Source organism: Chlorocebus sabaeus, chromosome 23, assembly GCF_047675955.1.
Source record: "Chlorocebus sabaeus isolate Y175 chromosome 23, mChlSab1.0.hap1, whole genome shotgun sequence".
In the NCBI taxonomy this organism is placed as follows: Eukaryota; Metazoa; Chordata; class Mammalia; order Primates; family Cercopithecidae; genus Chlorocebus; species Chlorocebus sabaeus.
In genome coordinates this window covers 5,544,364-5,670,321 of record NC_132926.1, presented here as the reverse complement: position 1 = coordinate 5,670,321, position 125,958 = coordinate 5,544,364, and the positions used below count along the sequence as shown (strand labels likewise).

The window sequence follows — 125,958 nt, the reverse complement described above, 5'->3', positions numbered from 1 at the left end:
TATGAGGCTCTTGATACAAAGATGTCATTAAGTGTTTCTTCCCCTTCTATGGGAGTGTATTTTTTGAGTATTTTCTTGCAGTAACTTATTTTCTTAAGGAATTTGTCACTTCTGTTGGAACCAACTTGTGTCCTTGCAAAGCAGTGGCTAGAAGAAGGCTCTTCTGGCCGTGTGTGGTGGCTCAAGCCTGTAATCCCAGCACTTTGGGAGGCCGAGACGGGCGGATCACGAGGTCAGGAGATCGAGACCATCCTGGCTAACACGGTGAAACCCTGTCTCTACTAAAAAAATACAAAAAACTAGCCGGGCGTGGTGGCGGGCACCTGTAGTCCCAGCTACTTGGGAGGCTGAGGCAGGAGAATGGCGTGAACCCGGGAGGCGGAGCTTGCAGTGAGCTGAGATCCGGCCACTGCACTCCAGCCTGGGGGACAGAGCGAGACTCCGTCTCAAAAAAAAGAAAGCCTCTTCTGATCTTACAGATTCTGGATGATTGGCATTCACCTAGGTACTTTTGCTCATGTTTTTATTTTTTATTTATTTATTTTTTGAGATGGAGCCTTGCTCTGTCGCCCAGGCTGGAGTGCAGTGGCGTGATCTCGGCTCACTCCAAGCTCCACCTCCGGGTTCACACCATTCTCCTGCCTCAGCCTCCTGAGTAGCTGGGACCACAGGCGTCCGCCACCACCCCCGGCTAATTTTTTGTATTTTTAGTAGAGACGAGGGTTCCGCCCGCTTCGGCCTCCCAAAGTGCTGAGATTACCTGCGTAAACCACTGCGCCCGGCCACTTTTTTTTTTTTAGATAGAGTCTGGCTCTGTTGCCCAGGCTGGAGTGCAGTGGCGTGGTCTCAGCTCACTGCAACCTCCGCCTCCCGGTTTCAAGCGATTCTCCTGCCTCAGGTTCCCAACTAGCTGGGATTACAGGCACCCGCCACCACTCCTGGCTAATTTTTGTATTTTTAGTAGAGATGGGGTTTCACCATGTTGGCCAGGCTACTCTCGAACTGCTGACTTCGTGATCCGCACGCCTCAGGCTCCCAAAGTGCTGGGATTACAGGCATGAGCCACTGCACCCGGCCTCATGTTTTCATTTCTGAGAGGAAATTTAAGCGTCAGTTCTCTGCCTTTCTCCTGTGCAGATACTCACTTTTGTGGATACAGATTCTTGGTACCTTCAGAGTTGTCCCCCTGTTCCTAGCCAAAGATTTGGGACCCTCATTTTTTTAATGTGCATTAAGTGTAAACTAGAATTCTATTGCTCAGTTTAATAAGTGTGCAAGAGTTTATTTACATAAGGTGAGAAGCCACTAAAACATTTCACAATTGATTTTGAAACTTAGGTATAAGCTGGGCATGGTGGTTAACGACTGTAATCCTAGCACTTTGGGAGGCTGAGGCGGGCAGATCACCTGAGGTCAGGAGTTCCAGAGCAGCCTAGCCAACATGGTGAAACCCCGTCTCCACTAAAAAATAAAAAAAATTACCCGGGCATGGCGACACATGCCTGCAGTCCCAGCTACTCAAGAGGCAGTCGCTTGAACCCGGGAGGCAGAGGTTGCAGTGAGCCGAGGTCTCGCCAATGCACTCCAGCCTGGGCGACAGAGTGAGACTCTGTCTCAAAAAAATAAAAGAAACAAGTATAAAAGTTTTAGCTGGGCGTGGTGGTGCACGCCTATAATCCCAGCTACTTGGAAGGCTGAGGCAGGAGAATCGCTTGAACCCAGGAGGCAGAGGTTGCAGTGAGCCAAGATTGTGCCATTGCACTCCAGCCTGAGCAACAGGAATGAAACTCTATCCCAAAAAAACCCCACAAAATTTTGCTATCAAAGAACAGAATCAGAGGACTCAACACTCCAATGCCAGATTACACTTTTTTTTTTTTTTTTTGAGATGGAGTCTTTGCTCCATCGCCCAGGCTGGAGTGCAGTGGTACAATCTCGGCTCACTGCAACCTTTGCCTCCCGGTTTCAAGCAATTCTCCTGCCTTATCCTCCCGAGTCGCTGGAATTACAGGCATGTGCCACCATGCCTGGCCAATTTTTGTAATTTTAGTAGAGATGGAGTTTCAACATTTGGCTAGGCTGGTTTCGATCCTCTGACCTCAAGTGATCTGCCTGCCTCAGCCTCCCAAAGTGCTGGGATTACAGGTGTGAGCCACTGCGCCCAGCCAACATTTGGTTTTAAATCCTGGCTCTGGCCATGACCATGGCCAAGTGACTGGCTTTAACTCCATAGACCTACTTTTCATCTGTAAAATAGGGTTGATGGTGGCGTTGCTGTGAAGTTGAAATGAACTGCTGTTGCAGAACGCCTGGCACGTAGTAGGTGTGTGGAATACCTCCTGTTGCTGTTTTCATAAACAGTTGTAGCTTACTACTGAAGATTTACCTTAGAAGTGGCTGAGTGCCTGGCATTTTTTTTTCTTCACACCTCTCTCTGGTGTGGCAGGCAGAGCTCCATGTGCACTTTTACCCTGATGGAGCCTTGGGCCCCCAGGGTCCCTCACGCCTATAAGCTCAGCCACTGCACTGCTGAGCCCCTCCCAGTCTTCCTTCTGCCCTCCCCTGTCTGTCCTCGCTAACGGAGTGATGCCCCAAAATTCCCAGGTTTCTTCCCCTTTAACTGAAACCTGGTTTTCCCTTGACGATGCCACTTGAAAAAACCCTTAAGCAAAGGTCGCTCATTTTCCCATGAATCTTGACACCAGGAAGCAGGATCTACATTTCTTTCCTTTTTTTTTTTTTTTTTTTTTTTTTTTTTAAAGATGGAGTCTCACTCTGTTGCCCAGGCCAGAGGGCAGTGGCATGATCTCACCTCACTGCAACCTCCGCCTGCCGGGTTCAAGTAATTCTCCTGCCTCAGCCTCCCGAGTAGCTGGGACTACAGGCGCATGCCACCACACTCAACTAATTTTTGTATTTTTAGTAGAGAGAGGGTTTCACCATGTTGGCCAGGATGGTCTCAATACCTTGACCTTGTGATCCACCAGCCTCAGCCTCCCAAAGTGCTAGGGTTACAAGCGTGAGCCACTGGCCAGGATCTGTATTTCTTTTCTGCCACTTTGGTGCGTGGTCTTGAAGGACAGTGCTGAAGAGCATGCCATCTGCTTGTACAACTTTGTCCTGTTCTGCTTGCTACTACTAGCCATTCTCCAGAAGTTGGCAACTGATATTTTTTTCCTTTTTTATTTTTATGTTTATTGAAAGTCTTACTCAAAACAACAGGTATTTTTGCCTCCACCGGCAGCCTAGATGACTCCCACATCTACATACATGGATTCCCTGAAATTCCGGTTCTACTGTTTCTGACTTAACTTGTGTTATAGTGTGGTGGAGACTTCAGAGTCAAATCTAGATTTGAAGTTGTTCTGCTGCTTGCTGACAATGATATTTGTTGACCTCGGAACCTGTTTCCTCACCCATAAATATTACAGTAGCACATTCTTGTAAAGTTGGGGTGCTGTTTAAGTGAGCTGATGACTGGAGTGCCTGGCATTGAGCACTGGGCTGCTTAGTCAGTGTTAGCTTGCTTCCCTCCCAGTCCTCTCCCAGTGGGGCCATGCCTCACTTGGAACTGCTTTGCCCTCAAGACCTCAGCACCACTCCCTGCGAGCACAGCCTTTCTCTCTCCAGCTCCCACTGTCCCTGATCTGTTCGCAAAGCCATTCTGTCCCTCTGCAGTTGCCCCAGTTCTTCCTACTAGAACCTCCTTGCCTTCATTCCTGTCTCCCTCGCAAGCCAGTACTGACTGCCACAATTCCTGAAGTAAACTCAACTGTTTGATTTCTCTCCTACTCTTCAAGCTGGAGAACCTCAGCATATATCAGAGCAAACTTGGGAGCCCTGAATGTTGGTGGCCATTCCTTGAATCCGGCTCTAGGATACTTCCTGTACCGCTGCCAAATAGGAGCGGCTCCAGCATGTCCAGTTGTCTCAGATCCAAGCCCCCACCTGCACCCTCATTCTAAGCTCATTACTATGAGAGCCTGCCCCCTGAAAACAATGACACCACAGAACTTTACCTTCCTTTCACCTCAAAATTGTTTTGTCGGCTGTGTGTGGTGGCTCACACCCGTAATCCTAGCACTTTGGGAAGCCAAGGTGGGAAGACTGCTTGAGCTCAGGAGTCTGAGACCAGCCTGGCCAACATGGCAAAACCCTGTCTCCATAAAAAATGGAAAAATTAGCTGGCCATGGTGGCGTGTGCCTGTGGTGCCAGCTACTCAGGAGGCTGAAGTGGGAGGATGGCTTGAGCCTGAGAGGTGGAGGTTGCAATGGGTCATGACTGCACCACTGCACTCCAGCCTGGGCAACAGAGCAAGACCTTGTCTCAAAAGAAAAAAAAGTTGTTTAGTGATGTTACCTACTTCCTCTTTCCCTTTTGTCTTGTGGATGTATATTTTTAATGAAACATACTTTACAAACAGTAAAATGCCCAAATTTTAAATCCACAGCTTGATAATTTTTTAACTATGTATACACCAAAATCAAGATGCAGAATACCTCCATCACCCCTGGAAAATTCCTTTGGGAGCCTGCTCAGTCAATAGTGCCTTCAGAGATCATTCTTCTAACTTGTGTTCACCATTGTTTTGCCTGCTCCTCTTTTTTATTTTTTTATTTTTATTTTATTTATTTATTTTGAGACAGAGTCTTGCTGTGTCGCCTAGGCTGGAGTGCAATGGTTTGATCTCAGCTCACTGCAAGCTGCACCTCCCGAGTTCACGCCATTCTCCTGCCTCAGCCTCCCGAGTAGCTGGGACTATAGGCGTCCACCACCATGCCTGGCTATTTTTTTGTATTTTTAGTAGAGATGGGTTTCACCATGTTAGCCAGGATGGTCTCGATCTCCTGACCTCGTGATCCGCCTGCCTCAGCCTCCCAAAGTGCTGGGATTACAGGTGTGAGCCACGACGCCCGGCCTCCTTTTTTTTGTTTTGTTTTTTGTTTTTTGTTTGAGATAGGGTCTCACTGTCACCCAGGCTGGAGTGCCATGGCATTATCATGGCTCACTGCAGCCTCGAACTCCTAGGCTCAAGTCATGCTCCTGCCTCAGCCTCCTAAGTAGCTAGGCACCACCATGCCCAGCTAGTTTTTAAAATTGTCTTGTAGAGATAGGATCTCACTGTTGCCCAGGTTCCCTGTTCTTACTAAACTGTGTGCGTGTGCGTGTGTGTGTTTGTGTATGTGTGTTGCAGGGGTAGGGGGGTGGTTTATCAACTGTTTTCCTGGTTGAGTTTAATTCCTTTTCATGTAGGAAAACTTAGAAAATGCAAAGAAACGAAAAAGACAAGGAAAAATTCATAATGCCACACTGGCCAGGAATGTCCATTGTTAATATTCTTTTTTTTTTTTTTTTTTTTTTTTTAAGACAAAGCCTCACTCTGTTGCCCAGGCTGGGGTGTAATGGCACGATCTCGGCTCACTGTAACCTCTGCCTCCTGGGTTCAAGTGATTCTCCTGCCTCAGCTTCCCGAGTAGCTGGGATTACAGGCACCTGCCACCACGCCCAACTAATTTTTTGTATTTTTAGTAGAGACAGGGTTTCACTATGTTGGTCAGGCTGGTCTCGAACTCCTGACCTCAAGTGATCCACCCACCTTGGCCTCCCAGAGCGCTGGGATTACAGGCGTGAGCCACTGTGCCCAGTCTCCACTGTTAATATTCTGATGTTTATCTTTCTAGACTTTTCATTGCATATAAAAACTTTTCAATCAGGGCACAGTGGCTCATGCCTGTAATCCCAGCGCTTTGGGAGGCCAAGGTGGGTGGATCACTTGAGGTCAGGAGTTCGAGACCAGTGTGGGCAACATGGCAAAACCCAGACTCTACTAAAAAATACAAAAATTAGCCAGGCATGGTGGCACAGGCCTGTGATCCCAGCTACTCAAGAGGGTGAGGTGGGAGGATCAATTTAGCCCAGCAGGCAGAGGTTGCAATGAGTCAAGATCACACAATTACACTCTACCCTGGGTGACAGAATGAGACAGAAACGGGATATAATATAAATATTGTATTATTTCAAGTTCACACATTCTTCTGTATCTTATTTATTTATTTATTTAGAGTCTCGCTCTGTCGCCCAGGCTGAAGCGCAGTGGCGCGATCTTGGCTCACTGCAACCTCCACCTCCCGGATTCAAGTGATTCTCCTGCCTCAGCCTCCCAAGTTGCTGGGATTACAGGTGCCCACCACCACGACCAGCTAATTTTTGTATTTTTAGTAAAGATGTATTTTTAGTAGAGATGAGGTTTCGCCATGTTGGTCAGGCTTGTCTCAAACTCCTGACCTCAGGTGATCTGTCCTCGTTGGCCTCCCAAAGTGCTGGGATTACAGGCGTGAGCCACCGTGCTCGGCCTCTTCTGTATCTTTTTAAATAGCTGTACAGCATTTCACTAAATGGATGTACCATATATTGATGAAAATTATCTTGTGACATGCTAAACTTTTTTTCTCTTTTCTAAAATAGCAAATTGATAAACATCCCCATACCTGAATGTGAACATCCATGCTAGTTTCCTCAGGAGAAAAAAATAATAATCCTAGAACTGCTTAGTCAAAAAGGGATAAAAGTTTTTCTTCTTTTTAATGTTTGTGTTATCTCCAAACTGTAGTCCAGAGAAGTCATTTCTCCTCCTGCCAGCAGTGTACGAGGATGTGCTCCGCCCCCCATCTGTCACCGTGTTCAGAACCTTCACCAACAATCATCCCCTTCTAAACCACTTGGATCTCTTTATCTTCTCTCTCAAAATGTTTGGAGTCCCCTCCCTTACAAAACTTCAATCCCAGTTTACCCACAAGTTGCTGCCAGGATGGTTTACACAGCCAGCCTCCACTTCCTCCTTAGCCTCCTGTAATTGAACTTTCATCTCCACCAACCATCTCTTATGGTCACCTGTGACCTCCTAATTACCATCTTCATTGGCTTCTTACAAAACTTTTCTGAATGTAAAAGTTCTCCAGCTGGTACCCAACACAGAGTAAGTCCCCCTGTCTCTTCCCACAAGTTTGAGGTCAGATTGTGTGAACTAGGTTAAGGAATTCACACTTTGCCCCAAGGGCCAGTGAAGGGCTTTATCAGATGTGGATTATAGGTAATTCTGTCACCATGGGGATTAGAAGGGAGGTGTGTAAGTCTGTTTTCGTTGCTAAAAAGAAATACCTGGCCGGGCGCAGTGGCTTACGCCTGTAATCCCAGCACTTTGGGAGGCCGAGGTGAGTGGATCACGAGGTCAAGAGTTCAAGACCAGCTTGACCAAGATGGTGAAACCCTGTCTCTACTAAAAATACAAAAATTAGCCGGGTATGCTGGTGGGTGCCTGTAATCCCAGCTATTCAGGAGGCTGAGGCAGAGAACTGCTTGAACCCGGGAGGCGGAGGTTGCAGTGAGCCAAGATTGTGCCACTGCACTCGAGCCTGGGTGACAGAGCGATACTCTGTCTCAAAAAAAAAAAAAAAAAATTACAGAAAATGTTTATAGATGTGCTAAAATAAATCCATGCTATGCAAATGTGGCTAACATCTAGCCAAGCTGGACTTTGGCACTTGCCCCTGGGCAGACCTGCCAGCATGCTGGGCACTGATCAGCCACGAGCCTTCAATATGAGGGTCTCTCCAGGGTGCCCTTTCTCCAGAGCCTTCATCTCAGGTAGAAACAGCAGCAGAGGTCTATGGATGTGAACCAGCTTGTCTGATCTGCAGTGAGGAAGGGTGTAAGGAGTCATCATTATACAAAAAATAATCGGAAACGGGACAGGTAACAGGTCATTTCACTACACTGGGGCACTGGAAAGAGAGGGCAGGGCCTGTGTAAGGGCACCTGGGCCCAGGGGTGGAGTCAGCTCTGCACACACTTTCTCTCCCAGCGGTGCACTCACTCACTCGCTTACTCGCTTACTCAGTCACCTATTCAGGTGATACTCTCTGATGCCCGCTGTGTCCTTGCCCTCTTGCTAGGTCTGGGAACATGGCAAACATGATGGCCTTCGGTCTAGTGAACGCGGGCAGTCAGCGGGATCCATCCTGACAGGTGAGATGCACAGAGAAGAGCCACCTGCAGGTGTGCAGTGGAGCCCAGAGTGGAAGCGCGGCTGCTCGGGATTGAGGGAGGGGTCAGGGAACTCGCTTGAGGAGAGGACATTTGCGCTGGGCTGTGAGAAAGGAGCATGCTTGCCAGGAGGAGAAGACACGTTAAGGCATTTGAGGCAACACAGGTGATGAAAGGGCGGAAGGGTGCAGGGGCAGATGACCTGGGTCTGAATCCCAGCTCTGCTGTTTGTTGGTTCTGTGACCTTGGGGAAGTCATCTTCCCTCTCTGAGCCTCTGTTTCTTCAATGGGAACTAGAAGGAAGGTAATAACAGTTTTACTGTCAAGAAAACAGAAGAGCCCAGGCATAGTGGCACACACCTGGAAGCCCAGCACTTTGGGAGACTGAGGCGGGAGGATGGCTTGAGCCTGGGAGGTCAAGGCTGCAGTGAGCTATGATTGCGCCACTGCACTCCAGCCTGGGTGACAAAGCAAGACCCTACCTCTAAAAAGGAAAGAAGGAAAAAGAGAAAGAAAGCAGAAGGGTCCCGCAGGGGTGAGATGGCAGCATGGCGGGACAAAGAGTGTGAGTGTCCCCGGGCAGAGGAAGCACACGCCCTGCGTGCTGGAACGGACACTGGGGAGCCACAAGGGTTGGAGCATGGCTGGAAGGGAGGAGAGAGAGGTGGGAACTGACAAAGTGTGACTAGATTGGGATACTGGTTCTTCCACCACCTCCATCCCTCCCTCAGGGAGGCTGGAGAAGACGGGAGAGGAGGGAGAGTCCAGCTTGCAAACTTACCCCTTTGAGAGCCTTCACCTTCCTCTGAAATGGCAAAGGAGATTTAAATTCAGGACTGGATCCAGTCTGACTTCAGTCTCCTCATTCAATAAAGGAACAACATATTCTGTTGCTGATGGCCCCTCAAAGAGCCCTCTAAGGGCCAGAGGCCTTCCGCTTCCTATTGTGGCAGGGCAGTGGCAGTGGCAATGGAGGTGGCAGGAAGGGAAGGCACACCTGGAGCTCCCAGGAGGCAGGAGGGATAGGCTGAACAGGGGCCTCCGAGGTGCAGAGGCCAACCAAGCCGGGGGGCCTCCATGCAGGCTTTCCAAAAGTAGATTCTCTGACTTGGGGAATGCAGGAATGGGGACTACAGAACTACCTGATACTCCCATTTTCTAGCTGGGCCTAGACCCAGGCCGTTCTAAGCCTCGTTTTCTCCAAATAGAAACAGAATATAATAAACACCTCAACTCTGGATGCCAAGATGCAAATGAAATGCGAGGGTTTGTGAGGCCCTGGGACCTGACCCTGCTCCTGCCCGCTCTGCCACCTCACCAGCTCCCGGCTCCCTCCAGCTCCCGCTCAAGCACTGCCCTGCCTCTGCCTTGCTCATTCTGTGTACTGTGCGTGGAATACTCTTCTCCTGACTGGCTCCTTTCCACCACTCAGGCCTCACTCATCTCCAGGTTGCTTCCTCTGAGAGGCCACTCCTATGTCAGGGTCCACAGATCCTCTGGGGCTTGTTACTTTTCCTTCATAGCCCTTGTTGTGCTCTGAAATAATTGCTGACTTCCATTTTGTCCCACTGTCCTTTGGGAGGGCCAGTTTCCTGGAGGCAGCAGCTCCATCTTGTCCACTGGAGTAGTCCCAATGCCCAGGATGGTGCCCAGCTTGGGCAGAAGCACTTGGCCAGTTCTGCTGAATGAATGGTTTGGCACAAATGACCTTTTTACAATTTTGAAATAATTTAAGATTCATAGGACATTGCAAAAACATTACAGAAAGGACCTATGTACCCTTAGTTTCCCTCAAATGGCACATCTTGTTTAAAACCAGAAAATTGGCATTGTTACAATGTACAGATTTTACTTTTTTTTTTTTTTTGAGACGGAGTCTTGCTCTGTCGCCCAGGCTGGAGTGCAGTGGCCGGATCTCGGTTCACTGCAAGCTCCGCCTCCTGGGTTTACGCCATTCTCCTGCCTCAGCCTCCCGAGTAGCTGGGACTGCAGGAGCCCGCCACCTCGCCCGGCTAGTTTTTTGTATTTTTTAATAGAGACGGGGTTTCACTGTGTTAGCCAGGATGGTCTCGATCTCCTGACCTCGTGATCCGCCCGTCTCGGCCTCCCAAAGTGCTGGGATTACAGGCTTGAGCCACCGCGCCCGGCCGATATTACTAGTTTTACATGCACCTATTTGTGTGTGTGTGTGGTGTGTGTGTAGTTCTATAAATTTCATCACATGTGGATGTGTGTAGCCCACACTATGATCAAGATACAGACCTGTTCCATCAGTGCAAAGATCTTCCTTATGCTGCCTCTTTAAAAGTCATGCCACCCTTGCCGGGTGCAGTGGCTCACGCCTGTAATCCCAGCACTTTGGGAGGCCGAGGCGGGTGGATCACAAGGTCAGGAGATCAAGACCATCATGGCTAACACAGTGAAACCCTATGTCTACTAAAAATACAAAAAATTAGCCGGGTGTGGTGCCCGGCGCCTGTAGTCCCAGCTACTCATGAGGCTGAGGCAGGAGAATGGCATGAACCTGGGAGGCGGAGCTTGCAGTGAGCCAAGATCATGCCACTGCACTCCAGCCTGGGCCACAGAGCGAGACTTCGTCTCAAAAAAAAAAAAAAAGAAAAAAAAAAGTCATGCCACCCTCTTCCCACCCCCTATTTTTTTTTTTTTTTGAAACGGAGTCTTGCTCTGTACCCCAGGCTAGAATGCAGTGGCATAATCTTGGCTCACTGCAATCTCCATCTCCTGGGTACAAGCGATTATCCTGCCTCAGCCTCCTGAGTAGCTGGGACTACAGTTAGGCGCCACCATGCCCGGATAATTGTTTTTATTTTTTATTTTTTGAGACAGAGTTTTGCTCTTGTTGCCCAGGCGGGAGTGCAGTGGTGCAATCTCGGCCATAACGTCTGCCTCCCTGGTTCAAGCAATTCTCTTGCCTCAGCCTCCTGAGTAGCTGGGATTATAGGCATGTGCCACCACGCCCGGCTAATTTTGTATTTTTAGTAGAGATGGGGTTTCTCCACATTGGTCAGGCTGACCTTGAACTCCTGACCTCAGGTGATCCATTGGCCTCGGCCTCTCAAAGTGCTGTGATTACAGGCATGAGCCACCATGCCCAGTCTTAATTTTTGTATTTTTAGTAGAGACAGGGTTTCATCATGTTGGCCAGGCTGGTCTTGGACTCCTGACTCAAATGATCCCCCTGCCTCGGGCTCCCAAAGTGCTGGGATTACAGGCATGAGTCACCACGCCCAGCCAATAGTCACTATTTTTTATTTTAGTTCTTTTAATAGGTGTATAAAAAATTCCTCATTGTGGCTTCATTTACATTTCTGTAATGTTAAAGGTGTGGAACATATTTTTGTGAGTACATGAAATATCCCTTTAGTAAAATGTATGTTGATCTTTTAGGCTTTTCAGAGTTTTTTTTTTTTTCTGCTTTCTCAGGTTGAAATTGAGAGTTTTTATATATCTGAGATGTGAGTTATTTGCCAGATATGTGGCTGCAAATTAAAAGTTTTTAATCTTTTTTTTTTTTTTTTTTTTTTTGAGACGGAGTCTCGCTCTGTGGCCCAGGCTGGAGTGCAGTGGCCGGATCTCGGCTCACTGCAAGCTCCGCCTCCTGGGTTCATGCCATTCTCCTGCCTCAGCCTCCCGAGTAGCTGGGACTACAGGTGCCCGCCACCTCGCCCGGCTAGTTTTTTGTATTTTTTAGTAGAGACGGGGTTTCACCGGGTTAGCCAGGATGGTCTCGATCTCCTGACCTCGTGATCCGCCCGTCTCGGCCTCCCAAAGTGCTGGGATTACAGGCTTGAGCCAGGGCCAATTATAGATTTTTCTTTGATGGATTGTTTTTGGTGTCATGTCTAAGACCTTTACACCTAGCCCTAGATTTTCACCTGTTTTCTTCTAAAAGTTTTCTAGTTTTATGTTTTACCTTTACATCTATGACCCATTTTAAGTTAATTTTTGTGTAAGTTGTAGAGTTTATTTGTTGAAAAGACTATCCTTCATTGAATGTTTAAAAATCAGTTGGTTATACTTGTGTGGGTGTATTTCTGGGTTCTTAATTCTGTTCCATTGATGCATTTCGCTGTCCTCTGCAAATACCACATTGTCTTGACTAATGCAGCGATGACAATAAGTCTTAACATCAGGTACAGTTGATCTTCCCACTTTATATTTTTTTCTTCTCCTTCTCCTCCTCCTCCTCCTCCTTTTTCTTCTTCTTTCTTCTTCTCTTCTTAAAATCAAGTACAGTTGATCTTCCCACTTTATTTTTGCCGCCTTCTTCCTCTCCTTCTCCTTCTTCCTTCTTCCTCCTCATCCTCCTCCTCCTCTTCTTCTTCTTCTTTTTTTGAGATAGAGTCTGCCTCTGTCACCCACGCTGGAGTGCAGTGGCATGATCTTGGCTCACTGCAACTTCCACCACCTGGGCTCAAGTGATTCTCCTGCCTCAGCCTTCCAAGTAGCTGGGACTACAGACATGTGCCACCATGCCCGGCTAATTTGTGTTTTGTTTTGTTTGTAGAGACAGGATTTTGCCACATAGGTTGCCCGGGCTGATCTCAAACTCCTGAGCTCAAGCAATCTGTCTCCCTTGGCCTCCCAAAGATTACAGGCAAGAGCCACCATGCTCAGCCTATTCTTGTTTTTCTTTCTTTTTTTTTTTTTTTTGAGACAGAGTTTCACTTTTGTTGCCCAGGTCGGTGTGCAATGGCACGATCTCGGCTCACTGCAACCTCCGCCTCCTGGGTTCAAGCAGTTTTCCAGCCTCAGCCTTCTGAGTAGCTGGGATTACAGGCATCCACTACCATGCCCGGCTAATTTTTGTATTTTTAGTAGAGATGTGGTTTCACCATGTTGGCCAGGCTGGTCTTGAACTCCTGACCTCAGGTGATCTGCCTGCCTCGGTCTCCCAAAGTGCTGGGATTACAGGAGTGAGCCACCACGCCCAACCTATTCTTGTTTTTCAAAATTGTTTTAGCTACTCTTATTCCTTTGCCTTTTCATATACATTTTAGAATAAGCATATCTGTATCTTTTTTTTTTTTTTTTTCCCCGCTTGTAGAGACAGTTTGAGACCAGCCAGGCTGGCCTTAAGTGATTCTCCCACCTCTGCCTCCCAAAGTGTTGGCATTAGGCCAGACGTGGTGGCTCACACCCGTAATCTCAGCACTTTGGGAGGCCGAGGCGGGTGGATCACTTGAGGCCAGGAGTTCATGCCCAGCCTGGACAACATAGAGAAACCCAGTCTCTACTAAAAATACAAAAAGCTGGGCGTGGTGGCCCACACTTGTAGTCCCAGCCATTTGGGAGGCTGAGGCACAAGAATCTCTTGAACCCGGAAGGCAGAGGTTGCAGTGAGCCAAGATCGCACCACTGCACTCCAGCCTGGGTGACAGAGTGAGAATCTGTCTCAGAAAAACAACAACAACAACAACAAACCCACAAAAACAGGGCCAGGCGTGGTGGCTCACGCCTGTAATCCTAGCACTCTGGGAGGCCGAGGCAGGTGGATCACTTGAGGTTAGGAGTTCAGAGCAGCCTGGCCAACATCGTGAAACCCTCTCTCTACTAAAAATACAAAAAAATTGGCTGGGTGCAGTGGCTTATGCCTGTAATCCCAGCATTTTGGGAGGCCGAGGTGGGCGGATCACCTGAGGTCAGGAGATCAAGACCATCCTGGCCAACATGGTGAAAACCCGTCTCTACTAAAAATACAAAAATTAGCTGGGCATGGTGGCGCATGCCTGTAGTCCCAGCTACTTGGGAAGCTGAGGCAGCAGAATCACTTGAACCCAGGAGGCAGAGGTTGCATTGAGCAGAGATCGCACCACTGCACTCCAGCCTGGCGACAGAGCCAGGCTCCATCTCAAAAAAAACAAAAACCAACCAACCAAACAAAAAAATCAGCTGGGCGTAGTGGTGTGTGCCTGTAGTCCCAGCTACTCAGGAGGCTGAGGCAGAAGAATCACTTGAACCTGGGAGGCGGAGGTTGCAGTAAGCTGAGATCGTGCCATTGCACTCCAGCCTGGGTGACAGAGTGAGACTCCGTCTCAAACAAACAAATAAACAAACAAGAACAATGACAACAAAAAACCAAAGTGTTGGCATTATAGGCTCGAGCCACGGTGCCCAGCCTATGCATGTCTGTGTATTAAAAAACAGACAACAAACCCTTGCTGAGATTTTGATAGGAATTGCATTAAACCTACAGATTGAGAAGAAATGCCACCTTCACTATGTTGAATATTCCAATCCAAGTACATGGTTGGTTTCCACGTATTTAGGTCTGACTTCTTTCATTAGAGATTTGTAGTTTTCAGCATTTAAGTCCTGCACGTTTTGTTAGATTTAGTCCTAAGTATTTCATTTTTCTTTGAGCAATTAGAAACAGTATTATTGTGTTTTAAGCTGGGCGCGGTGGCTCACGCCGGTAATCCCAGCACTTTGGAAGGCTGAACCAGGCAGACCACTTAAGTTCAGGAGTTCAAGACCAGCCTGGGAAACAATATGAGACCCCATCTCTACAAAAAAATACAAAAAATTAGCAGGCCGTGGTGGCGCACGCCTCTGGTCCCAGCTACTTGGGAGGCTGAGGTGAGAGAATCTCTTGAACCTCGGAGTCAGAGGTTACAGTGAGCCAAGATCATGCTACTGCACTCCAGCCTGGGTGACAGAGACTCTGTCTCAAAAAAAAAAGATATTATTGTGTTTTAAATTTCGGTTTCCATGTGTTCGTTGCTAGTACGTAGAATCAATTAATTTTTTTCTTTTTTTTTTTCAGATGGAGTTTCACTCTTGTCGCCCAGGCTGGAGTGCAATGGCGCAATCTTGGCTCGCTGCAACCTCCGCCTCCCGGGTTCTGGTGATTCTCCTGTCTCAGCCTCCCAAGCAGCTGTGAGTACAGGCGCCTGCCACCATGCCTGGCTAATTTTTGTATTTTTAGTAAAGACAGGGTTTCACCATGTTGGCCAGGCTGGTCTTGAACTCCTGACCTCAGGCAATCCGCCTGCCTCAACCTCCCAAAGTGCTGGGATTACAGGTGTGAACCACCGCGTCCAGCAGAATCAATTAATTTTTTTATGTTATCTCGTACCTGTGACCTGAACTCATTTAGTCCTAGGAGTTTTTTTGTAGATTCTTCAGATTTTCTACCTAGATTTTCATCCTATCAGCTATAAATTGGGAGTTTTATTTCTCCCTTTCCTTACATATTAGGCATCTATTTGCCTAATTTTATTTCTTTTTCTTGCCTTATTGTGCTGGCTGGGTCTTCCAGTACAGTGTTGAACAGGAGTTGTGAGAGGAGACAGCCTTGCCTGGTCCCCATCTCAGAGGGGAGGCCTCTAGCCTTTCACTATTAAGTATGATGCAAGCTGTAGGGGTGTCTGGAGATGCTGTTTATCAAGCTGAGGAAGTTAGCTTCTATTCCTAGCTTGTTGACAGTTTTTATCATGGATGAGTGTAGAAGTCTGTCAAAAATTTTTTTGCATCAATTGATACGATCATGTGATTTTTCTTTAGCATTTGCAAAATATTGTAAAAAGCTTGGAACCTTCCCGATCTTACAATTTTCTCAGACCTATGGGGCCCTAGGAGCTCAGATGCTACCGCTGTTCTAGTCCACCTTGTACCAGTGTGCTCCAGGGAATGTAACCTGAGCCCTACTCCTGGCCAAACTAGCCAAATGCGGGAAATGCCGCTGTATAGATTCTTGGAGATTTACAATGTCCATCGTCATAGCCAAGCCTCAGTGAAGCCCCGCGATAGATTCCTGTTACCTTCGACATGGACTTTACCACATTTATTTGACCACAGAGCTCTTGTTTTGCACAAACCCTGTTATGGCCTCACTGGACTTTCTCAGAAATACACTTAGAGAACTGTTTTACTGATCTTGTCCCCTCTTTGCAGATGATCGAAAAACTGGAAAGAGAAGTGCTCTGACCAGGGCTCTGGTTAGTGGCACCACAGACACAAGGTCGCAGGTCTCCTGACTCCAGCCCACTGTTCTGGCTCCAGACCACACTGCTGTGACACGCTAACAAGTCAGCCAACATTGCTCATCACCAAGCTGGTCTCTTTCGTGGCTCCTGGGCACTCTATCCCCACTGAACCTGGCTCCAAGGGGTACAATTCTTCCTAGTTTCAGCGGGGTTGAAGGGTAGGCAGTATGAACACAGGCCTGGCCAGTAAATGGATCTGGTGTGGGCACACAACCGAAGTCAGCCTGACAGCACTCGATCCCCAAAGGTGATGCTAAATTAGAGGAAACTGAGCAAGGGCCACCAAGCGCTACTGCGCAGAGAAAAGCAAGGTTGCAGGCCGGGCACGGTGGCTCACTTTGGGAGGCCAAGGTGGGAGGACCGCTTGAACCCAGGAATTCCGAGACCAGCCTGGGCAGCACAGTAAGACTCGTTCCCATTGAAAAAACAAAACAAGTTATGAAATGAGGGAGACCTTATTTCCTCATGACAGGCCTGAGCCCCCTGATCCAGTCAGGACAGAAGAACCTACCTTGAGATTCATTTTTATCTATTTATTTTTTGAGACAGTCTGCTGTCACCTAGGCTGGAGTGCAGTGGTGCAATCTTGGTTCACTGCAACCTCCACCTCCTGGATTCAAGCAATTCTCCTACCTCAGCCTCCTGAGTAGCTAGGACTATAGGCTTGTGCCACCACACCTGGCTTTTGAGAGTCTTGCTCTGTCACCCAGGCTGGAGTGCAGCGGCACGATTTTGGCTCACTACAAGCTCCGCCTCCCAGGTTCAGCCATTACCCTGCCTCAGCCTCCCAGGTAGCTGGGACTACAGGTGCCCGCCACCACGCCTGGCTAATTTTTTTTTTTTTTGTATTTTTAGTAGAGACGGTGTTTCACCATGTTAGCCAGGATGGTCTCAATCTCCTGACCTCGTGATCTGCCGGCCTCAGCCTCCCAAAGTGCTGGGATTACAGGTGTGAGCCACCGTGCCTGGCCTAATTTCTTTGTATTTTTAGTAGAGAAGGGGTTTTACCATGTTGGGCAGGCTGGTATCGAACACCTCACCTTAAGTGATCCACCAGCGTCGGCCTCCCAAAGTGCTGGGATTACAGGCGTAAGCCACTGCGCCTGGCCTCTACCTTGGGATTCAAATCACAGGAGACCAATAAGTGACTTTTTCCTCAAACCAATTAGATGGAATCCTGTCACCTGCTAACAGAAGCCTAACTCACATGTGAAGCAGATAGCTTAGAATAGGCCACCACTGAACTGGCTTGGCAGGCCCCTCTGGATGAGCGGGTGTTGGCCACCCCACAGTTCCACAGCAAACAGCAATCTTGTCTGCTCCAGGCCTCATCCCCATCCCACCTCCCACCAAAAAGACACAGGCAGCCAAAGGCAGTGTGGGCGGTCGTTGGTATACATCATACATTTATTAGTGAATATCCCTCTGAAATCAGCAACAATATTAAAAAAAATAATGATTGCACTACTTGGTCAAGCAGAACTAGCAACTTTCATTTTAAAAAAAGTACAAATCTGTTAAAAATTTCAATCAGTATACACATATATATAATACAACATACTAGTTATGTTAAATGCTACAAACCAATGTGAATCCCATGGAATGGAAAAAACCACACATTTAAGCTTTAAGAACCATTTTTCTCTATATATTAGCATTTTCTCAAATACATACATGGGAAAAATGAGGTAACTGTAAAATGTGCAAGGAACAGGGCCCCCAAAATTACATATATTTCTACATATATATGTAATTTTATATATATATAAAACCTTTCTAACACAGAACACAGGCGCTGGGCCCAGCCGGGGCTGGGGGAAGGTGCCCACTGTCATGCCTAGGCCAGAAGTTGGTAAATAAAAAAGTAAACAATGGCAAGCCCCCACCACAGGAAATCATTGGTAACATGGCATCTACAGCAAGGTCGGCAAATCACAAACATCCTAAGTAATTGTTGTATAAATCTTGGTTTTAATGATGATTTTTTAAATGCTGTGTTCCCCCCCAACAGCTGCTTGTTGGAATCACTGCTGCAGCCGACACACGGCCTGCGAGCCTGTTTCCGCCTGCCCCAGGAACCGTAAGGGGTTTGAGAACCTTTTGTTGGGGTCGGGAAGGGGAGGGTTGGAGAGGGTGGTTCTGTGTAAAACACGTGGGTTTTCAACACTGCTATAAATATAGAAACGTCACCTGGAGTTATATACAGTAAGACTTTGGGTTCTCCATGGGGGTGGGACCAGGCTGGCGGGCCCCACGGCAGGCTGGGGCGGGAGCTGGGAGCCAGGGCCGCTGCCGGAGAACGAGGGTGGTTGGAGCATCCCTGAGGCAGCAGGCGCCAGGGGCTGCCTGCTAGGATGTGCCGGCCCCACACGCAGTTCGTTCAGGGCAGCAACCCCGGCTGGGTGTAGGACAAGAAAGGATTGGGACCAGGGAAAGAGGGTGGGAAGCTCAGCCAGACCCTACAGCGGCCTCCTCCAGGGCTCAGAGGACAGGGAACAGGTTGGGAGGGCCCCCTGGAGATGGGGGTCCACGGCCTTCCTGGTCCCCATTCTCCTGGGACTTCCCTGGAGGAGACTCGCCCAGGCAGGTGGGAGACGGGCCCCGGCTGGAGGGAGAAATGCCCTGAAAAGCGTCGGGTCCCGGTAGGCTCTAGGGACGTGTGCAGTACAGTGCATGGCAGTTATCAGCTGAGCACAGACCCCCAACCCTGCCCCACGACCGCCGGCCACCCAGCCCAGCCCGGCCTGGCCCGGCCGGGCACACACATGCATGCAGGCTGGCCAGCACGACCGTGCTCGGCCCCCCTGGGCACTCGGTCCCAGTTGGTCCCTATACTCGCCCGTATTAAACCAAAAGAAAACATAAATTGTCTTAAATATCCACATCCCCAAATCCTACACGCGATTTTGGGCCAAATGAATAAACAAATTCTGCTGCTCCTCACGTTCATGCAAAACAACAGAGGGAGAGGAGACTGGGCACGGGTCTGGCTGCATCCCTGGGAGGGACAGCCACCGGGAACACAGGACTCCCTCTCCCCGTATGGCCCAGGCCCCTCAGGATACATGTGCCCCAGCTCGGGGCTAGGCTGGGACACTCTCCAGCCTGAGGGTAGGGCTGGAATGTTGTGCCTGGGATGAGGGTCCCCTAGGGAGCCAGACTCAGCCCTCAACAGCAGCCAACGCAGAGCCGGCTGCCTGAGTTCACTGTTTGGGGTCAAGGGGGGAGGATTCAGCTCTGGGGCTCAGGAAATGGCCTTGTGACACCGTCAGTCTATGCACCTGGCAGTGCCACCTGGGCAGAGAGCACACCATTTCAGAGCACGAGACCTTCTAACCCAGGATGGTGCTGTCTGCCCACCCTGGGGCCAAGGATCTCCACCAGCCGCAGCGGGGGAGTGGACCCCTGGCTCTCAGTGCCAGCATGAAAAGGAGGGACCCGAGGGCGCACAGGAGGGAGACCAGATTAGGGACACTCAGGCAGCTCCGTGGCGGGCGGACGGGCAGGCAGACTAGGGAGGGAGTCTTTGGAGCTTGGCAAATGCAGGGGCTTATTGCAGGGACTCCTCGCTGGGCTGACCCTGGCACCAGCTCTGGAGATACAGGCGGGAGCGATGGGGCAGGCCAGGGCCACTCCCTCCCCATCCTCCCTGGGCCCTACCCCCAAGTTTCCAGAGCTTCACGCAGGGTTCTCCCGGGCGGCTGTGTGGCCTCACTCAGCCTCCCTGGGCACCTCGGAGGCGTCGGCCCGGCAGATGGGACACGTCCGGTTGGCCTGCGGGGACATGCATGTCAGGCGTCGCTCTCACCAGCCCCAACCCGTCACATCTGTGCAGCCACCTGGGGGGACTGGGTCCCCTTGGAGCCGGAACTTCTGAGATGATGACAAGGACAAGAAGGGAAACAGCCCAGGCCTGCCCATCCCCGTCACTGCACGAGGAATGCCCAGGAGCCGGCCTGGGCGGTGTTACCTTCAGCCACTTGTCAACACACTTGGTGTGGAACTCATGGTTGCAGGGCAGGACTCGGAGCAGCTGCCGCGTCTCGAAGTCACTGAAGCAGACCACACACCTGCGGAGGGGCACGGAGTGTCACCTCCGCACTGAGGTCCACGGGAGGGCTCAGTGGAGTGTGACTGCCCTGAGAGGGGCGTCCCATGGCAGCCAGCTGTGTTCAGAGGGGTGGGAGGTGGGGCGTGGTACTCACAGTGTCTGCTCTGACTGATGGCTGTCCGGGTTAAAGCGGTATGACGGGAGCTGCTCTATGTCTGCTTTGGTGAGGCCCCGGGGCTTGGCATCTCCCAACCGCTCGGCCAGGTTCAGGAGGGCCTGCATGCCGGCAGGAAACGGGGTCAGCAGCGCCCAGGGCTGCAGGTCTCCCAAACCCCACCTCCCAGCATGGGGCCCCACGGGACCTCATAGTTCTCCATCTCCACGTCATCCACGTCCAGATCCAGGCTGATGGTGGGCCCCATTGCTGTTGGTGACATTGGCAGCATCGAGCTAGAGAGACACAAGTGTGGGGGCCCAGGGTCAAGGTCAAAAGGAGTGGGGCGCCCAGAGCTGCTCTCCTGACTCCCTCCTTGCAAACAGAGCCCAGACCGTTGCAGCGGGGACGGGAGCCCAGCTGGTGTGCCTGTCAGGCTTGGGGGAGAATTCGAGACGGCTTCAGAGGCCCTGGGGCCCCTGGAGCTGTGTTTGGGTCTAACCACTGGAGGTTCTAGGAAACAGGGCATCAGGGACCTCGGGTGGATGTGCAGATACTTACAGGAAGTAGGGCAGGAAGCTGGGGTAGTAGGGTGGTGGGGGTGGTGGCGGGGGCGGCGGGGGCAGTGGCTGCTGCAGGCGGTATCTCTGGGTGCTCAGTCTCCGCGGCATCATGTGAGCATATGGCTGCAAGAGGGGTCAGGTGCAGGTCAGCCCGACGGGCCTGCCTCCTAGCCGGCCCGGAGCCCAGCGGGGTTTGCGGTGGCACTCACCACACCAAAGGACAGCTCCTGGTGCAGCGGGTCGTGGGGCAGGTAGTGCAGGGGCACCGATGGGGAAAGGGCTGGGCCAGGCGCAGAGGTGGAGTAGGTGAAGCTACCCAGGGAGTGCTGGTCCCCACGCAGGTCCACGTCATTGTCGAGCCGCTGTAGGGGCTGGAAGCAGCAGCGAAGTCAGTGAGACGACGCTGTCCTCGCCCCGCCTCCCCCGCCGCCATCCCCCTCCGTCATCATCCCCCGCCAGCATCATCGGACCCTGGGACTCACCATCCGCGGGTGCTGGGCCTGCAGAGACACAAACTGCCCCAGGGGCGCCATGGGGCTGGGCTGCGGGGGTGGGGCCGGCGGTGGGGGATGCAGGATGTAGTGGTCACTGGAGATGAGGTGGGGGTAGGCCTGATAGGGCACAGGCAGCTGCTGCATGGTGCACGCCTGGATAAGCTGCGGAGAGAGGGGACAGGAGGCTGAGATGTTCTCCTGGGCTCTGGGCCAGGTCTATGCCACGCCACCCAGCAAAAGGCCCCCACCGGGCACACACCCAGCAGCTCCAGGGTCTGCACAAGAAACCGTGTGGAAGGCCCATCCCTGTCCTAGGCCACCAGGCAGGCCACTCTACTCTTCAGGCCCACAGCCTCAACTCCTGGGCCTCTGCCAAGCTGTAAGGCAGGTACAGGGGTACTGGAAGGTCCCTGAACCTTGAAACACTCTGTTACCAAATGTGAATACACGTACGCTTTCCTGGGGCGGCCAGGCAGGCGCTCTGACAGCCTGGATGGCTGGATAGCTCAGCCCACTTCAGGGCTGCCCTGGGCCCACTGAGCCGCTGGCCTGGGCCTGGGGCTTGCAGCTGGTGGAGTAGGAGCTGGAAACACTCACTCACCGGGGGCGGGAGGCAGCAGAGGGGGTAGTGCTGCCCGCTGAACATCACGGAGCATGCTGGGAGCTGCTGGGCACTGCAGCCAGGGATGTGTTGGCCTGTAGGCAAGGGGAAGCCTTGGGTCGTCACTGTGGTGACCGTGTAGGACAGAGGGACAGGTCCCTGGTGCACCTGTGGGTAGAGAGAACGCCAGGAAAGTGTGAGAAGGAAGCTGGCCCTGAGGGCTACTCTCAGGAGAAATCCTCCTGCCACAGTCAGCTGCCGGCTCCCTTCCCTTCTCCACAGCGGCCTACCTCAGTGCAGACCAGACTGTGCCTCTACTCCCAGGTCCCCGGGGCAGAGAAAGCCCTGTGGGAATCCAGCTCTGCCAGTCATCCACTGTGGCCCCTTCCCCGGGCCTCAGTTTACCTACCTGTAAAACAGGGCTAATAATGCCTCCCTGGAACGTGAAATGAAGCAAGCTAGGTGAAATCAAGGCCTTGCTGCCTCTGCTTCTTAGAATGGCTCACAGGGCCAGGGGCGCAGGGGATGGGGTTCTGCCTACCTGCTCGTGGAGATCAACCATGAACGGGCTCTGCTGGGTGGCTGGGTGCAGCATTCGGGGGCTCCCGCCGGCAGGAGCCGAGGCTCGGCGCTCCTCTATGGGGAGGTGTGGAGGTCGGGACGGCGGCTGCTGGGAGGGTAAGCGCTCATCCCGGGCAGGTGGGCTGGCCAGGGGACCCTCGAGGCCGGGGCTGCACCACAGAGAGGAGGCCCCGATAGGACTGAGGGGGGGCCACTCGTGCACAGAGCAGGGAGAGAAGCCAGGGTGACTCCCCCCATGGGGAGGGAAGGCAGCTCAGGGCCCTGCGCCCCACCCCTGCTGGCCCCCGTGCCCCAGCATCAGAACGGTGAGGCTCCTTCCTACCTTCCCCAGAGCTGGCCCGGGGTGCTGCCGGGTCCCGCAGAGAATCGCCGCTGACCCACGGGGGCAGAGGGTGGCCACCTAGTCACTGCCAGAGCCCATGGTCGCATCAGGGGGGCAGGGGGGTGGAGGGGCTGGGCCGGGACTCACAACCCTAGGAGGCAAAGAGACAAGGAAACTGAGGCGCCTGGTCAACATGGTGAAACCTCGTCTCTACTAAAAATACAAAAACTAGCCAGGCATGGTGGGGGACACCTGTAATCCCAGCTACTTGGGGGGCTGAGGCACGAGAATCGCTTGAACCTGGGAAGCAGAGGTTGCGGTGAGCTGAGCTGAGATCGCGCCACTGCACTCCAGCCTGGTGACAGAGCGAGACTCTATCTCAAAAAAAAAAAGAAAAAAAAAAAGAAACTGAGGCACAGAGGAGTCCAGGTGCTTGCACCATGAGGGGTCAGGAGACAAAGCCAAACCTCTGCAGTGTGACCCCAGGGACCAATGGTGTTCAGCCGTGCCCCTCCTCCGAGGCCTGGGCTCCAGTGCTGAAAAGCCAGGACAACTCAGCCTGCCAGCGCCCAGGCCTCCTCAGTTGTGAGCTCAGGGAGCCAGCCAGCGTGCTTCCAGGCCAGTGGGCTCCCCACAGGCTCCCGCTGGGCGGGGTCTCAGGGCACCCTGTCTCGGAAAGGGGCTTAGGGATGGACCTTTTTCTGCCTTATACCAGGGGCTACAACTTGGCCTCCAGGTGGCAGCTGGGGGTTCCTGAGGAGGCTCCAGCATCCTCCCTTCCCTCTGGTTGGCTCCAGCAGGGATTCCAAACAGGCCTGGGACCCAGTTCTCCTAACCTGCTCCTGCCCTCGGGGGCTTCCAGTCCAAGGCAAGACACTATTCTTTCTTTCCTTAACCTGCTCCCACTGTGCCTATCCAAGTGTGACGTCATCTACCTTTCAAGAATGTATAGCTGGCCCATTTTACAGAGGAGGAAACTGAGGCTAAGTCAGAAGAAACTTGCCCAAAGCCCCACGGTAGTGTTAAAGCTGGGAGGTGGGCCAAAGACAAGCCTCTCCCTGTGCTCTGCTGCCAACAGAGAGGACCAGTCCCAGGCTTCACGGGAGGAACTGAAGGAAGCCGGCCTGGGGAGACTGGAGTCTGGCATGCAGCCAGGCCTTTGCTCTGGGGCCCCCAACCCAGCCCTCAAAGTGGGAGGTGGGGCCTGTTGAGAAAAAAGGGAAGCAAGAACCCGAGAGAGGAAGTTGAATAGGAATGGGTTGGGCAGAGTCTCCTGCCTCCGGTCAGAGCCGAGGGTCCAGGTGGGGGATGTCGAGGGACCTGGCTCAACCTCAGGGTTCCGCTCAACTCAAAGTTGGGACGAGGCCCTTGCTGGAAAAGCTCTAGAGCCTATCAGGCCCTGCAAAGCTGAGGGATGCGTCCAATAGGACCAGTTCTTTGTTGTTCCTGCCACAGGGAGGCCCCTTCCATCCCTTCTCTCATCTAACAAAACTCCTATGCATCCTTGATACCCAGCTTTCAAGGTTGCCTCCCTGTTGACACAGCCAGCCAGCGTAACTGTCAGCTCAACACCTAGTTCCTTCCTGCCAACAGCGACAAGAACCATTTCCTCTGTGCTGCACTTCACAAGCCTGGGCCCTACTTCTCAAAAGGAGCCCACAGGGGAGATGGCGCCCGGCCAGCAGAGGGTGTGGGCAGGGCCAGGGACCACCTTGTGTCCAGCTCAGGGCAGGCCTGATGGGATAAATGTGCACGGAACAGAGCCAATCACACAGGTCCGAGGCCACCCAGTCTGGCAGCGATGACTTTAATGCCAACGACTGAAAATTGGGAGGTTACAAAAAACCTGGCTTCTCATGACAAGTCTGGTCCCACTTGTTTCTGCCTGGCCCCTCACTGGGAGCAAGAGCTTTCCCTCCAGGTCACCCAGGCCCATCCTTTGCCTGCCCACCATCAGGGACTGGGTTTGTGACCCCTGGCCTGGGCCAAGTGCACATTGTGACAGGCATGTCTACACACACAGCCTCCCTAATTCCTGCCGACAAACCAGCCAAGCAAACAACGGCCAAGGGAGACTCAGGAAATCCCCAAATAACTGAAACAGCAGATGCCTGGCCCATCCCAAGCCTCCTGGACCAGCTGCTTTGGAGGGATGGGGAACAAGGGCACCTAGATTTTTATCAAATTCCCCAGAAGTTGTCACAGCACAGCTAGGTTTGGGAATTTCTACCCCAGCTAACCTCAGAAAGCCTGGGAGCCCGCAGTTCTGCTGGTGCGGAACAAGCACCATAGTAACTATGCTGTTTCCCCCGCGCCAACTTGGTGAGTCCTCCCAGCAGCCAAGACACCAAGGCTCAGAGAGGTGAGGTCCAAGGCCAGTCAGCCGGAATTGTGAGTGCACAGGGGCGTGACCTAAGCAGTCTGGCCGTAAAGCACCCATGATTAGCCACCAAGCCAGCAGCCTTGACTGCTCCGCTTATGCCAGGATGTCTTGCAGATGGCTGAGCAGTGCCAGACCCAAGGCACTCTCACAGAGGCCCAGGCCTGTGGGTGTCTGCTCTGTAGACACCCTACAAAGGCACCCACTCCCCAGGGCAGGAAAGGTGGTAAGGAGCTGGGAAAGCAAGCCAGAAGACAGAAGGGCCTCCAGCTGTAAGAGCATCGGCCCTCACAGACTCACACATGACAGTGACTTCTAGCTAGATTCTTGCCTACAGACCGTGGGCAAGGGCTTCCCCTCCCGAGCCTCAGTATCTTCATCTGTAAAATGGGAACAGCCCAATAACTACCTCCCAGTTTAGCGTCAGGGACTGCTCCAAGGCAACAGCAGAAGCAGCTTGTAAAGTCTGAACGTAGCTTGGGTGTGAATGATCATTATTAGAGACCACAACACGCTGACCTCCATTTCCAACCCCGAGCAGAGCTTGAAGGGCGCCACTTCCCGGGCAGCAGGCTACTCTAGGGGAATACCTCAGCTGGGAAGAGTGGATCCTGGCTCTTTAAGCCCTGCCAGGAACAGGGGTGGCATAGAAGGGTTACACCCACTTCACAGCTGAGAAAACTGGGGCTGAGAGAAAGGAAGTTACTCTAGGCCACAAGGCCAGAGAGAACAGAACTGGTCCGTCCTAGTTGGCCTCCTAGGCCCAAACTCCCCCAACCCGTAACTCCTTGTGGCATCAGCAGCTGGAGGAAATCACCTAACCCCGAGAGGCCGAGCCGCACAGGAGGCTGGGAGAGCACTCTCTTTCAGGCACCCGTCTTTAGCTCGGTGGTACAGAGAAGCAAGCAAGGCCCAGAGTTGGAGCTAGCAACTTGCTCAAGGTCAAACAGCAAGGGTGGCCAAGTGGCCTCCCCTAACAACTGCTCTGCCGGTCCACATTTCTGTGCTGTGCTGTCACGGAGGTCTGTGCGATCAAGTCTTGAGAGTCCCGTCGCTGAGCCCTGTCCGCCCTGAGGCATGCAATGCATTCTGCAGTTAACACCACCCCTCTACACCCACCCAGGAAAGCCGGCCAACCCCTTAGGTCCAGCGCCCCAAGCACCTACCCTGACCTCGGTCTAAGAGCCCCAGGGATCTGTTTGCAGGAAAAGACACTCCCTTTTGCAGAAAAAAACAAAGTCAGACCCTGGGGGCATGAGTAGACACAGCCAGGAAGAGAAGCCCCCCTTCTTACTTCCCCATACCCCACTCCAAACAAGCAGGCTCTGCCCAGCGCAAGCAGAGCTTCCCAGCTGGAAGCCGCTGAGGGCCGGACCACCAGACGAGGAGAGAAAACTCCCTGGGTGACCTTGGTCAAGGAAATCTCTTTGCTTCTGAGAGCCTCAGTTGGCACAACTGTAAAATGGGGGTGGAAATCTTTCCTTCCCAGAGCGCCCAAATAAAACCACAAGAGTCAAGAAGAAACCAGGTGGTCACAGTAGTGGGGGAGGAGACCAGCGTCCCTGGGGAAGGGGGGCTCTCCAACGCGGGCCAAGTGCATGTTGTGGGGCTCTGGGAAGCTTACCCAGCCACCCCTCTCCAGGCATAGCCCTGGGGAGCCGAGGCGCGGACGTCTGCCCCGAGAGGGGCCTCCCTCGTCCGCTTCCCACTTTTTTGTGCCGCTCTCGGAGGGACACCGGGGGCGGAAGGCAAGACTGCAGCGCAGGGGCCGGAGCGCTGTGACTTTAAGAGCCGAGGATCCCGGACCATGTGCTCGGCGAGAGACAAAAGCAACAACAAAGGAAGTGGCGGCCGCAGGGGGAGGGGGGCGGCTCCTTCCTCTCCAACCGCAGCGTTCAGCCGCAGGAGAGTGGAGACCCGGCCCGGCCACTGGGGGCCCGGAGGGGTTCCTGATCCCTGGGGTCTCGCTGTCCGCAGTCTGGATCGCCCGTGATTAACCCCTGCGGAGCTAGCTAGATCACGGCCCCCATTCCCAGGGGAGGGGAGCAGGAGGTCCATGAGTAGGGGAATAGGGAGTTGGGGGCCCTGGCCCCGACTCACCTTTGGCCGCCCGGCCACACGTTGACTCCTTTGTTTCCGATCTAAGACGGCCAAACTGGGCAGGGGACGGGGGGGGGGGGGGGGCCCTGCCTGGACCCTTTAAGAGCTCCCGCCCTGCGAAACAATGTGCTCCCCTCCCCACCCCCGGGTCCGGGGGCAGCCCGGCTCCTTCCGGGGCCTTTCTCTTTGTTGTCCGCCCGACGGCGTCTGCCTCGCGAGGCCCACACGCGGTCAGTCTCTCTCGGCCCAGGCCCTCAGGGAGCGGGAGGCGGCGCAGGACGCAGCTGGGTCTGCGCGGCAGCCGGCGGCTGGCCCTTTAAGAACTGTCCCCGGCGGCAACGGAATGTAACAAACCCCACATTTGATTCACAACATTCGAAGCGGCGGGGTCGCGCGCCGGGCGGGAGGGGGCCCGCGGGGGCGCGCCAGGAGGATACGGCAAACAGTAGCCCGCTGCAAGCCCTCGGGGGCCCCGCCCCGCGCCGGGAGCTCCGCCCTGAGAGCCAATCACTCGCCGCGACCACGCACGTGACTACTGGGCCGCCATCTTGAAAGATTTTTTTAACCTCCTCGCCCCCACCTTCGCACTTAAAGTGACCGCAGCCCTAGTCAAAATCAAGGGGCGGGGCCACATGGACTGATACAAAGATGGGGAGACCCCAGGGTGGGCAAAACCGATCGGCTGCAACTCGAACTTGCTATGCAAACTCGCTAACTACTCGCGCCTCTGAGACTCAGTTTCCCTGCCGAAGAAACTGTACTGCAGGAGAACCGGCAGTACCGACTTACTGTGTCATGGTCCCCTCCTCGGGGACAGGGTGCCGCCTGAGATACTGAAGTGCAATGGGTCTGACCTCTGACAGGGCGAGAGCGGCCTCAAGCCGGCCCAAGTGGTTAGGCTAGCTCTAACAACCCTGGGCCGGCCACCTTCCCGGAGATGACGTCACCCCCAAGAGCTGCAGCACCGCGCTGACATCATGGCCCGGCCGCCCCACATCTCCTTGTTTATACTACGCGGCGTCTTTAAAAAGCTGGGACGGCCCAGATTGCCCAACAGACCAATGGCGGACCACCCATGCAAACGAGATAACGTCTGCCGGGCAAGGAGATTGGCCCTGCTCGCGCTGACGTCACAGAGATATTTAACCGCCCCGCCCCCAGCGTGGCGGCGACGGAAGAGGGGCGGGGAACAGGTTGTAGTTTAAAGCAAAACTGCAGGCACCGGGCGCTCTAGCTGCTAGGCTGGGCTTGAGAGTTTGGTGTCCCCGCGGAGACCTCCCTACCCAGGGAAACTGGGAACTAAGCCCACTGAAGCCTCTATACTTTAGTTTTCTATTCCTCTCAGCAGCTATGAGACAGAGGGATTGCTAATAGCCAGTTCTTTTTACAGATGGGGAAAGTGAGGGCCTTCCCTTACTCCAGATCACACAACTAGAAATGTGGCGGAGCAGGAATTTGAACCTAACCCAAAGCCAAGCCTCGTTCTCCTTTGCCTCGAAGCCCACCCACCCGGGCAAAATTTATACAAAATGGGGTATTACCTCCACCACAATTATATAAGCAGAGAATCAGTAATTTCCTAAATATCCGAGAGCTGGAAGAGGTCGAATAATGAATATTGGGTGCATGCATATATAATCAATAACGACTCTTGGGCAGTTACCACAAAGAGGCAGCTGGAGGCGACATGGAGCTACCTCCAAGACAGCCATAAACGAGGCGCCAATGCAAAATGTTAACATCTGTTAACCTGCGTGGTGGGCCATAGGGCAGGGGGATGGGGGGCTCACTTTCTTTGCTTCTTTGGTATATTTCATAATCCCAAATTTTAAATAAAAATTGAAACCAAGATGCTGAACAGGTGTAACAGTATGTACAGGTTTTTTTAATTGGACATATACCACATCTGCATTTATTTCTGGAAGGGTATACAGAAAACTGATTAACAATTGTTGTCCTTAGGGAGAACTGGAAGGGAGAAGTGGGTCAGGAGGATAGACTATTGTATATATTGCACATTAGCTCTTTTTAAAAAACCCTATGCATCATAACCCACTGAAATTTTAAAAGAAAACTATTATAGAGACTATGTCTTAAGTCTTTTAAGCTAGAAAACCGTTTGTTCCCTTAGAATCAGAAATCCCCTTTCAGCTTGGGGAACAGACATGTTTATGGCAATGTTTAGACCAGCAACAATCAGTATCACTGTGCAACACAATGACTGAAGATGGAACTGAGCCGGCTGTTTGCAGATCTCTAAGCAACACAAGAGCAAGTTCATGATGCAGTGCTATCGATGTTACCCGGAATGCCAAACTCTATCCATCACAGTTAAAAATTACGTGTGCATGAGAATAAGTGTGGATATACAAGGTTATGTCTTTAACCAGTTCCTTATCATCAACTGTTCCTTCACCTCCAATGTCTCCTTCAACCTTTTGTTTTCCCCACCACATAAAAGCAATTTGAAAACCCTCCCCTTGGCTGGGCGCAGTGGCTCACACCTGTAATCCCAGTACTTTGGGAGATCGAGGCGGGCAGATCACGAGGTCAGGAGTTTGAGACCAGCCTGACCAACGTGGTGAAACCCCGTATCTACAAAAAATACAAAAATGAGCCGGGCATGGTGGCATGCACCTGTAAACCCAGCTACTCAGGAGGCTGAGGCAGGAGAATCGCTTGAACCCAGGAGGTGGACGTTGCAGTGAGCCGAGACCACATCACTACACTCCAGCCTGGGCGACAGAGCGAGACTCTGTCTCAAAAAACAAAACAAAACAAAACAAAACAAAAAAAACCCTCCCCACATTCGAAGGTACCTACATATTTATTAGATTACTGCCTGCCTGCCCTTATGGATAGGGCCTACAGTGGCTCCCTACTGCCAACTGCATGGAAGCCTGGCTTGGAGGCTGCACTTAACAAGCTCTTCCTGCCCAAACTTTTCAGGCTCGCCTCTCCCCAGTCCCTCCTCTCACACCATGGTGGTGCTTCCTCTGGCCTTCTCTCCCTGCCACCTTCCTGCCTTTTTTCAGGCTAGACCGCCTGCCTGGGATGCCCTCTCTTTTCCTTTCTGCCAATCCATTTCACTTTTTGGCCGTTTGAAGCTCTGTTCCTATCTCGCCTTTCACAGGAAGCTGCCTGTGGCATCTCCAGCTGTGCTGAATCCCCCATTTTTGAACGCAGAGCTAGATGCACTCCAGCCTTTACCTCATGCCATTTAATTTGCACACAGTCCTGTCACAATCTCTGTGTGTCTCACTCAGTAATTCCCCTGGCAGAAGGGGTTTGGCTTTTTTAAGTGTGCAGACGTCCAACCTTCACTGGCATATACGAGTATCCCAGCCTCATTTTGCAGATGAGGATCTGAGGCTCAAAGAGGTGAAGTGACTTGTCTGAAGCCACACAGTGAGACCACCTTTACCATCCCCACCCCAGGAAAGCGACCCTCCAGCCACAATCTAATCCTGTACTTTTAAGCCACCAAGCCTCTAACTGTGGCATTCTCCCTGCTTAATATGTCCTCAATATCTCCTACTTACTGGGCAAAATCCTGCTCATGCTTTGGGGCTAGCTCAAGGACCACTCCCTTGGAGCCTTCCCTGCCCTGCCAGCTTGCTTTGGCATCCTCAGTCCATTAGGATTACCATCACATTGCCTCATGAGAGCAGAAGGCCATCTCCATGTGACTGCTCCCCCTGCTCTCAGCAGAGCCCACAACACCCAGTCTAGGGCCTGGCTCACGCTGGGTGGCGGATGCCCAGGGACGGGGCTCTGGGTCTGCCTCTTGTCCTGCAGGACCAGGAAACCCCTGCCCTGTCCTGGCCCCAGGAAACCCTCAGTAAATCCCCAGTCACTTGAGTTTCCCCTCAGCGCCAGAGGCCAATAACACATCTCCCCCAACCTGAAAAACCTTTGTGGGTGATTGTGAAATCACTCTGGATTAGGGGAAGGGAGGCACAATTTTCCCAGAATTTTCCAGTTTTTCAAATGAAGTCACAAATCTGAACTTTTCTTTGAATCCCTCCTCAGGGTCACTGATGGATCTTAGGCTTTGGAACCCTGCTGTGGGGACATGGCCTGCACACCTACAGTGCCAGCCGCGTTCTCCTCACACCCCAAGCCCTTGAAGGCAGGTGTTGTTTACTTTCATCTCACAGAGAGGAAAGCGGTTCAGAGCCATGGAGGGGCCGACCCTCACCACAGAGCCCAGAAGTGTGAAACCTCAGATGGGAGTGGCCCATCCACTCTGGCATCTGCTGTGAGGTTCCATGGGGGAAATGGGGGTCCTAGAGTCTTCCACAAGCTCTGGGCGAGTCCTATCCTGATCCTCTCCTCATCATGATCTAAGAGCTGGCCACCAGCATTGGCCCCATTTTACAGATGAGGTGAGAGGTGACAGGACTCACCCAGTGTCATGCAGCCATCAAGAGGCAAACCTGGGATCCCATTCTAATCTCACATTGTGTGGTTTGTGCAATAGGAATGCCAACACAGAGGCCCCCGTGGTTGCTGAAGAACCAAATGCAGATGTCCCCAGGGAAAGGGGAGAACACAGAGACTCAGGGACTAGTGGATGGCTCCAGATCAGGGTGCACAGGAGCCTGAGGGGGATCCAAAGTTTGATCCTTCCAGCGCAAAGCACTAGATGCCACATTCCGGCTTCCTCCCCCAGGCCTCCTCTGCAGAGGGGAGGGGCTTGGGCAGGCTGAGGCAGGAAGAGGACATGGCCATGTTTCCTGATGGGGCCCTGCCCGACCAGGGTTCTCACCTACCCCAGTGCCTGGACAGCTGGCTGCATCTCTCCCTCAGAGTCAGAAAGTACCCCATTTCTTTCTTCCAAGGCCCCTCAAACCTCCCTCCAAAGAGGCAGGGTCCAGTCACCTTCCCAGGATGGAGCTGGCGGGACACAGAGACTGGGGTACCAGCCAGGGACACAGCACAGCCTGGCAGAGCCAGCTCAGGGCTCACACCTCCCAGATACCAGAGCATCAGATCAGGGTCCAGAGCCTCACACACCAGGGAGCGAGTAGACAAGGCCCTGCTAAGTCCTCTCCACTCAGGGCTGGCCTCAACATCCCTGAGCCCCGAGTTCTGGCTCCCTTGAGTGGCTGTGCAGATGGCGGCGAGGGCAGGGCGTCTGGAGAGATGCTCCAAGTCTGGGGCTCTGGGCCTCAGCGCTCGGGCTCCAGTTTTGAGACCTTGGGTAAGTTCTATGGCTCCTCTCCTCCTCAGTCTCTAGTCTGTAAAGTCGGGTGATCGATAATAACTAGGCCACTGGGGGAAAGGACTACACTGAGGGGTGAGACAGAGCCCCTGAGGCCAGCCCGTCCTGCCTCTGCTTAGCCTGTGACCTTGGGGAAGTCAGTAAAGTCTGTGAGGCTGTTTGTCCAGGTGTGAAGCGGGGTGAAAGCATCCTCCTCGGTGGGTCAACAGAGGTTCTGTGTGTGTGTGCCGGTGGGCTGTACCTGCCGACTTTTCGGGAATGGGTCTGCATTTGGAGGTATGCGCTGTGTGGGTGTGGTGTGGGGGCGTTCCCCTTTCTGACTCCTCCTCCCCACCCCGCAGCTCTCACTACTGGAACCCCCAGATTCTGCAAAGGGGGCAGGAACCGTCACCGCATTGTTCAATGATGAAAACCGAGGTCTGCAGGAGTGCGGTCCCTGGAAGACCCAGGAAGACGAGTCTTCCCGAATCCCCCACGGTCCCTCCATCTCACTCGTCTTCCTCCCCCTACTTCCCAGCCCCCGGCACCAGCTCGACACGAGCTTAGTGGCTTTCAGGCAACGGAAGCTGTGTGACCTTGGGCAAGACACCGACCCTCTCCGGACCCCGCGGCGTTCGGACATCCAGAATGCAGTAAGGACGGCGCTGTAGTGCAGCGGTCTGTTCCCCGGACCTGCAGCCGCTCCAGGGCAGGGCTCTGGCCGCTCTGGCTCCCCGGCGGCTGGCACAGGGGGCGTCGGGGAAATGTCTAGGACGGACATGGCGAGGCCAAAGAACTGCAGCGTCTCCGGCTCGCGGTCCGTGACCCGCCGGGGGTGACGGTCGGGACGTGCGCGGGGCGCAGGGCACGCGGGGGCTCGGAGTTCCCTGGGGCTCCCCGAGCGGGGGCGTTTGGACCTAGCGGACTGGGAGAAGAGCGGCACAGCTCCCGCTGCCGGGCCCGGGACTGCGAGGTCCCACCGTGCGGGCGCCGGCAGAGGCCTGGCGGGAAGCCCCGGCGTGCGCTCCTCCGCCGGCTCGCGGCCGCCCCCTACCGCCGCGTGCTCGCCGGCCCTGCGCCCGGGGCGCTCGGCGCAGGGTCCCGGCCCGGCGTTACCTGGGGCGGCGGCGGGGCTCCACCCCCTCCCGGCGGCCGGCGCGTCGCTCCCGCTGCAGCCCGGGCTCGCGGTGCGGCTGCGGCCCGCGCGCCGCCTGCCGCGGCCCCTCTCCGGCCCCGTGCAGAGGAACCGTCCGCGGACCTCACCGCCCGGGCGCGCGGGGCCCACGCCGGCTGCGCAGCTTCCAGGACCCCCGGCCCTGCCCCTCGCGAACGGAGCTGCCTGGACCGCACCACGCGTGCGGGAGCGCGGGTGGCGCGGGCGGGGCGGAGCCTCTTTCGGCCGCGCCCGCCCAGCGTCAGTCGGCCTGGGGTGCGTAAGGGCGCGGCGCCTGGGGCCTGCCAGCCTCCGTGACCTTGGAGGAGTGACTTCGTTTCCTCGTCTGTGAAACGGGAAACAATACGACCCCGTGGTCGTTCAGAGAATCTTCGCTTCCCGGAGAGTGTGTCCCCTCCCCCAGCCCCGGTGGGCGCGGGGGTAGCTAATAGCTGCTCTGGGGTCAGCAGATCTTGGTTCCCCACTTTGGGCCATTCTTTGAGCCTCAGTTTTCAAGTCTGCGGAATGGAAGTGATGATACCTTCTTCAGGAGGAGGATGGGAGACTCCTGTGACAAAAGACAAGGCGGCCGGCAGAGACGTGGGGAGGGATTACGCTTCCCGCAACCCCTGTGTCCCCATCGCTAGAGCCAACCTGGACCAGGGCATGGCCGGCACCTGCTCAGGCCGCGGGTCCCAGCCCCGGAGGGGAGCCCCACCGCCCCCGCCCCCTGGGCGCATTAGGCCAGCGAGGGCTGCACCCTGCTGCGGGCCGCGCTCTGGCTGGCATGCAGGTGGTGGTAGTCCATGCAGACCGCGCCTCTTGCAGGCTGCCCAACCAGGTCGTCTTCTCAGCCCAGGTTTAGGTCCTCTGCGGAGGGCTGATTAGACGGTGGAGCGGCTGCCTCCCGGTCTACTTAATTTTTAAAGCTGCCGTTCGTTGACAGAACAGCCAACTAAAGGAGAGCTTTAGAGGGAATGAGTGCGCGGAAGGAGGCTCTGGGGTGGGGAGAAGGTGGTCTCATGGGTCCCCAAGTTCTTTCTTTCTTTCCTTTCCTCCTCCCTCCCTCCCTCCTTTCTCTCTCTCTCTCTGTCTCTCCCCTTCTCTCTCTCTCTCTTTCTTCTTTTCTTTGCTTTCTTTCTTTCTCTGTCCTTTCTTTTTTTGACGGAGTCTTACTTTGTCGCCCAGGCTGGAGTGCAGTGGCACGATCTCGGTTCACTGCAACCTCCACCACCTGGGTTCAAGCGATTCTCCTGTCTCAGCCTCCCGAGTACCTGGAATTACAGGTGCATGGCACCACGCCCGGCTAATTTTTTGTGTTTTAGTAGAGACGGGGTTTCACCATGTTGGCCAGGCTAGTCTTGAACTCCTGACCTCGTGATCCGCCCGCCTCGGCCTCCCAAAGTTCTGGGATTACAGGAGTGAGCCACCGTGCCCAGCCCCCAAGTTCTTTCTAGGGTGGAAGGCTGTGAGTCTGTGACATCACGGGGATATTCTTGGGTTGGTTATTTGTAAGAGCAATGAAGGGACTTTGTACCCTTCAGAGTACAGCTTCTGGGCGGGACTGGGGAGTTGAGGGATTGAATGCAGACCCAGACTCTGCAGGTCCTCTCTGAGGCTGTACACTAGGTGGGCGTCAGAGATATTGCAGGTGAAGAAATGGCGGCTCAGAGGGAAGGAGACACTTGCCCAGCTCCGGGGCAAGCTAACACTTGATTTCGACTTGACAAATTTCTGAGTATGTAGTGGGTGCGCATAGCAAAGACAGGTAATGAGAACTTTTCTTTTTTTGGGGGGGGGGGAGGGGACAGAGTCTCACTCTGTCACCCAGGCAGGAGTGTAGTGGTGCAATCTTGGCTCACTGCAACCTCACCCCACCCCACCCCCAGGTTCAAGCAATTCTTGTGCCTCAGCCTCCTGAGCAGCTGGCACTACAGGTGCGCGCCACCACACTGGGCTAGTTTTTGTATTTTTAGTAGAGACGGGGTTTCACCATGTTTCATGTTTCACCGTGTTGGCCAGGCTGGTCTTGGACTCCTGGCCTGAAGTGATCCGCCCGCCTCAGTCTCCCAAAAGTGCTGGGATTACAGGCGTGAGCCACTGCGCCCGGCCGAGAAGTTTTTCTGATTAAAAAAATTTTTTAAGGCACACACTTCAGACAGTGACTGTGAAGGAACCCTGATGTGTATCTAAACTGTTGCCTCATGTACATCACCCATTACTTACCCTGTGCTAAGTGCTGTCATGCATTACATCATTACTCCTTAGAGCAGGCCTATGAGGTGGAGTCTGCATTAGGCCTCTTTTCAACAGGGACACCAATAATGTGGGAGATGATGTACCTTGCCCAAGCCCCCAGCAGGTAAGTGGTGGGGGGGATTAGAACCCAGGTCACCTGAGTCCATATACTGGGCTCTTAGCCCCACTCTGCCTGGCTGCCTGCTGTTCCATGAAGCCAACCCTGGACCTAGACCTGGACCTGGATCGTCACAGCCCAGATCCCCGTGTGCTTCCCAGGCTGCCTTGTGGCAGGTGGATGGTGCCCCTTGAGATGGGCAGGGCACCATCTGGCCACACATCTTGATGGGTCCAAAGGTCTGGGCAGGCCAGGACACACCTCTGGCAGCCAGAGCAGTGACTCGGAGCTGTCGGCCTCAGCCGTAAGGGCAGGGAGGGAGGGCAGGGGCTTGGATTGGGGTCTGCCCTATTTGGGGCACAGCAGAGTGACCAAGCTGACTCCCATGGTCTGAGGCAGAGTGGGGAGCCTGGAGCCTTGGGTGGGGTCACCTGCCTCGCCTCTTACCAGTTAAGCCACCAGTGATGACTAGTGCCTACTTCCTTCAGAAAGGAATCTGATGGCTGTGGCAGGAAAGTCAGGGGCAAGAATCGTTGCACAGACTTGTGCTGATATCCCGGTTCTGCCACCTTCTGCAATCTTGGGTGGTGATCTAACCTGTCCAGGTGTCTCTTTTCCCATCTGTAATAGGGGAAAAAAATCATCCCTGGAGTTACTGGCAGGATTAAATGAGGTGATATTAGTAGTAATAATGCAGTGGTCGCCACCATGCCACCATGAAAACATTCATCGAGACCTTACTGTTTTGGGCACTGTGCCTGGGACTTTCAATGCGTGATTTCATTACATCCTCACCACCACCTTCCCAGGTAGGCATCATGGATTACCTGCAATTTCCAGATAAGGAAACAGTCTTAGAGGGGTGATGTAACTTGCCCTGCCAAAATTGAACCCATTTGTGAGTATATAGTAGGTAAACAAAAATAATAAAAATAAAATAAAAAATTGTAGCCGGGCATAGTGGCTCACGCCTGTAATCCCAGCACCTTGGGAGGCTGACACGGGTGGATCACCTGAGGTCAGGAGTTCAAAACCAGCCTGGCCAACATAGTGAAACCCCATCTCTACTAAAAATACAAAAAATTAGCCAGGCACGGTGGCGCATGCCTGTAATCCCAGCTACTCTGGAGGCAGAGGCAGGAGAATTGCTTGAACTCAGGAGGCAGAGGTTGCAGTGAGCCAAGATTGCGCCATTGCACTCCAGCCTGGGCAACAAGAGTGAAACTACGTCTCAAAAAAAAAAAAAAAAAAAAAAAAAAAAAAACTGAACACAGCTGTCTGCCCCAGGAGGAGCCCGGTCTCTTATCCCCTGCATTGTAATAGTCATATCAAGTGCTGCCTAGTGTCTACAGCCTCCTTTCCTCAGAAACACTTCTCAAAAAGAGGAAAAGTCTCTTGGCTATCAAAACTCAGAACTGCATCATAGCTCATAGCTCCCAGAACCTGGCTATATGCAAAGTAGTTTTTTTTTTTTTTTTTTAGACGGAGTCTTGCTCTGTCACCCAGACTGGTGTGCAGTGGCACGATCTTGGCTCACTGCAACCTCTGCCTCCCGGGTTCAAGCGATTCTCCTGCCTCAGCCTCCTGAGTAGCTGAGATTACAGGCACCTGCCACCGTGCATGGCTAATTTTTGTATTTTTAGTAGCAACAGGGTTTCACCATTTTGGCCAGGCTGGTCTCGAACTCCTGACCTGGTGATCCACCCACCTCAGCCTCCCAAAGTGCTGGGATTACAGGCATGAGCCACCATGCCCGGCCTATGCAAATGTTTTAAAATGAATGGATGCTGGACTTAATGGATCTCAATTCCCTTTTTGCTTTGCCTGCTGGGAAGCTCAGAACCTGATTCATGACCCACCTATACAATTACCCAGAACTTGAAGGCAAATATATATATAATTCGTTTAATTTTTGACAGACAAGATCTCGTTATGTTGTCTGGGCTGGAGTGCAGTAGCTATTCATAGGCACAATCTCACTACTGAGCAGCACCTGAGTTTTGACCTGCTCCGTTTCTGACCTGGGCTGGTTCACCCCTTCTGAGGCAACCTAGTGGTCCTCCGCTCCTTGGGGTTCACCATATTAGTGCTGAATGTAGTGTGGACACTCTGTCAACATAGTGCACTACAGCAGAGAAATCCTGGCCTCAAGCCGTCCTCCTGCTGCAGCCTCCCAAGTAGCTGGGACTACAGGTGCACACCACTGCCCCCAGCTCAAGACAAGTATTTTGTGGCCTCAATTCAGGCATAGATTACCCTTGTTTTTCTCACTTGGCTTCCCTTCATCTGGGCTTCTTCTCCTTTTTCTGCTCATGGCATATATATTTTGTTAATATGTTTTACATTTGGAGAGTTGGGAAACAAACTATTAAAATGCCTGACTATAGCAACTGCCTGATACACAGTCACACATCCCTTAACAACGGGACACCTTCTGGGAAATGTGTCATCGGGCAATTTTGTCGTTGTGTGAACATCATACAGTGACTTACACAAACCTAGATGGTACTACTTGCTACACGCCTAGGCTGTATGCCACCAGCTGTCCTCCTGGGCTGCTAACCTGTGCAGCCTGGGACTGAACCAGACACTGCAGGCAACTGTAACGCAGTGTAAGTATTTGTGCATCGAAACACAGAAAAGGTGCAGTGGACTACGGTATTACACTCTCATGGGACCACTATTGTATGTGTGGTTCATCGTTGACCAAAACACAGACATATGGTGCATGACTGCGTATCTATTGTGAATTAGACATGTCCTCTGCCCACAAGAAGAGGGCCACCCAATGGTGATGACCCAGTGTTGTGCCTTAAGAAAGTTGTGCCCAGGGTCCCCTTTCTGTGTCAACTGTGATGGCTGAGCCAAAGGGAGGATAAGGAGGACTTGTGACTGAGTCCCTGCGGGAGGCCACCACATCGGACAGCGCTTAAAGCCAGCCTGGGAGCCGGGCTCCGTGGCTCATCCCTGTAATCCCAGCACTTTGGAAGGCTGAGGCAGGTGAATCGACTGAGGTCAGGAGTTCGAAACCAGCCTGGCCAACATGGTGAAACCCTGTTTCTATTAAAAATACAAAAAATTAGCCGAGTGTAGAGGCGCACACCTCTCAGTTGCTCGGGAGGCTGAGGCAGGAGAATCTCTTGAACCCGGGAGACCGAGGTTGCAGTGAGCCGAGATGGTGCCATTGCACTCCAGCCTGGGTGACAGAGTGAGACTGTCTCAAAAATAAATAAATAAAAGGCAGCCTGGGGATGGATGAAGCCCCCGGGGACGGGCAGATGCCTTTGGAGGGCCTCAATGCGGAATCGGGTCAGTGTCAATAGGCTCGAAAGTGGGTTGTCCAGGCTCAGGTAGCCCCCACTCCTCCATGAGAACCTCACAGGGACTGGTCTGGCCACGCAGTGTTTGATTGTTACACTGTTTCACCACTTCACTCTCCTGACTTAACCCCCTACTTTCCCACAGATCTCCTGTCACTGAAGACTTGTAGCAGGCAGGGGACGGGGCTCTGGCATCACCTTCTAACTATCACCGTCCCGCCTCCAGCCTGCCCCAGGGCTGGGCCTTGTTCCCAGGTCCTCCGGGCTCAGGGTCGGTCAGGCCCCTTCTCCTGTGGTATGGGCCTCCAGCCCCAGGAGGTCTGGTGCCTTGGTCCCTTCCTCCTGTCCGGGGCTCCCAGCTCTCCTCAGTGCCCCATTAGGAGTCAGCCCACTCCTGGGAGGTGTGGTCTCTGGCAGGGTTAATAATTGTTCAGTGGAGGTGGAGATGGTGCCAAAGTCTGCTGGCTACATAGCTGCAGGCCGCAGAAGGTGCCCAGCTGTGCCCCGGCACCTGTCTGGCGCCTGCCTGCCACCTCCGTGGCGAAGGGGACACAGGTAGGGACCGTCCAGCCCATCGGGAGTCTCTGGGCCAGAGATATTTGGTGGGGGTTGGGGGAGGTCCCTAGAGCCAAGGCAAGCTTGGGGGTCTTTCAAGTCTCCCCTGAAGCTGGGCAGGGGAAGTCCCACGCTGGGTGGGGCAGACCCGGCTGGAGTCCCAGCCTGCTGTGAGGCCTGTTTCTTTGGTAAACGTGGGATAATAATACCTCCTTCCCTGGGGGCTGATGGCTCCCTTCCCATCCAAGTCCTCGCAGGATGATTCTTCGAAGGATGGAAGGGAGGCAGGCGCCCCAGGGAAATGAGGGAACTGGCCTGGCCCCTTCACAGGATGCTCGGGGGTTGAGGAGGGGAAGCTGACCTGGGCTCTTACTCCAGCTGCTCTGTTCACATCCCAGCTCCACCCTGACCTTGGTGGGCTGCTTCACTCTTCTGGGCCTCCGTTTCCTCATTTATCAAATGGGGATGAGAAGAGTTCCAGAAAGGGCCTGAAGAGCCCTGAGGTGAAGTAGGCATGTGGCCCATGACCGAGCCCCGTGCCACCTCAGCCAGTACTAGGAAGTGTCAGGCAGGGACTGACCCAGGCTGGCCCTGGCTCTACCCAGTCTGGGCCCTGCACATCTCTTTGCCCTGGTAGAGGAGGTGGGGGCCTAGCTGATAGTCGGCACCACGCTGCATCACTCAGGCAGGCATGTGCTGGGTTGGGTACCAGGCACAAGGCAGGGTCCCAGTGAGCACTGAGGTCCCATTGATGGAAACAGGTCATGGCCCATGTGTAGACTCCATGATTTTTATCCTCACTCCATTTCTCAGCAGGGGAAACTGAGGCCTGGAGAGGGGAGAGGGCTTGCCTGGAGTTGCATGACAAATATGTGAAATGCTGGCATCTGAACCCAGGGCCGTTTGACTCTGTATGTGTCTGCTGGGCCAGGTGGCCTGGGCCATAGGCACTGGGAAGGCCTGTGGCGGGGAGCTGGTGTTCAGGTTCCACATCCTTGCTCCACGCACCCAGGTTCAGCTGGAGTCCACTCTGTGGGTGCAGGCATGGCCTCCTGGATCAACGGAGCCCAGACCAAGGCTTGCCCAGGGACCCCTGGATTTGGAGGCAACTTGGGTCTAACCTGCTGCCCCTGGCTCACCCATCTCTGGGCATCTGTGAGCCTTGGTTTCCCTGGAATAATAGGATAGGATAATTCCTGCTTGGGAACAGCTGTGAGAAGTCAATGAAAAAGCAGAAGTGAAAGTGCATGGCGAGCTGGCCATGTAGTGGTGGTGGTGCTGGGGGAGCTCTGTAGCATCGTGGCTGATTGCACCCCAGGGGCTCCCCGCACTGAAGGAGTACCCACCTCCCCACCTGGAGGCCCTGGGAAGTCCAGGTATCCTCACTCCCAGTGGTTCCAAATTCTAGAAAATCTTGGCACCGTGGACTGCTCTGAGATGCGGCTGAAGCCCCCTCCCAGCCAAGGCTGAAGAGCTGGCACCTCCTGGGCCAGGTGGGACTAGTGAGGGTTCCTGGAGACTACACATCTCATGGTGTGGGGGCCAGAGCCTCCCTGATTCTCCTGTGTGCTTTTTGGTCTTTCCCTAAGCACTTTCTTTTTGAGACGGACTCTCACTCTGTCTCCCAGGCTCCAGTGCAATGGCACTATCTTGGCTCCCCACAACCTCTGCCTCCCTGGTTCAAGGGATTCTTCTGCCTCAGTCTCCTGAGTAGCTAGGATTACAGGCACACACCACCACACCCAGCTAATGTGTGTGTGTGTGTCTGTGTGTCTGTGTGTGTGTGTGTGTGTGTGTGTGTGTGTGTGAGATGGAGTATCGCTTGTCGCCCAGGCTCGAGTGCAGTGGCGCAATCTCAGTTCACCGCAACCTCTGCCTCTTTGGTTCAAGTGATTCTTCTGCCTCAGCCTCCTGAGTAGCTGGGATTACAGGTGTGCACCACGATGCCTGGCTAATTTTTGTATTTTTAGTAGAGACGGGGTTTCACCATGTTGGTCAGGCTGGTTCAGACCTTTTCTGAGAAGCTGGAAAGAACAGGAGTGGCCAGAGGGCTTGGGAACAAGGAAGCAGTAATTTCTGGAATGTAGATAACCCCCATTTTAACTTATTTTATTTTATTTTTATTTTTTGAGACAAGGTGTTGCTCTGTCGCCCAGGCTGGAGTGCAGTGGCACCATCTCGGCTCCCTGCAAGCTCCGCCTCCCAGGTTCACGCCATTCACCTGCCTCAGCCTCCTGAGTAGCTGGGACTACAGGCGCCCGCCACAACGCCTGGCTAAGTTTTTTTTTTCTTTTTCTTTTTCTTTTTCTTTTTCTTTTTCTTTCTTTTTCTTTTTCTTTTTCTTTTTCTTTCTGTATTTTTAGTAGAGACAGGGTTTCACCGTGTTAGCCAGGATGGTCTTCATCTCCTGACCTCGTGATCTGCCCACCTCAGCCTCCCAAGGTGCTGGGAGCTCCCAAGGTGGCGTGAGCCACCGGCCCAGCCAATAGTTCCCTTTTTTTTTTTTTTTTGAGAGGGAATCTCGCTCTGTTGCCCAGGCTGGAGTGCAGTGGCCGGATCACTGCAAGCTCTGCCTCCCGGGTTTACGCCATTCTCCTGCCTCAGCCTCCCGAGTAGCGGGGACTACAGGCGCCCGCCACCTTGCCAGGCTAGTTTTTTGTATTTTTTAGTAGAGACGGGGTTTCACCGTGTTAGCCAGGATGGTCTCCATCTCCTGACCTCGTGATCCACCCGTCTCGGCCTCCCAAAATGCTGGGATTACAGGCTTGAGCCACCACGCCCGGCCAGTTCCCATTTTTTAAAAGAGCAAACAGAGAAAAGAGCCCGGGGATGTGCTTGTGCAGTGACCGGGACCTTGTGACACACCCATGCATTGGCTGAGGCTGCTCCAGCAGGGAGAAGTGGGTGTCTGTCCGCAATTCCCAGCCCAGGGGCAACTCCATTCACTCCTTTTCCATTGTGCCCCTTGCTCCTGCTCCTTGCTGGGGTACCAGGAAATTAGGAGCCCAGAGTGGGGGCCACCAACTACCTGAACACAGCTCCATAGCTGACCTGGGCCTTACAGAACGGAGAGAATGTGCACATAGGCAGAAGGCAAAGAAAGGCATTCTGGGCAGAGGGAACGGTTTAGACAAATGAAGGAGGAAGGAAAATACAGGGTGTGGACCGAGACCAGGAGCATTCAACACCACTGAACCTCAGAGTGGGAGAGAGCAGCTCGTGTGGAAAGCAAGACCCAGGCACTTAAAGGACCTCGCCTGCCAGGCTGTGGGGGCCTTCCCCAGCCCACACAGACACTGGGCTTTTCCCCAGGTGTCTGAATCCAGAGGCGGATGCTCTGGACTGTAGAACACCAGCCTCACCATGATCATGAGGAGGCAGGACTTCGAGAAACCCAGGGCCAACCCCAGCAGAGCAGGAGGCAGGCGAGGCAGGGATGAGGCAAGAAAGAGCGCTGGCCTGGGAGGCAGACAGGGTGGCACCCCTGCTCTGCCTCTGACACCCTGGGAGCTGCTGGGCAGGAACCCTGGCCTCCCGCGCTCATGTCAGTGTGCATAAAGGGGATCGATAAATCCAGCTCTTCCTTCTGGGGGGCGGCGGGGCCCACATGCGGGGACAAGACTGCGTGTGCGTCACGCAGATGCAAAGGGGTGTTGCTGTTGCTCTGAGTGAGGGTCCACAGGCTTCTCGAGACCCTCCGTCCTGCCCTGTGAGACGGGGAGAGGGGAGTTGGGAGGCACTTCCATGAGGGAGGAGTGTGGCGAGTATGGGGAAGGGGCTGTAGGGAGAGGCCCCTTGGGGACTGGGTGAAGGTCCTGGTTCGGGCTGTTCTCTCTCAATGTCACATGTCTGTGGGCTCAGCATGGCTTGTGGGAAAATCGGGCAGCTCAAGAAGGAAAACCCAGGAGCCTAGAAAAGAGAGAACCCTGGCTTGGGTTCTGGTCCCATTACTGGCTGGGCCACGCCCTTTCCCCTCTTGGACCTCAGTTTGCTGAGGATTAAATGGTAATGGGGGCAAAGTGCTAGCCTCAGCATGCGGCCCTTCCTTGCTGGTTCCCATTTGCCTCTGGGATTGGGAGGAGGGACCCTGAGGGCAGGAGTCTGCTGTCCTGCAAGCTAGACCCAGGGGAACTTTGTAATGATGATGAATCCATCTTGACGCCTGCTGGCTGCACACCCACTGACTCATGGTCCTATGGCAGTTGACTCATTTCTGAAGGATAGAACATGAGAGAAAAAAGTGATGAGGGAATTAGGTCCCAGATTCCAGCCTCAGAGGGATGCCAGGGCTGCATGCCTCCAGCCCCTGGCTGTTCCTCACACGACCGACGCCTGTAGTCTAGCATTACCGCGAATGCGCAGCTCACCTGCATCTCCACCGCCAGCCCGCCACCACCACCGTCTCCCTCCAGCAACTGTCACCTCCACCGGCTCCACCTGCGTCTCCACCTTCATCAGCACACACGTCATCAGCACGTCCATCCCCACTTACCACCACCAGTGCCACCCCTACCCCCGAGGGATCCCTATCCTGATATTGGACCCTGCCTCCATGACCACCTCAGCCACTGCCCTTGACGCCAGCGCTAACCTGTCGCCCTCCAGGGCATAGCTGTAGCCACATCTCTGTCCCTGTCTCACTGAGGATTGTGGCTCAGCACTGCTGGGTATTCTGAGGATTGAGAACTTACTAATTCCCCTGAGCAGAGGGGCACAACTGTATTTATCAGTCTGGCTGAGTGCAGCCCTGCCGTCCAGCATGTGGGCTGTCCCCAGCTGTCATCTTCGGGGTTCTTGGCAAGCCAGCATTTTCCATAGCAACTTCCCAAGGTTCCCCTGGCTAGAGTCACATGGAAGGTAGCATCAGAAAGAGCCCCAGGGCCCCTCCACACATAGCCCTGGCCCTGCCCATTTAGCTCTGACCTCTGCAAGCAGTCTCAGACCCTGGGGAGCGTGGACGGTCACCAGGGAGGGAGGAAGCTGTTTCTATGGTGATTGCAGTGGGAGGAGCAGGCATAAGGTGAGGACAACCCCATAGAAGGAAGAAGGTTTGCATTTGCTGGGCGCCTATTGTGTGCCAGGCGCTGAGGTGGCACATTCTTATTCCCACTCATCCCCGCTGCCCACCCTCATCACTTAGTGGGGTTATTATTCTCACAGGGGAGAGAACGCTTAGAGAAGGGCAGTGAACTGCCCAGCGAAGCTCTGCTGCTTCTTGACTCTAAACTCAAGCCAGCCTCTTCACCTCTCTGAGCTTTGTTTCCCCATCTGTGAAGTGGGTAGAATGGTACCAGTCTAGAAGGGTTTTTGTTTTGTTGTTTTTGTTTTGTTTTGTTTTGTTATTTTTGGAGACAGTGTCTTGCTCTGTCTCCCAGGCTGGAGTGCAGTGGCACGATCTCTGCTCACCACAACCTCCACCTCCCGGGTTCATGCCATTCTCCTGCCTCAGCCTCCTGAGGATCACAGGCCCCCGCCACCACATCTGGCTAATTATTGTATTTTTAGTAGAGACGGGGTTTCACCATGTTGGCCAGGCTGGTCTTGAACTCCTGACCTCATGATCCGCCTGCCTCAGCCTCCCAAAGTGCTGGGATTACAGGCGTGAGCCATCACACGTGGCCTCCAAGGGTTTTTGTGAGCATTACATTAGTGCCCGGCTCAAGTTCTGGCAGGCAGGAGGTGATTCCTCCACGGGTCTCTTGCTATTCATTGCCGTAATGTTTAACAGTTGTTGAACATCCCAGCCAGGGCTTGTCCACATCTTTCTTCATCATTGCCTGTGTTTCATGTTATGGTCACTTCCAGCTTCCCATGATTATAAATAATCACTCCTGGTGAACAACTTTCTGCAGAAAGAGCTTCTTATTTTATGTTAGTTGGATGAGTAGGTCAACAGGGTAAACATTTTGAAGCTTTGGGGTCCACATCTGAACTGGGGTTTTCTCTTCTTGCTAGGGCCCTGGGGCCACGGGAGGGCTGCCTCCTTCTCCCTGCCTCAGGGAGAGGCGAGGGCCTTGGGCTTGGAGAGCGGCTGTGATTCCCACTCGCTTTCAGCTGTGAGGGCCCCAGCAGCACACTCCCAGCAAGAGCCCGTCTGCTCGTCTGCAAAATGAGTTGCTGTGAAGATGAAATTCTATGAATCCCAAATATTCTACCTCCAAACTACAGCCCTGCTCTTGCCACTTCTCTCCAGCCCTGCTGCCCCCAGTTCAGCCCGGCGACACACGGCAGCCAGAAAGATCTTAAGAGGAAATTAGTCCCTGCCACTCCCCTGCTTAAAACTCTGAAATGGACCAGGTGCACTGGGTATCTCATGTCTGTAATCCCAGCACTTCGGGAGGCCAAGGTGGATGGATCACCTGAGGTCAGGAGTTTGAGATCAGCCTGGCCAACATGGCAAAACCCCGTCTCTATTAAAAATACAAAAATTAGCTAGGTGTGGTGGCACACGCCTGTAATCTCAGCTACTCGGGAGGCTGAGGCAGCAGACTCACTTGAACCCGGGAGGCAGAGGTTGCAGTGAGCCTAGATCGCCCCACTGCACTCCAGCCTGGGAGACAGAGCGAGACTCCGTCTCAAAACAAACAAAGAACCCTCCTCTGAAATGACCTTCTGTTTTCCTTAGAATAAAATGAAACATCCTTCCTGTGTTTCACAGGGTGGAGCATGTTCTGGCCCTGAAACATTTCTGAACCTGCCTCCCTCCCATCATTCCCCACCTGTCTCCCTGCAACCCAGCCATAGGGACCTTCTCTGAACTCCTGGAATATACCTGGTTCTTCCCTGGCCCAGGCCATCTCTCATATTGTTTGTGCTACTTGGGACTCTCCCATAACAGTGCTCACCTTATCACAGCAATATGGGCATTTAATTTTTAAAAAATATCAAATAGGCCAGTCACGGTGGCTCACACCTGTAATCCCAGCACTTTAGGAGGCCGAGATGGGAAGATCGCTTGAGCCCAGGAGTTTGAGGCTGCAGTGAGCCAGGATAGCGCCATTGCACTCCAGAATGGGTGACAGAGCAAGAACGTGTCTCAAAAAACACCTAACAGGCTGGTCCAAGTGCAGTGGTGTTTACAGCTAATTTATCACAACCAGTTACAGATCGCTTTATTCCTTCTCCACTCAAACTGCTTCACTTGACTAGCCTTCAAACAAACAAACAAACATATCAAACAATACAACAAGGTTTATAACAAAAGCCGGCCTTTTCCTGACCCACACCCGACGTCCCCAATATCCACTCTCTAGAAGCAACTGCTTTCATCTCCTTTGCCCCCTCCCCTCCCCTCCCTCCCTCCCTCCCTCCCTCCCTCCCTCTCTCTCCCTCTCTTTCTTTCTTTCTTGTCTTTTTTTTTTTGTACAGTCTTGCTCTGTCACCACCTAGGCTGGAGTGCAGTGGTGCGATCTCAGCTTACTGCAGCCTCTGCCTCCCAGGTTCAAGCGATTCTTGTGCCTCAGCCTCCTGAATAGCTGGGACTACAGGCACATGCCACCACACCTGGTTAATTTTTGTATTTTTTGTAGAGATGGGGTCTTACAATGTTGGCTAGGCTGGTCTTGAACTCCTGACCTCAGGTGATCCGCCTGCCTTGGCTTCCCAAAGTGCTGGGATTACAGGCATGAGCCACCATGTCCAGTCCTTCCTTTCTTCCTTCCTTTCCCTTTTTTTTTTTTTTTTTTTTTTTAGCAATGGGGTCTTGCTCTGTTGCCCAGGCTGGAGTGCAGTGGCGAGGTCTTGGCTCACTGCAGCCTCAAACTGCTGGACTCAAGCAGTTCTCCCACCTCAGCCTCATGAGTAGCTAGGACCACAGGCATGCACCACCACACCTGGCCTGTTATTTAACAATATTTTGCTCTTTTGCTTTTTTTTTTTTTATATATAGGGTCTCACTCTGTCGCCCAGGCTGGAGTGCAGTGGTGCATTCATGGCTCACTGCAGCCTCAAGCTTCTGGGCTCAAGTAATCCTCCCACCTCAGCCTCCCAAGTAGCTGGGACTACAGGCATGTGCCACCATGCTGGCCTAATTTTTGTATTTTTTGCAGAGACGGGTTTTTGCCATGTAGGCCAGGCTGGTCTCAAACTCCTGAGCTCAAGTGATCCATCTGCCTTGGCCTCCTAAGTGCTGGGATTATAGGCGTGAGCCACTGTGCCCGGCCTCATAATTTTTAAGACATTATCTGTTTATTTCTTTTTTATTATCACCTTCTTAGATTTTTTTTTTTTTGAGATAGGGTCTTGCTCTGTCACACAGTCTGAAGTGTAATGACGAAATCTTGGCTCACTGCAACCTCGACCTCCTGGGCTAAGTCATTATCTGTTGATTTCTTTTTCTTTCTTTCTTTCTTTTTTTAAATTTTGAAACAAGTCTTGCTCTGTTACCCAGGCTAGAGTGCAGTGGCGTGACCTTGGCTCACTGCAACTTCTGCCTCCCAGGTTCAAGCGATTCTCCTGCCTCAGCCTCTCAAATAGCTGGGGTTACAAGTGCCCGCCACTGTGCCTGGCTAATTTTTGTATTTTTCGTAGACATGGGGTTTTGCCATGTTAGCCAGGCTGGTCTCAAACTCCAGACCTTGTGATCCACCTGCCTCGGCCTCCCAAAGTGCTAGGATTACAGGTGTGAACCACTGCGCCCAGCCTATCTGTTAATTTCTTAAAGTGAAAGATGAGGATTTTATTATCTTACAGCCCAACACAGTTTCCCAGTGCATACAGTAAGACTGTAGTCCATCAACCATGGGAACAGTCCCAGCTGAGCCACTGGCGAATCATGTTCCTGGATTCTTTCTAGTACAGCTTTCCTTTCCTGCATGGTCAGTGGTTTTGCTTGCTTAGTTTTCTTTCTTTTTCTTTTTCTTTTTTTTTTGAGATGGAGTCTCGCTCTGTCACCCAGGCTGGAGTGCAGTGGCGCCATCTCGGCTCAGTGAAAGCTCTGCCTCCCAGGTTCACGCCATTCTCCTGCCTAAGCCTCCCAAGTAGCTGGGACTACAGGCGCCCACCACCAAGCCCGGCTAATTTTTTTGTATTTTTAGTAGAGATGGGATTTCACCGTGTTAGCCAGGAGGGTCTCCATCTTCTCACCTTGTGATCCGCCCGCCTCAGCCTCCTAAAGTGCTGGGATTACAGGCGTGAGACACTGTGCCCGGCTGCTCGCTTAGTTTTTTACATGGTATCACAAGTTCATCCCTTCGCCCTCGCCAGAGGTGTAAATCTCCTGGAAATGTTCACGCCATCAGTTCTATTTCCATGTGTGTAGATAGCCCTCGAAAGCTCGCTGAGCCCTTCTTCCCATCGGGACCCGCTGTGGTCTCAGTGCCCCTTTCCCTCTCTTCTGTGCTGATCTCTCTGTTTCCTTTATCTTGGCTTACTCCCTTCATAGAATGGATTATGTTCTCCAGTAGCTTCCCAAGAAAAGATGCAGAAGAGGTAGCATTTTTCACTTTGCATGTCTAAAAATGTTTTTATTTTGCTCTCATATGTGACTGATAATTTTGGTGGGTGTGGAATTCTAGGTTGGAGATTGTTTGTCTTCAGTATTTTGCAGGCGTTGTGTTCTGGTTATTTACTATTGCTTGACAGAATGCCCCAAAACTTAGTGGCTTAAACAACAATTTATTATTATATTTCCTGATTCTATAGGATGAGAGTTGGGATAGGGCATACCAGGAATTGCTCAACTCTGTTCCATGGTGTCTGGGGCCTCAGCTGGGGGTATGTGAAAGATTAGGGGTTGGACAGTGGGGACTGGCTGGACATCTTGCTCTCCCTCAATGCACAGGCCTCTCAATGTGGGTAGCCTGGGCTTCCTTATAACATGGCGGCCTCAGGGTAGTTGAACTTCTAACAAGGTATCTCCAGGTTCCAAGAGCAAAGTGGCCCAAGAGGCCCAGGTGTAAGCTGCAAAGCTTCTGAATGCTGCATTTCTGCCACATTCTGTTGATCAAGCAAGTCACTAAGGCCAGCTCAGATTCAACAGGAGGGGATTAGACTCCACTTCTCAACAGAACGAATGTCAAAGAATTTGTGACACCATTAACCTCCCACACATAGCTCCAGTAACTCCAGGATTGTTACCGAAAAGCCCCATAACCTTCTGATTCTGGGTGTTTGTATGTCACTTGTTTTTCTCTGCAGAAGATTTCAGGGTCTTGTCTTTGTCCCTAGTACTCTGAAAACGCTTTGGCTTGGGTTTTCTCTTCCTTTCTTTCTAAAATTTGTTCTTGGAATTCTTTCAGTCTGGAAATGTGTTATTCACTTCTACAAAATCTATTGTTTGTCCTCATTTGATAGTTTCCTTTCCCTGTTTTCCTTCTCTGTTTCTCTTTCTGGGACTTCTATTAATCAGACCTTGGACCTCCTGGATTAATCCTGTAATTTCCTATTTTTCTCTCTTAGTTTCCATATCTCAATTTTATATTCTGATTCCTCCATTACATTTTTCATTCCTGCATTGTATTTTAAAAATCTATAACAGTGGCTTCGACTAGGGGTGATCTTACCACCACTCTCCGTCCCCCATCAGGAGACATCTGGCAATGTCCGGAGACATTTTTGGGTGTTGCAACTTGGGGGTTGCTACTGGTATCTAGTGGGTAGAGGCCAGAGGTGTTTAACAGCAAGGAAATATCAGCTGGGTATGTGAGAATTAGATAAAGGGTGGTTGTGGCATGGCTTTGGATTGGTTGGTTTGCATAGGAGAGGCAGGTCTGAAGGCAAGGTGCTTGCCGTCTCCGGGAATTAGCCAGTCTCTCCCTAGCCAGCAAAGCCCCAAAGATGTCAAAGCATCATAAAACACAGAAAATAAAAACAAATGGCTGGGCGCAGTGGCTCATACCTGTGATCCCAGCAATTTGGGAGGCCGAGGCAGACGGATCGCCTGAGGTCAGGAGTTCGAGACCAGCTTGGCCAACATGGTGAAACCCTGTCTCTACTAAAAATACAAAAATTAGCCAGGCGTGGTGGCACACACCTGTAATCCCAGCTACTCGGGAGGTTGAGGCAGGAGAATCACTTGAACCCAGGGGGTGGAGGTTGCAGTGAGCCAAGATCACACCACTGCACTCCAGCCTGGGCGACAAGAGTAAAACTCCGTCTCAATAATAATAATTTTAAAAAAGACGCTGAAAAAGAATGATTAATATACCAGATGCAAGGGGAGAAGACACAGTCCTCATCTCTTGCAGGGAGGTGTATCAAAAGATCTGTGGTCCTGTTTGTCTGCCATGCCGCTTAAAGTGGTTGCCTTCTTTCACTCTCATAGTGCCCACATTTCCCTCCTTCACAGCAGGGATGCAGTGCACTATTTGTTTACTCGTCTGCAGTCTGTCTCATTCAGAACCTGCACTGTTTTGCTCACCATTGCCTTCCCATTGCTGGGAGCAGGGTCTGGCAGGTAGCAGCTCATGGACACCGAATAACTATTTACTGCAGGAATGAATGAGTGAATCAGGGTACTCGGCACATAGTAGGTGCTCAGGAAACGCCAGCAGCTATTTAAGATTGTCAGCCTTCCTGATGTCCCATGTTTCCCCAGCAGGTCTCGGGGGAGCATGGCGAGATGAATCTGAATGAAAAGAGGGAATGCCGTGCTGGGGCTTCAGGGCGGGGGTGCCAACCATGCCCGGGGAGCACACAGCCAGATCAGAAGCAGGATCTCTGACTGTTGAGGGCACACTCGGGGAGGAGGGCCTGCAGCTAGCCAGTGCTGGCCAGGGCAGAGTTCCCCAGAAGAGAGGGACCAGGAATAGGAACTCCAACAATGAGAAGGGCAAGAAACAGACTTTCCTTTTCCTGCAATAATAGCTTCTAACATTTATTATGTACTTACTGTGAGCTAGGCGCTGTTTAAGCCTCAACACAAACCCCTGGTGTAGGTGCTGTTATTATTCCCATTTTACAGATGAGGAAACTGAGGCCCAGAAAGGGTATGTTACTTGCCCGAGGTTACGCCAGATTTGGACCCAGGCTCTCAGGTCCACACACCACATTACACTCTGCTTTATCTTGTGGATGTTCTGGATAAGCCACCTGGGGTTGCAGTGACTCACTGGCTCATCCATGCATTCCTTTCAGAAATACTCACTGAGCCTCCACTGGGCTCAGCCCTGTGCTTGGTCCTGGGGTCACAGAGGTGCATCAGACTTGGACATTGCCCTCACATCTCTTCTGACCTGGTGGGAGAGGCTCGTTTGTAAGGAGATAACAGACACCAAGAGCTACAGAGGTTATTCGAGGGTCTATGCAGCATCCTGTGAGGTCACGACGGATGGGTGGAGGAGGCAGTTCCTCCTGTGGGAGCACTGAGAGGGTGTCTGGACAGAAGGGGATCCTGGAGTTGGTTTTTTTTTTTTGTTTGTTTGTTTGTTTTGAGACGGAGTCTCCCTCTGTCGCCCAGGTTGGAGTGCAGTGGCATGATCTCGGCTCACTGCAACCTCCACCTCCCAGGTTCGAGCGATTCTCCTGCCTCAGTCTCCTGAGTAGCTGGGACTACAGGTGTGTGCCACCTTGCACAGCTAATTTTTGTATTTTTAGTAGAGATGGAGTTTCACCATGTTGGCCAGGCTGCTCTCAAACTCCTGACATCAAGTGATCCACCCGCCTCAGCCTCCCAAAGTGCTGGGATTACAGGCGTGAGCCACCACGCCCAGCCTTGGAACTGGCTTTTAAAAATGAAGAGAGCTCATCAGGCAGCAAAGTGGGGAAGAACATTCCAAAAAGAGGGACAGGCAGTAGTAAGGGCAGGCAGGGGGAGCCTGTGGGCTCACGGGAGATGAGAGGTGGGCTGCGATGCAGGGAGCGGTTCGAGGTGAAGCTGGAGAGGTCGAGGGTGGTCTTTGGGAAGCCCTTTTATGGAGGCTGGACTCTAGCAACAGGGAGCCATCGAAGGGTTTTGAGCGAGGGCGGAAAAGATTAGATTTCGTGCAGAAGGATTAGTTTGGTTGAGTGGGATGGATTCGAGAGGCTGGAGGAAGGGAGGCAATGAGGAGGCTGAGGACAGTGTCCCCAGGGAGGGCGGCCAGTATGGGATGGACAGATGCAGGCTGATTAGAAAGAGACAGAGTAGGCCGCACGGATTGGGTGTGGGTGTTCAGGAGAAGGAGGTGTCAGAATGGTGTGGGCAGGTGGGTGGCTCCCCGAGGCTGGAGCTCGGGAGGAGGGGTGGGTGGTGTGAAGGAGAGGAGTTCTGGTTTTTGATGCTGTTTCACCATCACGGCTCGGCTCTGGAAGCCATCCTCCTCCCCACTCCTCCCCAGGGCTGCCTGCCCACGTCAGATGCTCTGGGGCAGGAGGGAAAGGGACGTGAAGAGGTGCCCAGGACCAGGTGAGCGTGCTTGGTAGTGTTAACTTCTTAAAAAACACAAAATATCAATCTAGAAAAAGAGAGGGGACTGTGTGCAGGTGGCCATCCCTCTGGCCAAGACCAGAGACAGACACTTTGAAATGGGGTTTGGGAAAGGAGCTTGGTGCTAGACTGGGTGGCTACACATACATATTCAACAGGTTACGGGAGGAGCTACGCATATTAATAAAGGAGCTCCTGTCACATGCATGTTGAACACACGTGCACGTAACATAGGATCCATGCTCACTTGGGGTGGCGACTTAAAATTTAAATGTATCACAATTACGCCCTGTACATCAAAACGTCTTTTTGAGACACGGAAGCTGCATGAGTAAGCAATCTCTGTATGAGCTGGAGCCAGTCTGTGGTCGGTGGGCTCTTCTCAGGAGAAAGTTACTGAAATCAGTCTCTTGTCCGGTCAAGGCTGTGGTTATGGGCTGGGCGCAGTGGCTCACACCTGTAATCCCAGCACTTTGGGAGGCTGAGGCAGGTGGATCGCTTGAGGTCAGGAGTTCAAGACCAGCCTGGCCAACACGGTGAAACTCTGTCTCCACTGAAAATACAAAAATTAGCCCAGTGTGGTGGTGGGTGCCTGTAATCCCAGCTACTTGGGAGGCTGAGGCAGGAGAATCACTTGAACCAGGGAGGCAGAGGTTGCAGTGATCCGAGATCGTACCACTGCACTCCAGCCTGGGTGACAGAGTAAGACTCTATCTCAAAAACAAACAAAAAAAGCTGCAGCTATGGCTGGTAGAACAGGGCCTCAGTTCGTCAGCATCTGTGAACTGGATGAGCTATAATTGCTTTAATTTGGCTTCTCTCGAGGCCAGTGCTTATTTAGCTGCTAGAGAAAAAGAAAACCTCGTGGCAGTTAGAACAGAGTTTCTTCTTTAGGGCTGCCTGACTTCACCCTGGCCTGGCATGGCCTCAGGTCCTGTTTATGATTTGGCATCTTATTGCCACGGAATGTCTATTCTTTCAGTCCTGCGATCTCTATTTTAACATTAATGCTAGTCAGTTATTGTGTGTCGACTGTAAAAGAGAAGGGTGTAATGAGGCATGATAGACCTCTCATCCCCTCATCCCGCCGTGGCTGGAAACTAAGTTTTTTATTTTTTATTTTTTTTTGACACGGAGTCTCGCTATGTCGCCCAGGCTGAAGTGGAGTGGTGCTATCTCAACTCACTGCAAACTCCGCCTCGCGGGTTCACACCATTCTCCTGCCTCAGCCTCCTGAGCAGCTGGGACTACAGGCACCTGCCACCGTGCCCGGCTAATTTTTTTGTATTTTTAGTAGAGATGGGGTTTCCCCATGTTAGCCAGGATGGTCTCAATCTCCTGACCTCGTGATCCACCCACTTCGGCCTCCCAAAGTGCTGGGATTACAGGCGTGACCCACTGTGCCCGGCCTGGAAACTAAGTTTTCAAAGTTTTACTGGTGTCTCCTGGGCCACAAGCGGGGCCATTTAGTCAGTGGGAGGCGTATGATTTTATTTTTAGTTTACAGTAGCAAATGTGTTCCTTAGTTTGCTTTCAAGCTTTAGTTTAATTCATTTTTGGAAAAGTTAATATATTCAATTAGCACAAAAGAGTATACAGTAAAAAACTGGGCACAGTGGCACACATCTGTAATCCTAGCTACTCAGGAGTTCAAACCCAGAAGTTCAAGGCCAGCCTGGGCAACATAGTGAGACACTATCTCAAAAGAAAAAGTATACAGTAAAAAGCCCTGTCTAACAAAAAGATTATAGAGTAGCATAGCGAACATAGAGCATACAGACAATTTTCTAGACAGCAAGAAACAAAACACGTGGGGGCCCCTCCTGCTCTCCTGCGTTCTGTGGAGTGACACGTCAGTTGTCTTTGGGAACCTTTTTTTTTTTTTTTTTTTTTTTTTTGAGACAGGGCCTCACCCTGTGGTCCAGGCTGGAATGTGGTGGCATGATCTCATCTCACTGCAACCTCCGCCTCCCGGGTTCAAACGCTTCTTCTGCCTCAGCCTCCTGAGTCTCTGGGATTACAGGCACCCACCACCACACCTGGCTAATGTTTTTTGTATTTTGGTAGAGACAGGGTTTCGCCATGTTGCTCGGGCTGGTCTCGAACTCCTGACCTCAGGTGATCCGCCCGCCTCGGCCTCCCAAAGTGCTGGGATTACAGGGGTGAGCCACCACACCCAGCCTTGTCTTTGGGCATTAAAAGAGCCTTGGCGTTTCAGGTCTCTCTGTGACAGTGAATCAAGTCCCTCTTTTCTCCTTTTCCCAAATGAGGGGCAGCTTGCAATGTAAGATAACCAAAAAGCCTGGCCCAGCAGGGTTTTCTAAGGGTCTCTGTCCAGTTATCAATCAACAAGAGGATGCCAGAGTTATGCAACCCTCCCTAGACCCACCTGACTGGGGAATCCTTCTGCCGTGGCGCATCTCAGAGGGCCAGGGTTCCATGGAGCACAGTTTGGGAAAGGCTGCAAAGACAGCCATTAGATGTATCAGCAGGTGAACAAAGGACCCTGCCCACCCATAGTCTCTGGATGGTCCTGGACAAATTATGGTCCCTCTTCAGAGCCTTGATTTGGAAGGATGCTATTAGTTTGAACACTTCTAACAGGCAGGTGGAGATAGTGCAGTGGTTGAGAGAATGAACTCTGGACTCCAAAATGCCTGTGTTCCAAGCATGGTCTTGTCATTGATTCCCTGTGGCCTCAGGCAAGCCCCTTCCTATCCTGGTGTCTTAGCAGCCACCTCACAGTTGTAGGAATAACACAATTGCACGTCCAGTGCCTTAGAGCAGTTCCTGGTGCATGGTGGGTCCTGGATTCAGGTTCAGCTGTCGTGCTCCCCCCTACCCCACCTGGCCTCCCCCTTGGTTCCCCCGACCCTGGAGCATCTGGAAAACGGACAAAGGGTGATAGAGGCCCTGGGGAAAAGCTACTAAGCGGCGGTGGTGGGTGGGCTCGGGTCAGACCCAGGCAGATGGGGGTCCACCAAAAGGAGGGAGGCCTGAGTCCAGGAGCCATTCCCTGACCTCTTCCCTTAGGTCCCTGCGGATGTGATGGCCCGGCTATGGCTGTCCTGCTTCCTGCTTCCTGCTCTCGTGGTGTCTGGTAGGTGTCTCCCCTCCCTGGCCACGCAGCCCTAACCTAGAGACCCTTGGCAGGACCCTCCGGAAGGGAGGGGGATCCCTCATCAGCAAACACCAGCTCCTATGGGCCAGCCCTGTGCTTGGCTGAGCTGGGGAGGCCTGGGGAGGAACCCAGGCCTGGACGGGTGGCCTGGGTGGCCATAAAGACTTGTGTGGGCTCCCAGGGGAGCAGGTAGGGGCCGGTTTTGCAGGGGTGTTCCAGCACTCTGTGTCCCTGCAGTGGCAGCCAATGTGGCCCCGAAGTTCCTGCCCAACATGACGTCAGTGATCCTGCCCGAGGACCTGCCTGTGGGTGAGTCCCAGTCCCTGTGTCTGCCCCATGCCGGGTCCTGACTCACAAGAAAGTCCTGGGGCACCCTCTTGAGCCCCCACCGTCCCTGCAACTCCACGGCTTACTGTGGGACAGAGAGGACCTGAAGGCAGTTCCTTTGATTCCAGCAGTTTGTTTTCTCCTCTTCAGATTCTGGGTCAAGAGCAGTGTCCCCAAAGGTGTGAGATGCTTCTCCAGGGGCCCTCACACCAGCGTCAAATTATCCGGCCTCCCCCATTGCCCATCGCTTTCAGTCTCTGACTGGAGGATCCCTTGGGCCAGGCTTCCTTCTCCTTCCTCACACTTGCTAATCTCTCCCACCCTGACCCTGGCTTTTTTGTTTTGTTTTGTTTTGTTTTTTTGTTTTTGAGGGAGAGCAGGTGTCAGGCTCAGACCCTTTCACAGAAGCTGATGACTCACTTTGCTTCGTTTTTATTTGTAAAGTTACTTTCTATCTATGGCAGGTGAGATGGGTTTTGCGGTGTAAAGTTTGCTTTTAAAGTGCATGTCTTTACATGGGATGGAAAGTCAATTTAAAGAACGAGCACCAGGAATAGAACACGGACGTAGCAATGGTCTCGGCAAAAGTCACAGCAAAAGTCATGGCAGTGGTGCAGGAACAAATGAAGTTTGGTAACATTATTTTGGAAGGAGCCGGGGGGGGCTAGATATCAGATTCCCAGAAGGCAGGATATAGATTGGGGCAGTAGAAACCATAGGTGGCCGTATTGGTTGGGACCCCAAATAACAGAGATGCAAGCAAGGCAGAGGTGAATTACTGTCCCCCTGAGGCCTCCCAGGAGCTGGGAGCTGTGGGGGCGTGTTCCATCAGGCTGTCCTCCCTGTGGGGCTTGGGGCGGCCTTCTTCCTGTTCAGTGCCCCACCTTCCCTAAGGCATGGTCCCACCCACATGGGCCAGGATGGCTCAGACAAGAAACCATTCCAGCCACAGAAGGAGGAAGGGGCCAAGACGGCTTCTTCCTTTCTGGATTTTACACACATTGCATCTGCTTTTGTCTCTTTGGCAAAAACTAAGCCGCAGACCCACACCTAGCTGCAAGGGAACCTGGCAAATGTGGCCTTCATTCTGGTTGGCCATGTGCCCAGCTCAAAATCTGGGGCTCCATTGTTTTCAGAAAAGAGAGACAAATGGATACTGGGGGACAAGTCACAGCCTTTGTTATAGTGCAAAATGGAATCCAGGAATATCGAAAGCTGCCAGATGAAACAAGAGACACCAAGGAGTATTGACAAATACAAAACTTGTGCAAGCAATCCCCTGATCAAGAGAAAGTATTTCCGTCACCCCAGAAAGTTCCCTGTGTCCAGTTCTAGTCAGTCTCTGCTCCCTATAGGCAACTGCTGTTCTCATGTCTACCCCGTGGAGGCTGGAGAGGGAGGAGTGTATGGGACTTTTTTTTTTTTTTTTTTTTGAGACAGAGTCTGGCTCTGTCCCCCAGGCTGGAGTGTAGTGGTGCGATCACGCTCACTGCAGCCTCCACCTCCTGGGCTCAAGCGATCCTCCCATCTCAACCTCCCAGGTAGCTGGGACTACAGGCATGTATCACCATGCCTGGCTAGTATTTTATTTTTCTAAGTAGAGGTAGGGTTTTGCTACATTGCTCAGGCTGGTCTCAAACTCCTGGGCTCAAGCAATTCTCCCACCTCGGCTTCCCAAAGTGCTGGGATTACAGGCATGAGCCACTGTGCACCCCTACACCTGGCTAATTTTTTATTTTTATATTTATTTATTTTTGAGACAGAGTCTCGCTCTGTAGCCCAGGCTGGAGTACAGTGGCACAATCTCAGCTCACTGCAACCTCCACCTCCTGGGTTCAAGCAATTCTCCTGCCTTAGCCTCCCCAGTAGCTGGGATTACAGGCACACACCACCACACCCGGCTAATTTTCTGTATTTTTAGTAGAGACGGGGTTTCACCATGTTGGCCAGGCTGGTCTCGAGCTCCTGATCTCAAGTGATCCTCCCACCTCCGTCTCCCAAAGTGCTGGGATTACAGGCATGAGCCACCTCGCCTGGCCTAATTTAAAAATTTTTTTGTATAGATGGGGGTCTCGCTATGTTGCCTAGGCAGCTCTCAAATTCCTAGGCTCAAGCAATGCCCCATCTCAGCCTCCCAAAGTGCTGGGATTACAGATGTAAGCCACCACACCTGGCCTTCTGTTTTTAAAAGAAATTCAACTTTCTTGTGGGCCATGAAAGTATCAGGGGGTGTAGGCTCCCAGGCCGGTGGCTGAAGCCCTCAGAGCCCTGTGGTGGAGCTCAAGGGAAACACATCTTCCTGAAGAGGAGAAAGTCCTTGCTAATGAACAGCGGGGCCCGCGGAGGTGCTGGAGCAGAGGCTAAAGGAGGTGGGGGCTCAGGGATAGGTAATGAACAGCGGGGCCCGCGGAGGTGCTGGAGCAGAGGCTAAAGGAGGTGGGGGCTCAGGGATAGGTAATGAACAGCGGGGCCCGCGGAGGTGCTGGAGCAGAGGCTAAAGGAGGTGGGGGCTCAGGGATAGGTAATGAACAGCGGGGCCCGCGGAGGTGCTGGAGCAGAGGCTAAAGGAGGTGGGGGCTCAGGGATAGGTAATGAACAGCGGGGCCCGCGGAGGTGTTGGAGCAGAGGCTAAAGGAGGTGGGGGCTCAGGGATAGGTAATGAACAGCGGGGCCCGCGGAGGTGCTGGAGCAGAGGCTAAAGGAGGTGGGGGCTCAGGGATAGGGTGGGTTTGATGAATCTGTAAAAAAGTTCCTTTCAGGCTAGAGAGTGGACGACCAGCCTGCTGCTGTGCTCAGACATGCAGTACAAGAGTTAGGGCTCTCAGGAGGCCAGCAGCAGACTGGATACAGCTTTGGCTCACTTGAGCAGAAAGGGGGTGTCCTGGAAGGTTCTCCAAAGCTCTAGTCTGCACCCAGCTGCCGCAGCTGGAAAGGTTCACGCCAGCCACGTCTAGTCTTGTGTCACGGGAACTCGGTATTCCGGAGAGGGCAGGGCCACAGGCTTGGCAAGGGGAGGGGCAGATGCCTGGGTACAGCCCCCGCCCCCCGCACTGTGTCCAGTGCCCTTCGAGTCACTGGGCACAAGGGAAGTCAGGACGCTGCTATCCAAAGGCTTCAGAATGCATGTGGAGGAACAGAGGCCCTGAGGGCTGGGGAGGTCCCAGATGGCAAGTCCAGCCTGTGTACGGAGCAGCCAGGCACCCAGCCCAGCCTCACAGCCACTTGGCCAGACCAGCACTGAAAGGGTGGCTGTGGACCTTGGGTGGCCCCTGTCCCATCCCCAGGTGCCCAGGTCTTCTGGTTAGTAGCTGAAGACCCGGACAATGACCCTCTGACCTATGGGATGAGCGGCCCCAATGCCTACTTCTTCACTGTCACTCCAAACACCGGGGAAGTGAAACTGGCCAGCGCTCTGGACTACGAGGTAAAGAGCATCAGCTGGAGAGGGCACGGGACGCGGAGGAGGGGCTGGGAGGGCTCCGGGAGCCCGCGTCCTGGTGGCAGCACCCCCTGTGCTACCACCCAGGATGGGCTCCCCACCGGCCCCTTCTCTCTGGCTGCTGCAGACACTCTACACATTCAAAGTCACTATCTCCGTGAGCGACCCCTACATCCAGGTGAGTCGGGAGGTGCCGGGGGGTCGACAGGGATCGTGAGAGCCCGTTTCTGACTGCGTCCCCACCTCTGGCAAGGGAGAGAGCTCCAGTTAACAGTGACTTTAATGTCTATTTATATCAAGATTATACAAGTCCATTTCCTTGTCATCCGATATTATCAAGATGTCAGTATTTTTAAAAAATTATTTAAATTATATAAATGTATTATTTGTATCATAGAGGGCTTTTTTGTTTACATATAAATATATTGGTCATATTTTAAATAGAAATTAAATGTATTATTAATGTGTATAAATAATGATTAGAAAAGTGCCAAATACCTCCCCACCCCAGGGCTCCAGAGGCAAAAAAATCACTCTCAGCTGCTGTGGCTGAGTATGTTGGCGACTACACTCTTATTTCCCACTTTGGGAGGCCAAGGTGGGCAGATCACCTGAGGTCAGGGGTTCAAGACCACCCTGGCCAACATGGAGAAACCCCATCTCTACTAAAAATATGAAAATTAGCTGGGCGTGGTGGCGCCGGCTTCTAATTCCAACTACTCAGGAGGCTGAGGCACAAGAATCGCTTGAACCCGGGAGGTGGAGGTTGTGTTGAGCTGAGATCACACCACCTCACTCCAGCCTGAGTGGCAGGGCAAGACCCCATCTCAAAAAAAAAAAAAAAAAAAAATTACAGGTAAAACTAAAGTTCCATTGGAAAATCCTTCCTGGCTCACTCCCACTGAAATGTTGACCGTCACTGTTGCTTTGACAGCCCTCAGCACTGAGGTGCATGCCTCCATGCATTTCTTGGTGTATTTTCTGAAACCCAGTGGGACCCAGCTGTCTATATTGTCTTGAAAGCTGCCTTGCCCATTCAGCGATTGAGCTTAGAACTGTCTCTGGGTCTGCATACAAATCCCCAATTTTTGTAACGTCTGTATCTAGGATGGGAGCCGCTCTTAAGCTGGTCCCTTCTGGTGGCCACATTGTTGTTCACAGATTTATACTGTGGCAAACAAAGCAAAAATGACATTCCTGTAATAGGACAGGAATTTTTTTCCAACTTTTTATTTTATTTTTTTGAGTTAGGATCTTACTGTTGCCCAGGCTGGAGTGCAGTGGTGCAATCACAGCTCACAGCAGCCTCTACCTCCTGGACTCAAGCAATCCTCTTAACTCAGCCTCCAGAGTAGCTGGGACTACAGGCGCTCGCCAGCCATACTCAGCTAATTTTAAAATTTTTTGTAGAGACAGAGTCTCACCATATTGCCCAGGCTGGTCTTGAACTCCTGGGCTCAAGTGATCCTCCCATCTTGGCCTCCCAAAGTGCACAGGCATGAGCCACTGCGCCTGGCTGGCTGGTACATTTTATATTTAAAAAATTAACTGCTGTGCATGGTGGCACACGCCTGTAATTCCAGCACTTTGGGAGGCCAAGGTGGGCGGATCACCTGAGGTTGGGAGTTCGAGACCAGCCTGACCAACACGGTAAAACCCCATCTCTACTAAATACAAAAAACTAACTGAGTGTGGTGGTGCATGCCAGTAATCCAAGCTACTCGGTAGGCTGAGGCAGGAGAATCGCTTGAAGCTGGGAGGTGGAGGTTGCATTGAGATGAGATTGCACCATTGCACTCCAGCCTTGGCAACAAGAGTGAAACCCTGTCTAAAAAAAAAAAAAATTAACTAATGATGCCTGCAATTTACTTTCAAATGGTTCAGAAAACAACATGTGGAGAGAACCTGGTCTCTACAAAAAAAAAAAAAAAAAAAAAGTCCCCAAAAACATATGGTGCGAAAGAGACCAAACAGTAGGTTGATCTGGATGAAGGACACCAGCTCTTTGTACAATACTTGCAACTTTTCTGGTGTTTTGAATCCTGTTTTCTGGGGTCCCCTGGGCTTTCTCACTTGCAGGTGCAGAAGGAGATGCAGGTGATTGTGGAAGACAGAAACGACAACGCACCCGTTTTCCAGAACACCGCATTCTCCACCAGCATCAACGAGGTGACGCCTGCCTTAATGTGGCTGTGGGGCAGGGGGCATCCCAAAGAGCTTCTGAGTAGGAAGAGCCAGAGGCAGTCAGGGGGGCATTCAGGGTTGGGAAAAACCTCTCCTAGCAGGGGCATCTTCAAGAACCAAAGCCAGGGGGATGCAACCCCACAAACAATGGTGACAGCAATATTTTGCAGTCGATCAGGTTAGGAATTATTTCAGTGATGAAAGCAAAAAAAAAAAAAAAAAAAAAAAGGGAGTTGATGTTTTTCGTGTATCTGAAAAATGTAGAGGTACCTCAGCATGGCTAGATCCAGGCACTCAAATCGTATCTTGATTTGATTTGAGCCAAATCATATCGTGAAATTTGATTTGAAATCATATCTTCAGGCATGGCTGGATCCAGGTACTCAAATCACATCAAGATATGATTTGAGTTTCTCTCCTCCTCTCAGCTCTGCTTCTCTCATTGTCTCCATCCTGGGGGATGAGAGGCAAGTCTCTCACGTAGTGATAAATGTACAGGCTCGCCAGGCGCGGCGGCTCATGCCTGTAATCCCAGCACTTTGGGAGGCTGAGGTGGGCACATCACCTGAGGTCGGGAGTTCGAGATTAGCCTGACGAACATGGAGAAACCCCATCTCTACTGAAAAAAAAAAAAAAATTAGTCGGTTGTGGTGGCACTTGCCTGTAATCCTAGCTACTCAGGAGGCTGAGGCAGGAGAATTGCTTGAACCCGGGAGGCAGAAGTTGCAGTGAGCCGAGATCGCGCCATTGCACTCCAGCCTGGGCAACTAGAGTGAAACTCCATCTCAAATAAATAAATAAATAATTTAAAAAATTAAAAAAATAAAAAAGAACAGGCTCACATTGAAGAGACCATCTCTTTCTCAATCTTTCCAGCCCAAAGCCCAGGGCTGACTTTCATTGGCTCATTTTAGGTCATGTGCTCTCCTTGAGTCAATTTAGGGGTGTGGAAGCCTTCACAGGTTAGGTCTGCATCATGGGCCTTCCCCGCAACAAGGGGGAGGAGTGGGACCAGTTCCACTTAAGCTACGTGGGTGGAAAGGAGGTTCCCCAATGGTCACTGGGCAGCAAACACCACCACTCCTGAACGCCGTTGCCATGTGCCTGCAAAGACCTTCCAGGTGGGGGGCCCCACACCAGGCCAGACATGTGTGGTCTGGACAGCCATGTGACAGGCTCTGATGGAATGCCTCAGCACCCGGCACTGTCCTAGGGGCTGAGGTTACCTGGGGAGCAAGACAGACCTGGTTGCTACTCTTAGCAGCTCACCTTCTAGGGAAGGCCACAGACAGGAACCAATGAAACAAAATGAGCAGAATGATTTCAGGTGGCGGTGAGCCCCGCCCCGAGCACGAGACAAGGCAAAGTGAAGGAAGTGGCTGCAGAAGGCGCTGCGTTAGGTTGAAGGGTCAGGAAAGGCCTCTCTGAGTTGTGGGCATCTGAACAGAGACCTGAATGGCAAGAAGGAGCTGGCAGGGGATGCTCCAGGAAGGGGTGCTCCAGGCAGGGGGAACAACAGGTGCAAAGGCCCTGAGGCAGGAACAAGCTCAGCCAGTGCGGCTGGAGGGGGAGGGGGAGGAGGAGGTGAGGTCAGAGAGGCTGGTGGCAGCCCAGGCTCGAGGGAGTCTGGACTGTGATCTGGGCAGAATGGGGGCACCCTTGGGGGATTTGAAGCACAAGAGTGATGTGGTCTGATTCATGATTTTCAAAGATCTCTTTGGCCACCATTAGGAAGTAGAGGTCATGGCTGGGTGTGGTGGCTCACGCCTATAATACTAGCACTTTGGGAGGCTGAGGCAGATGGATCACCTGAGGCCAGGAGTTTGACACCAGCCTGGCCAACATGGCAAAACCCTGTCTCTACTAAAAATACAAAAAAAAAAAAAAAATTAGCTGGGCTTGGTGGTGGGTGCCTATAATCCCAGCTACTGGGGAGGCTGAGGCAGGAGAATCGCTTAAACCCAGGGGGCAGAGGTTACAGTGAGCCAAGATTGTGCCACTTCACTCCAGCCTGGGCGAAAAAGTGAAACTCCGTCTCAGGCAAAAACAAAACAAACAAAAAAAGGAAGTAGAGGTCGTGTGTACAGGAGCCCAGGAGCAGAGGGCTCCCAGAAGAAGCCTCCAGCTCTGTAGGGTGCTGTTTGAAACCCATGGCTATAGGCTGTAGAGAGCACATGGGATGTCTGAGTGTGCAGTGGCACCGTGAGGCTGGGCTCTAGAATGATCCCTCGTCCTGGTTCTGAGGGGCTCCGAAAATCAGAAACCAGCTCAGGTGGTGAAGAGGCTGTGTAGGGAGGGGAGGAGGGAGATCCTCCCTGCCGCCCCACACCCCCAGCTGCCTTCCACCCACAGCCCTGGTGGGAAGGACAGGGGAACACTGTCCCCTGAGTGCACAGCTGAGGACACTGAAGCTCGGGGGGCAGTGACAGACGAGGGAGAGGAGGAGCTGGGTTTGAGCTGGTAAGCGACGGGTCCCTCCCTGCAGACCCTGCCCGTGGGCAGCGTGGTGTTCTCCGTGCTGGCCGTGGATAAAGACATGGGACCTGCCGGCATGGTCGTGTACTCCATAGAGAAGGTGAGTGTGAAGGGGGCCCTGACCGCCTTCGTGACCGCCAGGGGGCAGCATATCCACAGACAACCCACTGGGCCTGAGTGTTGGGGTGGGGACGTTGGTCCTGCCTTGGCCCAGCCCTGGCCCCCAAACCTTCCTCTGGCCACCAGCCCCCCTCCCCGGAAACCTCACTTTGCCCACTTGCCTAAAGAGGGTGCCTGCTGCAGACCAGACCCTTCTTCCTGCCCGCCTGCTCCCAGGTCTTGTCCAGGTTCCACAGACAGTAAGGGGCGTGTGAACCCATTTCTCATGGAAACAGAGTTGCTGTTGATAGCGCCATTTACCAAGCACCAACCGCGTGCCTGGCACATACCATGCAGTCACCCCTTGGTATCCGTGGGGAATTGGCTCCAGGATCCCTGAGGACACCAAAATCCCTGGCTGCTCAAGTCCCTGGACATGCAATGGGGGTAGTATTTGCATGTAACCTAGACACATCCTCCTGTGTACTTTAAATCACCTCTAGGTTACCTCTAATACCAATGCAATGCAAATACTATGTAAATATAGCATATTATGTATGCTATATTGTTTAGGGAATCATGGCAAGGGAAAAAGTTTGTACACTTTCAGTACAGACACAACCATTGTGAGCATAGCTACAGTTTTGATCTGTGGCTGGTCAAATCTGTGGATGTGGAGCCCAAAGAGATGGAAGGCTGACTGCATCTTATTGGATCCTCCTTTCAACCCCCTGAGGGTTGTCACCAGCCCCATTTCCCAGAGCTGGAAACTGAGGCTCAGAGAGGTCATGCGACCTTGTGCCAGTGGCATGACTGGTCAGTGGTAGAGCTGGGGCCTTCCCTGTGTTGCTGAGTGGGATCCTCGGGGCAGGGCTGTCCCTAGGGAGACTGACCCAACTCTGCTCTGCCCCAGGTCATCCCTAGCACTGGGGACAGCGAGCATCTCTTCCGGATCCTGGCCAATGGCTCCATCATCCTCAATGGCAGCCTGAGCTACAACAACAAGAGCGCTTTCTACCAGCTGGAGCTGAAGGCCTGTGTGAGTGGGGGTGCCAGAGGGTGGGCCTAGGACCCACGGCGCTGGCTCATGGGCGGCCATCTCCCTGCAGGACTTGGGCGGCATGTTCAACAACAGCTTCACCATCCAGTGCTCCCTGCCTGCCTTCCTGTCCATCTCTGTGGTGGACCTGCCTGACCTTGACCCCCAGTTTGTCAGGGAGTTTTACTCGGCCTCTGTGGCTGAGGACTCAGCCAAGGTGCCCGGGGGACCTGTGGGGTATGGGTGGAAGCGGGAGGTGGGGGAAGTTTGAGGAGCACTGACCAGGTACCATTCCAGGGAACCTCAGTGCTGAAAGTGGAGGCTGTGGATGGCGACAAAGGCATCAATGACCCTGTGATCTACAGCATCTCCAGTGAGAATGGGGTGTCCCCAGGCCAGGGCTGGGCCAGGGCCGGGGTCAGGGCTCCGTCAGAGCCACTGGAGCAGCTGTTCCAGCTGTTCCACCTGTCCCCTCGCTTGCCAGACTCCACGCGGCCCGGCTGGTTTGACATCGGGGCAGATGGGGTGATCAGGGTCAACGGCTCCCTGGACCGTGAGCAACTGCTGGAGGAGGATGAGGAGGTGCAGCTGCAGGTCACGGTGAGCAAAGGCCCCACCACCCTTGTCAGAATCCTGCTCTCTAACCTCTGGCTTTTGATCTCTCTGAGCACTGGCTCTCTGACCTCTGACCTCTGACCTCTGCTCTGTGCCTCAGGCCACCGAGACACACCTCAACATCTACGGGCAGGAGGCCAAGGTGAGCATCTGGGTGACAGTGAGAGTGTTGGACGTCAATGACCACAAACCTGAGTTTTACAACTGCAGCCTCCCAGCCTGCACCTTCACCCCCGAAGAGGCCCAAGTGAACTTCACTGGCTACGTGGACGAGCATGCCTCCCCCCGCATCCCCATCGATGACCTCACCATGGCGGTCTACGACCCGGACAAGGCAGGTGTGGTGGCGTGGGTGTGGGCGGGGGTGGCTGGGGGAGGCCAGTGGAAGCCCAGATTGAGTGACAGTGCCATGTGGTGCTGCGTGGTGGTGCTGGTGGTGCAGGGCGCGGTGACGGAAAATGGGGGTGCTGTGTGTTCTCTGGAAACCTTCGTCGGTAAGCAGTGTCATCCTCTGGGCGATCCGCGTGGGGCTGAATAGGAGGCCGTGCTGAGTGGAGGCTGATGTTGAACATCAGATGATGCTGAGTAGAACGTCATTGTCCGTGGTGATGGGTGGCTGACGAGGTCTCCTGGCATTGGGTGGCCATGATTTGGGTAGTCTTGGGAACTGGGGGAGGCTGAGCAGTGTTGGGACAAGTGGTCTGAGGATGTGAGGTGGGAGGGTGCTTTTTGTTTTTTTTTTTTTTGAGATGGAGTTTCACTCTGTTGTCTAGGCTGGAGTGCAATGGCCCAATCTTGGCTCACTGCAGCCTCTGCCTCCCAGGTTCAAGTGATTCTCCTGCCTCAGCCTCCCGAGTAGCTGTGATTACAGGCGTGCACCACCTCACCCAGCTAATTTTTCTGTTTTTAGTAGAGATGGAGTTTCACCATGTTGGCCAGGCTGGTCTCGAACTCCTGACCTCAAGTGATCCGCCCACCTTAGCCTCCCGAAGTGCTGGGATTACAGGCGTGAGCCACCATGCCTGGCCATGGGAGGGCACCCTTAAGTGGAGGCTGCAGTGAGAGGTGGGTTACATGGTGGCGCTGGAGGATGAGTAACTCCGGAGGGTATGTGATGTTAGGTGATACCGAGGGGGTGGGAATGTTGCATGGAGGACAGCGTCGGGCAGGGTTAGGTTGGCCAGAAGGGTGGCACTGGCCAGGGGGGTGACGTAGGGTGTGAGTGGTGTTTGGTGTTGCTGTGGGGGTTGGGGGTGGGGGATGTGAAGTGTGGGTGGGAGGGACAGTTGACAGGGGCGAGGGGTGTGTGTCCAGGCTCTAGCCCAGGCCTGGGACCCACAGTGCCTAGGGAGCTGTCTTCTACGGAGCCCACATTTGCAGGGTCTGGTCACCAGCCCAGCCTTCTGCACCCTCTCTCGCAGTCTTTTGAGAGGCCCCTTCCATGGGACCTCATCGGGTGGGGCATCCAGAGATAAGAGCCTGGGGACTGGGGGAAGATGCAGGTAGGCAGAGCAGGGGGGACAGGTCCCTGCTAGACAGCCTACCTTTACAGGGCAGCAATGGGACCTTCCTGTTGTCGCTGGGGGGCCCCGACGCAGAAGCCTTCAGTGTCTCCCCGGAGCGGGCAGCAGGGTCAGCCTCCATTCAGGTGCTGGTGAGAGTGTCCGCGCTGGTGGACTACGAGAGGCAGACGGTGATGGTGGTGCAGGTGAGGGCTGCTCTGGAGTGCCGGGGGCAGAAGCTGTGGGGCACTTGGGCCCCACAGCTGCTGCCTCCTCCCCTGCCTCCAGGTCGTGGCCACAGACTCAGTCAGCCAGAACTTCTCCATTGCCATGGTGACCATCCACCTTAGAGACATTAATGACCACAGGCCCACATTTCCCCAGAGCTTGTACGTCCTCAGGGTGCTGGAGCACAGCGCCACCGGCTCTGTGGTCACCGACAGCATCCACGTGAGTGATGTGGACACGGTGGGGCTGTGGGGTCCCAGCAAGCAGACATGCGTGTGTGTGTGAGAGTGTGTGTGTGTGTGAATGTGAGTATGTATGATGTGAGAGTGTGTGATTGTGAGTGTGTGTGAGAGTGTGATTGTGTGTGTGTGAGTGTGAGTGTGTAAGAGAGAGTGTGAGTTTGAGTGTGATTGTGTATGTGTGAGTGTGAGAGTGTGAGTGTGAGTGTGTGTGACTGTGTAGAGCGTGTGTGTATGTGAGAGAGTGTGTGTGTGTGTGAGTGTGAGAGTGTGAGAGTGAGTGTGTGAGTGTGTGAATGTGAGTGTGTATGATGTGAGTGTGAGAGTGTGATTGTGAGTGAGTGTATATGTGTGTGTGATTGTGTGAGTGTGTAAGAGAGTGTGAGTTTGAGTGTGATTATATGTGTGTGAGTGTGTGAAAGTGTGAGTGTGAGAGTGTGTGTGAGACTGTGCAGTGTGTGTGTACGTGAGAGAGTGTGTGACTGTGAGTGTGTGAGTGTGTGACACTGTGTGAGTGTGAGACTGTGTGAGTGTGTGAGTGTGACAGTGTGAAAGTGTGAGTGTGATTGTGAGAGTGTGTGAGTGTGAGAGTATGTGAGTGTGTGTGTGTGTGTGAGACTGTGCAGAGCATGAGTGTGTGCAACTGTGTGAGAGTGTGTCTGAGACTGTGTGTGTGTGTGACAGTGTGAAAGTGTGAGTGTGATTGTGAGAGTGTGTGAGTGTGTGTGAGTGTGTGTGTGAGAGTGTGTGAGAGTATGTGAGAGTGTGTGTGTGATTGTGTGAGTGTGTGAAAGTGTGAGTGTGTGTGAGACTGCAGAGCGTGTGTGTATTTGAGTGTGTGTGACTGTGTGAGTGTGTGAGACTGTGTGAGTGTGAGACTGTGTGAGTGTGTGAGTGTGACAATGTGAAAGTGTGAGTGTGATTGTGAGAGTGTGTGAGTGTGAGACTGTGAGTGTGTGTGAGTGTGAGAATATGTGAGAGAGTGTGTGAGTGTGACAGTGTGAAAGTGTGAGTGTGATTGTGAGAGTGTGTGAGTGTGTGTGAGTGTGAGAGTATGTGAGTGTGTGAGTGTGAGTGTGTGTGAGTGTGTATGTGTGAGATGGGGGTGACATGAGTGAATCCGAGTGTGCCAGGGATTCTCCCTTCGTGTCAGGAAGCATGACAGCTCTGTCCCCACGAATGGCATGGGTGGTGGTGTGTGCATTGCCTCCACGCAGCAAGCACGCTGCCGTGTCTCTGCCTCACAGGCCACGGACCCAGACACGGGCGCATGGGGCCAAATTACCTACAGCCTGCTCCCAGGAAATGGGTAAGGGCTCAGGGTGGGCCGTGGGCAGGTGGGTGAGCAGGGCCCAGGCCCACCTGTCTGCTTCTCTGCCGAGATAGAATAGCTGGGGAAGACCGAAGGCACTCAGTTATATTTCAATTTCAGATAAACAAGGAATGATTTTTTAAAATAATGAATATGTTGCATATACTGCATGGGATATGCTGAAATATTTGTTGTTGTATATCTGAAATTCACACTGAAATGGCCATCTTGTGTCTCTATTTGCTGAACCTGGCCCCTCTGAGCAGGGTAGACCTCTTCCAAGTGGATCCCGTATCAGGGACGGTGACGGTGAGGAACAGTGAGCTGCTGGACCGGGAGATCCAGGCCGTGTACTACCTGACACTGCAGGCCACAGATGGCGGGAACCTGTCCTCCTCCACCATGCTGCAGATCCACCTGCTGGACATCAATGACAATGCGCCCGTGGTCAGCGGCTCCTACAACATCTTCGTCCAGGAGGAGGAGGGCAATGTCTCCGTGACCATCCAGGTGTGAGCCCGCCTGGACCTGGTGGGTAGGGCTGGGGGAGGGGACCGAGCCTGCTCTGTGGGTATGCTGGCCCTGGGTAAAGTCAGGGCTCTGCTGTGTGGCTCTGAGACAGTCATTCAGAATCTCTGGGCCTGTTTCCTCTCAGGAAATGAAGAAAATTACAGCCTTACTCTCAGGGTCATTGGGGAATAATTTGATGACTTGTGTGAGGAGCTCAGCACTGGGCCTGCCACAGAGCAATCCCTCAAAAACATACACTTCTTTTTTATTTACCCACCTGCCCCACTCCAGAAAGGACTTGAGGTGGCTTAGGTAAATAGTAAGATACATATATGAAAGAAATAAGAAAAAAGAGAAAATAACAGTGGCATTTGTTAAAGGGCACAAAGGTAAAATTAGAACCCAGTGCTACAGAATTGCTCGGAGTGAGCTGCGACTTCTGATCTGAGCTTCGTGGAGGCCAAAGCAAAAAGGGAAATGAGATCAGTGGCCAGGTTCATAGAGTTCATGAGATAAAAACCCACTAGTGGCTCCACAGAAACACCAGGGAGTAGCTTCCTCCCTTGTCCTGAGGAGTTTGGAAGCTTCGCCCCTGAGGCATCTTGTGAGAAGTGAGAAACCAGGTCCTCAGAGTGACAATCTGGTGGCCACAGAGCCCTCCCTTCTTTCCAGCACTGTGTAGTTTCCAGGCCATGTTCCTATCCCTGATCTCTAGACCAGCTTTTGAAGCAGGCGGTCTAGTACTTCCCATTTTGCAGGAGACAACAGGCTCAGAAAGGTTAAGTGATTTTCTATGGTTACACAGCCAGTAAATGATGGCGCTGGGGCTGCAGCCCAGACCTTTCTGGCCCTGAAGCCTTGGCCTTTCCTCCTTCCTGCTTGGCACTTCGCCCCTGGTCTGTGAGCTCCTTGGGGCAGGAGCATTTCCGGTTGGCTGCTGTAACCATGGTGCCCAGTGTGAGCCCCAGGAAGCACTCAATGAATTAACTGACCTGAGTTCAGGGCACCAAGGGATGAGCAGACAGGGTCAGGCTTTTGGAAAAAAAACGTCTCCAGCTGCTTTCAAATGATACATGTAATAAACAAGATCCCAGCAGAACGAAATGGAGGAGCTGAAGGTGGGGACTGGCAGGGAGGAAGGAAAGAATTGGTTAAGTCAGAGTGGTCCCACTCTGGATTCAAGGCCACGTTTGCTGAGCACCTACCCAGTCTTTGACTGGGTCCTGGGTCCTCAGAGATGAGTCCACCACCATTCCTGTCCCCAGGCAGCTCCCAGTTGGGAAGACGGCATCAGTCACCCAGCGGTGTCACCTGTGCTATGTTGAGACCGAGAGAAAGAGCCACCCTGGCCAGGAGTCAGGCAGGGAAGGTGTGGGGGCATCGGGGTGAGGGAACAGAATCTGCGAAGTCCTGGCAGCACGGAGGAACCCACTGTGTTATCCACACTGGTTCACCCCAAAGGCAAACCAAGCATGCCTTCAGGGCCCTGGCAGGGCAGGAACACACACGCACACACACCCTCACATACACACGCACTCACAGACGTACAAAGTGGGTGAAGGATCAGCTATTTAAAACACATAGCACTGACGACTGGGCATGGTGGCTGATGCCTGTAATCCCAGCACTTTGGGAGGCTGAGGTGGGTGGATCACTTGAGGTCAGTAGTTCGAAACCAACCTGGCCAACATGGCGAAAACCCATCTCTACTAAAATTACAAAAATTATCTGGGTGTGGTGGCACACGCTTGTCATCCCAGATACTTGGGAGGCTGAGGCAGGAGAATCACTTGAACCCAGGAATTGGAAGCTGCAGTGAGCTGAGATCACGCCACTGCACTCTACTCTGGGCAACAGAGCGAGACTCCACCTCAAAAAAGAAAAGAAAACGAAAGGATAGACATGGTAGCTCACGCCTGTAATCCCAGCACTTTGAGAGGCTGAGGTAGGTAGATCACCTGAGATCAGCAGTTCAAGACCAGCCTGGCTAACATGGCGAAACCCTGTCTCTACTAAAAAATACAAAAAAAAATTAGTCTGGCATGGTGGCGGGCACCTGTAATGCCACCTACTTAGGAGGCTGAGGCAGGAGAATCACTTGAACCCAGGAGAAGGAGTTTGCAGTGAGCAAGAGAGATCGTGCCATTGCACTCCAGCCTGGGCGACGAGTGAAACTGTCTGAAAGAAAAAACAAAAAAGAAAAAAAATCTGTACATAGCACTGACATAGTCATTATGGGAAAATGAGAATCTTGCGGGGCTTCACACTTACGAGTTTAAAACTTTCTTTGAATGTCTACAATTTCCTGCCCCCATATCCCCCTTCCTACTAGAGTATCAGTAGCAAAAGGGCCTGTCTTGATGGTGGTTCTATTCCTTGCACCGGGAACAGGGCTGGGCCCGTAGGTCCACAGTGGCCATTTTTGAGATGAAAGAATGACCTCAGTGCTGAAGATCTCAGAAGCTCTTGCACACTGTTGACCTGAGCCCCTTAGATGGGAAACTGAGGCTGGGAGATGGGCCCACTGGCTCCAGGCCTGATTACTGCCTGCGTGGGCCAGCGCTGGAGAGGAGGGTCTGGCTGCATCAGAGGGGCTGGGGGCTGGGGGCTGGGAATGCCTGTGGCCGATGGCCGATGGCCAACCCCTGCTTACCTGCACAGGCCCACGATGACGATGAGCCGGGCACCAACAACAGCCGTCTGCTCTTCAGCCTGCTGCCTGGCCCCTACAACCACAACTTCTCCTTGGACCCCGACACAGGGCTCCTCAGAAACCTGGGGCCCCTGGACAGAGAGGCCATCGACCCCGCCTTGGGGGGCCGCATTGCGCTCACAGTGCTTGTGTCTGACTGCGGAGAGCCTGTCCTCAGCACCAAAGTCAATGTCACCATCACTGTGGAGGTAAGACCTGGCTCAGCCAGGATAGGCCCGGGGGTCTCCCAAGCCGACGGCCAGCCCCTCCAGCTTGAGTCACACTTCTGCCTTCTGCAGCCAGCCTGCCTGGGTTACAGTCCCGCTCACTCGTATGGTCCCAGGCAATTACGCAACCTCCCTGAGCACTCAGGCTCCTCGTCTATAAAACGGGGGTGAACAGGTTAAAGATTAAGTGAGTTAATGAATGGAAAGTGCTTGGTAGCATGCCTGACCTATAGACGGTATCAGTAAATATCAGCTCTAACTGTCACTCACAAAGTCCCACCTGATACCCTCCTGTCTCTCTGCCACCATTGAAAAGCAAAGGGAAGGGGTGAAAATCAGCACTGCTGGTGTCTACTGCACATCAGCACATCCCCCAAAGTCGGGCTGGTTATTACCTTTTTGTATTTATTTATTTATTTATTTATTTATTTATTTATTTATTTATTTGACAGGGTTTCCCTTGTCACCCAGGCTGGAGTGCAATAGTGTCATCATGGCTCACTGCAGACTCAACCTCCCAGGCTCAAGTGATCCTCTCGCCTCAGCCTCCTGAGTAGTTGGGACTATAGGCACATGCCACCATGCCTGGTTAATTTTTTTATTTTTGTAGAGATGGGGTTTTCCCATGTTTCCCAGGCTAGTCTTGAACTCCTGAGCTCAAGCAATCCACCCCCCTTGGCTTGCTAAGTAGCTAAGACTATGCGTGCCACCATGCCTGGCTAATTTGGCTAATTTTTAAAATTTATTTTTCATAGAAACAGAGTGTCACTTATTGCCCAGGCCAGTTTTGAACTGTTGGCCTCAAGCGATCCTCTCAACTCAGCCTTACAAAATGCTGAGATTACAGGCATAAGTCACTGAGCCCGGCTTATTACCATTTTATTGATCGAGCAACTGAGGCAGGCCTGGGTGCGGTGGCTCATGCCAAAAACCCCAGTACTTTGGGAGGCCAAGATGAGAGGATTGCTTGAGCCCAGGAGTTCGAGACTGGGCTAGGCAACATAGCGAGACCCCATCACTACAAAAATAAAAAATTAGCCAGGCATGGTGGCATGTACCTGCAGTCCCAGCTACTTGGAAGGCTGAGGCAGGTGGATCGTTTCAGCCCAGGAGGTTGAGGCTACTGTGAGCTATGATCATGCCACTGCAATCCAGCCTATGAGATAGAGCAAGACCCTGTCTCAAAAAATGAAACTGAGGCACAGAGAGGTTCAGTACCTTGCCTGGGGTCACAAAATGGGGTTTTGACTCCAATCAGTCTGGTTCTAAGGCTGCCACCAGCCCACAAGTCACCTTCCTCTGGAACAGTATTGTAACAAATGTGCGCCTCTGCCATGTCTGTGATGTGGATGGCACCCCGTAGGGTTGTGCAGTGCACAGCCAGCACCACTGCACATAGCAGTCCTGTGTCCCCTGGATTGGGCTGTGCCATTTTCACACAAGGGTCAGAGAGTGAGACCTCAGAAATGAAGAAACCGCAGCAGAATGAGGACTTGCTGGTTGTCCTTGGGATGAGAGGGCTGCAAAGAGAGAACTTCATTTCCTGAGTGCACAGGTTTCTTCACCCCTGTGAGCAGTCCTCACAATTGCCCTGTTAGTGGGACTACTACCCCGTTTTGCAGATGAGGATGCTGAGGTCCAGAGAGGTCAAGGTCACACATGAGGCAGAGGTGCAGCAAGATGTGACTCAGCGCTCTTAGCCACTCCTGTGAGTTAGGGTGACCTTGAGAATGCAGCTGGTCTTGTGCATGGAGCCAATGATGTCATCTCTGGGAAATTAGCAGCAGAAAAGACATCTAGCTAAGGTGCAAGGACGCTGTCTTCCAAATGTTCACTCTAGGGTTATTCAGAAAAACAAACACCTGTTATGTGACCCACAAACCCGGGAAGGCCTGGCGTGCTCAGGGCATCCCCCAAGCACATGCCAGTGTTAAGGGACACAGGGGAGGGCAGAGTCACCTCCAGGCTGTGACAATAGTTGCAGGGCTCCAGCTGTGCCCAGTGGGCTAGGGCTGGCCACAGAGGTGACAGCTGAAAACAGCTGGTGTCCGAGGCAAGGGCAGGTCTAAGCTTCTGCAGGTCCCCGGAGCCCAGCTCTGCCTAAGCACAGAGCTGGTGTCGTGGGCTCAGTGGTGTGCAGGAGGGACAGGAGTAGGAGGGGACAAGGGAAAGTGTGGGCCTTGGAGCCTTTGTGAACATATAATGGTATTGGTGCCAACACAGTAAATACGAGAGATGGAAGTCAAGCAGGGCCAGGCAGGGCCGCAGGTGGGGACCCAGAACTGTGTTTCCAGAAAGCAGGGTCTAGAACATTCTAGAGCTGTGGTCAGAGAAACAGGAAGCAAGCAGGGCTTCCTGAGGATGGATATGTAAGGCCAAGGTCCCACTGTAGGTCCCGAACCCCAGGTGTGTGACCTGGGCAAGTTCCCTCCTCTCAGAGCCTGTTTCCTCATCTGGGAAGTGGGCAGTGAGGTCTGGGCACTAGCAGAACCCATGCCTCAGAGCACAGGGACTATTGGTTTCTCAGGTTGGCTCTGGGGAGGGTGAGATGGGATCCCGGGGACTCAGACCTATCTCTGCCTGCAGGACATCAATGACAACCTGCCCATCTTCAACCAGTCCAGCTATAACTTTACAGTGAAGGAGGAGGATCCAGGTACTTGCTCCCTGGGCCAGGAGAGTCACTGGGGCTGGGGCCTGGCGTGGCTTTGTCAGGGTGGATCTGGAGTTCCAAGAGAGGCGAGGGCAGAGGAGGCTTCCTATGGCGGGGCCAAGAGTCCCTCTGAGCTCTGCCCCTTGTCCACAGGAGTGCTAGTAGGCGTGGTGAAGGCCTGGGATGCAGACCAGACGGAAGTCAACAACCGCATCAGCTTCAGCCTGTCAGGGAGTGGCGCCAACTACTTCATGATCCGAGGCTTGGTGCTAGGGGGTGGGTGGGCTGAGGGCTACCTCCGGCTGCCCCCGGACGTGAGCCTGGACTACGAGACACAGCCCGTCTTCAACTTGACAGTGAGTGCCGAGAACCCAGACCCCCAGGGGGGTGAGACCATAGTAGACGTCCACGTGAATGTGAAAGATGTGAACGACAATCCCCCCACCCTGGATGTAGCCTCACTCCGGGGCATCCGTGTGGCTGAGAATGGCTCGCAGCACGGCCAGGTGGCTGTGGTGGTTGCCTCGGATGTGGACACCAGCGCCCAGCTGGAGATACAACTTGTGAACATTCTTTGCACCAAGGCCGGGGTCGATGTGGGCAGCCTGTGCTGGGGCTGGTTCTCAGTGGTGGCCAACGGCTCTGTGTACATCAACCAGAGCGAAGCCATTGACTACGAGGCCTGTGACCTGGTCACGCTGGTTGTGCGGGCCTGTGACCTAGCCACGGACCCTGGCTTCCAGGCCTACAGCAACAATGGTAAGGTGGCCTGACCTTGCAGGGCTTGGCAGGCCACAGCTTAGGGGCCGTGGGAAGGAGCCCTGGGCTGGGACTTACAAGATCTGGGCTCAGATCCTGGCTCCAGCCCTTTCCAGCTGCAAATATTGGGAAAGTCCCAAACCCTCTCCAAGCTTCAGTTTCCCCATCTGTCCAGTGGAGTTGGGCAGTAGGGTTGGCTGTGAAGATTCAATGAGAACGTGGATGTAAGGCATTTATTGCAGTGCCTGGCATGCGGTAGCATCAAATTAATGCCATTATTTTGCAAGATGCTGTGAAAGAAAGATCATACTTCAGAGTCAGATGTGTACTTGTATCTCACTTCTGACACCAAATAGCAATAATAGCCACATTAACAACTAGCATATATTGAGTCCTTATGACAGCCAAGAACTACACCAGGCACCTCGTAAGCATTTTTGCACTTCCGCACAACCTGTGGGGTAGGTGGTCCCTATCCAATTTTATAGATGAGGAAACTGAGGCAGAGAGTAGGCATTTAAACAACCAGCTTACATAGTTAGAATGTGTCCATATAATGTCATAGGTGAGATCTACCTAGGCTGGGCCCAGTCCTGGCCCACCACTATTGCTGTGTAACTTTGACAAGCTGCTTATTAGCTCTGAGGTCTGGGATGATACTCCCACCCACACAGGACAGAGAAGACTGAGCAGGCATTCTGGATCAGGAGCAGGGGAGGGGACTGGGCACAGGGAACACATGGGAGAGAGGCTGCAGGGCATGGGGTTGAGGCTGTGGGGCATGGGGTTGAGGCTGGGGAGCACCAGGTTGAGGCCCAGGCTCCTTGGGTCAAGCTCTTGCCCAGAGCCAAAGCCAGCTTACCTTGTCTCCTAGGAAGCCTCCTCATTACCATCGAGGACATAAATGACAATGCACCCTATTTTCTGCCTGAGGATAAGACTTTTGGTAAGCAGCAACCCCCTTTACACACCATACCCCTGCTCCATGAGGCCACCTTTGAGCAACCCCCACAGACCCTCCTTGGACCCAGGGGGGACCTTTAGAAAGCGGGGAAGGCCTCTAATTCTGCCTCTTCCTAGGGCTGCAATAGGAGACGACACTGGAATTTTTTTTTTCTTTTTCTTTTTCTTTTTTTTTTTTTTGAGATGGAGTCTCACTCTGTTGCCCAGGCTAGAGTGCAATGATACGATTTTGGCTCACTGCAATCTCTGCCTCCCAGGTTCAAGCAATTCTCATGCCTCAGTCTCCCGAGGAGCTGGGACTACAGGCATGTGCCACTGTGCCTGGCTAATTTTTGTATTTGTAGTAGAGATGGGGTTTCATCGTGTTGGCCAGGCTGGTCTCGAACTCCTGGCCTCGAGTGATTTTCCTGCTTTATGATTTGGCCTCCCAAAGTGCTGGGATTATAAGTGTGAGCCACCACGCCCAGCCAACATTGGAGTTTTCATTCCGGCTCTGCCTGACCTAATTGTCTGGCCCTGGGCCAGACCTTGCCTCTCTATGCCTCCATTTCCCCATGGTCCTGTGGGCCTGTGACAATGGGAGGTGGATGACTTGCTAACTACTGGCCCAGTGGTGACTGTAATGGGGGTCTTTTTTGGTAGAGAGGTTGAGGGCAGATTTAGAGGGATGAGCCCTGAGCTGCACTCATGGCCAGCCTTGGTCCAGGTGGGCAGTGTCCTGACCCTGCTGACCCCCTTCCCATTCACACCTGCAGTGATCATCCCTGAACTTGTGCTGCCCAACCGGGAGGTGGCTTCTGTCCGGGTAAGTTCTTGGCTCCAGCCTTTGTTGGTTACGTGAGCCCCAGTGGACACAGAGCTGAGGCCTTCAGGCCTTTAATGGTAGAAAGAAAATATATGGGCTCCAACATATGAAAAAGAAAACCCCAGAAGGGAAACACCTGTCCAATCAGTGTAATCAAACTTCACTGTGTTAAATGTAGCATTCATAAAAATGTCATGACCGCAAACACCACTCGCAGTCTAGATATTTCTTACTCTGCCAGAATTCTTGAGTGGTACAGAGAACTCGTAGCCAATTGTAAATTAAACCAGTGCCTTGTCGTTAAATAATTCTCAGAGCCAGCCAGGCATGGTGGCTCACTCCTGTAATCCCAGCACTTTGGGAGGCCAAGGCAGGTGGATCACCTGAGGTCGGGAGTTTGTGACCAGCCTGACCAACATGGAGAAACCCCGTCTCTACTAAAAAATACAAAATTAGCCGGGCGTGGAGGCACACGCTTGTAATCCCAGCTACTGGGGAGGCTGAGGCAGGAGAATCACTTGAACCTGAGAGGCGGAGGTTGCGGCGAGCCGAGACCGCGCCATTGCACTCCAGCCTGGGTGACAAGAATGAAACTCTGTCTCAAAAAAAAAAGTTATCAGAGCCAAGTCATAAAAAGGCTTTCAGCTGTTTATGGTGTCGGATGTGGACGAGTTTATTAGGGGTGGCGGCCATGCCGTGTGGGGATGAGGCCTCCCACACCACCGAGGGCTGGGCCTGGCTGAGCTTCTTACTGACCTGGAGAGCTGCCTACTCTCTCTGGGACTCCGTTTCCCTCTTCGACAAGAAGCTGGCAGTTTCCAGAATGTGACATGGGAGTGCCACTCCCTATGCTGTGGAAAGGACATAGGGTATAGGAGATGGACAGGGCTGGCCTCCCCCACTTAGAGCTGAATGTAAGGACATGGTCTCTCAGAGCTTCAGCTTCCTCTTGTAAAATGGGGATAGTAATTCTCCCTCTCTACATTGACGTTCATGCTAGAGACAGTGACTGTGTGACTTTCAAGCCTTAAGACAGTTTCCCAATCTTCTGCCAGTTTCGTTCTAATGTCATGAGTTTAGCCACAGCAATTTTCTTTAAATAGACTTCTTTTTAAGACTTAAGCACCGGTATTGGCCTATCCTCAGCAGTAACGTTGGTGAACTCGAAGCTCTGTGTGCTGGTTAAATTTTTCTCTGAAAGGCACTAGAATGAATAAAAATGTTTGTGTCCCCTCCCCAACCAGTTTCATGGTCCACTAGGGGAGTTGGTACTCACATTAGCACCGAAATGAGGGATCCCAGGGGAGGTGCTTAGGAAATCGGAGCATTGCTGTGTGTGTGCGCCAGTGTGTGTGTGTGTGTGTCCAAGTGTGAATGTATGTGCGTATGTGTATAAAGGTGAGCGAGTGTATGAGAATGTGTGGGACAGTTTGTGGGTATGTATAAGTGTGTGACTGTGTGTGCATGTGTGTGTGTGACTGTGCAAGTGTGTGCGTATGTGAATTGAGTGTATTTGTGTGTGTGAATTGTGTGTATTTGTGTGAATTGAGTGTATTTGTGTATGTGAATTGAGTGTGTGTATTTGTGTGAATTTTGTGTGTTTGTGAATTGAGTGTATTTTTGTGTGTGTGAATTGAGTGTATTTGTGTGTGGAGTGTGTATTTTTGTGTGTGAATTGTATTTGTGTGTGCATGTGAATTGAGTGCATGTATTTGTGTGTGTGAATTGAGTATATTTGTGTGAGTGTATTTGTGTGTGTGAATCAAGTGTGTGTATTTGTGTGTGTGTGTGAATTGAGTTTGTGAGGGTGAGTGCCTGTGAGAGCGAGGGTGTGAGTGTGTGTGTGTGTGAGGACAAGTGTGTGAATGTGAGAGGGTGTGTGAGGGTATGTGTGTGTGCATCTGTGTAAGTGTGAGTGTATTAAGGTGAGAGAGTGTGAGAGTGTGTGTGAGAGTGTGAGAGTGTGAGGGGGCGTGAGTGTAGTGTGAGAGTGTGACTGTGTGAGTGTGGGGTGTGAGTGTGTGTGAGAGAGTGTGAGGGTGTGTATGAGTGTGTGTGAGTGTGTGAGTGTGAGGGTGTGAGAGTGTGTGTGAGGGGTGTGTGTGAGAGTGTGAGCGTGTGTGTGAGGGGGTGTGAGGGCATGTGAGAGAGAGTGTGAGGGCGTGTGAGAGTGTGAGGGTGTGAGAGTGTGAGGGTGTGTGAGAGAGTGTGAGGGTGTGTGTGAGAGTGTGAGGGGTGTGTGTATGTGTGTGTGAGAGTGAGTGTGTGAGAGTATGAAAGTGTGTGTGTGAGAGAGTGTGTGTATGTGTAAGTGTGTGTGTGTGAGAGTATGGCAGTGCAGGGGTGAGTGGGGAGCAGGGCAGGATTTCAACGTGTGAGGGACTTAGGGCAGTGATCTGTTTAGAATTGGGGAACAGGGGCAGGGACTTGTCCAAATCTGGATTTGCAGAGCAGGCACATTGTTTTTTTGAAACCATTTGCTTATTCGGGACAGCGTGGGGATGGTGGATAGAGACGTCGAGGACCAGCCTCCCAGCCACCCTTGCCTCTGATCCCTGCTGGGGTGGAGGGATGCCTGGCCTGGCTGGGCCCCCAGATATTATCAACTCTTGCTCCTAGGCCAGAGACGATGATTCAGGGAACAATGGCCTTATCCTGTTCTCCATCCTCCGAGTCGACTTCATCTCTAAGGACGGGGCCACCATCCCTTTCCAGGGCATCTTCTGGATCTCCACCTCCTCCGAGGCCGACGTGTTCACTGGGAGCATTCAGTAACCGCGGGTGGCCCTGGGAGGGAGGTTGTGAGGAGGGGCCTGATAGGAGCTTTCAGGCAGCAAGTCCCCCATCCTGGAGGTTACAAGTCTCCTGAGGATTCAGCTTGGGTTCCAAGACTGACCTGCACCTCCTGCCTTCCACAGGCCAGTGACCAGCCTTGATTCCACTCTCCAAGGCACCTACCAAGTGACAGTCCAGGCCAGGGACACACCTTCCGTGGGTCCTTCCCTGGAAGCCAACACCACCCTGAATGTGAGTGCCAGTCCCACTTCCAGCCCCCAATGCCCTCTGCCAGCCCCCAGAGTCCCTCATGCCTCATCTCCCGCACACCCTCTTCCCCCAGCTCTTCACTGTGGACCAGAGTTACCGCTCGCGGCTGCAGTTCTCCATACCAAAGGCGGAGTTGGGCGCCAACAGACAGGCGATTAATGCGTAGGTCTGGGGGGCCCGGGAGGGAGCGGTGGGAAGAACAGGGTGTAGGAGCCTGGTCCCCGACAAAACCTGGATGGGATGTCTCTCAATCCTGTTCCTGACCCACGTTTGACCTTGTCCCTGTCTTTAACCCTGTACTTTAACCTGCACCACGTTCCTGCATGTCCCCAGAAGCCCATACCCAGCCAAGGGCAGAGGAAGGCCTTGGAACAGGGCTGCCATGTACAGTTGTGAAGGCTGTGCCCTGCACAAGGGCACTCTGCTTGCTAAGCTATTAACCTAGCCCCAGAGGAAGGGATTTCCTTTTGTAATTTTCACAGAGGTGCTACCTACTCAGCCAACAGAGCTGTCCAGAGGAGGTGCCCCTTTCTTGCTCACACAATTCTTAATTCCACTGGCACAGCCCTGGTCACAGACCCAGGCTAAGACCCCTCTGTGACATATGCCTCCTTTGCAGGGCTCTTACTCAGGCAACCAGGACTACAGTATATATTGTGGACATTCAGGATATAGATTCTGCAGCTCGGTGAGTGCCCAGAGGCCTGGGGGTGGGGGTGAGGGGGATAAGCGGTAGCAGGAGGGGCCTGCTGGGTGATCCAAGCTGCTGACTCTTCAACTCTGTCCCCCTCCAGGGCCCGAGCTCACTCCTACCTCGATGCCTACTTTGTCTTCCCCAATGGGTCGGCCTTGACCCTTGATGAGCTGAGCATGTGAGTGGCGCTGCCCTTGGGGCAGGTGTGAGGGTGAGCAGGAAGCCTGGGGTGTACCAAAGTCCCTCGGGCCTAAGTGAAGTTCTGTGGCCAGGATGATCCGGAATGATCAGGACTCGCTGATGCAGCTGCTGCAGCTGGGGCTGGTGGTGCTGGTGAGTGCGGGCAGGGCGGGGCAGCAGGTGGGGCTGCTGGGACCCCACAGCCTCCCTCACATTTGTCCTTCTCCAGGGCTCCCAGGAGAGCCAGGAGTCAGACCTGTCGAATCAGCTCATCAGCGTCATCATAGGATTGGGAGTGACTTTGCTGCTGGTCCTTGTGATCATGACCACGGCCTTCATGTGCGTGCGGAAGAGGTGCGACTCCCATTGCCTCTGTGTCTACAACCTTCACCCTCTCCCACTACCCAAGATATTGGGGGGCGGGGGTAGAAAGAGCTGGGGTTTAGGCACAGGTATACATGCATTCACTCCCCAGTGACCCAGTGTGAGATCTTGGGGGAGTCACCTCCCCTCCCTGAGCCTCCGTTTCCTCATCTGCGAATGGGCACAACACTAGATTCCTCAGTGCACTCAAGGAAGTAACGTGCATCTCACACCCAGCAAGACGTCTGGCACACACTATGCATTTAATAGATGTTGCTGCTTTTTCCAATATGTATAGAGTCAGCAACCTTATCTAGGTGTGACTTCAAGCCTTGTCACTGGCTATGTGACCTTCAGCACATCACTTGCCTTCTCTGGCTCTTACTCCTACTCTCTGTAAAATAGAGCTAACACTCACCTCCCAGGATCTTGTGAAGCAACACACTCAGGGCCTCCACTGGGGACACAATAGGTGTGCAGCAATAGTGTGACCCCTCTTCCGGTTCCCCACAGCTACAACCGGAAGCTTCGAGCTATGAAGGCTGCCAAGGAGGCCAGGAAGACAGCAGCAGGGGTGATGCCCTCAGCCCCCGCCATCCCAGGGACTAACGTGTACAACAATGAGCGGTGAGCAGGGGTCAAAGGGTAGGTAAGAGGCCTGGTGGGGTGGCTGAGGGCCAGGCCACTTGACTAGGCTTTCTCTCCAGAGCCAATCCCATGCTGAACCTCTCCAACAAAGACCTGGGCTTGGAGTACCTCTCTTCCTCCAATGACTTGGACCATGTCAGGTGAGCAGTGCCCCTCACAGCCAGGCTAGGTGGTGGTGGTAGTACAGGTAGTGATGGTGATGGTGATGATGATGGTGGTGGTGATGATGGTGATGAGGATGGTGTTGGTGGCAGTGATGGTGTTGGTGGTGATGATGGTGATGACAATGGTGATGGTGGTGGTCATGGTAGTGGTAGTAGTTGTGGTGGTGGTGGTGATGGCGGTGAGGTGATGGTGATGGTGGTGATGATGGTTTTGGTGTTGAGGTGGTGGCGATGGTGGTGATGGTAGTGGTGGTGGGTGATGGTGATGGCAATGGTGATGGTGGTGGTCATGGTAGTGGTGGTAGTTACTGTGGTGGTGGTGATGGTGATGGTAGTGATGGTGATGGTGGTGATGATGGTGGTGGTGATGGTGTTGGTGTTGTGGTGGTGATGGTGGTGATGGTAGTGGTGGTGGGTGATGGTGATGACAATGGTGATGGTGGTAGTGATGGTAGTTACTGTGATGGTGGTGGTGGTGGTGATGGTGATGGTAGTGATGGTGGTGATGATGGTGATGATGACAATGATGATGGTGTTGAGGTGATGGTGGTGATGGTAGTGATGATGGTAGTTGTGATGACACTGGTGGTGGTGATGGTGATGATGGTGGTAGTTGTGGTGGTGATGGTGATGGTGATGATGGTGGTAGTTGTGGTGGTGATGGTGATGATGGTGGTGGTGGTTCTTGGGCACAGCAAGGGAGGACTGGGCCTGCCAACACCTGCGCTCCATCACCTCTCTTACAGCATCAACTCCCTGGACGACAACTCTGTGGATGTGGACAAGAACAGTGAGGAAATCAAGGCAAGATGGGGGATGAATTGGTGCCTGGAGATTCCAACTTGGGTTCTCCTGTGGAGGGGTTTAGGACAGAGTTCAAGGGACCTGCTACTGACATGGGCAGTTCTGCTTCTCTGCACCAGGCCCCAGGAAGCCCTGCGGCTTTGGAATGGGGTCCAATTCCTGCTCCTCCACTGGTTCACTGTGTGACCCTGAGAGGTTAACTTCTTGCCTCTGCGTCTCAGTGTTTTCACCTGTAAATGGGGTTGGGAACATCTACCATGCAGGGCCATTGTGAGGATTAAATAAGGGCAGGCATAAGAACCACTTGGCACAAACAAGCGCTCACCAATCTGCCTTCAGCCCTTTATGGCCGTTACAGGAAAGCCAGCTGGGGGTGGGGAAAGAGATCCAGAGGTGAACGAGCATAGTCTAGCAAAGGAGAGAAGACAGGTTCAAATAAACAACAGTACCGCCATCTGTTAAACAGGTGAGTTGGTTGGATGAGATCAAGTGTTCATAGACTGGTCTGCTACGTAAAAGCACCTGAGGAGCTCTCGAAGAATACTGATGCCCAGGTCACACCCAGGTCCATGGGTGCAACATTCTAGTATTTTAAAGACCAAGAGTTCTGATTCTGCTGGCCCACGTGGAGCCTGGGTGTGGATCTGTTGTAAAAGCTGCTCAGGGGGTGCTAAGGTGCAGGCAGGGTGGACACCGCAAGAGCAGGTCAGCGGGGTAAGTGCGGGGTGGGTCCTGCACATGGAGGGGTGGCTCTCTGGAAACAGAAGGAACTGCCCTCTCTCCTTCCCACTTTGAAAGCCACCTCTGTAGGAGACACTCTAAGGCCCATTGGAGCTGTGATAGTCTGAGGTTCTGTGTGTTGTGTTGCGCAGGATTCACCCACATTTTCTCCCAGTCTGGGTTCTGGCCTTGGCCGGGTCCCTGCCTGCTAGGGGCTCCCAGCCTGACTTCATGGTTCAGAATTTGTTTTCCCTGAGGACTCCTTACATGGAAAGATTTGGTCAACCAAAGCCTCTCTTGGTCTTTAAAATGGTAGAATGTTGCACAGGGGCCCAGGTATAACACGGTGCAGGGAATCTGGCACAGAAGCCTCTGGAGAGGCCCCAGGTATGGTTGTGTGGGTGGTAACGCAGGCAGCCAGGCAGCACTGGAGGCCTCTGGGTAGATGCTAGGAGATGGTTAGTGGCCAAAACTGTAATGAACATGTCTGGGGAACTGAGACAAAGGAACAGTCTTGTCTGCTGGAGTGCATGGCCTGTAGCAGAGGCTGATGCTGCTCCAAGCCCGAGGGAGTGGAGTTAAGGACCCCCTGAGGTGCGGCTGGATCTGTGGACTGGGAAGGGGCAGGGAACTAGGAGAAGGGTCTGGAGAGGGAGGGGGACAAGTCACTGAAAGTCTTCAAAGCCAGAAGACTGCTCAGATTTTGTCCTAGGAGGGCAGGGGGTTGCTATATTTCTGCGAAGCTGCCCAAGGCTCCGCCGTCTCTCCTGCAGCAGTGAGTGAGTGAGTCTTGTGGGTCACGAGGCATGGGGCCTTCTTGGGAGCTGTCTGCCCCCTGATCTCCCATGGCTGGGGTGGCGCAGGTGGATCCTTTTCCCAGGAATCTCTTGGTCCCCTGACTTGTCTAAGCTCCATACACATCTGTGCGGCGGGTGTGAGTGGCTGCAGAGATGATCACTCTAACCTCCCCAAATAACCAGCAAGGAAACTGACATCCAGAGAGGGGTGCTGACTTGCTCAAAGTGGAACAGCAGGCAGGACAGGAGCAGACCAGAACCCGGGTCTTTGGTCTTTGGCACCAGGTCATGTTATCGTGGGTGGCACTGAGCCTGCAGCTCTCCACTCAGGGTCTGTCTTGAGGGCTCTGAGGAACACAGGCAGAATACTTAGCCCTCTGGGGCCCCTCAGATGTTCCACTGTTTACTAGGGACCTGAAGAGCCCCAGTCTGGAAAAAGCCCTTGGAGTGCCCTGGGGAGGGCAGTGGTGGCTGGGGCTCTGGCCCTGTGGGTGTCTCTGTAGCAGAGCAGCTGAGCTTGGGGACCTGGCTGTTCCATAGGAGGGGGTGTGTGTGTGCACACACACAGCATGTTGCATGGGAAGGTGGAAGAGGAAGGCCAGGGGAGATGAGTGTGTGCCATGATGAACTGCAGGTGGGACCAGCCTGTGGGCTGCCCTCTGAGGGCAGCAAAAAGAGACGTCAAATTCAACCAGGGCAGTGTCACACCATGGACACGCTTTTGAACCAGCAAGACCAGTGGTCTGCCCCCTCTTCACCAGTAGAGCTCTCTAACCCTCAGTTTCCACATCTGTGAAGAGAGGACATGTTCCCTCCCTCAGAGGTTTTCAGTGGGTGGTTGAGGTAATGGATGGACCTTGACCCACACGGTGCCTGCCGTGGGGTGCAGGGGGCAGGAACTGCACTGGGCTGGCTCCTCGGCACAGGACACAGGGCCTAGCATTATCCAGAACAGGGCTGAATAGCAGAGTGCCGCAGTGTTGGTGGGCAGGGGAAAGGCCAGAGTGGACTCCCCAGGCCACACCCTCCCCCTCACCTGATCTGCATCACCATTAGCAAGAGCCACCTCTGGGACACAGCCTGGACCAGAGGCCCCAGGAGGGGCAGGGTGGGACCCCTGCCAAGGAACCATTGGTCCTGAGCTTGAAGCCCAGGCACTCCCCTAGGGCCTGGGGCGCTTGCCCCACCTTACCTTGCCCTTCACACCTCCTCTCCCTCTCCATGCAGGAGTACAGGCCACCGCACACACCACCAGAGCCAGATCCAGAGCCCCTGAGTGTAGTCCTGTCAAGACAGCAGGCAGGTGCGAGCGGACAGCTGGAGGGGCCGTCCTACACCAACGCTGGCCTGGACACCACAGACCTGTGACAGAGGCCCCTACTCTTGCCCCCCTCGAAGAGGCCCCACCACACCCTAACTGCACCTGTCTCACTGGAGATGAAAATATATGACACTGCCCTGCCTCCTGCTTTTGGCCAATCATGGCAGACAGGGGTTGGGGAAACATTTTATTACCAATGTATGCTGTGACAGTTTGTAGCCAAAAACTGCGGCTGGAGGGGTGGGGATGGGGCACTGAGTGGTCACAGGGGACTTGTGGGGCTCACAGCACGGGGTGACAAGGGGCTGGAGAGGGTGGCCTTTAAAAGACAACCGTGGTTATAGAATGAGCTCTCTGTCCTGTCCCCAATACCTAAGAACAGCTGTCACCCAGGATGCCAGGGCCCAAGAGCTTCTGTGAGCCCAGCTGTGACCTCCAGACCTTCCTGAGACCCTCTGGCCTTTCTGTGACTCTCTCTCTCTCAGCTGAGCCCCCAGGGTACTTCCTGCAGCTGTCTTTGGCCTCTCTGGGAATCTCAAACCTGTGACTCAGTGGGAGAGGGCATGGGGCTGGAACCAGGCGGGTGGGAGATAGGAACTGGGGAAGGACCACCAACAGCATGCAAGAGACGCCCCGGCCACGGGGTCAGCCAGAGTGGAGATGCTCACACTTGTTCTACCTAATGTGCCGCCCGGGGCCTCACATTCAGAGCCGTGCCCACTCAGGGGTCTCACACACCGATCCTCACCCACTTGAAGCTTCTGCCACTCAGACTTGCATGCAGTCTCTCCCTGTTCTGGGGATCTGGCCCCACCGGAGACCACAACGCACCAGTCTGGACATCCCAGGAGCCTGCCCCAGCTCTCAGGGGGTGGGAGGTGGGGGTGCTGAGCAGGTCCCCGTGGTCGCCCAGTGTGACCGGGAGTAGAGCTGAGGGCTGTGAGGGAACAGTGGGGCGTCAGGGCTGGCCGGGTTCGTGGGCTCTTGGCCATAAGGGAGCTTGGTAGAAGGGGTTCTTCTGTGTTTGTGATGGGAGGGGCTATAAAGATGGGGATGCAACAGCCCTAGAGGCTGCACATCCCCTCGGAGGCGTGTGGCACGCAGAGGGGACCCCTTCTAGGGGCCTGTGATCAAGAAGGGAGCCTGAGAAGGTCGGAAACTCGGGCGTACAAAATGGGGACAGATCACTCGGCCGTGGGTCCTGCTCGCGAGCAGCACCGCGGCCGGCGCACACTCTGCAGCAGCGCGCGGAAGAGGCCGGGCGGACGCTTGGCGGCTCCATCCGGCGGCGCAGCGCGCACCGAGCCCGAACGGCCGGGGCCCGCATGGGCAGCGGGCGGCGGCGCGGGCGCCCCTTGGCGGCCGTGCTCCTCGATCTGTCGCTCCAGATGCTTCTGGATGGCCATGCCCAGCACCTCCACCTCCATGGCGGCGCCGTATACCTCCCACGTCATGCCCTTCTCGTCCCAGCTCACGTCTCGCACGGGCTCAGACGGCTCCGGGGGCGCCACGGCGGCCGCCAGCGCTGAGCCCGGCCGCACCCGCACTTCGGGGAAGGCGGGCGGCGCGGCAGCTTGCGGTGTCATGGGCCCAGTGGCCACGGAGCGCGTCTCGGCGGCGCCCAGCGACACCTGCAGGCTCGCATCTCGGCGCGAGGGCGGTCTGGGTGCGGGGCTGGGCGCGGGAGGCGCCGCCTGGAAGCTGAAGGCCGGGCCCCCAGCGCCGTCCTGCGGAGACATGGGGCTCACGGCCACTGAGACGCAGGCCTGCGCGCCCGCCTGAGTGCCCGCGTCCTCGCGCGGCGGCGGGAGGGCGCTCGCCTCCCACGATGGCGCCTTGGTAAAGTTGTCGCGAGTCCGCGGTCCCGGTGGGGGCGCTGCGGCCTCTGGGCGGGGGCTTCTCTCGGCCCCAGCGGCTTCCAGGTCTTTCTGGCCGAGGCTGGAGGCCTCGGTGCTGGACACGGGCTCGGGCTTTGGCTCCACGCGGCCTTCACTGCCCCTGGCACCCTCGGGAGACCGGGCTGAGCCGAGGGCTTTGCCGTCTAACTGCCTGGAGGAGGAGGGCGGCTTGGTCTTCTCCAGAGTCAGGGAGGCCACCTTCCCCAAGGATGGGGACTCCATTTTTCTGGAAGGTGCAGAGTCGGCCTTCCCCAGGGACACAGGCTCTCCCTTCCCTGAAGCAAGGGAGATGGACTCTGCTTTTCTGCAGGATCCAGGATCCACCTTCTCTGAGGCCTGCAGTGTCTCCTTTTTCAAAGACACAGCCCCTGCTTCTCCTGGTGCTGTGGCGCCCTCTTGCCCAGGGAGCTTCGTTTCTGCTTTGCCGCCAGACTGCGCCTCTGCTTTCCCTGAGGCCTTGGGATCCGCCTTTGTGGTGTTAACAGGATTCCCCTTCTCTAGAGGCAGAGAACCCACCTTTCCCTCTGGGATAGCCTCTGCTTTTCCCAGGGACACAGGATCCACCTTCCCCGAGGGCACCGGGACTGCTTTTCCTGGAGTTGAGACCACTTTACCTCTAGACACAGAGTCCCCTTGTCCAGAGGCGGCAGCGTCTGCCTTTCCCCTGCTCACAGGGTCCTCCTTGCCTACCGCCAGGGGCTTGGCCTTCCCTGAGGCTGTGGGAGCCGCCTTTCCAGAGGCCGCCAGACCTGCCTTCTCCGAAGACAGGGGATCTCCTTTTCCGCCAGTCGCTGGCTGGGCCTTTACTGCAGATGGGGGACCTGCTGTCCCCAAGGACCTGGTATCACCTGGACCTGAAGACACAGGGTTTGTCTTTCCCAAACACTCAGGATTCACTGTTTCAGATGATGTCTTTCTACTTTCCACAGATATGGGGTCCTCTTTTCCTGAGGATACAGTTCCCACCTTTCCCACAGACACACGTTCTGCCTGTCCAGGAGACAAGAGCTCTGGCTTTCCTGAGCACATGGGGTCCATCTTTCCCAGAGAAACTGGATCCACCTTGCCTGAAGACACGGGATCCACATTTTTCAAAGACGTGAGATCTGTCTTTGCTGAAGCCGTAGTATCTGTGTGGCCAGACACAGGACACCCCTCTCCTGAGGAGGCAGCGTCCATCTTTCCCAGGAGTCGGGAGTCCTCTTTTGTGGTGGGCACAGTTTCTCCATTTCCCACAGATACGGGATCTGCCATCCCCAAGCATGTGGGATCCAGCCTTCCCGAGGACCTAGGAGCCCCCGTCCCAGAGGGTACAGGCCCATTCTTGCTGGATGAGCCTGGAGTCAGCTTGCCCAGGAGTCCAGGCTCTGTCTTTCCTGTGGACACAGAATCCATGCTTTCCAAGGACACAGGATCCGCCTTTCCCAAGGACCCAGGATCTCTCTTTCCTGACAACACAAGATCTACCTTTTCTGCAGATGTAGGAGCCACCTTTTCTGAGGACACGGGATGCTCTTTTCCTGAATACCTGGCCTCCTCCTTTCTTGGGAATACAGGGTCCACTTTGTCTGAGGACACAGGATCCATCTTTCTCAAAGACCCAGGATCCTCCTTTCTCGGTGACACTGTATCCATCTTGCTGGAGCACAAAGAATCTACTTTTCCCAGGGATCCAAGATCTTCCTTTCTTAGAGTCATGGGATCCATCCTTCCAGGAGCCACAGGATCCCCCTTTCCTAAGATTTCAGGCTCTGCTTTTCCTGTAAACATAGGATCTGCCTTCTGCGAGGACCCAGGATCCTCCTTTCCTGTGGAGGTGGAATGGGCCTGCTTTGAGGACTTGGAATCCATCTTCTCCAAGAACATAGGAATTCTGTCATCTGAGGATTTGGGCTCAGTATTCACGGAGGACACAGGCTCTGGCTTCCCAGACATGGTGGTTTCTGGTGTCCCTGAGATGGAGGCTCCATGTGCCTCCAATGTCTCCTCAGAGGGTGCCTCCTGGGGAGAGAAGCAGGTTGGGGAGGGGCAGGCTAGGCTCCCTCTGGGGCCATCAGAGCAGGAGGCCCCTTCCCCAGCCCCACTGGGGCTTCTGTGTCTAGACTCCATGCCTGGACTTTGGTTAGGGGTGTACCTGGGGGGTGCAGGGCTCGCCTTTTGCTGGGAGGGGCAGTAATCCCTCATGGCCGGGCTGCCAGCCCCCAGGCTCCCATCCTGTGGGCAGAAGAAGGCTGTGGGTCGGGGTCCTGGGGGGCTGGAGTCCTTTTGAAGCAGCTGGAGCCAGGCCGGGTCTTCAGCAGTGCCCATCTGCCCTCAGGACCACGCCTGCACCCAAGGCTGCTGTCTGGTTCTGAAACAAAGAGAGAGCTGACTCAGACTTCCCAAAGCTCAGTGGGGGAGGAGCCTCTTCCTTTTCCCCTTCCTCACTGAGTGCTGTGTCCCGTCAGGTCCCCACCTGTCAGAGGACCTGGATTAAAAACACAAACCCAAGCATGTCACTCCCCTGCTTCACTGCTCCCAGTGGCCCTCTGTATAAAGACATCTTAAAATGACATTCAAGGCCCTTCACAATTTGGTCACAGCCTAACTTTCTTTTTCTTTCTTTCTTTCTTTTTTTTAAAACAGTTTTGCTCTTGTTGCCCAGGCTGGAGTGCAATGGTGCCATCTCAGCTCACTGCAACCCCCGCCTCCTGGGTTCAAGCGATTCTTCTGCCTCAGCATCCCAAGTAGCTGGGACTACAGGCATGTGCCATCACGCCCAGCTCATTTTGTATTTTGTTGGTCAGGCTGATCTCGAAGTCCCAACCTCAGATGATCCACCCACCTCGGCCTCCCAAAGGCTGGGATTGCAGGCGTGAGCCACTGCGCCCCACCCATAGCCTAACTTTTCAACTTTGCTTACCATCGCCCCTCCCTGTTCAACCCCACCCCATGCAACACACTATCCAGAAGTTATGCTTTTGTCCTCTAGGCCAGGGGCTGCAAACTCTGATGTCCAGGGGTCAGGTAGGTAATTTAAGTGAGGGAAGTGGGTTAGGTATAAGACAAAAGGGAGTGGTGGGGACTATGGCAAATTAGAGAGCACATGCTCTGTCTAAAGCAATGGCCGGGTGCGGTGGCTCACGCCTGTAATCCCAGCACTGTGGGAGGCCAAGGCTGATGGACCACTAGAGGTCAGGAGTTTAAGACCCGCCTGGCCAACGTGGTGTAACCCCGTCTCTACTAAAAATACAAAAAACTTAGCCATGTGTGGTGGTGAACGCCTGTAATCCCAGCTACTCGGGAGGCTGAGGCAGGAGAATTGCTTGAACCCGAGAGGCAGAGGTTGCAGTGAGCCAAGATCGTGCCACTGCACTCCAGAGTGGGCAACAGAGCAAGACTCCATCTCAAAAATAAAACAAAAATAAATAAAAATAATAAAGGGAGAACTACTACTGTATCAGCCAAGTGCTATCCTGGAAAAAGGCAACCTGGTAGTACCAATTCTTCCAGTTGCTTAAGTGGGAAATCCAGACTTTAATGTAAAATATGCTAATTAATTCAAGGTTTTTTTAAAAAAACCCCAAACACTAGGTGGGCCAAACAAGACTTGCCTGTAGGCCACCAGTTTATGTCTATGTAGGCCCTGGAGAGCTGTGAATGGTTTATAGTCAAGTAAGGGACATAGTCAGATATGTGTGTTTTCAAAGGTTCTCCTGGGATGGTATGGAGGCTGGGCTGAAGGAGGACAGGGGTTGGCCAAGACCGATTAGGAAGCTGGTAAATCATTCATTTAATCTTTCATCCATTTAATCCTTCATTCATTCACCTAGCCCTTTCCCTGCAACAGGCCCTGAGCAGTTGCAGGAATCTCGATGAGAGACAGCACAGCAGAGGTACTGGAGATGGTAGTTAAAGGCCGAATTGAGAAATCCAAAGGAAAACTGACGTTGGATTTACCAATACAATAAGCTGTATTGGGAACAGCAGGCGTGGTCTGCAGGGTACTGGCTAGGGTGAGGGCTGGTGGGTGATGGTGCTGGGCAGGAGATGTAGGAAAGGGGGAGATCCGTTTTTGGACAAGCTGAGTTTGTGGTGCCTGGAGGATATCGAAGAAGAGGGTCCAGCAAGCAGCTGGACCTACAAGCAACCCCGTTCCATTACACATTCAGTAGCCAAAGGGAGCAGAGCTCCTGATCCCTCCAAACCTGCTCCAAAACCGTCGCTTTAATGTTCAGGCCCAAATCCCAAATCACCCTTGACTTTCACACCCCACGTCTATCAGCAAAACATAATGGAGTTAACTTCAGAATATATCCAGCACCTGGCCACTGCCCTCGGTGAACCCCCACCATCTCTCACCTGGATTATCCCTACGTTTTCCTTTGCCCCATAGCTTATTCTCAACACAGCAGCCAGAGGGATCTTAGTAAAACCCGAGACAAATCATGTCCCCCCTCTGCTTGGAACCAGGCAGCGTCTCCCCATGGCACGCAAAGTAAAAGTAAACTCCTTAGAATGGCTCAGAAGTCCCTGCACCTTCAGGATCCATCACCTCCTCTGCCCTTTCTGCTGCTGCTCTCCCTCTCCCTCATGCTGCTTCAGCCACGCTGGGTGCTTCGCTGAGCCTTGAACACGCCTGCCTCCATGCCTTGGCACTGCCTGCTTCTTCTGCATGGAGAGATTTCTCTCCAAACATCTGCATGGTCGGCTCCCCAAGGTTTTCCCTGACCCATGCAATGTAAAACCGCCTCCTCCCCAGCTCTGGCTGGCATTCTCCACCCTTTTATTCTGCTCAGTTTTCCTCCATAGTACCTGTCACCATCTGACACATCACATACATTCGTTTATTGCTTGTGGTGTGTTGCTCTCATTAAAATGCCAGCTCCAGGAGGTGGGGACTTCGCTGTGCTATCTGATATATCCCAGAGTTGAGACCTCGCACACAGGCAGTAAGCAAGGAAGATCCCCATACGGATTTGTTCCATGAATGACTGAATGACCTAAGATGCAGAGCCAACCGTGCCCTCCCTGGCTCAAAACCCTCCTCATTCTTGCCAGAAATGTAAATTGGTTGTAATCTTTTTGGAAGGACATTTATCAATTTCTATCACAGTTTACAACACACATAGCATTTGAGCCACCAAGCCCACCTCTAGGCATGGTCCTAAAGATAGACCTGGGGTCCTGAAGATGGTCCTGGGGTACCCAAGGGCATGGTTAGTGATAAGAACAATACTGGGAAGCAGGTTCTGTGAACTGTGGGACAACCACACGGGGCACCGGGCAGCTACTAGAAGGTGTGGGGTAATAAGGGAAAGCACCCAAGATAAATTAATTGAAAAAACCAGGGGACAGCATGGCTACTAGGATCCCACGCGTGTAGCCAAGGAAAAGGACCCACATGGATGGGTTTATTTATAAAGAGAGAATTTCTGGATGGAATCCTATAAAACTTTGACAGTGACTGTCTCCCAGAAGGAAGAGCAGGGATCTGAGGGTGCGAGAAACTTTTCTTTGTGTGCCCCTTTGTGATGTTTAACTTGTGGTTATGTGTGTGCCTAGTCCTGTCTTTTTTTCTAATGGACAATAGAGAAATCTTGAATGACTCCCTCTTACATCTGGGGTAAAGTCCAACTCTTAATATGCTCCTAAGCCCCTGTGTTTCTACTCAAGTGCTGGGATTTATCTTTCATTACCCCCTCCCACCCCTAAAACATGTACACACACACACACACACACGCTGTCTCTCCCCCACGATCTCAGCTTCTACACACCCTCTTCTGGAGGAATCTCTCCCTCCCTTCTGGCCTGGCTGTCTCTTATTACACCTTCAGGTCTCCGTTAAAACGCCTCCTCCTCTAGTGGGTCTTGTTTGGCTATCAGCTTCCTGGGGATTCCTGCAGCCTCTTGCTCCTCCTGTAACAGGCTCATGTCACTCTGCGTCTAGCCATTTACACCTCTGGGTCCCTAGCCAGACCTCAGGTCTCTGGATGGGGACGCAGTCGATGCTGTGCACTACTGGGTCCCCCAGGCTCTGGCTTATGAGGTCGGGGAGGGGGACCATCACTAAGAGGAGGACACAGGAAGAGGAACAGTTTTGCAGAGGACGATGGGGCACTGGGTTTCGGAAGTGGAACTGGAGTTCTCATGGGCTTATGGAGGGTGACATCCAGGAGGCAGTAGGAAGCAGGCCAGAAGCACGGGAGAGGTCTGCTGGAATTCTTGGGATCACTGGATGGTCACCAGCCTGCAGGGGTGAGGCAGGCATCAGATTTGAGTGGCATGAATTGAGTCCATCTTCATCTTTGGCCTTTTGATAGTGATATGGGCACAGATAAATATTTGTTTTCTCCTGTAAGGAAAACAATTGAGCAAGGGAGATAATGAAAGACTCCTGATATCCTTAGACTGAGGGAGACAAGAGGGAGTGGTGGGGACTGTGGCAAACTAGAGGGCACTGGCCCCTTCTAAAGGGGCAACTGCACTCAATTCCTGCCAGTTGTGGCCAATTAGGAATTATTCCATTAACTCAGCATTTACTGAGCACACAGGCAATGTTCTAGGCATTACTCTTGGGACTAGGGATACAGCAGTGAATAAGAAATGTGGGGTCCCTGCCTTATAGATGCAGAAAGATTGGGAGGAGGGTAATAAACAAGTAGCAAATAAGTCATATTATTTCAAATAATGGACGCTGTGAAGACAAAGGAGTGGGCAGCTGGTTTAGACATGTGGTCAAGAAAAGCCCCTCTGAGGCGGTTACCATCTGAGCCAGCCATGAAGAGCCGGAGTGGAGTCGGAAAGGGGGTGGCAGCGGAAAAGGAGGCAGCCAATCAGGAGGCATGGTGGAGGAGGGGGGGTTAGCCTAAGGGAACCGGAAACCCGGAAGTATTTTCTTTTTCTTTGAGACAATGTCTCACTCTGTTGCCTAGGCTGGAGTGCAGTGGCTCCATCTCGGCTCACTGCAGCCTTGACCTACTGGCTCAAATGATCCTTCCACCTCAGCCTCCCAAGTAGCTGGGACTACAGGTGTGTGCCACCATGCCAGGTTAATTTTTGTATTTTTTGTAGAGACAAGGTTTCGCCATGTTGTCCAGGCTGGTCTAAGAGCCAAACTCCTAGGCTCAAGCGATCCTCCCACCTCAGTCTCCCAAAGTAATAGGATTATACCTTGACCACTTGAGGCCACGAGTTCCAGACCAGCATGGGCAACACAGCAAGATCCTGTCTCTAGAATAGGATTATACTTAGCACCTAGTGAGCCAGTGTGTCCTGTCCCTTGGAAGTATTTAAGCAGGGAAGTGAATGTGGCCTCTGTGCCTCCAGGTTTCCTAAATTTTTTTTTTTTAGCTAAGTCATAAATCTGGATATCTGTATTTTTATTAATTTATTAATTTATTATTTATTTATTTATTTATTGAGACAGAGTTTTGCTCTTGTTGTCCAGGTTGGAGGGCTGGAGTGCAATGGTGCTATCTTGGCTCATTGCAACCTCCGCCTCCCAGGTTCAAGTGATTCTCCTGCCTCAGCCTCCTGAGTGGCTGGGATTACAGGCATGCGCTACCATGCCCATCTAATTTTGTATTTTTAGTAGAGATGGGGTTTCTCCATGTTGGTCAGGCTGGTCTCGAACTCCCAACCTCAGGTGATTTGCCTGCCTTGGCCTCCCAAAGTGCTGGATATCTGTATTTTAAATATTGGCTCATTTTAAAAATATCATACAGGCTAAACAAAACACTTTTTTTTTTTTTTTTTTTTTGAGACCAAGTCTCACTCTGTCGCCCAGGCTGGAGTGCAGTGGTACAATCTCAGTTCACTGTAACCTCTACCTCCCAGGTTGAAGCAATTCTCGTGCCTCAGCCTCCTGAGTAGCTGGGGCTACAGACACACACCACCACACCCAGCTAATTTTTTAAATTTTTATTAGAGACGGAGTTTCCCCATGTTGGCCAGGGTGGTCTTGAACTTCTGGCCTCAAGTGACCTGGCTGTCTTGGCCTCCCAAAGTGCTGCGATTACAGGCATGGGCCACCACGCCCGGCCAAAACACTTTCATGAGCCAACTTTGACCCCTAGGTCGCCAGCTTGCAACCTCTCATCCATCTGGCCCTTGGGCTATGGAAAAGGACGTTACACGCCAGGGTGACTGGGAAGATGGTCAAGGGAAAGGGCCCTGGGGCTGAGTACCACGGCTGTAATCCCAGTGCTTTGGGAAGCCAAGGTGGGATGATTGCTTGAGGCCAGGAGTTCCAGACCCCCATGGGCAACATAGCAAGATCCCATCTCTACAAAAAATTTAAATTAAAAAAAAAAAAAGAAATTAGCCAGGTGTGGTGGCATGTACTTATAGTCCTGCCTGTACCGGAGGCTGAGGCAGGAGGATCTCTTGAGTGCAGGAGTTTGAGGCTGCAGTGAGCTATGATCAGCCTGGGTAACAGAACAAGAAACTGTCTTTAAAACAAAGAGAGACAGGGAGAGAGAGAAAGGGCCCAGGTTCCAGTGAGGGCCAAGATCTGCCTCCCATGCCTGCCTGTTTCCTTCTCTGGAAAATAGGAATTCAACAGCTGCCTGGCTGGTGTACAGGAAGCTTAGCTGGAGCTGGAAGAAGTAAGCAAAGGATATAGGAAGGGTGCTCTGGGCCCTCAGTACCCTTCACTTCAGCCCTGGAAGCCCAACCCTGGGGTCCTCACACACCAGCCCAGCCAACAAGCTCCTCTTCCTGGATGAAGCCCGGGCAGAAAGTCAGGCCAGCCCACTGCTTATCAGCTCTGTGACTTCAAGCAACGCCCTTCTCCTCCTAGGGGACCCTGAAGAACCCACCTCCTGCTCCCCCAGGGCTATAATGAGAATTAAAGAAAATGAGGGGTGTGCCTGACTCTGCTCACTTTAGGGCTGGTCTGTGTCTGTGGAAGGCCTGTTTTTATCTACTCGGCCTGTCAGAGCCCAGCTGTGCTCCCAGGAGGGGGCAGGGGAGGAAAGGGCCTGCAGCAGACACAGACCAGCAAAATCTGACCCTCAGACGTGCTTGTTTGACCCACAGCGCTAAACACATTTTAAAATCAGTTTTAAAAAGGAATTAACTGATTAACTTCTAAACATTAGAAGATTTCATTTGCCAGTAAGATTTCCAGCTTCTCTTGGAAAACGAAAATGTGGCAATCTGAGCGTGCTTCCTGCCTGGCGACATTCAGCTGGAGCCCCGAAGGGACAGCCTCCTTAGATGGGGGTGTACTCCCCCATCAGCCACAATCCGCCCCCCTTCCCCATGGTGTCCTAGACACTGAGGCTGACTGTCTGCTGCCCTCAATCATGGAATTTGCACTGTCGTTTTTCTCACAGCCGGCCCTTCCTGTATGTCACCCTACTGGCCTGTAGCCACCTGAGTTTGGACCCTGGACCTCAATGCCAAGAAAGGCAGGAGGTGACCTTGTACAAATCAAGCCCTTACTATGTGAAAATCCCACCCACCTGCCAGGCAGGTGTTGTAGTCCTGTTTTCCAGAGGAAGAAACAGGTTCTGAGAGGCAAGCTTGGCTCAGCTGATAACATGCCCCTTTTGAAAGTCCCTAGGCTTCCCCATCTCCAACTTGTATTTTCCAGCCTCTGAGATGGGATAAAGTCCAGGGTAGGGACAGAGAGCCTGGTCAGGGAGGTAGAAAGATGTGGGGTCAAGCCCCAGCTTAGTCACTGACATCCTCTATGACTCCGAGTAAGTTTTTCTACTCAATGGGTCTCAGTTTTCCAATCTGTGAAATGGGGGAAGGGAGGTAGTTATATCTGGAAGAGCTATAGGCCAGCCCTGGGTTTAAGAAATGCCCCAAGACCATTCCCAGAGGCTCTACTGCTCACAGTTCTGCTGGGCCCTTCCTAGATCTTAGGGAGGCCTGAGGATCCTCGAGCTGCTTCTCCGAGAGGCAGCCCAGGCCTGGGGCCCCACATTCTCACCCTGCGACTATCCCATTAGAACCTAGCTCCATTACCTGGGCCCAGCATGCTCACTGACTTCCTTTTTTTTTAGACCAAGTCTTGCTTTGTTGCCTAGGCTGGAGTGCAGTGGCATGATCTCAGCTCACTGCAATCTCCACCTTCCCAGGTTCAAGTGATTCTCCTGCCTCAGCCTCCCGAGTAGCTGGGATTATAGGCATGTGCCACCACACCAGGCTAACTTTTGTATTTTTTGTAGAGACAGGGTTTCACCATGTTGGCCAGGCTGGTCTTGAACTCCTGACCTCAAGTGATCCACCTACCTTGGCCTCTTGAAGTGTTGGGATTACAGGCGTGAGCCACTGCACCCAGTCTCAGTCTCTTTTTATCATCTGGATCCCACAACAATCTCATGAGGGTGGCGTTATCATCCCATTTCACAGATGAGGCCACTGAAGTCAGAGGGAGAAGACTTGACCAAGGGCACACAGCTGTGGTGGGAGGGAGGAAGACTGTGGTTCAAAGCCAATTGTGCCCAAGCACAAAGCCTGGGTTCTTTCTAAGATTGTGGACACTGACACTTGGCTCTGTTTTTTTGTTTGTTTGTTTGTTTTTGGTTTTTTTTTTGAGACAGGGTCTCACTCTGTTGCCCAGGCTGGAGTGTAGTGACACAATCATACCTCACTGTAGCCTCCAACTCCTCAGCTCAAGCAGTCTTCCCTCATCAGCCTCCTAAGGAGCTATAGGCATGTGCCATCACACCCAGCTAATGTTTATGTTTTTGTAGAGATGGGGGTCTTGGTATGTTGCCCAAGCTTGTCTCAAATTCCTGGCCTCAAGCAATCCTCCTGCCTGAGCTTCTCAAAGTATTGGGATTACAGGTATGAGCCACTGCACCTGGCCTGACACTTGGTTCTTAAAACTCCCTTTCTGGTTTTTGAGGTCAGGCCAAGGCTCCTCCCAAGTAACAGTGCCAAGGAGCACGCAATAGAAGAAGCAGGAGCTCCCCATGCCCCTGCATACCTTCCCCCACCTGTGGGAATGTGCACACCCTATGAGCAGATGAGCCTGCACACTTGGGCACAAACAGGCTGAGTGTGGCCCGACTGAGGCAGAAGGTAGGAATGACTGCTAGGTATGTGGGCAGGCTCACCTGCTGTGCAAAGGAGTGAGCAGACTGCTTGTGGATATATGTACCAGCCTGGGCCACTCTGGGGCCAGGACCTGGCTCCTGTGTTCTGCTCAAGAAGAGCTTGTTTTGCATATGTCCACCCTGCATGTGCAGAATGGCCTGTGTGTTTGTGCCTCATGGGGGCTACTTGGACCCTGTGGGCATCTCCCTCTTGGGAGAGCTTATCTGGGTGTTGCACAGGTGCCTGTGTCCTGCTCCCAGGAAGAGCAGCAGCCCCTATCACTGCCCATTCAGGCCACAGAGACCTGGCCAGCCATTCCTTTCCCTCTAGGATTTCTTTCCAGCATGGAGCCATCCTTACACCCATAAACAGGGCCAGAGCTGCCAAGCACCTGCAAATACCTCTTCCTATGCTGACAAGACCAACAAAGGCTTGAGGGGCTTCGGCAGTCGTGTACGTCTGAGAATCTCAGTCTGCTGCCCCTTGTCCCCTTCTCTCCTAGTGCCCTCAGAGCAGCAAAGTCTCCTGCTCTGGGATGTCGGGGCAGAAGGAATCTAAAGGTGTTAGCCAGACCTTCTTCCAGAAACGGTCCTCAGACCATACATACATACATACATAGGAGGGCAAGAAAGGACGTTCATGGACGTGCAAACGTGGGACAGTGTGGGTGGGAGTGGGCAGCACGCTAAGGAGTGTGTGTGTAACAGGGAGTGTGTGCACAAGGGTGGCAGTCTACTCCAGGGTCTCCGGGTAGGCAAGGGACACCATGAGCAGGGGTGAGCAGGCCAGGGCAGGGTGGCCCCGAGTGTGTTGTGATCGGGGAGTATTGTCGAGTGGACCATGCTGTGATCCGCGATGGCTGGTTTGAGTGCGTAGCTGTGCCTGGGTGTGTACGCAAGGCTCCCACTCAGTACCCTGGGTGACAGGTGGCTGTGTGTATGAGTCTAATGGAATGACCAACAGCCATTGTGTGTGTGCGTGTAGACCTGTGGCCTCACTGGAGGAAATGAGGCGCCCGTGCGTGAACGCGGTGGTGAGTGTGTGATCGCGCCCCGAAGTGTGTGCCACAATGGGTGTGTGACGGCCAGTGTGCTCAGTAGTGCGAGTGGAGCCAGTGGAGCGTTGAGCTCGCTCCGGGGAAGATGAATCAACGCGGGAGGACGCCCTCCCCCCAGTGGCGGGAAGCGCCCCCCTCCCGCGCGGCCGTGCCGAACAAAGCCAGCGGGCGGCGGCGAGGCTGGGCGCGGGGCCGACCCCGCAGCCAGGGCAGCCTGGCCCGCCGGGCCCCTCGGATGTTCGACCCGGGGCTGCGGGACCCGCCCCCGCCCCGCCCCACCCGCCCCGGCAAGGAGCCTGGAAACAAGACCCCCACTGCCCCCTGCCGCGCGCACACACCCAGGCTCATGCCGCGCGCGATGTCTGAGCCCCGCCGCCGCGGGGCTTCGAGGACCCTGGACAGCGGCTCCGGGGCGGCAGCCAGCGGATGAAGGGGCTGCCGCCGCCCGCCGGGAAAGACAGCGGGTGTGGGCGCGGCGCTTACCAGGCAGTGCCGCTGCTCCGGCTCCTGGGCGCGCTGCGCTCCGGCTCCCGCCGCCGCCGCCGCCCGAGCGGCCTCGGCTGCCTCCGGCCGGGCTGGCGGGAGGACCCGCAGACTCCGCGCCGCCGTCCCCCGCGCCGGCTCTGCGCTCCCGCCCCGCGCCCCGCCCCGGGCATGCGCACTGGCTGCCCGGCCGCCTCGGAACCGCGAGGGGGCGGTGACCGCGGGGAAACCGCAGCCCGAGGGAGCGAGGGAGGGGCGCCCCTCGCTGGCCAACCCTAACTGCGGCTCCTGGGCTCCTGGGTTCCGCGCCGTCCTCGGGCGGGTTCCCACTTCACAGACAGGGAGACTGAGGGCCGGAGAGGCTGCCCCTTTGTGGCGCGCTTGCTGAGGGCGGGGCGCGCCGTCTCGCAGATCTCAGTCCAGCCCCTCGAATGCCCTCGCCTGGCTTGACCAAGGAGGGAATTGGGGCTCAGAGAGGGGCAGTCGCCTGCCGAGGACTTGCGTCGCCTGGATGGGGACCCAGGTCGGCGCGATCTCCCGGCTCCGCCAGCGAGGAAATTTCCCGCCTCCGCCCCCCACACCCCGGTCGCACTTCCGGCCTCCTCTTCCCCGCCCCCGGCCCTTTGTCTCGCCGCTGCCCACGCTCCAGCGAATGGCGGGGACGCCTGGAGGTAGTGGTGCGGCAGAGGCGTCTTCCAGTCCCTGGCTGCGGCCTCCCAGTCCAGGGGCCCGCCCCCTCCCCCAGGGTACCCTCGGGCAAATTATTTCACCTCTCTGCACCTCAGTTTCCCGATCTGTAAAACAGAACTAACATTAAGCACCTCGTGGTGGTCTTGGAAGGGCAAAGTAGGTGTTCAGGGACTTCCAGTGGTATCTGAATCACCAAGGACACGGAGACTCGCTGCCCACCCCCTCCACATTTTCCTGCAGAGAAGGAGTTCCCTTCCCCTTGACTTCCCAGAGAAGAAAAAATAATTCCGTAATTGCCCTAGATGTGACAAAACCCTCTCGCACCGGTACTATGAAGCCACCACCATCTATTAATTAACGGTAACAACTATTGGCAATGATGCTTATGTAGGGCCAGGCACGGCGCTAAGATTCTGTTTACAGGTTTTATGTAATTTCAATTTCCAATCGTTTAGGAGCAAGTTAATATTAATGTATTATATCTCCATCTTTCAGGTAAGAAAACAGAAGCAGATAAGTAACTTGTTTGCAGTCACACATCTAGTTAGTAGTGGGGCTAGGATTACAAACCCATGCAGTCTAACTCCTGAAACCTCACGTCTTATTCTTATGTTTTACTCCCCTCTCTTACTTAGTGAACCCTAAGTCACCGTGATCCTTTATATATATATATATATATATAATTCTAAGTGGTAAATGAAGAAAATCCGTGGGACTGGCGTCTCCAGGCAGCATGACAGGGAAGGAGAAAACCTCAGCGTGTCGGACCTGTTTCAGAACCACGGACAGCACCACACCGGGGCTGCTTCCTCACATTTCCGGTCCTGAAAATTGCTCATTCACTGCCCACAAGGCCATTTCGCTTCAGAGCTTACAAACCCTTATTTCCACATTCATCATTTCATTTTTTTCTCCCTACAGCCCTTCAAAGTAAACATTACTGGCTCCATGACACAAATGAAATTAAGGCTTGGAGAAGTTCACAGATGTGAAAAGTGGCAAGAACCAACCTGTGATCGAAAAAGGTCCCCCTGGGACAGGACGAGGGTGGACAGGAGCAGGGACTAGGCAGGAGTGAGGAGGCTGTGGCAGGTGTTCAGGTGAGCGATGACGATGCCTGAACCACGGCAGCATTTGTAGGGGTTGGAGAGGAGGGGTCAGATTGGATAACTGTTTAGGGGTTAAAATCAATAGGGCTTGACCATGAGGTGGATGTGGGTGGGAGGGGAGAGAGATCTCTGCTGTCTCTCTGAGATTCTGCCTTGGGGAGCCAGGTGGATGAAGGACAGATAACTTACAAGTTCTGGGGGGAAAAAGGGGCTTATAGGATGGCCGTGCTGATATATTTGAGTCCAGAACTGAGTTCTGTAGTGGCCAAAGCTCAAGTCAGACAAGGGAGCCCATCCACCTCCAGCTGGTGCTGGAGGTCATGGGAGGGGTGTTGGCACGTGGGAGGATAGTACACACCAGGCAGGGAGACACAAGGGCCCTAGGCCAACTCTGAGGCACACCAACATGAAGGGACTGGCTGGGAAAAGGAGGCTGCAGCAAAGAATGAGAAGCAGTGATCTGAGAAGCCAGAAGCAGCCCAGGAGAGTGTTATGTCTCAGAAGCCAAGGGAGAGAGTGTTCCAGAAAGCAGGCAGGGTCAACCACATCAAGAAGACAAGATATGGCCTGAAAGGTGTCCTCTGGACTTTGAAAGTTGATGATACGCAGTCAGTGGAGTAGGGGGGTGGAAGGCAGCCATGGTCGGGGGTAGGCTGATGAGGAAATGGGAGTAAGGAAATGGGGTGGGCAAGTAGACAACTTCCTCAGAAAGTCTGGGCTTTGAGAGAGAAAAGAGGAATGACAGTCTCTCCAGAGGGATGGGATTTGAGATGAAGGAGACTTGAAGGCATTTAAATTCTGATGGAAGGTGCCCAGGACAGAGGGAAAGGGCAAGGTGTCAGCAAAAGAGAGGACCAGGGTTGGGCCTGGATGCTCAGGTGGAAGGCAGGGATGGACTCCAGAACCCCAGGGCAGCTCCCAGACCTGGAGATAAAGATCAAAGGCATGTGGTTTATTTGTGAGGTGCAAGGACACCAGCAGGGGAGTGGGAAGGTGACCCAGGAAGGGAAGGCAGCCAGTATGAGGTTATTATTAAGTCGGCTACCACAGTGAGTGAGTGAAGCCTAATCCTGCAGCAAACTCTTGGAAAATGGGGTAAATACACATTTTGGAATTCTCCTGGCTGAGGGCAAGGGAGGTGGGGTATTTATATCCCAACACCAGCAGATGTTGGTTAAGGGCCATCCCTTGAATGTGTTGCATGGGCTGTGTGTTAATTCCCAGGCACTCCTGGCCCACAGTGAATGTGGGCAAAGTGGGTCCCAGCAGCCTGACAGCATCTCTCTGACAAAGATGCAGTACTGCTGCTGGGAGTCCTGCTGGTGGGCACAAAAATGATAAGAGCACCCAAGGGGATATGGTCGGAGTTCTGGCAGTGCCTGCTATGTGAACATCGGAGCCTCTTTACAATCTAGGTCCTCTGCCATGCTCTGCAACCACTCTCGTTCCACAGGGACTTGTTGATAAAAACATTTTTTAAATGAAAATTTCCAGACAACAAAACAAAGCACTTGCTAATGCAGAGGAGCTCAAAACAGGTACGGAGGCAGTTGATGTGGGTTCAGTCCTGGCTTTGCCAGTTACTAACTGTGTAGCCTTTGTTGAAGTCTCTCTTAGCCTCGATATCATCATATACAATGCTTAGCTCTCAGAGCTGTAAGGAAGATGTAGGGATGAAAAATACACCAAATGCCCTTGCTGTGGACAGCAGTGTTGTGGCAAGCCCAGCACTGCGCTCCCTTTTCTGACTACGGCACCTCCATTCTCCTTGGGAGACCACCTCCCCCCCACCAGCCCATGTGGTGGGGTGGGATGGATCCCAGTGCCAGCTCTAGGGTGGGCAGTGACCCAGGTCACTGATTTGTTCTGGGGGGAGAGGGAGTCAGGGATGGAGCACAGAACCAAAGCCACCTGCCTCTCCCACTCTCCTGGAATTTTGGGCCTTGCTGAATCGGTGCTGCATACACCTGGAATTGTTGGGGGTCATCTTTGTCCCCGTGTGGAGAAAATCCATCTGGTCCCAGGTTGTGACTCATCCTAGGGTTCAGGCTCACCCTGTGACAACCGACATGGTCACCCACCCCCATGTGAGTGTGTGTATGTATCTCGGGTTGCTCTGCCGCTGGGGAGCCATACACACTCGTACGCACCACAAGATAAACAAGTGCCTGCAGCTTCTTGGCTGGCGCCCAGGCCGGGGGTGGAATAAACAATCCCAGTGACTTTCTGAAAAGCAAGCGTGTGTGGCAACAGGCACCATGGAGACAAGCAGACTGTACCAGAGCAGAGACAGCAGCCACCCCCCAAAGCCACCCCTGCACACACACACACACACACACACACACACACAAAATATGTATCTTGCCCTCTTTCCCCCTCTCTTTCACGTTCATATCTCCTCCATAAAACACAATCCCCTTCCCACACCCAGGCGGCTACTCCCACTCTAGCTTTGTTTGAGGCTAAAACTTTTGAGAAGGTCTGAGATTCCCAACACAGCAGCATCCACAGTTCCTCAACTCTTTGCCTGGATACTGGCCCTGGTCTAGGCCATATTTCAGCAAATTGAAGCCACTAGAGGTGTGTGCTGTGTGTGTGTGCATGTGTGGGGGTGTGTGTGTGTGTATAGGTGGTGGAGGGCAGGCAGTGCCATACAAACCCAACTTTCTGTAAAGCTCTTGTGTTTGCTTCAGGGGTGCACACACCACACACACGCACACGCTCCTTCAAGAAATACTTACCTATAGCTGGCTATGAAGATTGAACGAAATTTTAAAAAAATTTATTTAAAAATAAAAATAACAAATACCCAGACCCCACACACCTGCACCCTCTGAATATAGACACTCGGATCCACACCCATTCTCCTGTGTGCCATGTATAACCCAGGACTCCCCAGATGATGACAATGATGGTAGTATACCACTTACTGTACATACGTGTTTTACAGTCTTCACCTCACTCTATTTAATCCTAAAGAAAACCATGTGAGACAATACAATTATTCCCATTTCATAGGTGAGGAAACTAAAAAGTTCAGAGACGTTAAGTAACTTGCCAGGGTTGCACAATTAGAAAGTAACAAAGTTGGGAGTCAAACTCTAGCCCGGCTCAGACATACATACAACAACCTCATACATGTGCACATGCTACACACACACACACACACACGCACACACACGAGGAAACCCGACCTTCTCAGTCAGCCCAGATAACTGATGCACATCGGGTCACCTTCCCCACCCTGAGCTCCTCATAGGCACTGCCCCCAGGCCCTCACAGTGCTGCACTGGTGGTCACGAGAGCCCTGGCCTGGGCACATATGCACACAGCCTGCTGCTCACACAGGCCCCCTCCCCACTCGCTGCACCCCTTCACCCCCAGCAGCTGCAGCCCGACCTGGATGAGGGAGGCTCCAGGATTTGGATGATGACTCAGGCTGAATCACGGCCCAGCTGCTCCTTGGCAGCCCTCTCTCCCATACTGCCCAAGAGCCTTTTTTTCTTTTTCTTTTTGGAGACAGGGTCTTGCTTTGCCTACGATGGAGTGCAGTGTCATGATCACAGCTCACTGCAGCTTCCAATACCTGAGCCCAAGCAATCCTCCCACCTCAGTTTCCCAAGTAGCTGGGACTACAGGTGTGAGCAATTGCACCCAGCTAATTTTTAGTATTTTTGGTAGACAGGGTCTTGCTATGTTGCCCAGGCTGATTTCGAACTCCTGGGCTCAAGTTATCCCAGAGAGCTTATTTGGAAAGCAAAGTTGAACCTTAGGGCAGGGGACAATGAGTTGGGGGTGGACAATAAGGGATGGAGCACTTGAGAGGGAGAAATTGGGCACAAGAGGACCTCTGTGCCCTCCTCCACTCCCTGATATCCTGCAGGTGTTCCCAGGAAGCCCCCACCCATGTCCCTCATTCTGCCAGGGAAAGGAGTCCTTCCTGGACACTGGCCAGGGGCTCCCTCTCTAATCTCAGGGCTGATTTTGGCTCCCCTGCCCTACCTCTTGGCCCTAACAATGACAACAACAATCAACAATATTAACTATTCTAACTGATCACTCCCAATTTACAGCACTCTATAATTTACAAAGCACTTTCTCATCAGTATTGCATGTAATTCTCCTACTAGTCCTATGGGGAGTCCTCATTTTGGGACTCAGGAAACCAATGCTCAGAGAGGTTATGTGAACTTCCGCTGCCACAGTTGGTGGCGTGACGGAGTCAGGAAGCAGGCCTGGTCCAATCTGTGGAAGTAAGCACTAGGGCCAGAAGTTAAGCTGCAGTTGCGTGTGGTGGGCGCACAGTAGGAGGTAGGTGGGGGGACTGCAGGGGCATGGTAGGGCGCATGGTAGAGGGCATGGTGGATGCATGGCCAGTGGCTTGCTGTGTGGCAGGTTTGTTGCAAACTTTTTCCCTCCATCCTTCTGTAAGTAAATAATTACAGAATGATTTATGCTTTCAAGCTTTCTTTTCAGTGTGTCAGGCCGATATCCTAAGTCTCTCAACCCCACAGCATGGAGCTGCCACTGAGAGGGTACCTGGGCTGCAAGACTTTTGCTTCTTGAAACCTCCATTTCTTCATCTGAAAAAAATGGGTCCAGGCTTCAGGCAGGATAGGCTATTGAGAGGTGCGAGTGAAATCATGATCATGGTGCCCTTGAGGAGCCAGGGAGGACTTCCCAAAGGCTGCTGCTTGTCACATTTTGTTTTCTCTTTAAAAAAAAAACACCATGGGTGCTGGGCAGAGGGAGGGGTGGGCTTCTGGGAGCCTGGGGGTGGTGCTAACAGGGGAGTGGGTGACAGCTCTTCCTTCCCCTGCCTGGGCTCGGCCTGGCCTTCCCCCACCCTCAGCCCAGAGCCCGTTTCTAGGCAACAGGATGGATGCAGGGATGGTTTGAAGGGGAGAGAGCTATAAATAGGGAAGGGAGAAAACAAAAATAAAGTTCCAGAGAAAGCTGTGGAGCTGCATTACTGGGGGTGGGGGTGGGGAGACCGACGAACAGTGGGGACGGGGGACCCTCCCCAGCCCTCCATCAGTGGGAGAGGGCAGTTTTCAGGTTAGCCGCCCAGCAAGGGTCCTCAGGGTGCTGACATGGGTGGGAAGACAGTCTCTATGTGCACAGCAAAGCAGGATGGGGGTGAGGAGGAGAAATCACTTCCAGTTAGAGGACTAAGGAAAGCTCAGAAGAGGGAGGGTTGCAGCAGGCAGAGGTGACGGCTGCTGTCTGGATGGAGGAGGAGGCCGGCAGACAAAGGGAAATCATGGGCCAGGTGAGGTGGGGTTGAATCCACAGATCTCAGGAGATCTGGGATCAGCCTCATGACCACACTGCTGGGGACACACAGACACACAGTGAGGTGGGCTTTTCCTCCACCCGTGACACTTGCCACCCCCCAGGTCTTCCCATACCACCCTCTTCTCCACTAGGTTTCAGCTCCAACCTCCCCTCCTCAGACAACTGACCTGGTCGCCTTATTTTAAGGTTGCTCACCACCTCCTCTTCATCACATTCTCTCACACTGCTCTGCTTTGTTCTTCGTAAAACTCAAGATTACCTCGTTCCATGTATTTCTTGGCCATTTTGTGATCACTAGGTGAGCTCTAGTTGGAGCAGTGACCTGAGGGCTGTTCCCTGCAGCCCCTCCTTCATCTAAGGACAGAGCAGCTGTGCCACGCACACTGTTGGACTAAACGAACCCACAACACTTGTGGGCAACATGTGTACATGCGTGAACACTGATGCAGACGGAGCACACTTCATGCCCATACCACCTTTGTAAGTGTGCACACACAGCTCAAACCCACCCACGTGCATAGCCTCACTCCCTGGCTCCATGAAATTGCACAAGTGTCCGTAATCTCCACGCTGCTACCTCCACATTTTCCTGTTGCTCGTGTCTTTTGTTTATCTCCCCTCAGAGGCAAAGCAGTCCCCTTTTGGAAATTCCAAAGGAGTTGAGCTTTGGAGACAGGCTTGGGGCCGAATGTGGCCTTTGCCACTTCCCAGCAACGGTGATGGTGGGCAGGGTAACTGCCTCTCCAGCCTTCATTCCTTCATCCATAAATTGGGGGTAAAAAACAAGAAAGACTTGAGGGCAGTTTCCAGTGAAATTACTGGAGATAAGCGTTTCATGGTGGGATGTACTGGGCACTTCGGAAATGGCTTGGTCCCTGTCACAAGGGAGAGCCAATGAGATGTGGGGGCTCTCACATGCACACGGTCAAGGCTTCTGACACAAGGCTGGTATCTTGGCTGACACTTCTAGCCTGTGCCTGGAATGCATTGACCCTGGCGGATAAGAACACTGGTCTCTGAGCAGAACCATTCTCAGTGGGACCAGATGTGAGGCTTGGCACCCAGGAAGCAGGAATGAATCTCCCCACAAGCCAGATGGCAAACCTGGTTTTTGGTGTTTAAAAATGGGGGTCAGGTGCTGGTAGCTGGATTGGAGGAGGCAAACTCAGTCTTTAGAGGCCAGGCAGTGCATGAAAATGAGTGAAGTGGATGGGTGTGATACAAAAGGAGGGGACGGACCGTGGCCAAGCGGAAAAGGTGTGTCCAGCCTAAAGGCATTCAAATTTCACAATTCTAAAACCTCGTGCTCACAAATCAAACATATCTACAGGCCAAATTCAGCCTGAGGGCCACGAGTTTGCAATCCCCACGGATTGTGGTTGTGAGAAGCATCTTAATTCAACCAAAAGGGATCTGGAGCTCGTGACATCCTCACGTAAGTGACTCAGAGAATCCAAGACCACCGGTTTGTTCCCCGCGCCCCCCCACCACGCCCGCACCACGTCTGCCAGCTGCCTCCTACTTCAGGAAATAAAGGTCCCTACCCTGCGGGCCAAGGTGACCTGAGCAGAACGGTCTCCCGCAGCGTTCAAGGCCTTCATCCCAGCTTGGCACCACTTCTCGCCTCCAACAACTTAGGGAAAGAGGCGCTAACACTCGGGGGCTAACTGAATAGAGCAAACTTCTTCCAGCTAGGGGCTGGAGGGCGACGCAGTCTTGCGGCACAGAATTGAGGTCGTACCGAGGTTTAGAATAGGGTAGGGTCTTGCGCAGGCGAGTTTGGGGGCCTCTGCGGTACAGCCACACCAAGATCCCGTCCGGGTGGGGGCGGGGCCTCTGCGGGACGGGGCGGGGCCTCGGTGCAAGCGCGGAAATAAGGCCTCTGCGGCAAGAGGGCAGGGGCGGGGCCTCGAGCAGGGAGTGCCTGTGCCAATAAAGGCAGCACATGGGGGGGCGGTGCCTCAGCGCGGAGCCAGCAGTATCTCCGCCTCCATCTGTCTCACTCTGAGGCGGTGTTGGGGGCCCCCTAGTGCTGATCCTGATCCGCTCAAGGCTCCCAGGCGGCATCCCAGACCTTTGCGGGCCCTCGCCCACCTCAAACTTTTGGCCTCAAACATTCCGGCGACTTCGTGGGGGTGGGAGGGTGGAGCACCGGAGACCAGGGCTCTGCTGGCTCCAGGGGCAGTTGCCCATTTCCCCTCCCCTTAGACAGGTTTTTCTGCGTTGGGTAGGTATGCGCGGGGCTTTGTGCGTGTTCACGTTCTGGAGTGGGAGAGGTCTTTCAGCGCTCGAATGGGAGCGCGCTGGTCTGCACATGTTGGCCAGCGTGCGTGCACGCGTGTTTGCACGCTTGCGCGGCCAAAGTGCGCACACTCGGGTTCGCGCACTTGGACCCACTGACAGGCACGCGGGGTCCGCACGTGAGTGGGCATCGGCGCGCCTGCGCTGCCTGTGCGGCCAGATGTGAGCCCTTCCGCCCCAACACTGCGGCGTCATGGGGCTTCCCTAGATCCTGCACTCCCAGCTGGCACTTTAGGGACTAGCAGGCGGCGCCCGAGGCCACCTTCCCGCCTCCCAGCCAACTGCGTGTCCCAGCCCCGGGGGCACCCTCCCCGACCTGCCATCCGGGGGACAGAGTAGCAGATGGAGACACGAAGGCAGAGGTGGCCAGTCTTGTACCTCGGCTGTGTGTGCCAGACCCCGAAGAGCGCAGAGGGGCAGACTGGGACCTGGAACACCCGCTGCCACGTGCCGCCCCTACCCGGCGCCCAGCCCAGCCCTGCCCGTGCGGCGCCGGCTACAGACAGATTAGCTTTATTCATGGACTCGCGGGGGGCGGCCGGGCCCACCCGCCCGGGACACGCTCACACGGGGGGATGGGGACTCTCCATGCCACAATCACAACACACGACGCCCGCGTTCGGACCGGGCCGGCTGGGGGCGCTGGGAGGGGGGACATGGCACAGCCTGGCTCCTGGTTGTGGTTAAAAAAAAATGTTCTCGGGGTTAATGGGAGTGGGGCGGGGTGCTCTGAGGCTGCCCGGGGGCCCCTTGGAGAGCCACTGTCGGGGATCGGGGAGGAGCCGTCGCTTCGGATCTTCGTTTAAAAACACATAGAACATGCTACATCCGCGCAGACGCTGGACGGGAGGAGGCAACACTGCAGGGGCGAGGCTCCCAGCCGCGGCCGCAACCCCGGCCCTGTCCACGCCCTAGGGTTGGACGTGGGCGGGTAGGACAGACAGATGGACAGACACTAACACAGGCTCCGAGGAGGTTGCCTCAGAGCAGAAGGAAGATCTCGTGATTGGGGAGAAGGAGTCAAAGGACAGCCCTGGCTCTAGGGGGCGGGGCAGGGACAGGGACAGAATTGTGCTGCTGGTGGGGGCTGTCCTGGGCCCCTACGCCTCTGGCTCATACTCCTGATATTCCTCCTGCATCACAGGGATGGGGGTGAAGTAGAGAAGAGCAAAAGGGAGGAGTTGGAGACCAAATGGCCAAGCCCTGGCCCAATAACCCTCTCCCTCAAGGAAGAATAGTACCTTCCCCTTTTCCTGGGCAGGGGAGGAGCCTGGAAGTTGGGGACAGCAGAGAATTCCTGGGCAGGGGTTCCTGGGGCCCAGCTCTAGACCCTATCTGCCCTCTTCTCCCTGATCCCACCTCCTGGGGCCTGGGTTCTAGAAGAAGGGTGTCAAGCTCCCTGGCCCAACCATCTCATGCCAGGGATGTCCCACCCCAGCTAGGGATGGCAGCAATCATCCTGGATTCCCAAAGTCCCGCCCAGCCCTGCTGCCCCCTCACCTGGGGTGGATCCTCGTAACTCTCCCCTTCTGGCTCCATCAGGGGCTCAATCAGCGGTTCCTCAGCGGCTTCCTGGGCCACTTCCTCTGGCTGTGGGCAGAGAAGGGCAGGGCTGGTGAGGACAGCCAGGATGCCCCCCAAATTCCCACACTGGGAAGCTCTGGGCTGGTTGGAGTGGGGAAGGCTAGGGTGGGTTGGCAGAGCAAGGATAATTTCTAATTCGGCTGTTTATTTGGAATGCCTTGGAAGTGGGAGGGAGGTTAAGGGGGAATTCCCCTGAATCACAGTTGAAGTGACAGTGTGGAGTGGGAGCTGGCTCTCCACAGTGCTCCCCCCATGCATGGCGGCCTCTGCACTTCCACCATTTGGATACTCAGTCACCAGCTTATGCCTCATCCTTTGTGTCAGGCTCTGTGCTGGGCATCGGGACCGCAGAGATAACCGTGGGGGTTCCCCTGGGCTGAAGGGAGCTGGAGGCTCAGGGACAGGACTGGGCAGGGGCTCTGAGCCATTCCCCGCTACCTTCCACTCATCCCTCCCCCAGGCCCTGTGTGGCCTCATTTCTTCAGCTGTTGCTATTTTAAGATAAGCTGGAAGCCACAGCTCGTGGTGTTGCTTGGATGTGTGAGCTAAGACTCTCCCCTCCCCACCGCGTCTGCTGCCCAGACAGGCGCAGACCAGCGGGCATGCATGTGGGTGGGTGGCCAGACACATGGCCAGACACCTGCAGGCGACCACATGTATGTGAACAAACACGGGACTGAGCTGGCTGCACACACAAGCACACGCGATAGCCTGGGATCCATGTACAACCTGTGCAGGGCCTCCTGTGGGCTGGCACACACCTGGGATCCAGGAGCAACGGTGCCGAGGAAAGACTGCCCTGACCACATCTGCACCCTGGGTGTCCCAGTCCCATCCAGGCAGTGTCAGCTCCTTCACATTACCTGTCTAGGTGGGCCCTGTGGGCACATGAGTTTCCAGCTCCTGACCTGGCTCATTTCCCCACTGCACAGATGGGTATGCCAAGGCCTAGGAGGTGGGGAAATGTGATTTTGCCCCCAAGTCACCCAGCTATGACCAGAACCCAGGGATGGAATGTAGTGTTTAAAATGCCAGCTTGATAACTGCGCACTGTGGCACATGCCTGTAGTCCCAGCTACTTGGGAAGCTGAGGCAGGAGAATAGCTTGAACCCGGGAGGCGGAGGTTGTAGTGAGCCAAGATCGCACACTCCAGCCTAGGTAACAGAGTGAGAATCCATCTCAAAAAAAAAAAAAAAAAAAAAAAAAAAAAAAAAAAAAAAAGGCCAGCTTGAGCGCATTGTTTGGAAACAACCCAAATGTCCAACATGAGAAGAATAGATGTGTGCCTTGTGAGCTAATGACACAATGGAATACTACACAACAAAAATGAAGAACAACAATGCATACAAGAGCAGGGCTGAGTCTCACAAGCTTCCTGATGAATAGAGGAAGCCAGATACAGAATAGAAGAGCGTGGACTTCATGATAACATTTTTTTTTTTTTTTTTTTTTTTTTGAGACAGAGTCTTGCTCTGCGGCCCAGGCTGGTGTGCAGTGGTGCAATCTCTGCTCACCGCAACCTCCGCCTCCTGGGTTCAAGCGATTCTCCTGCCTCAGCCTCCCAAGTAGCTGGGATTACAGGCATGTGCCACCATGTCCGGCTAATTTTTGTATTTTTAGTAGAGATGGGGTTTCGCCATGTTGGCCAGGCTATTCTCAAACTCGTGACCTCAGGTGATCTTCCCACCTTGGCCTCCCAAAGTGCTGGGATTACAGGCATAAGCCACTGCGCCCAGCCTCATGATAACATTTACAATAAGTCAAAAAACACCCAACTAATTTTGTGCTGATAGAAGCCAGGAAGCAAGGCCAGGAAGAGTGGCTCATGCCTGTTACCACTCCCAGCATTTTGGGAAGCCGAGGTGGGCAGATCACTTGAGGTCAGGAGTTTGAGACTAGCCTGGCCAACATGGTGAAACCCCGTCTCTACTGAAAATATAAACATTAGCCAGGCATGGTGGTGCATGCTTGTAGTCTCAGTTACTCAGGAGGCTGAGGCAGGAGCATCACTTGAACCCAGGAGGTGGAGGTTTCAGTGAGCTGAGATTGTGCCACTGCACTCCAGCCTGGGCAACAGAGTGAGACTCCATCTAAAAAAAAAAAGTCAGAAAGCAGTTCCCCTTGGAGGGGGATAGGCAGGGCCAGGACTAATGGGAGGTGGGTGAGGCTCCTGGAGTGCAGACGTCAGGGAGGCCTGGCCTCCCTCTCCTGGTCGTGCAAGTGAGACTCCATGAGCGAGTGCCCCAGACACCTCTTTTGTCTCTCCCTAGTCCTGGCCCTGGGGATAGGAAATGGAAGGGGTCACAAGGTGGGGTCCTGGGGGATAATGTTCTGTCTCGAGCTGGCTGCTGGTTACAAGGGGAATTCCCTTTGTGAATATTTCATGGAGCTGCCAGTTTTCTGCATGTACATTGTACTTCAATAAAAAGTTGACTTAAAAAAAATCCCATAGCCTGTAATCCCAGATACTTGGAGGGCTGAGGCAGGAGGATTGCTCGAGCCCAGGAGTTCAAGATCAGCCTGGGCAACATAGCAGGACCCCATCTCAGAAAACAAACAAACAACCCCAGCCTGGCCACCTGGTAGCTACCTGGCATCAGGCAAGTGATTTTGCTTCTAATCTCAGCAGTGTTGCACGGGAAACGAGGCTGGTGAGGATTCCATGGTGATGGATGGAAAGCAAGCTTGAAGCAGAGAGTCTCAGAAATGCAGACCCAGGGTCTGCATGAGTCCCCCCATACTGCTGGTGCCCAAGGAGCTGTTGTCTGGGTTATAACTCTACGATCTTGGGCTCCCTTGGGAGGGTAGACTTGAGGCGTCAACAAGCACCAGTAGGTGAAAGGTGACCAGACAGAAATGATTCTGTTCAACCACCCACATCACAAACAGCCTTGGGGCTGACAGAGAGGCTGCACCTGCCTCTCTTTTGCACCCCAGCTCACAGCACTAGGACTGGCCCTGTGCCATCACCAAGCAACTCCAGTGACATGGCCTGAGCTTATCCTCCTGACCACCTTATGAGGGAGGCAGGCAGGAACTGGGGTCTTGGGCAAGTGACTTCACTTCTCTAAACCTCAGTGTCTTCATCTGTAAAATGGGATGGTTATGGTGCCATATAGGTACATTGTGAAGAGTCAATGAGTTAGTTCATGTAAAACATCTAGGACAGTGCCTGTTCGTGAAAGAGATCAATGAATGGGAGTGATTATGGTAACATGATTATAAGAAATGGGAAGTCATGGCTGGGCGCAGTGGCTCACGCCGGTAATCCCAGCACTTTGGGAGGCCGAGGCAGGTGGATCACCTGAGGTCAGGAGTTCGAGACCAGCCTGGCCAACATGGTGAAACCCCGTCTCTACTAAAAACACAAAAAATTAGCCGGGCGTAGTAGCAGGTGCCTGTAATCCCAGCAACTTGGGAAGCTGAGGCAGGAGAATCTCTAGAATCCAGGAGGCAGAGGTTGTGCCATTGCACTCCAGCCTGGGCAACAAGAGCAAAATTCCATCTCAAAAATAAATAAATAAATAAATAAAAATAAAAAAGAGACAGGGCTTGAACTAGAACTTCTGAGTCAAGACCCTGACTTCCAACAGTGGAAGGAACCAACTATGCAAAATGACAGGAGTGGAGGGTAGCATGGGGTCTCCCACAGCCTGGTGGATGCACTCATGCTGAACGTACACTGGTCACCCAAACCAAACGCTGCAGAAGGAGCCCCCATCCCCATGGAGGCAGGGTCTGCACATGTCTGTGGACAGACCCAGAGCATCCACAGCTAATGCCTGCACACACATGTCATGGGGGTCCACTTCCAGGCACACCTGTGGTCACAGGATCCCCTGCAGGCAGACACAGACTGCTTGCGTGATCACGTGGCCACAGTCTCTTGCGGGGCACTCACAGTATGCAAACCCAGCTCTTTATATCCATGGTTCTCATAGTACACTCCCTGGAACTGCAGCATCAACATCACCTGGGTACTTGTTAGAAATGCAAATCCTCCAGCCCCCACCTCAGACCTACTGAATCAGAAATTGTAAGGATGGGGCCAATGATCTGTATTTTAACCCAGCCTCTTGGTGATTGATACACACTCAAGCTTTGAGAATATCTAATCTATATTATCTCCAATCTGCATAAGAGTCCTATTGTGTTCACTCACATTTTACAAGCCAACTATTGGGTTCAGAGACATGGTGGGACCTGCCCAGGGTCACGCAGCCGGGAAGTAGCGGAGTTAGGATTCAAACCCAGCTGAGGTTAGGGGTAGGTGGGTTCAGAGCTCACAACTCTTAATCCCCTTTTATCAGGGAGTCCTAGTAGGGGGATCTGTCTCCATGCACACATGAGTGGCCCCCAGGAAACACAACTGCACAGATCACATCCACCCCAGCACAGCTTCCACCTGCTCCAACCTGCCTCAGGGTCTTGGTACTTGCTGTTCCTATGGCCTGAAATTCGCTTGCCACACATCTCAAGGCTGCCTCTCTCATCCTCTCATCCTTTGGGTGTCAGCTCAAATGGTTCTTCCTCAGAGAAGCCTTCCCAGCTAAAATAGCCCTCTCACCCCTTGCCTGTCTGTCCCATTGCCCTCTCTGTCTTTTCTCTGTAGCACTTATCCCCGTGGAAAGCATCCTGCCTGCTGGCTTGCGTTTTACTATCTTCTCCCACTACAATGGCAGCTGCAGGAACGTAGGAACCTATTCACTGCAGCAGCCTCTACAACAATTCCTCTCTGGCATGGATATTTGTTGAATAAAAAGAAATGAATGAACACTCATTGACACATGCAGATGTGGCCAGTAGTCATCTGGGTCACGCTGGCAAGCAGGATACACGCAGACAGCCAGGTCTGGGGGTCCCCATCACTGGGAGCATCACACATCACACCCATGCACGCCTTTATTCAGATGCATTCTGAGCTGAGTCTAGCACGGCCCTGCAGGATGGCAGGCAAAGTAGCTTGTGTTCCATGCTGGTGGCAGGACTGTGGGGGCGGGGATGGTGACAGGTTTATTTGTGTGCCTGGTGTGTGTGTGTGTGTGCGCGCGCGCACATGTGTGGGTCAGGAGGATCGCTTACCTTCAGATCAGTGGGGAATTCCTCCCTCTTCACCAGGCCTGTGGCTGCTGCGATGTTCCCTGCCCCAGAGAACACAGCTCCTCCCAGATGTGAGGCCTGTTCCTTGGTTTTTTCAGCCACTGGAGCAGGGAGGGGGTTGAGGAAGGGGTTTGGGAGCAAGGGGGAACCATCGATGCCCCACTTTGTATCCCGGGACCTGCCCTTCCCACAGCGCATTCCCGCAGAAGCCTTGGGGGTCTCCCCCGCCCCTGCCCTCTGGTTCCCGGCCAGATCACCGGCCTAAGTGAGAGAAGGGGCTGGTGCCAGGGCTGGGCTGGTACCTGAAGCCACACCTTGTACCACACCTTCTCGGGTCTTGCTTCCTGCAGGGAGAAAAAGCGACACATTTAAGGGCTCTGTGCTGAGGGAACAGAAACTCCAGCACAGCATGGTGATGACAAAGTGGGCATCCCGTCACTGCCTCCTTGGATCCCCACATCCTACAATCTGCACCCCCATGTTAACCCCCCCCTTATTACTGCACTGGGCCCCCACAGCTCTGTCTGCAGGAGTTGCAGTTCTCTCTTGCCTGACGCGATACCCCACCCCTCTAGTGGATGCTGGCTGAGGGCCGGTGCTGTGTAAGGTCCTCTGCCTGCCCCGTTGCACTTCACTTTTCCCCAGCCCTGGGAGGCGGGTGCTGTTATTACCCCTGTTTCACAGATGGAAGCTCAGTGTGGGTTCCGCCACTAGGAAGTGGCTGAACTGACATTCAAGTTCCGGCCTTTCTGACCCTAAAACTTCAGCTACCAACCACTCTAACAGCATGTAGCCCAGGATGGGAGGCAGGTGGGGGGTGGGAGTAGGGGTGGAGCTGGGAGGCGACAAAGCTATATATTTGAAAGTTTCCCCTCGTGCCCAATGCACCACTGCCCACAGCCCACTGCCCCATTCCATTTCCTTTAAAGATTCTCTTCTAACAGGGGTGCAAACCCCTTCTTCTGGCCAAAGTAGGGGGTGTCAGGCTCAGGGTGGGTCTGAAGGTGATGTGCAGACTGTGACTGGCACCCATGGCATTGGCTGGGCCTTCCTAGGAGGGTAGCGACTTAGTCACATCAAAATGGCTGGGGGCTGCTGGGAAGGCCAGAGGGCCTGATCTGGGCTGGAGGATGAGAGCCGGAAACGGGGCGGGGAGTATCCTGTCTGACAATGTGGCAACACAGACAACAGTGATGGAGCCAGAGCTGGGTGTCTAGGCAGGCTGAGCCTGGCAGGGGGTTGGGGTGAGAGGCTGGCGTGGGAAGACAGGGTTCTCAGGGTGACGGCCAACCAGCACCCAGAAACAGGAGGGGCAGGCTGCATGCTCCCCTTTCACTCCTCCCACAAAACATCAGTTTCCACCTACTCTGTGCCAGGCCCTGGACCAATCTCTCACCGTCTGAAGTGGGTAAGAGAACAGATTCAGTTCCTGGACCTCAAGTAGTGGGGAGAGGACTTCCAGCCTCCAAGGACTGTGTGAGGAGGGAAGGAACACTGCCTGGGCCTTGAGAAATGGGGAGCAGATAGACATCAGAAAGGAAATTGCAGAGGGTATCCCAGGCCCAGGGACCCACTTAGACAAGGCAGAGCAATGTGCTTTCAGGACAGTCCATGTGCCAGGAGCCATGGGTGTGGTGGGAAATGTAAACTGAGGCAGGACCGTGAAGGGCATTGAATGCCAGGGTACAGGGAGCCGAGGCTTTAACTTGTAGGAACTGGGGTACATCACGGGCTCCCAGGCAGAGGGAGGAACAGGAAGTGCCAATCTAAGGGGAAGAGCAGTATGGCTTGGAGGGGCTGAGTCTATTTTCAGAGAGACAATGTCAGGGAGCCAGAGGCCAGCAGGAATGAAAGACCTTGGGGAGGAGGCAGGAGGGAGGCCAGAGCTGGTATCAAGCAGACATGCAATTTAGCCTTCTCCCGGTCTCCATTGCCACCGCCCTCGTCCCTGCCACCCTCATCCTGTGGCTTTACCATCTCCCATCAGACCTCTCTGCAGTTGTTCTGTCCCCAGAGGCCCAAGCGACCTTTCTAAACTAATCACATCATGGCAGTCCCTTGCTTACAATCTCTCGTGGCCATGATAACAACGTTTTGCCCTGGCCTGCAAAGGGCCCTCGTGAACTGTCTCCTGCCCATCACTCTGACCTCACCTCCTACCACTACTTCCTGCCTTGCCCCCAGCTCACCCCAGGGCCTTTGCACCTGGCTTTTCTGCAGCCCTGCCCCCTCTTATTACTCAGGGATGAGGCATTCTCTTCGGGGAGCCACTGGATGTCAACTTGCACTACTGAAATGCTCTGTATCACCATCAGGAGAGCAGGAACCATTCTTTCCTGTTCATTGTGAAACCCCAGCATTCGCAGGAGGCCTGGCACATAATAAGTTGACACAAAATATTTTTCAAATGGCCACAATCCAAATATGCTACTACCCTGGGCAAGTTATCCAACCCTGGCCTTTCTCCTGATACCAGCCGGTGGTTACAAGGAAAGCGGCCAGGGAGGAGAGATGGCAATGGTAAGACCACAGGAGTGGTGATGCAGGCAGACCTGGAACACAACTCAACTCGGCCTTGGAGGTGCTGGAGGGAGGCGCCACAAGGGAAGGGGTGGGGCTTCCGACTCTATAAAGCTCGGTTCAAACCCCAGTTTCAGCATTTACCAGCTGGGTGACCTTGGGCAAGGTACTTAGACCTCTGGGAAGCCCAGTTTCCCTTATCTGTAGAATGGGCTGGAGCATTAAATGAGGAAATGGATGTTATGACATTTTACCCAGTACTTGGCATACAGCAAGTGTTCAACACCAGGTAACTAGTAATAATGGTAATAAGGATAAGAAAAAGGAGGTTCTCTGCTTTCATCACTGCACCCGTCCCTGGCCTTTCAGCTGGAGCTCCCCCTCATCAGCCCGCCCCGTGTCCCCATTTCCGGATACAGACCCAGGCTTCTATGGGCTGGCTATGTCCCCCGTGACCCCTGCTGACCCCGCCCCATCTGCTGACTCATATTCTCCTGCCCAGAACCCCCCTTCCTGGGACCGGCCCCAGCTCTACACTCTTGGGGGATCCCCAGCTCTGCAGCCCCAGAAACCCCGCCCCTCGCCCACCGACGTAGAGGACGCCCTCCTTGGTCTTCTCCGCCGCCTCGGTGACCCCCTGCTTGGTTTTCTCCGCGGCTGCCACAACGCCCTCCTTGGCCATGGACAGGCCCTTCATGAACACGTCCATCCTGGCGACCTGGGGAGGGCGATACACGGGCACCGGTGCTCTGGCCCCGCACCCTCACCCCAGCCCCTTCCGAGGGACGTGAGTCCCCTCCTCCTCCCGAGACCTCGGCGCCCTTCTGGACCCTGAGCCCCCTCCCGCTTTCCCCCATCCCACCCCACTCCCCAGTGCGAAGCCTCAGGGCCGCGGAAAGTCCTAGCGTCCTTGAAACCCGGGAATGCGGGAGGGGCCACTGCCTCTGTTATCCGGGCCCTGCAACCTGCAGCCCCGTGGAACCGGAGTGCTGGTTCGGCGCGAAGATCCAGGACCCGCCTGTACACGCACGGCAGAGTCACACGGTCATGCACACAAACATACACCACGGACAAGCTCACGTGCACACACAGGACACGCAGACGCTCCAACGCGCACGAACACCGCGACACACACGGGCGCAGACACACGTCCCCACAGCCGCCTGGGCAGCTGCAAACACCGGAGCTCCGGGGTGCACATACTCCGGGGTGCACACTAATGTGCATCCTTGGGACCCCCCTCCATTTTCCATCCCCTTCCCCAGCTCCCTCCTGCCGCCTCAGTCCCCTCTCCACCCTCATCCCGTTCCCCATCCCTGGTGCGCGGCCGCCTCACCTGGATGCGGGGCCGGGGCTGGGGATGGAACTGTGGCTGCGGCGGGTGGACGCGGGGGCTCCGCTAGGCCGGGCCGGGGTGGACTAGGGGCCGGAGTGGGGATAGGGCCGGGGTCAGGCGCTTGGGTCGCGGGTCCTAAGCAGGAGCGCAGCAGTGCCCGGGTCTCCGGTGCGTCGCCAGCCACCGCTAGTTCCTCCCGCCCTGCGAGCTCGCGCGCTCCGGCTCCGGCTCTGGCGCTGCGGCAGCTCTGAGCTCAGCACCCGCCTGGCGGCCGCGCCGCCCCCTCGGCCTGACTGACAGGGGGCGGGGAGGGTGACTGCGCGTAGCCGATGAGCCTCCCGGGGCGGGCCCGGGACGCGCCCCTGGGGGCCCCGGCCGTGAGACTCTCGTAGTGTGTTGGGAGGTGGAGGAGGGGGACAATGCGGCTTGCGAAGAGTGGGGAAGAAATCACGCGATTGGATTTGGAGTTCTGCTGGGCTCGAATCTCAGCTGTGCTTTTTATTAACCGTGGGACCTTGAGCTACTTGGCTCTCCTTTCTGAATGACAGTTTCCTCCTCTGTAAAACAGGAATGGTTAATTCAACGAATGTTTACTGAGCGCTTAGACAAGTGGTGCAGGTTCAAGGCTGGAGGCAGTGGAAAAGGAAAACAAGGTTCCTGGTCTGGGGAAGCTTACCATGGGGGTGTTTGTACGTGTGTGTGTTCGTGTGCTCAGCGGGGGAAGACAGGACAGAAAATAAACGGATCAACATCGAAAGCAACAAGGTCATTACAGCTTGTAATTTGTGAAGGTAACGGCAATGTAACACGGGGACTAGAGGAGGGGTGCTTGAGACAGGGTGGTCAGGGAAAGCCTCTACCAGCAGGTGAATTGTAGAGACTCCAGAGAGGCACCATGGCATCACAATGGGTGAGGACAAGATCCATAGAGAGTGCAAATGCAAACGCCCCAAAGCAGTGCTGTGCTGACAAAAGACAGCGCAGCTGGAGAGCCAGGATGGAGGGAGGTGGAGAACAAAACCACTTTTTTGTGTGTTTATGGTGGGGACTGTCAAAATGATCACAGAATACCAGGCACACAGTAGGCCCTCAGTTGGTGCTATGATAGAATTATGCCCAAGAAGCTGTAGTATCCCAGAGGAAAGGGACTCTGACAGCTTAGGGGAGTCAGGAAAGGACATAAAAAGAGGTGACATCTGAACTGTGGCCTGGCAGGAAGGGGAACACTTCATCTAGCAGGCTAGGGAGAAAGAGAATTTTTGGCTATGGGTACAGCATGGGCAAAGGCACTGTGGCCAGAAATGCAGGGTGTGTAAGTGACAGGTAATTAGGTAAGGGGGCCACCAGCAGCCAGACTGCAAAAAAAAAAAAAAAAAAAAAAAAAAAAAAAAAAAAAAAAAAAGAAAAGAAAAGAAAAAGAAAAGGAAAAAAACCCAACCAACTGAACAAACAAAAAACGTTCACAGGCCGCTGGTAGAACTGCAAATTGGCGCAGACATTTTGGAAGGCAATTTGGCAGTGTTTACCAAAAGCATAAATGCATGCGCCTTTGGAGCCAACAGCTCCCCTTCCAGGAATTGATCCCGTGTGACTCTAGTCATACATGCACACAAAGATATCTGTGCAAGGATTCACTGTAGCGTGTTTTTTTGTAGCCAAAAACTGAAAATGATCTAAATGATCAGCTGTACAGGACTGGCTAGTTAACTGTGGCATGTCCACCCAGTGCAGTGCCACACTATGGTTGGGAAAGATGAGCTAGACCCATGTGTGCTGACATGGGAGTGTGCCAAGATGTGGTGTTAAGTGGGAGAAGCAAGGTGCCAAACTGCAATGTGTGGAATGAGCCAATTTTGATACAAAGGGAATTATATTTTATGTATAAGTATTTATAATTTTCTATGCGTCAAATATATATTATATACTAACATATACATACTTATCACATACTATATACATTATACACAGACACTTTATATACAAACATACGCATATTTATGGCTAGATATACAATTCTTTTTTCTTTTTCTTTTTTTGAGATAGAATCTCCCTCTGTCACCCAGGCTAGAGTGCAGTGGTGCAATCTTGGGTCACTGCAACCTCCACCTCTAGGGTTCAAGCAATTCTCTTGCCTCAGCCTCCCAAGTAGCTGGGATTACAGGCATGTGCTACCACACCTGGCTAATTTTTGTATTTTTAGTAGAGACAGGTTTTCACCATATGGGTCAGGTTGGTCTCAAACTACTGACCTCAAGTGATCTGCCCTGCTAGGCCTCCCAAAGTGCTGGGATTATAGGCGTGAGCCACCTCACCTGGCCACACATCTGTAATAATTTCTGAAAAAACTGTTAAAGGGCGTTGCACCTAGGAAATGGGACTGAGAGGGTTCCGGGAAGGAAGTTTCACATTCCATTACCTTCCTTCCTGGTGCTGTTTGATTATTTTCCCTTGGATAGTATTTTACTTGTATTATTTTAAGAACTAGCAGCCGGGTGTGGTGGCTCAAGCCTGTAATCCCAGCACTTTGGGAGGCTGAGGCAGGCGGATCACGAGGTCAGGAGATCGAGACCATCCTGGCTAACACAGTGAAACCCCGTCTCTACTAAAGATACAAAAAATTAGCCGGGCGTGGTGGCCGGTGCCTGTAGTCCCAGCTACTCGGGAGGCTGAGGCAGGAGAATGGCGTGAACCCGGGAGGCAGAGCTTGCAATGAGCCGAGATTGTGTCACTGCACTCCAGCCTGGGCGACAGAGTGAGACTCCATCACAAAAAAAAAAAAAAAAAAAAAAAAGAACTAGCATGGAGGATACCTGTAATTATTTTTGGTCTGTCAGCATCAGAATTCCCCCTTCCCATGTTTAAAGGGGTCCCCCACCTTCTGAGGCAGAACCCACCTTCCCCTCTGAGAGATGACCATGCCAAATAATTGCTTTCTCAGTCTTCCTTGCAACCAGGACATGTGACTGACAGGTGCAGCTCCAGACTTGGGACCTGAAGCTAGTCCCAGGAAGCAGCAGGGAAGGAGGCGGGGGTGTGTTCTGGTGTGAAAAAGTGGTGGTGGCAGCTCCTGCCAAGGATCATTGGCAGCACTGACACTCACTGTGGGAGTGTCCAACACCAACAGGACAAGCTGCACTGTCCATGCCCAGCCATGGTGTTGGGATTCTTCATGGGTCTGCCTGGTAGTGGGATTTGGGGCATCATTTCAGGTTGTGTGGTCACCAATGTGGATTTTCTAGCTATCCTGGAGATTATTTGAGCTGTCCAGTATTTTTCTTTTTTTAAGAGATAAGGCTTCACTGCATCACCCAGGCTGGAGTACAGTGGCACAGTCAATCATAGCTTACTGCAGCCTCGAACTCCTGGTCTCAAGCGATTCTCCCATCTCAGCCCCTTCAGTAGATGAGACTACAGGTGCATGCCACCATGTCTGACTAATTTAACAAATATTTATTATGTGTTTGTGATTTACTTATTTTTTGTAGAGATGGGGTATTTGTTTGTGATTTACTTATTTATTTTTTGTAGAGATGGGGTCTCACTAGGTGGCCCAGGCTGGTCTTGAACTGCTGGCCTCAAACTGCTGGCCTCAAGTGATCCTCCCACCTCAGCCTCCCAAAGTGCTGGGATTACAGGTATGAACCATTGCACCTGGCCCATGAGCTGCCCAGTATTTAATAAACTCCTTATCTGCTTAAATCACCCAGAAGTGATTTCTGTGGCTTGGGATTAAGAACTCCTGATGCCAGAGTAGGAGATAAAGAAAGATGAAGGAGGATGGAGGAGCGGGGAAAGGAGGAAGGGAGAAAGAAGATGAAATGAAGTGTATCTGAACTTCAGATCACAGGAAACGGGAAGTCACTGAAGGATTTTAAGCACAAGAGACCTAATGAGATGTACATTTTATGGGGCCAAATGGAGATGGGTTGGAGGAGGATAAGGCTGGCTGTAGAAAGATCAGTAGGAGGCTGGGGCAGACTCCAGAGGAGGGAAAAGGACGCCTGAACTACAGAAGCCGCGGTGGGGCTGGAGCAGGGCTGGAAGGAGAGATGTGAATATCACTTGGGAGTAACTTATTAGGTGTTATGGGAGAGGGAGAAGAACAAGTCGAGGAAGATTCCCAGGTTTCTGGGTTGGACAATGGAGTGAGTGATGCTGCTGCAAAACGAAATAGACATTGAGGGGGTGGAGCAGCTTGGTGGGAGATGATGAGCTTGCCTGGGGGAATGACAGACAAGCTGGAGGAGCTGTCCAGCAGACAGTAGGGTATCTGAGCCCAGAGCTCAGGAAAGCACTCCAGGCTGGCTTCAGGTGCAAATTTGAGCCACGGTGTACTCAGAATTCTTTAACAAATGGCACAAATGGCTCTCCAAGGTTGGGGCAG

The 125,958-nt window shown here is 53.3% G+C and overlaps 4 protein-coding genes and 1 long non-coding RNA gene across 12 annotated transcripts; 2 read left to right on the top strand and 3 right to left on the bottom strand.

Annotated features, from left to right (window-relative positions):
• Positions 1 to 5,935: 5,935 nt before the first annotated feature.
• On the top strand, positions 5,936 to 18,188 carry LOC140709948 (uncharacterized). The gene is made up of 3 exons (XR_012090765.1): positions 5,936 to 8,026; positions 14,832 to 14,944; positions 15,962 to 18,188. It is a non-coding gene; the product is annotated as an uncharacterized lncRNA (long non-coding RNA).
• RNF44 (ring finger protein 44) lies at positions 17,443 to 33,879 on the bottom strand. Of its 6 annotated transcripts, none has more exons than XM_073010502.1 (11): positions 33,623 to 33,879; positions 22,821 to 22,971; positions 22,458 to 22,647; positions 21,917 to 22,084; positions 21,304 to 21,477; positions 21,031 to 21,192; positions 20,820 to 20,944; positions 20,467 to 20,554; positions 20,259 to 20,380; positions 20,024 to 20,123; positions 17,443 to 19,827 (listed from the first exon to the last, which is right to left on the bottom strand). In XM_073010502.1, the coding sequence occupies exons 2-11, from the start codon at positions 22,925 to 22,927 to the stop codon at positions 19,765 to 19,767; spliced, it is 1,299 nt and encodes a 432-aa protein (XP_072866603.1). In that variant the 5' UTR covers positions 22,928 to 22,971; positions 33,623 to 33,879; the 3' UTR covers positions 17,443 to 19,764. The 6 variants fall into 6 exon arrangements, with proteins under 6 accessions (XP_072866603.1, XP_072866605.1, XP_072866602.1 ...); XM_073010504.1 differs by lacking the exon at positions 33,623 to 33,879 and adding an exon at positions 33,121 to 33,212; XM_073010501.1 differs by lacking the exon at positions 33,623 to 33,879 and adding an exon at positions 28,090 to 33,045.
• A 5,912-nt stretch (positions 33,880 to 39,791) lies between these two features.
• Positions 39,792 to 87,354, top strand: CDHR2 (cadherin related family member 2). The gene is made up of 32 exons (XM_008015383.3): positions 39,792 to 39,890; positions 56,269 to 56,335; positions 56,594 to 56,665; positions 59,968 to 60,107; positions 60,250 to 60,300; positions 62,202 to 62,291; positions 64,792 to 64,881; positions 65,794 to 65,919; positions 65,990 to 66,136; positions 66,217 to 66,292; positions 66,404 to 66,519; positions 66,635 to 66,868; positions 68,087 to 68,242; positions 68,325 to 68,486; positions 69,751 to 69,812; positions 70,082 to 70,325; positions 72,987 to 73,226; positions 75,831 to 75,900; positions 76,051 to 76,656; positions 77,531 to 77,602; positions 78,375 to 78,424; positions 81,044 to 81,195; positions 81,343 to 81,451; positions 81,543 to 81,631; positions 82,089 to 82,157; positions 82,264 to 82,341; positions 82,436 to 82,496; positions 82,573 to 82,697; positions 83,220 to 83,333; positions 83,414 to 83,494; positions 84,265 to 84,322; positions 87,067 to 87,354. Exons 2-32 carry the CDS (start codon positions 56,284 to 56,286, stop codon positions 87,205 to 87,207), a joined length of 3,933 nt encoding a protein of 1,310 aa, XP_008013574.1. The 5' UTR covers positions 39,792 to 39,890; positions 56,269 to 56,283; the 3' UTR covers positions 87,208 to 87,354.
• On the bottom strand, positions 87,335 to 101,744 carry GPRIN1 (G protein regulated inducer of neurite outgrowth 1). The gene is made up of 2 exons (XM_008015377.3): positions 101,636 to 101,744; positions 87,335 to 91,408 (listed from the first exon to the last, which is right to left on the bottom strand). Exon 2 carries the CDS (start codon positions 91,363 to 91,365, stop codon positions 88,345 to 88,347), a length of 3,021 nt encoding a protein of 1,006 aa, XP_008013568.3. The 5' UTR covers positions 91,366 to 91,408; positions 101,636 to 101,744; the 3' UTR covers positions 87,335 to 88,344.
• Positions 101,745 to 111,530: 9,786 nt separating this feature from the next.
• On the bottom strand, positions 111,531 to 121,823 carry SNCB (synuclein beta). Of its 3 annotated transcripts, XM_008015387.3 has the most exons (6): positions 121,575 to 121,823; positions 120,827 to 120,956; positions 118,021 to 118,062; positions 117,701 to 117,819; positions 112,534 to 112,623; positions 111,531 to 112,166 (listed from the first exon to the last, which is right to left on the bottom strand). In XM_008015387.3, the coding sequence occupies exons 2-6, from the start codon at positions 120,945 to 120,947 to the stop codon at positions 112,134 to 112,136; spliced, it is 405 nt and encodes a 134-aa protein (XP_008013578.1). In that variant the 5' UTR covers positions 120,948 to 120,956; positions 121,575 to 121,823; the 3' UTR covers positions 111,531 to 112,133. The 3 variants fall into 3 exon arrangements, with proteins under 3 accessions (XP_008013578.1, XP_008013576.1, XP_008013575.1); XM_008015385.3 differs by lacking the exon at positions 111,531 to 112,166 and having other exon boundaries at positions 112,403 to 112,623; positions 118,033 to 118,062; positions 121,575 to 121,683; XM_008015384.3 differs by lacking the exon at positions 111,531 to 112,166 and having other exon boundaries at positions 112,431 to 112,623.
• Positions 121,824 to 125,958: the final 4,135 nt, after the last annotated feature.

What these genes read in the sequence shown, in the direction of transcription:
- RNF44 (XM_073010502.1), bottom strand. Translation starts at nt 22,927, where the DNA reads ATGCGACCATGGGCTCTGGCAGTGACTAGGTGGCCACCCTCTGCCCCC. An exon ending in TGGAGATGGAGAACTATGAG is followed by an intron (nt 20,381 to 20,466) that starts GTCCCGTGGGGC and finishes GCCGGCATGCAG; the next exon opens with GCCCTCCTGAACCTGGCCGA. An exon ending in GTGTTGACAAGTGGCTGAAG is followed by an intron (nt 19,828 to 20,023) that starts GTAACACCGCCC and finishes ATGTCCCCGCAG; the next exon opens with GCCAACCGGACGTGTCCCAT.
- CDHR2 (XM_008015383.3), top strand. Translation starts at nt 56,284, where the DNA reads ATGGCCCGGCTATGGCTGTCCTGCTTCCTGCTTCCTGCTCTCGTGGTG. An exon ending in ATGTCACCATCACTGTGGAG is followed by an intron (nt 73,227 to 75,830) that starts GTAAGACCTGGC and finishes CTCTGCCTGCAG; the next exon opens with GACATCAATGACAACCTGCC. An exon ending in AGTGAAGGAGGAGGATCCAG is followed by an intron (nt 75,901 to 76,050) that starts GTACTTGCTCCC and finishes CCTTGTCCACAG; the next exon opens with GAGTGCTAGTAGGCGTGGTG.
- GPRIN1 (XM_008015377.3), bottom strand. Translation starts at nt 91,365, where the DNA reads ATGGGCACTGCTGAAGACCCGGCCTGGCTCCAGCTGCTTCAAAAGGAC.
- SNCB (XM_008015384.3), bottom strand. Translation starts at nt 120,947, where the DNA reads ATGGACGTGTTCATGAAGGGCCTGTCCATGGCCAAGGAGGGCGTTGTG. An exon ending in GGTACAAGGTGTGGCTTCAG is followed by an intron (nt 117,820 to 118,020) that starts GTACCAGCCCAG and finishes TCCCTGCTCCAG; the next exon opens with TGGCTGAAAAAACCAAGGAA. An exon ending in AATTCCCCACTGATCTGAAG is followed by an intron (nt 112,624 to 117,700) that starts GTAAGCGATCCT and finishes CTCTGCCCACAG; the next exon opens with CCAGAGGAAGTGGCCCAGGA.